Here is a 143,120-nt window from a genome sequence, read left to right on the forward strand (position 1 = left end):
AAGAATGGGAAGAAAACTCTAAAATCACACACCTGTCACTTAGTTTATATTTTACTTGCTGAATCAGCAACTCCAGATGTTTATGGCTATTAACTCTCCCCCCCTTTTTTTGCTTTTTAGGGTCACACTCATGGCATATGGCTAGGGGTCAAATCAGAGCTACAGTTGCCCACCTACACCACAGCCACAGCAATGTGGGTTCCAAAAAGAGTCTGTGACCTACACCACAGCTCATGGTAAAGCTGGATGCCCAAACCACTAATCAAGGCCAGGGATGGAACCCACATCCTCATGGATACTAGTCAGATTCATTTGCTGAGCCATGAAGGGAACTCCCAGCTATTATATTTCTTGAAAGATTTTCCTGTTCTGCTTCTAGGGAACCAGCCTCTCTTGGATCTTCCAGCCTCACTATTCCTTTCTTTTCTCTCTCTCTCTCTTTTTTTTTTTTTTTTTTTTTTTTTGCATATGGAAGTTCCCAGACCGGGAATTGAATCCCAGCCTCAGCTGTTGACCTAACTGCAGCTGCAGTAATGCCAGATCCTTAACCCCTGCACTACAGCAGGAAGGTCCTCACCACCCCTTTCTTTACTCCCTCCCTCACCACTGTTCTTTCTTAATCTACTTTAGTCAATCTTCAACTTTCTAAACTGGTAGAAAGAAGACTTAAACCTAAAAAAAAAAAAAAAAAAAAAAAGGAAAGTGGAAGACATTTTTCTAATAGGGAAGATGATGTAAGTTCCTCAATTAAAAAAGTCTGAACTCGGGCGTTCCCATCGTGGCTCAGTGAAAACGAATCTGACTAGTATCCATGAGGACGCAGGTTCGATCCCTGGCCTTGCTCAGTGGATTAAGGATCCGGCTTTGCCACGAGCTGTGGTGTAGGTCACAGACACAGCTTGGATCCCCAGTTGCTGTAGCTGTGGTGTAGGCCAGCAGGTACAAGTCCGATTCGACCCCTAGCCTGGGAACCTCCATATGCTGCGGGTACAGCCCTAAAAAGACAAAAAAAAAAAAAAAAAAAAAAAAAAGTCTCGAATTCATTCAGGAGTTTCTGGGGAGACAATAAAATATACAGCATGGGTGTGTTGGTCAGAAAAGATCAGGGGAAATGTGAATTTAGGAGTCTTTACAACGAACAAGAAGCTTAACTCATTAGACTGAAGGACGGCTTTGAGGATTATGAGAACAGAGCAGGAAATGGAAAACAGCTTCTGGCGAACTCCAGAGTGGGGCAAAGTTAAGTCTTCGTCCATTGGAGCTGGTGCAAAACACCACACACCGGGTGGCCTGTAAACGATAGACATGTATTTCTCACAGTTCTGGAGGCCAAGAAGTCCATAATCAAAGCACTGGCAGATCTGGTGCCTGGCGAGAGCCTGCTTCCTCATAGGCAGTGCCTTCTGGCTCCAACTGGAAAAGGGACCAAGATCTCTCTGGGCCCCACCTCCTAATACCGTCAGCTGGGGGTTAGGATTTCAACCTGTGTGTTGGTGGCAGGGGGGACATGAACATTTAATCTATAGCAAGGAGTTCCCTTCATGGTGCAGCAGAAATGAATCCGACTAGGAACCATGAGGTTGCAGGTTCCATCCCTGGCCTCGCTCAGTGGATTGAGGATCAGGTATTGCCATGAGCTGTGGTGTAGGTCCCAGACACAGCTTGGATCCTGCGTTGCTGTGGCTGTGGCATAGGCTGGAAGCTGTAGCTCCAGTTAGACCCCTAGCCTGGTCCTAGGTTCTCCTATGGAACCTCCATATGCTGTGGGTGCAGCCCCCAAAAATAAAACAACAACAATAATAATAATGCTCATCTACAGCAAGAAACTAAGAAAGCATATAAACACACGGAGATCAGGTTATGGTCTGTGCACGGCACCCACTGTGGAGTTATATGTCAGGAAGGGAAATCACTGTTTCCCAGTGGAGCAGGAAGATGCATGAATTAGATGACTGTGATGAATTTGAGATCTTTGGGGTGAAAGGTGAAAGAATCTCATAGCAAAGGAGGTGGGAGAAATAGACAGAGACAAAGGACAAAAAGAGGAGAAGATATGAGACCTCCAGAAAGAAGAGAAGGTGGAGTTTCCGTTGTGGCGCAGTGGTTAACAAATCCGACTAGGAACCATGAGGTTGTGGGTTTGATCCCTGACCTCGATCAGTGGGTTAAGAATCCGGTGTTGCTGTGAGCTGGGGTGTAGGCTGCAGACTCGGCTCGGATCTGGTGTTGCTGTGGCTGAGGCGTAGGCTGGTGGCTACAGCTCCGATTCAACCCCTAGCCTCGGAACCTCCATATGCTATGGGTGCGGCCCTAGAAAAGGCAAAAAGACAAAACAAAACAAACAAACAAACAAAAAAAAAGAAAGAAAGAAGAGAAGGAGATGAACAACAGAGAAAATCAAGATGCACGCAAAATAAACAGGGATCACCGGGGTCAGATCTCAGAGGAAAAATAGGGATAGAGCTCCCTTTAAACGCCTACAAAGGAGAAGCTCTCACGTGGGAAGACGGACAACAGGACACGTTCACGGCCCTGGGACCTTCTCTTACTGGCTGGAGTGTGACACTCCCGGCGGCCCACCATGCTGGGTCTCACCCACTCTCCTGGACAGAGACCACTGGGGATGGCATCATCTACAGGCCTCAGTTCCCCTCGCTCCTACCTGGAGAACGTATCTAGTGGGCTGGCTTGATCTCCTGTTCATGAAAAAGAAGAGAAGGGTTAGACCTATGGAACTGGGCTGGGACACACCAGGATAGGATACTGTTACACTGGAGGGAATACACAGAACAAACAGAATAAAAATCTGTACCCTCAGGGCTTTACTCTCAGGAAAAGGGACAAGAGAAGGATCCGAGAGTCAACCATTTCAGAGGAGTGCAGTTAGTCTGAAGAGCTAAGCAGCTGAAAAAGGAAAGGCCATGGACTGGGGACCCCCTGGGGGACACAGGGGAGCCGTCCTCACCCACAGCCACCAGGTTGTGTAGTTCTCCAGCATCATGTCCCGGTCCTCTGTTCACGCTTCCCATGTGAACATCAGAGCCACATCGTCAATGTCAGGGATTCTTGTCATTACACAGTCACGTTTAATATAAAGTGATTCCGTTTTATTGATACAGAAGGCAGTACAGGAAGTTAATCTCTTATTTTCACCATATACGCTGTATTAATACAAATAATCAAAAAAAAAAAAATAGGGAGTTTCCATCATAGCTCAGTGGAAACGAATCTGACTAACATCCGTGAGGATGCAGGTTCAATCCCTGGCCTCGCTCAGTGGGTCAGGGATCAGGCATTGCCCTGAGCTGTGGTGTAAGTTACAGATGCATCTTGGATCCCAAGTGGCTGTGGCTGTGGTGTAGGCGAGCAGCTGTACTCCAGTTCAGCCCCTAACCTGGGAACACCCATATGCTGAGGGTGTGGCCCTAAAAAGACAAAAATAAAAATAAAAATAAGGAGAAGGCAGGTCTGAGAAAAAAATATATTTTGGAAAAAAGAAACATGCATGGGGCATGTGTCCATGCACATGTTCAAGGCTTATTTATAGGCCTCAAAGGGGTAATTAGTGAACTAGAAATTACCCAAAGGCAACACACAGCTACTGCAGTTGGGGATAACACTCCCTAAGACCACGATAATTCGCTAGAAGGGCTCAGAACCAGACAGCTCTTCTACTCAGAGTTAGGGTTTATCACAGTTGAAGGACAGAGATTAACATCAGCCAGAAGAAGAGGCTTGAAGGGCAGGACCCAGGCAAGTGCCAAACATGGAGCTTCCAGGGAGATCCTATTGTGTGGCCCGGATGGAAATGAATCTGACTAGGAACCATAAGGTTGCAGGTTCGATCCCTGGCCTCACTCAGTGGGTTAAGGATCTGGCGTTGCTATGAACTGTGGTGTAGGTTGCAGATGCAGCTGGGATTCTGTGTTGCTCTGGCTATGGTGTAGGCCAGCAGCCCAGGTCCATTTCGGTCCCTAGCCTAGGAACTTCCATATGCCTCAGAAGCAGCCCTAAAAAGCCAAACAAAAACAAAAAACTAAGGAATTTCCAGCTGTGCTTCCACAATGGGGCCATGGGCAGTGTGACTTTCTTGGCATCCTCCAAACTCACAGGGTCTCTCACCTGCCATCCCGTATCTCAAATATCAGGATTTGAGTCTGAGGCCTTAGGACCTTCCTACCTGACTCTGCAACACCATTAAAGAAAAATGTGTCTAGCTCAAATGAAGTGCTATTCGGGGGCAGGGATGAGTGAGTGCAAGTTCTCAGAGGAACTTAGGCTATATTCCTTCAAAAGTCAACTCTTCTCGGTGTACCCATCGTGGCGCAGTGGTTAATGAATCTGAGTAGGAACCATGAGGTTGCAGGTTCGATCCCTGGCCTTGCTCAGTGGGTTAAGGATCCGGCATTGCCGTGAGCTGCGGTGTAGATCATAGATATGGCTCGGATCTGGCATTGCTGTGGCTGTGGAGTAGGCCCATGGCTACAGCTCGGATTCAACCCCTAGCCTGGGACCCTCCAGATGCCACAGGAGTGGCCGAAGAAAAGGCAAAAAGACAAAACAAACAAACAAGTCAACTCTTCTCTTGCCATGAGCATCCAATGATCCTCCACTGAGGCACAGCTTCCACTTCATTCTTCAGCCTAAAGCTCTTTGCATACAAACAAATCTCTCCTCTTACCTGTATGTCTTATGGTCCCAAGGGACCAACCACTTTCGCAGAATAGACCTGTGTCTTTGTGTATGTATATAGTGTGTGGACATACATCTATTTCCTTAAAGCCAGACTTAAGACTTACTTGGAGGACAGGGGAAAATAATGCTCATTGTCTGTTCCAGCAGCCCAGGGGCCTGAGCCTCTAAAGCTTCAGCCTCTCAACCACAGACACACATGGGCCTTCCTAGATACTGACCAGAGGACCCTACGCTAAACATCAAACCTGGAAAAGACACCACCATTCACGGATGACCCGACAGCTCCATCAGCAGGCCCAATGTGGATTTCTGAACTTGAAGACCATTCATGGACAAATATCCCCTGTTACAGGCTTAACTGTGTTCCTCCCATATCCATGCTAAAGTCCAAACCTCTAGAACCTCAGAATGTGACTATATTTGGGGACAGGGTCTTCAAGGAGGTAATGAAGTAAAAATGAAGTCATTATGGAGGACCCAAGTCCAACATAACTGGTATCCTTTTTTTTTTTTTTGGCCATGCCCGCAGCATATGGAAATTCCCAGGCCAGGGATCAAACCCGAGCGGCCCAGAGACAACACCAGATATTTAACCCACTTCACCACAGCAGGTTAATTTTTTAATTAATCAAATTAATTAATTTAATTTTAAAATTAATTTCCATTAATTTTTTAAAAAATTCTAGTTGAGTTACAATGTTGTGTTAGTTTCAGGTATACAGCAAAATGATTCATATATATACATATATATATATATATATGCTTTTTTAGGGCTGACCCACAGCCGATGGAAGTTCCCAGGCTAGGGGTGGAATCGGAGCTACAGCTGCTGGTCTATGCCACAGCCACAGCAACGCCAGATCCTTAACCCACTGAGTGAGGCCAGGGATCGAACCCGCAACCTCATGGATCCTAGTCGGGTTTGGTAACCGCTGAGCCACAAAGGGAACGCCTCAGATATATTTACATTCTTTTTCAGATTCTTTTCCCTCATAGATTATTACCAAACACAGAGTATAGTTCCCTGTGCCATACAGTAGGTCCATGATGGTTTTCTGTTTTCTATATAGCAGTGTGTGTAGTTAATCCCAAACTCCTAACCCTGCCCCCTGCCACTCATATTTTTATTTACCTGAGACGCCAATCTCTGCAAGGCGAGTTCAGCACCTGATCCTCCAGCAGCCCACTGGGGAATCCAACTGATGATCTCAGTGACCAAGTCGCTACGACTTTCATGATGGTATGTGCAATTCACAAGAGGCGGAGAGGATCTGCAGTCCGAGCTGAAGACTCCACTTCTGATCTGCTGCTGAAAAGCATCTGTCCTGAACCCATCCTTAAAGACCAGTACTTTGCATGTTTTGCTCACCAGTGCATCCTATGTCTAGAACAGTGCCTGGCACAGGGCAGATGCTCAAAAAATTTCTGTTGTAGAGAGTTACTTAAACACCCAGAGTCTGGAATTCAATCATGAGACAGCCACTTCATGGTAAATTTCCATCTTTTTCTTTACAGGCCGGACTCATTGTTTTTAAGCTGGATATAGCTTTATTGGATCAAGGGAAGGAATCTGGGGTATAGAAGAAAGGGTAAGGGCCCCATTGACAGGAGAATGAGAAGGAATGATGAGGCTAAGTCGCATGTCTCAGTTTATCAAGTTACAGAAAGGCTTAGATCTTGGAAGGGGTGGCAACTCTAAAAGTTGACAGGCCTGTGGACAAAAGTAAAGTTTCTTCCCTGACATCCAGAGCTCACCATTCACATCTTTCAAGTTATTTTCTTCCATTACCTGGGCTTATTCTATGAATCCTATTCCTTCTCCAATCTGCCCCTTTGATATTCTGACAGGAGCCTCTATTCAGGCTTTTGTTGTTGTTGTTGTTGTCTTTTTAGGGCCGCACTGAGGTGGGGGTGGGGGTGGGGGATATGGAAGTTCCCAGGCTAGGGGGTGATTTGGAGCTGTGGCCAGCAGCCTACACCATAGCCACAGCAACGCCAGATCTGAGCCATGTCTGCGACCTACACCACAGCTCACGGCAACGCCAGATCCTTAATCCACTGAGCGAGGCCAGGCATCAAACCTGCATCCTCATGGATACTAGTCAGATAAGTTTCCACTGAGCCACGACGGGAACTCCTATTCAGGCTTTTTTAAAAATAAATGTTTCTTGAAATAATATGGATCCTCAGAACTGCTTTCCAGTACCTCCTTTCCTTCAGGGACAAAAATAATTTTGATTGGTTAGTCCACTAGCTAGCACATTCACTTTCACTTGTCTTCTATTTTATTTATTTATTTATTTTAGTCTTTTCTAGGGCCACATCTGGCATACGGAGGTTCCCAGGCTAGGGGTCTAATAAGAGCTGTAGATGCTGGCTTATGCCACAGCTACAGCAACTCAGGATCCAAGCCATGTCTGCGACCTACTCCACAGATCCTTAACCCACTGAGCGAGGCCAGGGATCGAACCCACAACCTCATGGTCCCTGGTCAGATTCGTTAACCATGGCGCCACGACATGAACTCTTTTTTTCTTTTCTTTTTTCTTTTTTTGTCTTTTTGGGGCTGCACCCGGCATAGAGGTTCCAAGGCTAGGAGTCAAATTGGAGCTGTAGCTGCTGGCCTACACCACAGCCACACAACTCAGGATCCGAGCAGAGTCTGCAACCTACACCACAGCTCGTGGCAATGCCAGATCCTTAAACCACTGAGCGAAGCCAGGGATCGAACCTGCATCCTCATGGATGCCAGTCAGATTCGTTTCCACTGTGCCACGCACAATGGGAACTCCTCACTTTTCAAATCTACATATAATTCACTTCCTATTTCGCTATGTGTGGAGGAATATACAATTATCTATAAACTATCAAGGAATTTATAAGATGTGAACATTTTATTTTATTTTTTGCTTTTTAGGGCCACATCCACAGTATATGAGGTTCCCAGGCTAGGGGTCGAATCAGAGCTACAGCTGCCAGCCTACGCCACAGCCACAGTAACACAGGATCCGAGTGGCATCTGCGACCTACACCACAGCTCGTGGTAACGCCAGATCCTTAGCCCACTGAGCAAGGCCAAGGATCAAACCCAAAACCTCATGGTTCCTAGTCGGATTCGTTTCTGCTGTGTCACAATGGGAACTTCAATGTGAACATTTTAAAAAAGTATTCAGGAGTTCCCATCATGGCTCAGTGGTTAACAAATCCGACTAGGGACCATGAGGTTTTGGGTTTGATCCCTGACCTCGATCAGTGGGTTAAGAATCCGGTGTTGCTGTGAGCTGGGGTGTAGGCTGCAGACTCGGCTCGGATCTGGCGTTGCTGTGGCTGAGGCGTAGGCTGGTGGCTACAGCTCCGATTCGACCCCTAGCCTGGGAACCTTCATGTGCTGCAGGCACAGCCCTAGAAAAGTTAAAAAAAAAAAATCCTATAAAATTGGATTGTGATGATCATTGTACAACTATAAATGTAATAAATTCATTGAGTAATTAAAAAAATAATAAAGTACCTAGGGAAAAAAAAGTATTCTTACCCTCTTTTCTGTAAAAGTTAACTGAATCCTTTCCCCACCCCCCTCCAATATGTCCCTTCAAGTGGAAATTATCAGGATACATTGTTCCTTATACTACATGTCCTTTTCAACTAATATTGATGTATGAATCCTTTATCTTTGCTGGAGGGTAGAATTGCTATAGGCATGAAATCTAGCTTTAAAAAATTTCCAGGAGTTTCCTGGTAGCCTAGCAGTTAAGGACTTGGCATTGTCATTGCTGTGACTCGGGTTCAATCATGGCCCAGGAAATTGTGCATGCTACATTCATGGGAAAAATTATATATATATTTATGTAGCCAGCTCTAAAGTGGCAAGGACTTTCTGTTAAGTTCATCACTGTCATCATTTATAGGTCCTAAAATAGAGCCAGGTCAAGGAATAGTTGGTAAAGGTTTTCTGAATGGTGTGTGTACAGGATGGGAACTGTCTTCCTGGGCAAGAGCTTGGCTGATAGGTTATTCATGAATTTTGAGCTTTGTTCCTTCATGTGAGAATTAAGAAGTTAAGCATCCAAACTCACTATGTTACATTAGTGAGTTAAATGGGGCAGAATGTACCAGTGATAACCTGGCCACATTTACTGTCTTTAGAGGTCCCCCCGTTTCCCTCCTGTGTGAACTCCCTGCTACCTACTATAGTCTTAACTTCTGGGGAAGGACTTTTCCATGGTCATTATATTTCTAGCAACCATGACCTCACTGATGGGAATGTAACCTATTCCTAGGCCCTAATAGGGTTTATCTTTCCACGAAAGGCTTTCCCAGTCTGTGTTCAGATTCTTTGTCCCAGTATACATTCGCCAGCCAGAAAACGAGCTAGAAGGTTTTATTCAAGGGTTTTCTACCTTGACCATATCACAGTTTATGCCTGTGTGGTTTCTGTGACATAAAGTATGATGTAACTGATCACTGAAGGTACCACCACATTCATTAGGCTTCTCTTCTGTGCAACTTCTATTACCTGCTGATGGTGCACATCTGGCACCTGGCTGTCCTACCAGGGCTCCGTTCTTGTCTGCTAGGAACCCAATGAAGTCTAATGGAGTCTGAGCTGCCACAGAAGGCGTCTGTATGGTCACCATGCTGATGGAGTTCCTTTCCTGTATGATATCACGTGACTGTGATGAGCTGGGGCTTTTTGAGAAAGGATTCTCCAACTTGACCGAACCACCACGTTTCTCTCGTGTGTGTAGCATCCCCTTGTGATACACAAGGCATGACAAGTGGGAGAAGGCTTTCCCACAGTCAGTGCATCCATAGGGTCTCTCCCCAGTATGAGTTCTCCGATGCCTATTGAGGCAGGACTTATCCCGAAAAGCTTTCCCACAGTCATTGCATCTGTAGGGTTTCTCTCCTGTGTGAATTCTCTGATGGTTAATGAGACCGGACTTATGTGAACAGGATTTTCCACACTCGGTACACACAAAGGGAGTCTTTCCAGTGTGAAATCTCTGATGTGAGATGAGGCACGTTTTCTGGCTGAAGCCTTTCCCACATTCAGTGCATACGTAGGGTTTCTCTCCAGTGTGAGTTCGTTGGTGTATAAGGAGGTTGCCTTTCTGGATGAAGCCTTTTCCACATTCACTGCATACATAGGGTTTCTCTCCAGTATGGGTTCGCTGATGTACAATGAGATTGCCCTTCTGGATGAAGCCTTTTCCACATTCACTGCATACATATGATTTCTCGCCTGTATGGGTTTTCTGGTGTGCATTGAGCTGTGATTTCCAGCGGAAGGCTTTGTCACATTCAGTGCATTCATATGGTTTTTCTCCTGTATGAGTTCTCTGATGTTCAATGAGCCTGGACTTCCTGGAGAATGCTTTGTCACACAGACTGCATCCATGAGGTTTTTCTCCCGTGTGAACTCTCTGATGATTAATGAGCCGAGACTTCTTGATGAAGCCTTTTCCACATTCGTCACATACATAGGGCTTCTCTCCTGTGTGAGTTTTCTGATGAAGAAGTAGCCGTGATTTCTTGGGAAAAGCTTTGTCACATTCAGTGCATGCATACCATTTCTCTCCTATATGGGTCTTCTGATGTTCACTGAGCCTGGACTTTCTAGAGAAGGCTTTCCCACATACACTGCATCCATGAGGTTTCTCTCCTGTGTGAACTCTCTGATGATCGATGAGGCGGGACTTCTTGACGAAGGCTTTCCCACATTCAGTGCATACATGAGGTTTATTCATCTTTTGAGTTTCTAGAGGCTTAATGAATTGTGAATTTGAGTTCATATAACTTCCATGCTCAGGAAATTTAATTTCCACATGAAATTGCTCACGCTTTGCATGGAGGAAGGATTTCGTATCTCCATTAACCTCAACAGGATTCTTTCCTTTATAACTTCTGCTCTGACTTACTAAATTTAATTTCAGTGCTTTCCCACGTAAGTCAAATATATTATGATTTTGCTTTAAAGGAAAGTTTCTTTTGCTCTGATGAACAATGTTTCCAAGTGTGTTATGTTTGAGACACTGTTCCATTCTTTTTGGACATCTTTGATTTTTCAAGTCCTTCTGCAAATGACAGTTATCTTTTCTCATTTCTAGGAAAGAAGAGAAAAAAGAATCTTCCCATGAGCTTGCTATAGAGTGAAACTAATTAACAAATGCCTTTGTGTAGGCTGACTCTTTATGGACAATACTGACCTCAGTGTTGCCCATAAAGTTCAAGTAGAAAAGGGGACACTCCTACACTGTTGGTGGGAATGTAAATTGGTGCAGCCACTATGGAAAACAGTATGGAGGTTCCTCAGAAAACTAAGAAATATGCTCCAGCCATCCCACCACTTGGTATATACCTGGACAAAACTATAATTCAAAAAGACACAAGCATTCTTGGAGTTCTCACTGTGGCTTAGTGGGTTAAGAACCTGACTAGCATCCATGAGGATGTAGGTTTGATCCCTGGCCTGGCTCAGCAGCTTAATGAATCTGGCATTGCCACGAGCTGTGGTATAGGTTGCAGATGTGGCTCAGATCTGGCGCTGCTGCAGCTGTGGTGTAGATCAGCAGCTGCAGCTCTGATTGAACTTACAAATGCTGCAGGTGGAGCCCTAAAAAGGAAAAATATATATATATACATACATTGCTGTGTTCAGAGAAGGACTATTCACAATAGTCAAGGCATGGAAACAACCTAAATGTCCACTGCCAGATGAACAGATAAAGAAGATGTGGTACATGTATACAATGGAATACCACTTAGCCATGAAAAAGAATGAAATAATGCCATTCACAGCAACATGGATGCATCTAGAGATTCTCATACCAAGTGAAGTAATCAGAAAGAAAAGTACAAATAGCATATACCACTTACATGTGGAATCTAAAATACGGCACAAATGAACCTATCCACAAAACAGAAACAGACCTTTGGACATGGAGAACAGGATTGTGGTTGCCAGGGAGTTGGGGGGGAGAAAGGGGTGGACTGGGAGTTTGGGGTTAGTAGATGCAAACTATTACATTTAGAATAGATAAGCAATGAGGTCCTACTGTACAGCACAGGGAACTATATCCAGTCTCTTGGGATAGACCATGGTGGAAAATAATATAAGAAAGGGAATGACTGGGTGACTTTGCTGTACAGCAGAATTTGGCAGAACATTGTAAATCAACGATAATTAACAAAAAGGTTTTGAGGGGTTTTTTTTTTTTTTTTTTTTTTTTGGTCTTTTTGCCTTTTCTAGGGCCGCTTCCATGGCATATAGAGATTCCCAGGCTAGGGGTCTAATTGGAGACGTAGCCACGGCCTAAGCTAGAGCCACAGCAACATGGGATCTGAGCCACATCTGCAACCTACACCACAGCTCATGGCAACGCCGGATCCTTAACCCACTGAGCAAGGCCAGGGATTGAACCTGCAACCTCATGGTTCCCAGTCAGATTCGTTAACCACTGCGCCACAACAGGAACTCCATCCTCCTGGATATTTTAGATGAGAAAGGACAATGCCTTGTTAGAGACAGAAAGCTGGCCACACTGGTTCTTGGGGACTCTCTTGGCACAAGATTTCTGGAAGAACCTAACCACTGCACCACAACGGGAACTCCACAAAAAGGTTTTTTTTTTTAAAAAGAAAATTTTTCTTGTTTTTGTTGTTGTAGTTCATAGCTGGTAGTCCCAGTGTGTAATAGCCTAACCAAACATTATTTTTTAGTAATCAAAAAATATTTAAAGCAATGGACCAAGAAAAGATTCTCAGGCAAGGAAAACACTGGGGAGACGCTTTTACACATAGTTGACCCTAGAGTTCCTGCTGGGGTACAGTGGATTAAGAAGTGGCTTGGAGGCATTCCTGCTGTGACTTAGCAGTAATGAACCTCACTAGTATCCATGAGGACTCGGGTTCAATCTCTGGCCTCATTTAGTGGATTGGGGGTTCAGCACTGCTGTGGGTTCTGATGTAGGTCACAGACTTGCTGGGATCCCAAGTTGCTGCAGCTGTGGTGTAGGCTGGTGGCAGCCACAGCTCTGATTTGACCGCTAGCCTGGGAACTCCGTAAGCTGTAGGTGTGGCCCTAAAAAGGGGAAAAAAAAAAAAAAAGAGGAAGTGGCATGCATTGCTGTGGAGGTGCTGGTTTGATCCCCAGCCCTGCACGCTGGGTTAAAAAGGATCTGGTATTGCCACAGCTGTGATGTAGATGTGTGGCCATAAAAATACAAAATTAAAAAAAAAAGGAGGTTCACTTGTGGCACAGTGGATTAAGGATCTGCCATGGGTCACTGCCATGGCACAGGTTCAATCCCTGGTGTGGGAACTTCCACACGCTGTGGATGCAGTCCAAAAAACACCAAAAACAACAAATAAACATAGCTGACCCTGAGTTTAGGAAAAAGAAAGCAAACTATCTAAGTAAGATGACACCATATCTCGGAAGTCACTGACAGATGAGAAATTTCTATTTTACATGACTGGCAATATGATTAATTGGGACTTAATGTCATTAGCCTATCCTAAAGTTTTTTTTTAATTTTAAAATTTTTAAAAATTTTATGGTGGCACACATGGCATATGGAGGTTCCCAGGCCAGGGACTGAATCTGAGCCACAGCTGTGACCTACACTGAAACTGTGGCAACGCTGGATCCTTTAACCCACTGAGCTGGGCCAGGGATTGAACCTATACCTCCACAACAACCCAAACTGCTTCAGTCAGATTCTGAACCAACTGTGCCACAAGTGGAACTCCAGGAAAAGGTAACTTCTAAGGGAATGAATCCAGCAATACTGTTTTTAACATATGGCAAAGTACTGATCAGAATGAACAGTTATAAAAGAAAATTAAAGCAAAGCAGACCCGTGATTCAAAGATGTGGTTTGGGCTGGGAAGAGAGAATGAAAAAAAAATTTTTTTTTTTTTTGTCTTTCCAGGACTGCACCTGCAGCATATAAAGGTTCCAAGGCTAGGAGTCAAATTGGAGCTGTAGCCGCTGGCCTATACCACAGCCACAGCAATGCCAGATCCAAGCCATGTCAGTGACCTACACCACAGCTGTTGGCAACACAATGACTGAGGTCAGGGATCGAACCTGTGTCCTCGTGGATGCTAGCCAGATTTGTTTCTGCTGAACGTTGACGAGCACTCCAAAAATGTTTAAAAAAATAACAAGAGTTCCCTGGTGGCCTAGTGGTTAAGGATTTGGCAGTGTCACTGCTGTGGCTTGGTTTTGATCCCTGGGCCTGGAAACTTCTGCATGCCACAGGTGCAACCAAGAAAAAAGAAATAACAGGAATAGCAAAGTTGAAATAAGGGAGCTGGGGAGGGAGGGAAACATTTAGGGAAAAAATGTATTTCACCGGCTCCTGGTTTTGAGCACAGAGCTCCTAAAACCCTTGTAGTTTCCTAGGTGATAAGAGCACATGGAGCAACTTTTGTTCTAATACTCGCTCTTTGACCCTGGTTCCTGATAGAGTCCCTACATCCTTTGGCATTTCCTAGGTGACAGCAGTGTCTTTTGTTCAATGATGGGATTCGGGGTGGCCTGCAGGATGGGTCTGGTCACCAGAAAGTCGAAGCCATGATTGGAAGCTTGGAACTTTCAGCCCTACTCCCACCCCATTCTCCAGAAAGGGGAAAAGGGCTGGAAATGAAGTTAATGAGCAATCGTGCCTAGGGTGAAGAAGCCTCCGTTAAAAATTACAAAAGGAGTTCCTGTCATGGTGCAGTGGAAACAAACCCGACTAGGAACCATGAGGTTGCAGGTTCGATCCCTGGCCTTGCTCAGAGGGTTAAGGATCTGGCATTGCCGTGAGCTGTTGTATAGGTCACAGACTGGCAGCTCGGATCTGGCATTGCTGTGGCTGTGGTGTAGGCTGGCAGCTACAGCTCTGATTCGACCCCTAGCCTGGGAACCTCCATATGCCACGGATGTGACCCTAGAAAAGGCAAAAGACAGAAAAAAAAATTACAAAAGTAAGGGGAGCTCCTGTCATGGCTCAGTGGAAATGAATCTGACTAGTATCCATGAGGACACAGGTTTGATCCCTGGCCTCAGTCGGTGAGTTAAGGATCCAGCGTTGCCATGAGCTGTGGTGTGGGTGGAAGACTTGACCCGGATCCTGTGTTGCTGAGGCTGTGGCTGTGGCTGGCAGCTGTAGCTCCAATTCAACCTCTAGCCTGGGAACTTCCATATGCCACAGATGCGGCCCTAAAAAGAAAAAAACAAAAATTACAAAAGTATGGGGTTCATGATCTAATAAAAATAAAATTTTTTAAATCCAGAAAAATAAAATTTCAGGGCGGGAGTGGGATGGACTGGGAATCTGGGGTTAAGAGATGCATACTATTGCCTCTGGAATGGATAAGGAATGAGATCTTGCTGTATAGCACAGGGAACTATATCTAGTCACTTGTGATGGAACATGATGGAGGATAATTCGAGAAAAAGAATGTATACATGTATGTGTGACTGGGTCACTTTGCTGTACAGGAGAAAACTGACAGAACACTGTAAATCAGCTATGATGGAAAAAATAAAAATCAATTGAAAAATTTTTAAAAATAAAAACAAAATTAAAAAAAAATAACAGGGTTCAGAGAGCTTCTGGGGTGATGAACATGGGGACATTTGGGGAGAATGGCACACAGAGAGCATGACACCCCAAGCCCTTTCTCCACACTTGGTCCTATGCCTTCTTCTACCTGGCTGTTCCTGAGTTACACCCTCTTATAACACATGAATGTTCAGGACTCCCCGTCATGGCTCAACAATAATGAACCCAACTAGTATCCATGAGGACTTGGGTTCAATCCCTGGTCTTGCTCAGTGGGTTATGGATCTGGCATTGCCATGAGCTGCAATGCAGATGAAAGATGTGGCTCGGATCCCACATTGCTGTGGTTGTGGTACGATTCGACCCCTAGCCTGGGAACTGCCATATGCTGTGGGTGGGACCCTAAAAACACAAACAAAAAAAAAGGAATGTTCTAGTAAGAAAAATGTTTCTCCGAGACTGGAGCCTCCAGTCTACAGTCAGTTGCACAGCAGCGCACATGACAACCTGGATTTGTGTCTGGCATCTGAAGGGGGGGTTGGGGACAGTCTTGAGTGACTGAGCCCTTAACTTGGGGAGTCTGAGGCTTTCTCCAGGCATCAGAGAAGGTGTCAGAATGGCCCTGAATTTTAAGGCACTCCGCTGGTGTGGCAGAGAACTGCTTATTATGGGGGGACTCCCCCCGTCCCCGACATCTGGTGTCAGAAGTGTTATGAGTGTGTGAGTGGTGGGAGGGGAAAGGGGAAACACAAGAGGAAGGACAAGACTTTTCTAGCACAGCCAGCATATATGATGAAAAAACAGCAGGTACCTGCCCCCAATTTATATATTGAAATCCTGACCCCTAGCCAAAGATGGTGTGAATGTTAAAAACGGAACATGAAGGGGCATGAAGGTACAGTAGCCAGAAGACAGTGCTAAACTCAAACCTCTTTTTGTGTTGTGTTTGGTTTTTTTAGGGCCACACCTATGACATATGGAAGTTCCCAGGCTAAAGATCCGATTGGAACTGCAGCTGCCAGCCTACACCACAGCCACAGCAATGCAGGATCCAAGCCAGGTTGGCAACCTACACCACAGCTGACAGCAACGCTGCATCCTTAACCCACTGAGCGAGGAGGCCAGGGATGGAACCCGCAAACTCATGGTTCCTAGTCAGATTTGTTTCTGCTGTGCCACGACGGGAGCTTCTCAAACCTCTCCCTTTAGAGAGTGGTGTGGAAGGCAGAATTTCATGGCAAGAAAAGCGGAAGGAACAGGGAGTGATAGAGTGCTAGGGGAAGAAGGATGGGAAGATTTCTAAGAAGAAACGTAGAAAGGAAAAAAAAATAAAAAATAAAAAAGAAGTCCTGCTGTGGTGAAACAGGATTGGTGGCATCTGGGGGGAGCACTGGGACGCAGGTTTGGTCCCTGGCCCCGCACGATGGGTTAGGATCCAGCGTTGCCCCAGGTGCAGCTTAGGTGGTGACTGCAGCTCGGATCTGATCCCTGGCCCAGGAACTCCGTATGACATGGGGCGGCCAAAAAAGAAAAAAAAAAAAAGAAGTCGGGAGTTCCCAGCGTGGTGCAGTGGTTAACGAATCCGACTAGGAACAATGAGGTTGCGGGTTCAGTCCCTGCCCTTGCTCAGTGGGTTAAGGATCCAGCGTTGCCGTGAGCTGTGGTGTAGGTTGCAGATGCGGCTCGGATCCCGCGTTGCTGTGGCTCTGGCGTAGGCTGGTGGCTACAGCTCCGATTCGACCCCTAGCCTGGGAACCTCCATATGCTGCGGGAGCGGCCCAAGAAATGGCAAAAAGACAAAAAAAAAAAAAAAAAAAAATCGAAACCTAGGTGAAACAGGGATCAAATCTAAGAAGAGCCACGTCCTTCTACGCCCCTACAAGACAAAGAGCTCATCTATGAGAGGTTCGTGCAGGCTGCTTCCACGTTCCAGACACTCATGGCTGAGACATCTCTGGACGACTAGAATACGACCCCCATGGGCGCCCCCTGCTGGTTTTCTGTTACTCACCAGGACAAATTTGACCAAGGATTTCATCTTCTTCTGGCCACAGTTCTCCTCGTTCCAACCTGGAGAGGGCGTCCGGCTTCAGGGCTTGATACCCTGTTGGTAAGAAACGACAGGAGAGATGGGCTCTTGACCTGGGCTGTGGGCTGCCAGTGTGAAGAAGGGCCTGTTTCACCAACCAGGCAATGTGCAGCTCGGCCAAGGAAAGGCACAGCTCTCCAGAAAGGAGCTTATGCACCATAGGCTGGGGACCAGAGGAGGAACTGAGACTCATCTCCCCCTTCAGAGCCTCACAGACACTCCAGAGCTGACCAAAGCGGAGAAAGGAAAGGCCATGGACTGGGGACCCCCCAAGGGACACAGGGGAGCCGGCCTCACCCACGGCCACCAGGTTGCGGTGGTTCTCCAGCGTCACGTCCCGGTACAGGTCCTTCTGATCGGGGGTCAGGAGCTGCCACTCCTCCCACGTGAAGTCCACGGCCACATCCTCCAGGGTCAGGGATCCCTGTAACAGCACAACTGTTTTTAATCAAGTGCTTCTCTGGGTACCGAAACGGAGAGCAAGTGAAGGAAGTTGTGCTGCAATTTATCACCATTTAGGCTACAACTATATGCAGAGGTCTTTCGAGGTTTTGAGTACTTACTTATGTTTATTTTTGCTTTTGAGGGCTGCACAAATTGGGGTCGAATCAGAGCTACAGGTCCTGGCCTACACCACAGCCACAGCAATGCCGGATCCGAGCTGCATCTGTGACCTACACCACAGCTCATGACAACGCCGGATCCATGATCCACTGAGCGAGGCCAGGGATCAAACCCGCATCTTCCTGGATACTAGTTGGATTCATTTCCAGTGCACCACAATGGGAACGCCGTGCTTTTTTTTTTTTTAAACCATACTGTCAGAGGCAAAATCTATCATATTTAAATCTAGATCCAGCAAAATATCCAAACCTAGGTCTAGCAAAATATTCTACAATTTTGTAGTCAACCATCCTTCAACAAATCAGAAGCTTCTGAAATTAGCAGTCATTAAATCCTCTTGCTAAACTAAAAACATTTGCAAGATATAGTTGAAACATCTGCCACACAGCTAGATTTATATGTATATATTTTGAAGGAAGTACGTATTTGCCAAGCACTAAATATATTCTAGCAACATCAGGATGAATAAAATATATTTGTACATTCATCATGAATCTTCATAACCATGATCAGAATCAACTGTGTGGAAACTCCAGACACTATAATCACAAGATAGTACTTCTTCTTCTTTTTTTTTTTTTTTTTTTTGGTCTTTTTGCCATTTCTTGGGCCGCTCCTGCAGCATATGGAGGTTCCCAGGCTAGGGGTTGAATCGAAGCTGTAGCCACCGGCCTATGCCAGAGCCACAGCAACTCGAGATCCGAGCCGAGTCTGCAACCTACACCACAGCTCACGGCAATGCCGGATTGTTAACCCACTGAGCAAGGGCAGGGACCGAACCTGCAACCTCATGGTTCCTAGTCGGATTCGTTAACCACTGCGCCACGACGGGAACTCCTGTTTTTTCTTTTTATAGCCACGCCTATGGCATATGGAAATGCCTGGCTCATGGGTTAAACTGGAGCTGCAGCTGCTGGCCTACACCACAGCCATGGCAACACCGGATCTGATGCGACCTATGCTGCAGCTTGTAGCAAAGCAGGATCCTTAACCCATTAAGTGAGGCCAGGGATTGAAGCCGAGTCCTCACAGAGACAACGTCAGGTGCTTAACCCTCTGAGCCACAACAGGAGCTCTGAGGAATCTTACTTTTTCACTATATGTACTTTGTAATCACTTAAGTTTTTTTTAATTTTTTAAATAGAAGTATAGTTGATTTACAATGTATTAATTTCTGCTGTACAGCAAAGTGATTCAATCATACCTATATAAATTTTTATAAATATTCTTTTCCATTATGGTTTATCATAGGACATTGAATTAGTTCTCTGTGCTATACAGTAAGACCTTGTCTTTTTTGGGCCACACTCACAGCATATGGAGGTTCCCAGGCTAGGGGTCAAATCAGAGTTGTAGCTGCTGACCTACACCACAGCTCACAGCAACACCGGATCTTTAACCCACTGAGCGAGAACAGAGATCGAAACTGTGTCCTCATGAATACTAGTCAGATTCATTTCTGCTGAGCCATGATGCGAACTCCATGTTTTTTACTTTTTTAATTTAAGTATAGTTGACTTACATTGCTGTGTTAATTTCTGCTATACAGCAAAGTGATTCAGTTATATACACACACATACACTTTTTTATATTCTGTAATTACATTACTGGAGTTTTAAAAATGTATCCATTTACATTCATATTATTACATTTTTTAAAGGTAATAAAAGATGAGCTGGAGAGTTCCCTGGTGGCTCAGTGGGTTAAGGATCAAGTATTGTCCCTGCTGTGGCAGGGTCTGATCCTGGCCCAGGAAGTTCTGCATGCTGAGGGTGTAGCCAGGAAAAAAAAAAAAAGATGAGACAGTAGGACTTGGCTTTGAACACAAGGAGGGAGTATGGACCATCTTAAATAGCAGGACTTTTTTTTTTTTTTTTTTAGTTGAAGTATATTTGATTTACAATGTTTCAGGTATACAGCAAAGTGAGGCAGCTACCCAGGTACATGTACCTACTCTTTTTCAGATTCTTTTCCATCATAGGTTCTTGTAAGATATTCAGTCTAGTTCTCTGTGCTATACAGCAGGTCCTTCTTGTTTATCGATGTTATATACAGTTGTGTGTATCTCTTAAGCCCAAACGCCTAACGTACCTGCTCCGGCCCTTCCCCCTTTGGGAACCATAAATTTTGTTTTCCATGCTGAGCGGGAAGCTCTAAAGCAAAACCTCGGGACACTACCAACATTACCAGGTAACAACTCCCTCCTGCCAAACCTAGTTGTACACAAACACTGTTTCAGCCACCTGTTCGTACCGGACCTTGGAAAGTTATGCCATCCTTCTGTGTTCCTGAGTCACTTAGGTTTTATTCCAAATTAATCCTGAGCCACAAGGCTGGGTCCATAGGTCACCTTGCTAGGGTCCCAGGAAGACCTGTGCCTGCTGAGTTCTCTTGGTCTGTGCGCAAAGGGGTCTCTGAGGAGGAACCTGGTTTTTGCATTTACATGAAGGCTGGCGTCAAGGGCACCATCTATCATGTCACCTCTAGGAAGGAACATTTGAAAAAGTCCTGAGACCTGAGTGCCACGAAATACCTCGTGGCATCCTCTGAAGAAGGGGAGTGCTTCCTCCCCAGAGGCAGCGCACATCCCGCAATCATCAGGATCCTCTGACGATACGGGACGGAGGTTGAGTGCGAATGTCACACAGGCACACGTGATATTCTAAGATTAGTTATGTGGTAGAGATCCCATGAGCAACATATTCTGGTTCTACATTGCGTTGAGGTTGAAGGGAGATCTGCATTTATGTCTGCACAAATCCTACTTAACCAATTTGCTGCTTTCTATGTAATTCCATTGCCTTTTTTTTTTTTTTTTGCTTTTTCAGGGCCACACCAACAGCATATGGAGGTTCCCAGGCTAGGGGTCCAATCAGAGCTACAGCTGCCGGCCTACACCACAACCACAGCAACTCGGGATCCAAGCCCCATCTGTGACCTACCACAGCTCACGGCAATGCCGGATCCTTGACCCACTGAGGGAGGCCAGGGACTGAACCCGCATGCTCATGGATGCTAGTCGGGTTCACCTCCATTGCGCCACAATGGAAACTCCCTCCCTTGCTTTTTAAAGTCCCCCGGAAATCAATCCAAGAACAAAGGAAAGAATAAGACAAACCAAAAGTCACCTGGTCCTTGGTCATTGTCTTCTGTCAGTAGGAAATGGCCCAAGACTAGCACGTCTCCAGAGGCTCTTCTTGAGCTGCCCTAAACAGCCAGTTAGAAATTGTAATTGCGGGTCAGTGGTGATCCACAAGTGATAGCATCTGAGTCCCGAAACCTTCTCGTGTCACTTCATGGGTCTTGTTCTGGGGGCCAGGACCTGTAAGCTGAAAAGTAAATGCACTTTGAGTGTCTAGGTCCTCAGGGTCACTGTCACTGTCATTCACCTGATTTCAAGGTCGTGGGTCCCTTTCTTTGAGGTCCCAGAGACTGTTACACTCCGGTGCAAAAAAATAGAAGACTGTGAATGTGTGTTTCCTCTTTCTGTGAGCTGGGAATGGGGTGACTGTCAGTGGGAACATGGGGAAGGAGAACCAGCATGTTAAGATGCCCCCACGACATGGGAATTAACACTGATCAGCTTTTCAAAGAGAACATATAGGAGTTCCCGTCGTGGCTCAGTGGTTAACGAACCCAGCTAGGAACCATGAGGTTGCAGGTTCAGTCCCTGGCCTCGCTCAGTGGGTTAAGGATCCGGCATTGCTATGAGCTGTGGTGCAGGTCAAAGACGCAGCTAGGCTCCTGTGTGGCTGTGGCTGTGGTGTAGGCCGGAAGCTGCACCCCGATTAGACCCCTAACCTGGGAACCTCCATACGCCGCGGGTGCGGCCTTAAAAAAAAAAAAAAGATACAAAAAGAACACATAAAAGGTGAGGACGAGGACAGCTAATCCTTTAAGATCACGTGTGCTTGTGTACCCGATCTAAAGTCTTTGAACCATCTTCACCAATCATTGTTATGAGAAAGAAACAAAGGAAAACCAAGAGAAAAAAAAATTAAGGCATAGAGAACAAAATTATTTTTTGTGCATATATACACACTTTGTAAAAGTATAAAAATATGCATTATATAAAACAAGTTCAAGAAAGCCATAATTTCTGGGACGGGATAGTGGATGGACGAGAGGATCTGACTTCGGTTGAATATGCATCAGCTTGTTTCTTTAAAAAAGCACCATTTGCCACGGGAGCGGCCCAAAGAAACAGCAAAAAGACAAAAAATAAAAAAATAAAAAAATAAAAAAAATAAAAAAGCATCATTAGGAAGTTGTCATTGTGGCTCAGTGATAACAAACCCGACTAGTATCCATGAGGATGCAGGTTCGATCCCTGGCCTCACTTGGTGGGTTAAGGATCCAGTGTTGCCATGAGGTGTGGTGTAGTTTGCAGACGCAGCTCAGATCTGGCATGGCTGTGGCTGTGGTGTAGGCCGGCAGCTGCAGGTCCAATTCGACCCTTAGCCTGGGAACCTCCACATGCCAACAGGTGCAGTGCCAAAAACAAAAACAAAAACGAAAACTCCCTAAAACCAAAAAAATTAAAATAAAATGAAAATACAAAAATAACAGGTGTTGGCGAGTATGTGGAAGAAGCGGAACCCTCATACGCTGCTGGTACAAATGTAAGATGGTGCAGCCACTTGGGAAAACAGCCTGCTGACCCCTCAAATGATGAAACGTATTTACCATACAACTGAGCAATTCCACTCAAGGTTTATAACCAAGAGAAGCAAACCTGTGTCCACACAAAAGCTTGTACCCACATGGTTAACAGCAGCATTATTTATAGGAGCCAAAAAGTGGAAACCGCCCGAATACCCATCAGCTGATGGAAGGATAAACAAAAGGTGCTCTATCCACAGGATGGAGTAAGTCAGGTAAAAAAAGGAATGAAGTACCTGGCAGCACATGGCTAACCCCCCACGACCATCGTGTTAAGTGCAGGAAGCCAGTCACAAAGGACTACACGTCATACAACTGCATTTATATGAAACGGCCACACAGGCAAACCTACAGAGACCCAAAGTAGGTAAGTGGTTGCTCAGATGTGAGGGCAATGGAAGGATGAGCGGTGCTTGTCAAGCATGTGGGTTTCTTTTGGAGGGGATGGAAATGTTCAAAAATTAACCGTGCTGGAGTTCCCGTCGAGGCGCAGTGGAAACGAACCTGATTAGTACCCGTGAGGATGCAGGTTCGATCCCTGGCCTCCCTCAGGGGGTTAAGGATTCGGTATTGCCATGAGCTGTGGTGCGGGTGCTGCCTTAAAAAGCAAAATAAATAAATAAATAATGAAAGAGTGAAATAAATAAAATTGAACAAAAAAATTGAAAGTAAAAAGCCTGTTTACAAAGGCAAAAAAAAAAAAAATTAAAAAATCAAGGTGGAGATGAGGAATGGAGAGCCACAGCCTTGGGTAAATGTAGAATCATACCCTGTTCTCAAAAGTGATAACGTAATATCTCAGCATTTGGGAGTTTCTGTCATGGCTCAATGGAAACAAATCTGACTAGTATCCATGAGGATGTGAGTTCGATCCTGGCATCGCTCAGTAACTTAAGGATTCAGCGTTGCTGTGGCTGTGGTGTAGGCCGGCAGCTGCAATGCCAATTTGACCCCTAGCCTGGGAACCTCCGTATGCCACAGGTACAGCCCTAAAAGTGAAAAAAAAAAAAAAAAAATCAGCATTTACATTCTATCTACGTTCTAAATCGAGTGATTCCAGTCAATAATGGCAAACGTTTGCCTCTCAGTATATTGTTAACCAAAATTTTAAAAAAACAATTCCTTTTTTTGGGGGTGGGGGGAACACACGGAATGCAGCATGTGTAACTTTCCTGGCCAGGAATCAAACCCACGCCATAGCATCGACCCAAGCCACAGCAGTGACAAGGTTGGATCCCTAACCCACTGAGCCAACAGGAGCTCCTTAAAAAACAATTCACAAAGAAAAAGATTTTATGTATGTTTTGAATATTTATGATAGAAAATTAAATGAGGCAAATTATACCAACATTTCAGCAGTTTATTGGAATTGTGAAAATCAAGCAAAGAAAAATGAAGACTAAAAAGGAAATACATGAAAAATTTAACAAACGTTATCACTGGAGAATAGAATTGGGGTAATCGAGATGCTTTTTTTTTTTTTTTTTAGTCTTTTGTCTTTTTAGGGCCGCTTCAGCGTTCCCAGACTAGGGGTCGAATCGGCGCTGCAGCTGCTGGCCTACACCACAGCCACAGCAACCACAGATCCGAGCTGCGTCTGTGACCCACACCCACAGCTCAGAGCAACGCCAGATCCTTAACACACTGAGCAAGGCCAGGGATCGAACCGCAACCTCATGGCTCCTAGTCGGATTCATTTCTGCTGCGCCAAGAAGGGAAGTCCTTGAGATGTTATTTTACTTATGTTAGGACAGGTCTCAAAAGAACTATGACAGCTGTGTGTATGTACACACACAGTAAACTTGTAAGAAAGTCAATACCCTCATCTTCAGTAGAAACCTTACCACTTTGGGCTTAACCCTCAAACTCCAACAGCGCTTTCATTCCTACAGAGTCCAGAGAAGGAGATCTGGAAAGCCAAAGGCGATTTGCAAAGGAGGCCTCGGGCTTGAGGAACTGAAAGGGAAAGCTACGTTTGAACCACACCCTTCCACGACCAGCTTCAACTCTCAGACCTTTCAATGACACACATACCTGGACCTCCCCCGCAAACACTGGTCACACCCATTCGGAATTAATTCTGAAACCTGGACTAAACACCCAGATTCGCTGATCCTAAGTGTCCCGCTCCTGTCATCGAGACGCCTATCAAAGCCCGAATCCAAACCAGACACCGCTTTCATTGACGAAAAGCATTCCCTACCGCAGTTTTCAACCGCTAAGCACTGAGGACAAACACAAACGCTCGACCCCTGACTTTCAATCCTTGATCTCGATCGGCCTTAATCACTGACCACCAGAATCCTTCGGAACTGACTCCAACGTTGTCACAGATACCCCAGTCACCAACTCCCACTGGCTTCCTTTCCTCTAACGGACCCCGCGGCTCCACCCCACCCGGACACCCACAGCCACCTCGGCCCCCTCTTCCCGTCCCACCTAGAGATCCACGCACGGACCTGACCCCCACAGCAGCTTCCTAAAATCCGCACTTCCGTGAATTCTTTTACTGCGGTGCCCTCGCCCAGCCGCCGCACCGGACAACGGCGGCCGACGAGGGCGTGCGGCGTCTGTACGGAGCATGCACACCGTATTTCCGGCTTTTCCGTGGAGGTAATATGTCCGCGCCCAACCCGTCAAGCAACAGGGGGCCGCCATCTTGCAGGATTTGACATACAGAAAGCGAAGTGGCCGTTTTGCACGGAACGGACAAAAGCCACCCAAACTACCCCCATTTCATGACACCTTAAACCCTGAGCCGCAAACTGCATTGATTTGCAGAAACTCGCGCTCACACAAGGCAACCATGGGGTAGGACACGTCCGCCTCAACCCGCTGGGAAGACAAGACACCCGCTTTGCACAAAGACTGGGAAATGCCACCATGGGCCAGGCCTCTAGGCAGGTGTCCTTACAAAACAAACCAACCGCCTTTTCAGCGGAGGGAAACCAGGAGACGTATAAGCAGAAAAGCAAATACCCCGAGAATGCATATGGCTGAATATGAGGGTCAGGGGAAGATTTTGAGAATACAAGAGTCTGGAGAAGCATTCAAGGTAATAGGGACAGCGATAACACCTCCAAAGGAAGGCAACAACAAACAAACAAACAAAAACCCAGCACCCAGAGCCTGGCGTACCTTTGGTGGGTGGGACATGGTCACCGCCCCTTAAAGGGGAAGAAAGTAGTCACGAGCCAGTAGGAGAATCCTCAGTTTCCTTTCTGCCAGGGGTGGAGCCAACATCTGGGGCTCCATTTTCCGAGACACCAAAGGCAAGAAATTCTGTAAGGATTTAATAAGACTCCAGGGAGAATAAAAAGTTGCATAAAAAAAGAAAAGTCATCACAGTATACTAGTGGCTGAATTAGACACAGTATTTACACAGTTATAATGTAAACACTAGCTCTGATCCAACCATAATTAAGATCTAACTCTATTGTAAGAACAGGGCTTGTGTGAAGAAGGCTATTTGTGTTTCCAGGAGAGCCGTTTGGAAACCTCTTCAAGATAAAGCCACAGGGAGTTCCTGTCGTGGCTCAGTGGTTAACGAATCTGAATAGGAAATATGACTTTGCGGGTTCGATCCCTGGCCTTGCTCAGTGGGTTAAGGATCCAGCGTTGCCGTGAGCTGTGGTGTAGGTTGCAGATGCAGCTTGGATCCCACATTGCTGTGGCCCTGTTGTAGACCAGTGGCTACAGCTCTGATTAGACCCCTAGCCTGGGAACCTCCATATGCCACGGGAGCGGCCCTAGAAATGGCCAAAAAAATAAATAAAGCCACAGATGACATCCTCAAATGAAAACCCCACTATCATCATGTGAAAATTAATAAATAGAAACTTCCATTAAAATGGAATTGGGAGAGATTTCCCATCGTGGCACAGTGGAAACAATCCGACTAGGAAGCATGAGGTTTCGGGTTCAATCCCTGCCTCGCTCAATGGGTTGAGGATCTGGCGTTGCTGTGGCTGTGGTGTAGGTTGGCAGCTGTAGCTCCGATTTGACCCCTACCCTGGGAAGCTTCATATGCTGTGGGTGCGGCCCTAAAAAGCAAAAATAAAAATAAAAATGGAGTTGGGAGGACTGGAAGGGGTACCTCTCTTGCCCTACCACATGACATCAATTACAAACCCAAAAGGAAAAGACATACAGTTCTTTCTCCAAGAGGGTAAAGTTTACTGTTTTACTACCCAGCAGCCTGGCAACAGCCCAGTCAATGAGAGTCCACTCAGCCAATGAACTGCCTCTACACTTCCAACACCTAGTTTCATCTAAGGGATTCTTTTTAACAAACCCTCCCAACGCCTCCTTCTTCACTATAGAAGAATGTTCCTTCCCTTTGTTCTCTGAATTCACCTGTGGTTTTCCATAGATTTGCATGCTCTGAACTACAATTTATTTATTTATTTATTGGGTTTTTTTTTTAGGGACACACCTGCAGCATATGGAGGTTTCCAGGCTAGGGGTCTAATCGGAGCTGTAGCCGCAGGCCTAAACCACAGGCACAGCAACACAGGATCTGAGCTGCCTCTGTAACCTACACCACAGCTCACGGCAACGTAGGATCCTTAACCCACTTAGCAAGGCCAGGGATTGAACCTGTGTCCTCATGGATACTGGTCTGCTGAGCCAGGATGGGAACTCCCTGAATTACAAATCCTTGCTGCTCCTGAATAAACCCATTTTGCTTGTAAAATTATTATTATTATTTATTTATTTATTTATTTTGGTCTTTTTGCCTTTTCTAGGGCCGCACCCGCATGGCATATGGAGGTTCCCAGGCTAGGGGTCTCTGTAAAATTATTGTTTTAGGTCAACAGTCTGTGTATACCTGTTACTTAGAGAACCAAAATCTCTAAAAAAGAAAACTTACGAAAACTCTTTAACTTCTGGAGTTCCCTTCCTGGCTCAGTGGTTAATGAACCCGACTAGAAACCATGAGGTTGGGGGTTCAATCCCTGGCCTTGCTCAGTGTGTTAAGGATCTGGTGTTGCCGTGAGCCGTGGTGTAGGTCGAAGACTTGGCTCGGATCCCACATTGCTGTGGTGTAGGCCAGCAGCTACAGCTCTGATTTGACCCCCAGCCTGGGAACCTCCATATGCCTCGAATGAGGCCCTAAAAATACAAAAAAAAAAAAAAAAAAAAAGACTTTTTAACCTCTAAATTTAAGAGAATTACAAAATAAAACTGAACCCCCCCCAAGGAAGCAGTTGCATTCCTAGATATATACTCAAGAATGCTGAAATGGAGTTCCTATCCTGGTTCAGTGGAAACAAATCTGACTAGCATCCACAAGGACGCAGGTTTGATCCCTGGCCTCGCTCAGTGGGTTAACGATCCGGCGTTGCCGTGAGCTGTGGTGTAGGTCGCAGATGCAGCTCGGATCTGGAGTTGCTGCGTCAGTGGTGCAGGCCGGTGGCTACAACTCCGATTTGACTCCTAGCCTGGGAACCTCCATATGCTGTGGGTGAGGCCCGAAAAAAAAAAAGAAAAAAAAAAAAGTTGAAGTGATATGTCCTCACAGACTTATACAAGACTGTTCATAGCACCTGTATTCATAATAGTTCCATGATAAACAATCCAGGTGTACATCGACAGATGAATGGATAAGCAAACTGTGATATAATCATATATCACAGCAGCCATAAAAGAATAAATTACAGGTGCATGACACATAAATAAAATTCAAAACTACTATGCTGAGTAAAACAAGCCAAATGAAAAGAGTACAAACTAAACGATTCAATTTATATGAAATAACAAATGTTGGTGAGATTCTGGAAGAACTGAAAAGCTCATTGGCTGTTGGTGGAAGGCAAAATGGCGCGCCGTGGTATATTGTGAAACAAATATATATTGATCTTCATCCTGGCTCCTGGCCAGAACTCCTGAACCTCTTGAAATTTCTTAAGGGATGGAAGTAACAGGAATATACTTGGTTAGAATATTCGGTTTTTGTCCCCAGCTTCTGAAACAACTCAAGATTGATAAAGGTGAAAGAGCAACATTTCTTATTCAGATATAGTCATATCTGAGTTCATGTTCATGAGGTGACTTTGGAAGCCCCTCGGGATGGGGGCTGATTGCCAGGGAATCCACTCTCCTGAGAAGGGAGAGGGGCTGGAGATAGAGGTAATTACCATAGCAAGTTATATAATCAATCATGCCTAGCCAATGAGGTCTCTATTAAAAAAAAAAAAAAAGACAACTAACCAGAGAGATTGGGAGAGCTTTTTTTTTGTTTGTTTTGTTTTGTTTTTTTGGTTTTTTTTTTTTTTTTTTTGTATTTTTCTAGAGCCACTCCCTCGGCATATGGAGGTTTCCAGGCTAAGGGTCTAATCGGAGCTGTAGCCAACAGCCTAAGCTAGAGCCACAGCAACTTGGGATCTGAGCTGAGTCTGCAACCTACGCCACAGCTCACAGCAATGCCGGATCCTTAACCCACTGAGCAAGGCCAGGGATCGAACCTGCAACCTCATGGTTCATAGGCGGATTCATTAACCACTGAGCCACAACGGGAACTCTAGGAGAGCTTCTTGATTGCTTAAAACATGGAGGTGTCAGGAGAACACCCAGCGAGACCTCTGAAGCTCCATTCCCCTTCTCCCATAACTTGCCTTATGCATCTTTTCCATTTAGCTCTTCCTGAATTGCATCCTTTTATAACCTGGTAATGTAGTATGTAAACTGTTTTCCCAAATTCTGTAAGCCAGTCAAGCAAATTATCATCTCTGAGGAGGTCATGGAAATTCCTGATTTATAGCCAATCAGTCACAAATACACAAAGCCTCTCCTCATAGTTGACACGTGAAGGGGAGGGCTGCATTCTGAGATGGGTACCTTAACTTATGGGTCTGCACTAACTCCAGGGAGATAGTGTCTGAATTGAATTGAGTTGTAGTACACCCAGTTGGTGCCCATAGATAATTAGAAAATTTCTTGAGTTCCTCTGTGGCTCAGCAGAAACGAATCCGACCAGCATCCATGAGGATTCGGGTTTGATCCCTGGGCTCGCTCAGTGGGTTAAGGATCTGGTATTGCCAAGAGCTGTGTCGTAGGTGGCAGATACGGCTCGGACCCTGCATTGCTGTGGTTGTAGCATAGACCAGTAGCTGTAGTAGCTCCAATTCGACCCCTAGCCTGGGAACTTCCATATGCTGCAGGTATGGCCCTAAGGAGAAAAAAGAAAGGAAGGAAGGAAGGAGGAGGAAGGGAAGGAAGGAAGGAGAGAAGGAAGGAAGGAAGGAAGAAAATTGCTTGTAGTGGAAAAAAAAATCCACTCACTTGGTGCAAGAAGTATTCTAAGGTAGAAGAAACAGCTTTCCTTTGGGTGGAATTCCTTTTGTGCAGCTCCTTTGGAAAACAGTCTCACAGTTCCCCAAACAGTAAACAAACTTCCTGTGTGATCCAGCAATTTCCCTCCTAGGCTTATATGCAAGAGAAATGAAAGCACAGGTCCACACAAAAACTTGTACACAAATGTTTACAGAAGCATTATTTACAATAGTCAAAAGTGGAACTCAAATATCCATCAACTAATGAAAGAGAAAAAAAAAGCGCTATACATTCACAATGTATACATTCTCAATGAAAAGGAATGAAGTACAGAATCATGGTACCACATGGATGAACCTTGAAAGCATTATGCTAAGTGAAAGAAGCCAGTTACAAAAACCACCTATCATATGACTGAACATATAAAATACCCAGAATAGGCAAATCTATAGAGACCGAAAGTAAGATAGCGGTTGCTCTAGGATGGGGAGAATGGAAGTTGAATTGATATAAACAGCCGCAATATGATTAAGAAAAAGATAACCAACCTAACATAGAAAATAAATACACAACTTATAAAATGTTTATTCACCCTTAGCATGTGCAAAGATTAAAAGATTGATGAGGTGGTTAGGAAACAGGCACTCTGACAGAATCAGCACCCCACCACCCCCAATCTAAAATAAGGGTAATACTTATGTCCACCATCAATAGCTTTCAGAATATTAAGATCATGTTACTATTATGTTTGAAATAGTCCCTCATTCAAAAAAAAATGTGTATACACTTAATAAAAATTAGCTCTTACTTTTCAGTTGGAGTTCTTGGGGGAGGATGGATAACAGCCGGTAAAATGTATTCATTAATAGAACATTTTTGCACAACAACCTGGAAAAAAAATCAATCCAATTAAAAGTTTTCATTCTCATTGAATGAAAGTTCTACTAATTTCAGTAATTCCAATTCTACTAATTTCTTCACTAGAAAAAGCATGTAAAAATGACTGAATTGGGGAGTTCCCATCGTGGCACAGTGGTTAAGGAATCCAACTAGGAACCCTGAGGTTGCGGGTTCGATCCCTGGCCTCGCTCAGTGGGTTAAGGATCCAGCGTTGCCAGTGAGATGTGGTGTAGGTCACGGAGATGGCTTGCAGCTGGCATTGCTGTGGCTGTGGTGTAGGTAGGCGGCTACAGCTCTGATTAGACCCCTAGCCTGGGAACCTCCATATGCCGCAGGTGCGGCCCTAGAAAAGAAAAAAAGACCAAAAAAAAAAAAAAATTGAATTGAAATAAAGTCTGCACAGAAATTTCTACCAAGAGTTTCTGGCCCTCTATTCCTCCCCATTTGACCACCCTCCACCTCAGTCAGGTCAGAAACAAAACCCCTCCCTCGCTATCAGCTCTATCCTCCCAACAGCGCTCTCACCTTTCTCCCTGGAGGTGTCACCAAACTTTCACCACCAGTCTTTTCCTTTAACAAAATTTGTTTACTCTGGGCCCACAGTGGGACATGCTACCTCCCTGGTACCACCCTGACTTCTCCAAACCCTACGCTGTTCTGGAAAAGCATTCCTGGAAACCACTCCACGGGCTCCCAACTCCCTAAAGGTCGCTTCCTTTTCCCTTAAGGATGTGCGCACCTTTTTTAAGATGGCCGCGCCCACTGTGGTTGTGTAGCTTGGTACGTAGAAGAGACAAAGTGGAAGTGGACATCTTTGGGGTTGCGGCGCCTTTCTGGGTTGAGACCCGGGTCTCCCCGGAGATGGGCTAGAGCACGCGCACTGCCCTGTGCGACATTGCGATTGGCGTTAAGCCGACAAGTTTTGGGGGGCAGGAAAAGTGGTTGTACGGCAGATCTTCCAAGATGGCGGTTCCCACCGCCAGGGCGCTGCCATACTCTGTCACAGTGTCTTTGTCTAAAAGACGTGAAAGCTAAAGGGAATCTTCGTCGATCGAAGGTTGGCGGCCTACAGACTCGAATGCTACGGAAGCTAAACTCGATTTCCGAGGAGGAACAGCTAAGTTTGTGAATCAGCTGGTGCACGAAGGATCTACTTGGGGGGTAGGGTCTCAGTTTCGCGTTCTGGGAGCAGAAGTAGTTTGAGCTTTGCGGAGATACGAGCTTTGAGGTAGGGGAGGGCTACGGGGAGTCGGTGAGAGGAGCGAGCCCTTGTAGGACAGGGGATGCATTCCATGGTTCAGGAAGCGGGATGGTCAGAAATGAGGATGGCCTGCAGAGGGTCAGGATATTGGGAAAGATTGGAGTTGGCGTGGGGTTACTCTTTGTGGGAGAAGTCAGTGGCTGGGTGGCATTGGAGGCAAATCAGTGTTTGCCACGACCTAGGGAGTGGGTCAGTGACTGGGATGCACTTGGGTGAAGAGGTCAGTAACAGGAGCATCTTTGGGGGGAAGATTATTGATTGGGGGTGAATGACAGGACATCAGTGATTGGGTTGTCCCTGTAGGAAGTCAGGAATTGAGGTTTCTTTGAGGGCGTGTCTGAGCCTGAAAAGGTCTTCTGGGGGAAGATCTGCTTTGGAAGCCTTAGAGGGATGTCAGCGATTGGCGAATCCCTGGAGGAAGGTCAGCGACTGGGGAATCCTTGGGGTATAAGTGAGTGATTGAGAGCTCTCTGGAAAATTCACTAATGGGAATGCCCATGGTGGGAGGTAAGTGATTGACACCGCTTTGACTGGCAGTTTGGTGTTTTTTAATGTCCTTGGCTTAGGTGAGTGTTTGGGACATAGGTAGGGGATGCGGGTCAGCGACTGGGGCATCATTCCAGATGGTCAGTGAGTGGGGTGTCCTTGTGGGTAGGTTAGTTCTTGGGGCAGTTTTGTTTCTTGTCTTTGAGGGTCTCCAGTGGTCACTGAGAATCATGGGAATCTGAGTTTGGGTCTGGGTATGCTGATGATAATCTGTTAGAAGTCATGATTTATGTCAGAGAAAGGCAAATATATGATATCACTGGGGGTTCCCTTCGTGGCTCAGTGGTTAATGAACCTGATTAGGATCCATGAGGTTGCAAGTTCAATCCCTGGCCTTGCTCAGTGGGTTAAGGATCTTGCGTTGTGGTGAGCTGTGGTATAGGTTGCAGACCTGGCTCAGATCTGGCATGGCTGTGGCTGTAGAGTGGGCTGGCAGCTACAGCTCCGATTCAACCTCTAGCCTGGGAACTTCCATATGTTGTGGGTGTGGTCCTATATATGATATCATTTATATATGGAACCTTAAAAAAAATGATATAGGAGTTCTCTTGTGGCTCAGCACGTTAAGGATCTGGTGTTGTCACTGCAGCGGCTCTGGTCACTGCTGTGACATCTGTTTCATTTTTGGCCCAGGAGCATCTGCATACCACAGGTGCAGCCAAAAAGAAAAAAAATTTTCAATTTTCAGATGATACAAATGGACTCACTTACAAAACAGAAACAGACTCACAGACTTAACAAAACAAATGTACAGTTTCCAAAGGGGAGATAAATTAAGAGTATGGGATTAACATATACACCCTAGCATGTATAAAATAGATAAACAACAAGGACCTGTATAGCACAGAAAACTACACTCAATATATTGTAATAACCTATAATGGAGGAGTTCCAGTTGTGGCTCAGCAGTAACGAATCCAGCTAGTATCCATGAGAATGTGGGTTCAATCCCTGCCCTTGCTCAGTGTGTTAAGGATCTGGCGTTGCCATGAGCAGCAGTGTAGACTGCAGACCTGGCTTGCAACTAGCATTGCTGTGGCTGTGGCATAGACCAGCGGGTAGAGCTCTGATTCAACCTCCAGCCTGGGAACTTCCATATGCCACAGGTGCAGCTCTAAAAAAAAGCAAAAAAAAAAAAAAACCAACCAACCAAACAAAAAAACCCAAAACATAATAGGAAGGAACCTGACAAAAGAATACACGTATATTTCAATTGCTTTGCTGTGCATGTGAACCTGACATGTTGTGAATCAACACACTTGAGTTGAAATTAAAAAGTCAGATCCCACTGTGACACAACAGGATCTGTTGTGTCTCTGGAACCCTGGGGTGCAGGTTTAATCCCTGGCCCAGCACAGTGGGTTAAGGATTCAACTTTGTGGTTGGATCTGATTCCTGGCCCCAGGAACACCAAATGCCGTGGGGTGGCCAAAAAAGAAAAAAAAAAAGTCATAAACTATGAACTGAGGTAGCCATGTGGCCCATATTTTGGGGATGATGTTCTTGGGTATTGATACCTGACATATTTATGAGAGTTGGAGCGTGAGAGGTGTCTACATTTTGCAGGACTTTGGGGTTTTAAAGCCGGCTCACTTCTCAGACTACATTCATGCCTTCCTCAAAAGCTGCTTTCCAAGTCCCTCTGTCCTCCAAATCACCTCCTCCTCTCACAGTCTCCACGACAATAAAAAATACTTTGAAATAGTCAAGATCTCAATAATCTAAGGCAAAATGCTTATTATGAAAGATGTGGTATCTAGCCCTCGAGTTTTCAAATGTATTGCATATTTTTCTGGTTCCTCCCTTTTTCATCCTTCTGATACATGAGAAGACATTTCCACATTCAAAAATTTTTTTTCTTTTTTGAACACACTGGCAGCATGCAGAAGTTCAGTGGCCAGATCAAATTTGTGCCACAGCAACAACCTGAGCTGCCACAGTGACAGTGCTGGATCCTTAGCCTGCTGAGCCACAAGAGAATGCCTCCACATCCAAAATCTTGATAGCCAGGTATACACATTGTTAAAATTTTTTTTTTTTTTGTCTTTTTTGTTGCTATTTCTTGGGCCGCTCCCGCGGCATATGGAGGTTCCCAGGCTAGGGGTCCAATCGGAGCTGTAGCCACCGGCCTACGCCAGAGCCACAGCAACGCGGGATCCGAGCTGTGTCTGCAACCTACACCACAGCTCACGGCAAGGCCGGATCGTTAACCCACTGAGCAAGGGCAGGGATCGAACCCGCAACCTCATGGTATCTAGTCGGATTCGTTAACCACTGCGCCACGACGGGAACTCCAACACATTGTTAAAATTTTTATAAATTTCCTTTTTCAAACATTCCAATGACTCATTTTATTATAAATATGTGAAAACACTGTCTAAGTAGTTTATAACTTGCTTTTTCAAAGAAATTTATGGCCACTAATCCTGTCACCTTCCCTAATCCCATTAATAATAATCTCATCACCTTTCTTAATAAAAAGATATGGGCTGAAAAAAACAATAAAAAAATAAAGGAAACTTAACCTCAGAGTTCCCTGGTGGCCTAGCAGGTTAAGAACCTGGTGTTGTCACTGCTGTGGTACAGGTTTGATCCCTGGCTTGGGAATTTCTGTGTGCCTTGGGCGTGGTCAATAAAAAAAGAAAAAGAAACTTAACTTTATATAATAAAATTATTCCAGATTATTCACTTTGGTACAAAGCCTTACTAATGGCTGCATGGTATTCTACAATGTGGATCTCCTTGCGGTGTTAACTGAAGTTACATTAAATTTTTGCAATAATTTGGATAGACATGACATTAAAATATTGATATAGGTCTAGGAGTTCCCATTGTGGCTCAGTGGTAACAAACCCGACTAGTATCCACGAGGACGCAGGTTCAATCCCTGGCCTCACTCAGTGGGTTAAGGATCCAAAGACATGGCTCAGATCCTGTGTTGCTGGGGCTGGGGTGCCGGCTGGCAGCTGTAGCTCCAATTCAACCCCTAGCCTGGGAACTTCCATGTGCTACAGGTGTGGCCCTAAAAAGTAAAAAAAAAAAAAAAAAAAAAAAAAATCATGTAAGTCTGAAAATTGCTTGTTAGTATATTCCTAGATCTTATCTGTTTTCTGCCAGTGCAGATAGCTTCTCTTTCCCTTGAACTTTTAAATTACTTATTTTATTGTACTTTATTTTATAGATATAAAAGCATATAATTAAAAATAAACATTTTTTCTTTCTCTTCCTTACTGAACTATTATTATTACTAATGTACTTAAACTGATTCTTGTAGGTTTTCCAGGTGAGCGGTCAGAGCACCTGCAAGTAAGTTTAACTCAGAAAAGAATATGGATTTTGGATTTGGGCAGACCTAGGCTTCTGTCCATCTTCTGCCACTTACTATGTCAACTTGGGCAAATTTCTCAACCTGCGATTCTTTTTGCATTTGTTTTTAAAAAGATCTGTGCTGGAAGTTCCCATTGTGGCTCAGCAGTAATGAGCCTGACTAGTATCCATGAGGATGCAGGTTCATTCCCTGGCCTCAATTAGTGGGTCAGGAATCCAGCATTGCCATGAGCTGTGGTGTGGGTAGCAGATGAGGCTCAGATCCCACGTTGCTGTGGCTGTGGTGTAGGCTGTCAACCACAGCTCTGATTTATCCCTAGCCTGAGAATCTCCACATGCTGCACCTGCAGCCCTAAAAAGCAAAATAAAATAAAATTTTTAAAAATCAGTAGTAACTACTCATATAGTTAGAGTACCCATACCCATCATATCATATAGTAAATACCCAAGACAGGTTAAGAATATATATATATACATTATATATTACAATTATGTAATGCATACACACACACATACACCTCTTTCTCTGGATTTTTTAGACTTTAAAATTTTTCCTCTTTCTTGTTTAAAAATTTATAATGATTCTTCTCTAAAATGTATATTTAGTTTTGAATAAGGTTTTGGCAAAATTACACAATTTAATGAAGAGAGCTTTGCTGTTTTTGTTTATTATAAATAGTTATATTGGAGTTCCCTTGTGGCTCAGTGGACTAAGGATCTGGTGTTGTCACTGCCATGGCTCTGGTTACAGCTGTGGTATAGGTTTGATCCCTGGCCTAGGAACTTCCACATGCCATGGGTGTGGCCAAAAGAAATAGTGATGTTTACTGTAAAAACAAACCACCAGGGAATATTTTTTTTTCTTTAGACTATCATGTTAACTTACTACCTGAAAAAAAATTTTTTTGATATTGATATATGTGTACACATGTAAAATACATATATACACACATACAAATAAGGACTCACAGAACTCAGAAAGATGTCACACTCCCAATTGCAGTTTATTACGGCAGTGGATTTCTGTAATCCTCCAGGTCCTGGCTTCCTGGGATAAAACAGTTCCAATGAGGGAAGGAACCAAGATCAACGTTAATCCTTGACTGGAGACTTCGTACTAGAGCTTCAGGAAGAGCCCAGAATCAACAATAGAGCAGACATTACAGTGGTTGGAGATCCCTAAAGGCTCCAGAAAATGTCCAATTCCCAAGTGAGTGGGTTTTTTGGTATATTTATTTTACACTTGGCTTTCAGTGGATTTTAAGGGGTTAAATAACACATACATTAAAAGAATATGTTTATTCAACATTTCTGAAGACTGCTCTATACCGGATATAGTATGAAGAGATAAATGTCAGAATTTAGGAAAAAATATTGAAAAAAAGGAACTTCATAGTCAGGTCCCAATGAGAATATGTAAATCATATGTTTATACAATTGTTTAAAGTTAGAACGTGGAAGTTCTCGCTGTGGCTTAGTGGGTTAAGAATTCAATTAGTATCCATGAGGATGTGGGTTTGATCCCTGGCCTTACTCAGTGGGTTAAGGATCCGGTGTTGCCATGAGCTGTGGTGTAGGTTGCAGTTTGGATATGGTGTGGCTGTGGCTGTGGTGTAGGCTGGCAGCTGCAGCTTGAATTTGACCCCTAGCCTGGGAATGTACATATGCCACAGGTATGGCCCTAAAAAGAAAGAACAACAAAACGGAACAAAAATAAAGTTAGAACGTGGATTTTAGCCTGTGAGGCTCCAGATATTTAGTAAAGTTGAGCTGAAACTTGTCTCTGGTATCCCGTTCCAGCTCTCTATTTCTGTGTAACAAGCCACCCCCAAATCTATTGTAAACATTTAGTTTTATCATCTGCATGGATTCAGTGGGTCAGGAAGTGAAAAAGAGCCATATGGTGATGGCTCATGTTTTGGGGTTCCAAAGACCATCCTCAGGTTCAGATGATTTGCTAGAAGCACTCACAGTACTCAGCAACATGGTTATACTCACAGTTATAATGTATTACAATAAAAGCGTACTGGTTAAAATCAGTGACAGAGAAAGCGTAAGGCCAGGCCCCAGAGATACCAGGCAAAGCTTCCAGTTGTTCCTTCTCAGTGAAGTCATGTGGTCATTGTTTGATTTTCCCAGCAATTATTTTTTTTTCAAAACTTTTTACTTTATGTCTACACCCACAGCATATGGACGTTTTAGGCTCAGGGATTGAATCTGAGCCACGGCTGTGACCCAGGCTGCAGCTGTGGCAATGCAGGATCCTTTAACTACTGCTCTGGGCTGGGAATCAAACCTGCACCTCCACAGCAACCTGAGCCACTGCAGTGAAATTCTTAACCCTCTGCACCACAGCAGGAACTCCCCAGCAATTATTTGTAACACCACATAATGGATATAGTTAATTTGTGTCTAGGCCTTTTTTTTTTTTTTTTTTTTGGCCATACCCATGTCTTGAGGAAATTTCAGGGCCATGTATATATACCTGAATCACTTTGCTGTACACCTGAAAGTAAGATATTGTAAATCAACTATATGTCAATGGATTTTTTAAAAAATTAAAATAGCATAGCCTAAGGCCTCAGAAGTATGAAAACATTCATCAGCCTGGACATTGCAGGAGTTCAGAGGTTATCTCCCAGAAGTAAGTCAAGAACAGGCTTTTCTTTGGAATGTGCTGGGCTTGGGCAACCCAGGTCTGCTGAGCTACCCTTTACCACACAGAATCTAAATACAGGAGTTCCTGTTGTGGCTCAGCAGTAACAAACCCAACTAGTATCCATGAGGACGTGGGTTCATCCCTGGCCCTGCTCAGTGGGTTAAGGATCTGGTGTCGCTGTGAGCTGTGGTGTAGGTCACAGACACAGCTCAGATCCTGTGTTGCTGTGGCTGTGGCATAGGCCGGCAGCTGCAGCTCCAGCTCTGATTTGACCCCTAGCCTAGGAATTTCCATATGCTGCAGGTTTTGCCCTAAAAAGACAAAAACAAAACAAAATAACCTAAATATATATATATATATATATATATAACCACAATTAAGGTTATGGTTTCTGTACTTTCCTTTATTATATGTACTTATTAACTACTTACCTTGAAAGTCTCTTCATATCAGCATATAAGTAACAGCAGTAAGTGAAAAATATTTTGAGTGTGCCACCTTCTCTGAATTCAATCATTTAATTTCCACTTAGGCGGAAATGTATTTTCCGTGTTCTGAATGTCATGGTTTCATTGGGCTGTCATTCAGGTTCCTTCTTTCTGGAATGCCATGCTACCTCTTCCTTCTGAAACTTGCTGTAAAACACAGAATGGATCTCATAAGAATTAGTTCCAGATTCACATCTGTGAAGTTTAAGCTTTACAGTTTTTCTCTTCATTGATGCCCACGTGGTATACTCTTTTTTTTTTTTTTTGGTCTTTTTGCCTTTTCTTTTTGCCTTTTTGCATATGGAAGTTCCTAGGCTAGGGGATGAATCGGAGCTGTAGCCGCCTGCCTACACCACAGCCACAGCAATGCGGGATTCGAGCCACATCTGCAACCTACGCCACAGCTCACGGCAACGCCGGATCCTTAACCCACTGAGCAAGGCCAGGGATCAAACCCGCAACCTCATGGTTCCTAGTTGGATTTGTTAACCACTGAGCCACGACGGGAACTCCCACGTGGTATACATTTCTTATGTGCCACTATAAATGTACTCTTGTGCATTTACATTTCTCTCTTGGCAGGCAAGTGTGCTCCGTCTGGGTAGGGGCTAATCTTATTTATAAAAGAATGCCTAATATGCTATCTGACATATAGGTGCCTACACAAAGGTTGTAGATGGTTTCTAGATTAAAGGATTTAAGGATGGCCTGTATTCTGTTCCTCTTTGGTGAACAGGTGAACATGTGAGCAGTGAATGACTCAGTGGAAGCACAGACAGGATATTTTAAATTAAAAAATGGTTACAACCTATAATGCAAAACTAGTTATACAAAAACCCATCAAATAGTTTTCCATGGGAAAAGTTATTATAAGAAATTCCCATTTATCGTGGAGTTGCCACCATAGCACAGTGGGTTAAGGGTCCAACTGCAGGAGTTCCCATCGTGGCTCGGTGGAAATGAATCTGACTAGTATCCATGAGGTCACAGGTTTGATCCCTGGCCTCACTCAGTGGGTTAGGGATCCGGCGTTGCGGTGAGCTGTGGTGTAGGTCGAAGATGCGGCTTGGATCTGGCGTTGCTGTGGCTGTGGTGCAGGCCGGTGGCTACAGCTCCGATTCGATCCCTAACCTGGGAACCTCCATGTGCTGCAGGTGCGGCCCTAAAAAGACAAAAAAAAAAAAAAAAAAAGAATCCAACTACAGCAGCTGGGGTCACTGCAGAGATACAGCTTGAATCTGACCCAGCATAGTGGGTTATAGGATGCTGCAGCTGTGGCTCAGATTCAATCCCTGGCCCACAAACTTCCATATGCCTTGGTTGCAGCTATAAAATTTAAAAAAAAAAATTCCCATTTATCTTCATAGTATTAACCAATGAGAATCCCTTTAGAATGAAAAGGGATGTTCATTCTAAACATGAAGAAGAGGGATGATCCCTTTAGAATGAATGAATGTAATGTTGTTACAGGGCTCACTGTCATTCAAGGATGTGGCTGTGGTTTTCACCTGGGAGGAGTGGCAGCTACTGGACCCCATTCAGAAGAACCTGTATCAAGATGTGATGTTGGAAAATTATATCAACCTAGTATCCATGGGTAAGCGGAGCTTTCCCTGGGTCATACAGTCAGTGGGTTGCCTTTTCCTTCTCAGCGATGAAGGGTGGCCCCTACAAGCGCCTTACTTTCTTAGACTTGAGTTTCATACACTGCAGATTTTAGTACCTTCTGGCCTCACAGAGTGTTTTTCTCTCACTTCCAGAGCAAAAGGCCTTTACTTGGCCAAGATGCAAACTGTTCAGCCTCTAAAATGTAATCTTCCCCATTTTTCAAAGGCCTTGCATGCCAAGTGTTTGGGACCATGGATCCTCTATAATTTTCCTTGAGTAGGGTATCAAGTTACCAACACAGATTCATTCTACCAGTTGGAGCAAGAAAGGCCATGGATAATAGAGGAAGAAATTCAGAATCAGATTCATCCAGGTGAGTGAAAAACCAGCCCTGTAGAATAAATGAAATTTAAAATTTCAGCTGGTCCAAAAATGGGAGGCACTTCTGAAATATTGTTTTCAGACATCATCATGAAGTTTTTAAGCTGGTGACTCAGACCAGTTGATGTGAGTTCTCACATACATTAACACTGACTCCACTTTTTCATCTCTCCACATTAGGTCTCTTTTGCTTGGTTAACAAAAAGTTTTCCTTGTTTTCTGTATTCTCACGAGAGTCCTCTCTAGTTCATCTTGCAATTTGCTCTCCTAATTAATCTTTCTCCCTGGCATCCTCAGTGTACCTCCTTGTCTCCAGCTCCCAAATGCATGGTTATAGCTCTCTTTTCTTATGTACTCAAGTATGCATAAATTCCCCCTTCTCATTTTGTACATCTCTCCTTTGTCTTGTAGTTTATTCCCTTTTTCCCCCCATTTTTTGATCCTTTCACTTATAAATATCACAGATGTTGGGTTTATACCCACAGCCTCCTTTCTTCTCTCCTTGGCCTTTGCTGAGATCCTACTCCTTCTATTACATGGTCATTGTGGATTCATTCTGTTTCTAGAAGATGCCTGGCAAGTTGATAATCACAGAGACTGGCACAAAGGAAACCATGGCAACCTGGAAACTATGGAAAATCACCAAAAAGAGAATGCATTTGGAAAAATATCTTCTCTGAGCTTAAACCTTGATGTGTCTTTAGCACAAATATCTCATACATTTGACATACTTGAGAAACATCTGAAACCCAATCTACAGTATATTATTCAGAATAAAGGCCATTTAAGAAATGAAATTGACTTTAACCAATATGACAAATTATTTCTTTATACTAAGTATGAGAAAATTCATACTGGACAAAAATACAGTGAATTTAATGGGCATGTAAAGGCTTTCAGACATCATCATGAGTCTCAGCTTATTAAACACTGGAAAAGTCAAACAGCAGAGAAACACTGTATCGGCAGTGACTGTGGGAAAGCCTTTTCCCAGAAGTCAGACCTCATTAAGCATCATAGAGCACACAGAGGAGAGAAACCTTATGGATGCAGTAGATGTCAGAAAGCCTTCAGCCAGAAGTCCCATCTCATTCTACACCAGAGAACCCATATGGGAGAGAAACCTTATGAATGTAACAAATGCGGGAAAGCCTTTACTGATAAGTCATGCCTTAATAAACATCAGAGAACTCACACAAGAGAGAAACGATTTGAGTGTCGAGTATGTCAGACAGGCTTCAGTGATAAGTCACAACTCACTTTACATCAAAGAACTCATACAGGAGAGAAACCCTACAGATGTGGTGAATGTCAGAAAAGCTTCAGCAATAAGTCACAGCTCATTATTCACCAGAGATCTCACACGGGAGAGAAGCCCTATGGTTGCAAAGAGTGTGGGAAAACATTTCCCCTTAAGTTTAGTCTCATTTTACATCAAAAAACGCATACAGGGGAAAAACCCTATGGATGCAATGAATGTGGGAAAGCCTTCATCCAGAGATCTGAGCTCATTAGACATCAGAGAACTCACACAGGAGCGAAACCTTACAATTGCAGTGAATGTGGGAAAGGCTTTAGTGTAAAGTCACTCCTCAATACTCACTGGAGAACTCATACAGGAGAGAAGCCCTATGGATGCCATGAATGTGGAAAAACATTCTCCATCAAATTTAGTCTCATACTACACCAGAGGACTCATACAGGGGAGAAACCCTATGAATGCAGTCAGTGTCAGAAAGCTTTCACTCAAAAGTCACATCTCACTATTCATCAGAGGTCTCACACCGGAGAGAAAGCTCATGAATGCAGTGAGTGCCACAAGGCCTTCAGCCGGAAGTCATATCTCCTCATTCATCAGAGAATTCACTCTGGAGAGAAACCTTATGAATGCCACGAATGTGGAAAGACTTTCTCTCACAAGTTTAGTCTCATCATTCATCAGAGAATCCATACAGGAGAGAAACCATATGGATGCAGTGAATGTGGGAAAACTTTTCCTATCAAGTTTAGCCTTGTGTTACATCAGCAAACACACACAGGAAAGAAACCCCATGAATGCAACCAATGTCAGAAGTCTTTTGCCCAGAAGTCACATCTTATTATACATCAAAGAACTCACACTGGTGAGAAGCCTTATGGATGCAGTCAATGTGGGAAAACTTTCTCCCACAAATTCAGCCTCCTTTTACATCAGAAAACTCATAGAGAGAAGTCATGAATAAAATACATACCCAAAAGTTGTCATTGAGAAGGAATAGCTCATTACATCCCAGAGTTTACACAGGAGTGGAACCTTAAGACAGCAGCAGATGTGGACATGTCTTCATATTCACACTTTATTACTGAGAGAATGGCACTGCATAGAACGCCAAACAGGAAGGAATACCTTTCCCAATAAATGTCAATTGAATGTAACCCAGAGAGAAATAGAAAGGAACTTCTGTCTATGTATTAATTGTCGGGATGTTTTGGTGTGAAATTCAGCTACACTGGCATCAGAGAATTGACATTCAGGGGAAAATCCTATACTTTAAAGGATATAGGGGACCATACTTTCATGAGTATTGTTTTTTTTGGGGGGAGTTGACTTTTTTTTTTTTTGCCACACTCACGACACAGGGAAGTTCTCAGGCTAGGGGTCAAAGTGGAGCTATAGCTGCTAGCCACAGTCACAGCCACAGCCACATGGGATCCAAGCCATGTCTGCTACCTATGCCACAGCTCACGACAACACCAGACCCTTAACGCACTAATCAAGGCCAGGGGTCAAACCCAAGTCCTCATGGATACTAGCTGGGTTCGTTACTGCTGAGCTGTGACAGGAACTCCTCATGGGTATTGTTTTATGAGGGAAGTAGTTTTCTGCAATTGTGACATAATAAATGGCATTATAGAAAATATTAAATATGTAAATACAGGAGTCTTAAAAAAATTATATCAGTACTATGTGAGATATATGTGTTCTGTACCTATTTTTATTATAAAAATGATTGTTCATACTTGGAAATTGTATTAAATCTGTAAATAAATTCAGTAGTCATAAACCAAAAAAATTACATCAGAACTATGTGAGAATATATGTGTTCTGTACCTATTTTTATTATAAAAATGACAGTTCATATTTGGGAATTGCACATTGTTAGCATAACAATTGTGACTCCCTAGTACATGTGCAGCAATGTATATAAAACTGACCCACAGAATATCTGCATTGAGTCTTTGAATCATTACAATGCTACATAAATTATAATTGAAGTACATGTTTCATTATTTTAGTATGAAATCTTTTTTTTTTTTTTTTTGCCTTTTGTCTTTTTAGAGCTGCACCTGCGGCATGTGGAGGTTACCAGGCTAGGGCTCTCATTGGAGCTATAGCTGCCGGCCACAGCCACAGCCACAGCAATGCCAGATCTGAGCCGCATCTGTGATCTACACCACAGCTTACAGCAACGCCGGATCCTTAACCCACTGAGCAAGGCCAGGGATGGAACCTGCAACCTCATGGTTCTTAATCAGATTCATTTCCTCTGCGCCATGACGGGAACTCCTTAGTATGAAATCTTAATAATACTGAATATCTCTCAACACCTCTCCCACCATGTCCCACTATTTGCTGGTATTAGTAAGTGGGCCTGGAAATTTTTCTTTTTCTTTCTCTTATTACGGCCGCACTTGTGGCATATGGAAGTTCCCAGGCTAGGGGTCAAATCAGAGCTGCAGATGCCAGCCTACACCACAGCCACAGTAACACCAGATCCAAGCCATGTCTGTGACCTCTGCTGCAGCTGTGGCAATCCCAGATCCTTAACCCACTGAGCAAGGCTAGAGATCAAACCTGCATCCTCAAGGACACCATATTGGGTTTTTAACCCGCTAAGCCACTACAGGAACTCTGGTCCTGGAAATTTTTGAGCCTCTCTTGAGTAAAACCTTTTCCATCGATTCTAAGGTGGAAAAATTTTCCCATGGATTAATAATGCTGAAGTTACCACAGACCTAGAGATTATCATACTAAGTAAGGCAGACAAAGACAGATGTCGTATGATACTTCTTATATGTGGAATCTAAAAAAAAAAAAAAAAAATAGAAATGAACCTATTTACAAAATAGAGACTCACAGACATATAAAACAAACTTATGGTTACCAAAGGGGAACGGAGTGAGAGGGATAAATTAGGAGTTTGGGATTAACACACACACACACTACTATATATAAAACAGATTAATAATAAGGTCCTACTGTATAGCACAGGGAACTACACTCAATATTTTGTAGTAAGCTATAAGGGAAAAGAATCTGAAAAGGAATATATATATTATATATAATTATATATATATATGTATATGTAAATGAATTGCTGTTCTATACATCTGAATCTAACATGACATTGTTTTGAGTTTTTGTTTCTTTGCTTTTGTTTTTCAGGGCTGTTTCTTCGGCACATGGAGGCTCCCAGGCTCGGGGTTAAATCAGAGCTGCAGCTGCCGGTGTCTGCCACAGCCACAGCAAAACCAGATCCAAGCCTCATCTGTGACCTACACCACAGCTCATAGCAACACCGGATCCTTAACCCACTGAGCAAGACCAGTGATTTAACCTGAGTCCTCATGGATCCTAGTCAGGTTCATTTCCTCTGAGCCAAAATGGAAACACCTAACACGACACTGTAAATAAACTACTTCAAGTAAAAATAAATAAACAAAAAATGCTGAAGTTAAAATGCAGCATATGTAGTTCTCTTGCGGTTCAGCGGATCCAGTGTTGTCACTGCGTCAGCTTGGATCACTGATTTGTCAAGCGTTTGATCCCTGGCCCGGGAACTTCCACATGCTGCGGACATGGCCAAAAAAATGCATCATACAGTTGATGGCTTAACATATTTAAATGGAGAACTTGGTACTTAAAATAGTGGTGCATCATACAACCAAAGGTATCTCAGATTGGATGAAACACAGTAGAAGCCATCACTTTAATATTTTTCTTTTAGGCAGATATTTATGGTTTGAAGATGATGACTATTTACTCAGGTTTTATACCCCTTTGAATTCTTGCTTTCTTTTTTCTTTTTTTTTCTTTTTTTCCTTTTTAGGGCTGCACCTGCGGCATATGGAGGTTCCTAGGATAGGGGATGAATCAGAGATAAAGCTGCCAGCCTACACCACAGCCACAGCAACACCAGATCTGAGCTACGTCTGTGACCTATACCATAGCTCACAGCAATGCTGGATCCTTAACCCACTGAGTGAGGCCAGGGATTGAACCCGAAACCGCATGGTTCCTAGTTGGATTCATTTCCACTGCGCCACGATGGGAACTGCTACACCCTTTTGCATTCTTAACAATGTGAGAGCCCCTGATATCAGAAGATGGAGGAGTTCCCATTACGAATGCAGCCCTAAAAAGACCAAAAAAACAAAAAAAAACAAAAAACAAAAGACAAGATTGAAATTAAGTATTAGCTTGAGTACTGGTATAGCTTGATTTGATAATGTGGTTTGTTCCTACGGTTAAATAAAATAGACTTTTGTTCCCCCCATACTGCACCAGATATTCTTATCTTTGAAAGAACAAAAACCAAACCTTCGAGGTATTTTTATTAATCCCTTTCTAGAATGTAACTTCAAAGTCTCTTAAATTATTTTCTTTTTTTTTTTCTCCTTTTTAGGGCTGCACCGTTGGCATATGGAAGTTCCCAGGCCAGCGGAGGAATTAGAGCTGCCCCTGGCAGCCTGCACCACAGCCACAGCAACTTGGGATCTGAGCCACATCTGCACCGCAGCTTTCGACAGCGCCAGACCCTTAACCCACTGACCGAGGCCAGGGATTGAACCCGAGTCCTCATGGATACTACTCGGGTTCTTAATCCACTGAGCCACAATGGGAACGCCCATAAATTCTTTTCTTAAATGGGTTTGGAACTCTAATAAGATACTAATGAGCTTGACTTTAATTTTACAAAAATTTGTTTCCTTTTCAAGCACAATATTTTACATTAAAATGAAGGAACAGCAATGACAGCAGTTTAAGGTGATTGAATGGACTCATGAGACTTGACAGTTTATACTTATGAAAGAGTCCAATAAAGACAAAACTACAATATAGCACGAGAAAAAAAAATAAATAAAACAAGGGTAAACATCAAAGTATTCCGCAACATCTAGGCACAGAATCCAGGGACATTTTTCAGTCACATAAAAAACTATTCATGGGAACTTCCATGTGGCACAGCAGGTTAAGGATCCCGTGTTGCCACAGCTGTGGCACAGGCAGAAGCCGCAGTGAGGGTTTGACCTCTGGCCTGGGAATGTCCATGTGCCATGGGTGAGCCAAAAAGAAAAAACAAAATCTCATCTCCAAATCACAAACTACCAAAATGTATGGGAAGTATCCCCGTTTCGGGGAAACCAAGGCACCAGCTGACTGCGAGGTCGTTTATGCTCACTGGTCACATAGCCAAAACCAGCTCTTTTGAGGAAGAGTGAACCATCCATCTCCGGATTTTCAATAGGCAAGCTGGCACATGTATCCTAAATAGTACAAGGAGCATGAGAAAAAAATAAAAGGGGCTAACATTAATCCCAGGGACACAGACTTTCTCTTCCACACCCAGGAACCAAGAGGCTTCAGAAGAGGAAGGTCTGAGAATCTTGGAGGGGGGTTATGAGGGCTGATGATGGCATCTCAAGTACAACCCGACATGCTGGTAACATGCTCCTGCTCGGCGGCCTGCATGTCCAAAGACACGGACAGGAATGGCCGGGAGCTCTCCATGGTCCTGAATGTAAGCAATGCCCAGACACCGTTTTGAGACAGATTCTGGGCGGTTTTGTTTCACTTTGTTTTGTTTTTTCCTTTCCTTTGGCAGCACACAAAGCATATGGAATTTCCTGGGCCAGATACTGAATGCGAGCCGCAGCTGCGAACTTCGCCTTAACCCACAGAGCCAGGCCGAGGCTCAAACCCTGGCCTCTGCAGCAACCTGAGCTGCTGCAGTGACAATGCCAGATCCTTAACCTGCTATGCCACAAGGGAACTCCAAAGGCAAAGATTCTTACCTGTGAGCAGCAAAATCCTTTCAGAGAATCTCGAGTCTGAGTTCCCTCTATGACGCAGTGGGATCGGCAGCATCTCTGAAGTGCTGTGACTCAGGTTTGATCCCTGGCCTGGCACAGTGGGTTAAGGATCTGGCAAAGGATGGGATCCCTGGCCCAGGAACTCCATGGCGGCCAAAAAAGATTTAAAAAGAGAGTCAGGAGGCTTCACATACCTTATCCCTCCCCAGCTCCCACTGGCCAACCACTTTCCAACAAGAAAGGCACCCTACTAATGGTGAGATAAGTAACTCCAACTTCTCCTTGCCACGTCCAAGACACCCGCCAGGTTCTCCCAGGAAAGGTGGAAAATACCTGATTCATCTTTCCGCATCCTTGCCTACCGTCTCTCTTTTTTTAATTACTCGATGAATTTTATTACATTTATAGTTGTACAACACCATCACAACCCAATTTTATAGCATTTCCATCCCAAATCCCCAGGGCATCCCCCCACCTCCTGTGTACTCTGTCTCTGATATCCACCCTCCAACCCTATTTCCAGGGAAGTAACTGCTAACAGATAACAACCAAGGGTTAGAAAAACCTACTCGCTCCAGGTTAAATTTGAATTCTTTTTTTTTTTTTTTTTTTTTTTTTTGTGTGTGTGTCCTTTCTAGGGCCACACTCGAGGCATATGGAGGTTCCCAGGGGTCTAATCGGAGCTGTAGCTGCCGGCCTACGCCAGAGCCACAACATCACGGGATCTGAGCCGCGTCTGCGGCCTACACCACAGCTCACGGCAACGCCAGATCCTTAACCCACTGAGCGAGGCCAGGGATCGAACCTACAACCTCATGGTTCCTAGTCGAATTCGTTAACCACTGAGCCACGACTGGAACTCCTAAATTTGAATTCTAACCCTCAACTCTCATTAATATATTTAAAGTCTCTACCTGATCTTGTGAGACTGAGAATTAAATAAATTCCCTCGTGCTCAGCAAACTCATCGGCAGTCTGTCATTCATAACTCAATCCCGTCTCATGTGAGACTCAGAGCTAATGATCGTTATCGCAGACCCATCAGTCCCCTCCTGACTAGCCATGGCCTGTCTGGGGTGCAAGGAAACCAGAACAATGAGAAAGGCAATTCTGATTTATAGAATCAATGTTTTTTCACCTTTCGCTGACTGTCAGAAATGTGGCAACTGGTGTGAAAAAACATGTCAAAGCCACATCGAAAGAACAAATATGTTACAGTCGGCCACGATGTCTTCTTATGACATGGTACAGACCCTGCAAGTTTACCTCTCCATCCTGTCGTGACAGGCAACAACCCTAAAATTGGCAGTAGGTTTTCAGAACTGGCATGTTGAAGATCTATCTGAGGAAACTTGTCTGGTGATGTTTCCTGTGGGTCCTCGTTATCATTAAGCAGATTCAGGTGCTCTTGGCATTTGGCCATTAAGACCTGCCCTACACATGGCATCACATTACATGAGCCCAGGATCACTGGTTTACTCCTAATACCTCAGTCACAAAAATTATCCTGAAGAATGGAAGCATGCTATTGATGATATCACCTGGGGGACAGGTATACAGAAATTAAAAATTATTTCTATTTTTATATGACTCAAGGTTTTGGGTTTTGTTTTGTTTTGGGTTTTTTTTTTTTTTTTTTTTTTTTTTGTCTTTTTGCTATTTCTTGGGCCGCTCCTGCGGCATATGGAGGTTCCCAGGCTAGGGGTCCAATCGGAGCTGTAGCCACCGGCCTACACCAGAGCCACAGCAACGCGGGATCCGAGCCGCGTCTGCAACCTACACCACAGCTCACAGCAACGCCAGATCGTTAACCCACTGAGCAAGCGCAGGGACCGAACCCGCAACCTCATGGTTCCTAGTCGGATTTGTTAACCACTGCGCCACGACAGGAACGCCTTGTTTGTTTTTTAAGGCCGCATCTGTGGCATATGGAGTTCCCAGGCTAGGTGTCCAATCAGAGTTGTAGCTGCCAGCCTATGCCACAGCTACAGCCACGCAGGATCCGAGCTATGTCTGTGACCTACACCACAGCTCACGGCAAAGCCAGATCCTTAACTCCACTGAGTGAGGCCAGGGATCAAACCTGTATCCTCATGGATACTAGACAGATGTGTTTCTGCTGAGCCAGGACAGGAACTCCCTATGACTCAAGTTTTATAATGAATAATAAAAATAAGGGGAGTTTCTGTTGTGGTGCAGCAGGAATGAATCTGACTAGTATCCATGAGGTTGCAGGATCGATCCCTGGCCTTGCTCAGTGGGTTAAGGATCCAGTGTTGCCGTGAGCTGTGGTGCAGGTCGCAGACACAGCTCGGATCCCAAGTTGCTGTGGCTGTGGTGTAGGCCAGCAGCTTTAGCTGCAATTGGACCTCTAGCCTAGAAACCTCCATGTGCTGCGGGCATGGCCCTAAAAAGCAAAAAATAAAAAAATCATAAAATAAAATAAAAACGAGGAACACAGGATCCCAGAGAACTATAAAAACATTACCAGAAGACAGAAGGCAAAAGTATACATGGAACATTACTCATTTCCTATCGCTTAAGCTGGATATCCAGGTTGGTTCACCCAGTGAGGGAGGGTATCCCAACGAACGTACATAGGTTCAGAAGACGCTGTAAAATATCATGTTAAAAGCAATGACTTGTCCTTTAATCCAGCAATTGAACCATTATGTCCCTAGTTCTGTCAGTGTAACGGACATGTTTCCAACATCTGTCAGACCTTGACTGATTGGTTGATTGATTGATTTGTGGCCATGCCTGTGTTACTGTGGAAGTTCCCTGGCCCAGGTCACCGGGTCAAGCATGCTCGCTAAAGCAGCAACCTGAGCTGCTAGAGTGACAGTGATGGATCCTTATCCCGCTGTCTCTACGAGAACTCCCAGGCTCTCTCCTGTGATCTGCAGCCTATACACAACTGTGCTCCATTCCTGCTGCTATTTTCATTTTGCAAGCTCCCAATCATTCATTCGGTCTTTATAAGATGCCAGACAGTCATTAGGGCTGTTCATTAATAATCTAGATCTTTCTCCATCTGGACACATGAAAGGACTGTCCTTCTCTATCCATACAGAGTTACATACACTCAATGATATGCTCTGCCTAATGAAACAGGGGCAGTGCGATGGCTACTTCTTGTAGAAGCCTCAGGAGCCAGTGTGTGCTCTTCCACGTTCTGGGTCCATCTCTCGTGGTCACTGGTAATAGTCCGGGTAGGGGTTCCTCCTTCTACTGGGTTATGAGTGATGACACAGGTGATGCAGAGCAGGACTCCCAGACAACCCACTTGCGCAAACGGTAACAGTGAAGGATAAACCTTTGTTATTTTAAGCCACGGATATTTGGAGATTGGTTTAATTATACCATAACCTAATCTAACAGTTACTTAATTTGGAAATCTTGTTCGTAATTTCATTGGCAGCATTTTATGGCCTTTAAGGAAAAAAAAAAGTCCAATCTACCTATACTTATCACTATAGAGACTTGTATTAATTAACTATTGCTATATAGCCAAAAAGCATCTTTTTTTTTTTTTTTGGTGTCTTTTTTGGGGCCGCAGGTGTGACATATGGAAGTTCCCAGGCTAGGGGTTGAATAGGAGCTGCAGCTCCTGGCCTACACCACAGCTCACGGCAACGCCGGATCCTTAACCCACTGAGCAAGGCCAAGGATAGATCCCGCATCTTAATAGATGCTAGTTCAGTTCATTACCACAAAGCCACAATGGGAACTCCCCAAAAACATCTTTACAGGATTTTTTTTTTTTTTTTTTTTTTTGTCTTTTTGCCATTTCTTGGGCCACTCGCATGGCATATGGAGGTTCCCAGGCTAGGGGTCAAATTGGAGCTGTAGCCACTGGCCTATGCCAGAGCCACAGCAACGTGGGATCTGAGCCGAGTCTGCAACCTACACCACAGCTCACGGCAACGCCAGATCCTCAACTCACTGAGCAAGGCCAGGGATCGAACCCGAAACCTCATGGTCGGGTTCATTAACCACTGAGCCACGATGGGAACTCCTTAACAGGATTTTTTTTTTTTTTTATCTTTTGTCTTTTTGTTGTTGTTGTTGTTGTTGCTATTTCTTGGGGGGATTTTTTTAATAATCATATATAGGAATATAAAATTCTTATAGGAGACAAACAGCCAAGAATATTTCAAGCAACTCTAACGAAGAAATCAGGCTCTCTGATTTAAGTTAAAACGCTTCCTGTGATCTGCAGCCTATACACAACTGTGCTCCATTCCTGCTGCTATTTTCATTTTGCAAGCCCTTGTTGTGCAACAGGTTAAGGGTCAGGCATTGCTGCGACTGTGGCATAGGTCACAGCTGTGGCTCGGATTTGACCCCTGGCCCAGGAACGTCCATATGCCATGGGTGTAGCCAAAAAAGAAACAAAGAAGAATTTTATTCTATCTGATAACAAGATTTACTATAAATCTTGTGATCTTTACATAGTGGTATTAAGTACAGGTATGGAAACATATTCCAAACTACAAAAGAGAGCTCAGGATTGATCTATACATAAGGAAACTGGATACCTAGCTGAGATGGCAGGACAAGTCACTGGAAAAGGGGTTATTATATGGAATTAGCCAAAACTGAGCTTAAGGGCACTTTCATCAATTCAGCCACCAGTCACAAGTTCAGGGGTTGCCAGGCCACCCTCACTTCTGACCAACTGGCTATAAATCTAGGAGTTCCCTCGGGTTCAAAAAACTCCTTCCTCAGGTGAGAAAGGCTCACGGAACTTACTGAAGGTCCTATTCTTATCATTAGTTTTATTATAGCATAAAGATACAAATTAGAACCAGACACACAGGTAACTGAAAGACACATAAAGAAAAGTCTGGGAGAGTTCTAAACCTGAATCTTTTTTTCAGGGGGTGGGGAGGCATGAGCTGTAGCAATTTAATGTGGGATCTCAGTTCCCAGACTAGGGACTGAACCTGGGCCACAGCAGTGAAAGCACTAAATCCTAACCATTAGACCACCAGGAAGCTCCTTAAGCCTGAATCATTTGTTATCTTCGCAGACAGGTTTTTGCTCACTGGGGAATTTCACCTGATCTTCCTTTCAGAGTTGTTATTTGGGTCTTATTACACAGACATGGTTGACTTGGGGTTGAACTCAATCTCCAGCCTCCTCCACTCCCTGGAGGTCTGACTGATAGCATTTGATTTAAAGCCCCAACCTCTAATCACAGGGTGTTCTTTCTGGCTGGCTAGCTCCTCTCATAAGTCATCTTCTCTTCCACATCCTCATGGATACCAGTCAGATTCATTTCTGCTGCACCACAACGGGAACTCTCAGCTACATTCAAATTAAATAATTCCATATAATAGACACAAGACTGGGATAATATTTTTCTTTCCTTTTCATTTCACTTTTCTTTTTTTTTGGCCACCACTGCAGGGTGCAAAGGTTCTCAGGCCAGAGATAAAATCCACACCACAGCAGTGACCTGAGCCACAGCAGTGACCATGCCAGGTCCTTAACCCACTGAGCCACCAGGGAACTCCTGGGATAATGTATTTCAACAATTAATCAAAAAAGGATGAAAACTTAGACTAAAAAAACTCATCAATCTGTGGATGCAGAAAAATTAACACTGCTAAGAAAAAAGAGCATTGCTCACCATACAGTCCTACAAGGGGTAAGCTGTAACCCAGCGCAGTTGCTGACCCACTCTCTACTCTGAGAGTAACTTACTTATTATTTTATTATTTTATTTTTTATGGCTGCACCTGCAACATATGGAAGTTCCCAGGCTAGTGGTTGATTTGGAGCTGCAGCTCTTGGCCTATGCCACAGCCATGGCAACACCAACACCACAGCTTGCAGCAATGCTGTGCTGATCCTTCAACCACTGAATAAGGGATTGAACCCGAATCCTCCCAGACATTATGTCAGGTTCTTAGCCTGCTGAACCACAATGGGAACTTCTCAGGAAGAATTTTTATTGCACTGGATTCTTGCTTCTTCCCATACATAGGTAAGCACAAAAAAATTAACTTGAGACATTTGTTCTTTACAATCAGCAGTAAATCTTTTACCAAGATGTGTGCCTGACTGCATGCATTTCCTGGCCAAAAATCTTAGAATAAACTGACTTCTTCCCCTACCTCTTTAGAGCAGCTTCCTCCGAGCTAATGTTACCCAAAATCTGGTTTCATCTCTTGGTGGGTGTTGAACCAGTAGACACAAGCAAGTCAAAGATCTGGAGGGGGAAGAATTTCTTATTACTTGCAGCAAGTAAGGAGAATACCAGGGACCTTTCCCAAAGCAGGGTCTCCCCAAACAGCAAACTTACTAAGTTTTTTGTTGTTGTTTTGTTTGTTCGTTTGTTTGCTTTTTAGGGACGCACCCGAGGCATATGGACGTTCCCAGGCTAGGGGTAAAATGGGAGCTGCAGCTGCTGGCCCACACCACAGTCACAGCCACATGGAATCTGAGCCCGCACTGCCAACCTACACTACAGCTCACGGCAACGCCAGATCCGTAACCCACTGATGAGGTCAGGGATCAAACCCTCATTCTCATGGATCCTAGTCAGGTTCATTAACTGCTGAGCCACGAAGGGAGCTTCCAGATTGGTTAAGTTTTAAGCTAAGGGTACACACATTTGTGAAAGGGCTTGAGCAGAGTAGCAGTCAGCATAAAATCTGGGCAAAGGTCAACGGAGCCAAAATTCCAGTCGATTGAAATTGGGAGGATGGACATCATTCTGTCCTCCACCTGGATGGGGGCTCCGGTTCCCGCAGGCCTCAAAGGCTGTGCCCTGGAGGAGGAGCAGGACTCTGCTTTATCGTCACACTAGTTGACTTTCTTTTCTCTGTTCCTGAATTCCACTGTTTCCTTAAGATCACCGATTACTGACGCCTGCACGAGGGCAAGCATTGCGGCCAGACTCAGATCACAGAATGGCTTAGGCCAAAATGGGTCTCATGTTAAGGAAGCCATTCCTGGTTCTCTCTCTCTGCGAAACCCCTAACCTATGTGCTTAACTGAGGGGCTGTCTCCTGAGCTATGGTCCACGGCAAGACCCTGAATAAAACTTAAAACTCACAATTCTTCTTTTTTTCCTTTTCTTTTTTTTTTTTTAGAGCCTCACCTGCAGCAAATGGAAGTTCCCAGGAAGAGGTCCAACTGGAGCTGCACTTGCCAGCCTACACCACAGCCACAGCAACGTGGGATCAGAGCCCCACCTGCAAACTGCACCGCAGTTGACGGCAACACTGGATCCTTAACCCAGTGAGCAAGGGCAGGGATCCATCCACGTCCTCATGGTTACTGGTTGTTTGTTACCGATGAGCCATGATGGGAACTCCAAAACTCACAATTCTTATGTTGTATGTATTTCTTTAAGTCAACAAATTAATAAGAAAATGACAACAGAGTTCCCTGGGGGCTCAGCTGGTTCAGGACTTGATGTTGCCACTGCTGTGGCTCGGGCCCCTACCGTGTTGTGGGTTTGATCCAAGTTCCAGGAAATTCTACATGCCAAGGGTGCAGCAAAAAAAAAAAAAAAAAAAAAAGAAAAGAAAAAAAAAAGAAAGAAAGAAAGAAAAAAAAGAAAAGAAAAAGAAGAAAATGACAAAAGTAAAATTTAATAGGCAAACATCCACATAAAGGGATTCTGAATAGCCAATTTTAGGGCCGGACCGTGGCATATGGAGGTTCGCAGGCTAGGGGGCCAAGGCAAGCTACAGCTGCCAGCTTACGCCACAGCCACAGAAACACAGGATCCGAGCCATGTCTGCAACATACACCACAGCTCAGGGCAATACCAGATCCTTAACCCACTAAGCAAGGCCAGGGATCAAACCAGCAACCTCATGGTTCCTAGTCAGATTTGTTTCTGCTGTACCATGACGGGAACACCTAAACTTCATTTTTAAATGGAAGCGGGCCAATTTGTGGATGGCCAATTCTCAGATTTTATTCTTTTATCTTTTAAATAAATTTATACCAATTCTTATTGGATAGGATTTTTTTGTTTGTTTGCCTTTTAGGGCCACACCTATGGCATATGGAGATTCCCAGGCTAGGGGTCAAATCGGAGCTACAGCTGCCAGCCTACACCACAGCCACAGAGGTGCAGGATCCGAGCTACATCTTGCTGCCTACATCCCAACTCATGGTAATGCCAGATCCTTGACCCACTGAAGGAGTCCAGGAATCAAACCTGCAACCTCGTGGTTCCTAGTTGGATGCATTTCTGCTGTGCCATGACGGGAACTCCTTTTTTTTTTTTTTTTCCTCCTGCAGCATATGGAAGTTCCCAGGCTAGGGGTCAAATCGGAGCTACAGCTGCCACCCAAAGCCACGTGGGATCCAAGCCACATCATGGACCTACACTGCAGACTGCGGCAATGCAGGATCCTTAACCCACTGAAGGGGGCCAGGGATTGAACCCGAATCCTCATGGATATTAGTTGGGTTTGTAACCTGCTGAGCCACAACAGGTGGAAAGGATGGTTTTAATAGCTTTGGGGAACATATCCGTAAAGTTACTGCTGACCAATTTATATTGTCTCAAAAGTCTGTAAGGAAGTTTGATTTGTCTGTGTCATTGAGAGACAGAAGGAAAGGGGGCAGGGCACAACCATGAGAAGAATGACACAGCCCCTGAGGATGTCGGGAGACATGTTTCTACAATCTTTTCTTAGCCTCTCTGCTTTTATTTTCTATGCTGAAAACTCCATCTTGTCCTGCTTTACCCTTACCCTATATGCCTGCTTGAAAAACAGTCGCAGGGCTGGTGAGAAACTTAAGCTTAAGAACGAAGACCTAAAGGCATAAGTTATTCATGTGGTCAGCTGAATGAGAACAGAATGCATTGGTCTAGGCAGGCGGATAAGCACGCTGTTTGCAGAGCCTGGTACATCCTGTTAAGATAAGAAGAAGATGAGCCTCAGGGCCCCAAGGGGTTTATGAGGGGTCATTAACAAGATGTGCATCAGCAAGGAGAATGAGGTGCAAACCCAGGCACGGCCAGGTTGCCAGGGATAGGCACACTGTCTGCGGAAGCACAATGGTGATTCTCTAGATGCTATGCCTAGACAGCTGACACCAGACTTCCTCAATGCTAATGCCTGTTAAATGCCTAAAGATCAGAGTAAAAGCTTAACCAGCTATGGGACTTTAAAATAATAATAATAATAATACCATATCCTGCACCTACAGCCCCCTCCTCACTTGACATAATTCTAAAGAGCACAATAAAAGCAGTGTGGTTTCTTTTTTTTTTTTTTTTGTCTTTTGTCTTTTTGTCTTTTGTTGTTGTTGTTGTTGTTGCTATTTCTTGGGCCGCTCCTGCGCATATGGAGGTTCCCAGGCTAGGGGTTGAATCGGAGCTGTAGCCACCGGCCTACGCCAGAGGCACAGCAACACGGGATCCGAGCCGCGTCTGCAACCTACACCACAGCTCACGGCAACGCTGGATCGTTAACCCACTGAGCAAGGGCAGGGACCGAACCCGCAACCTCATGCTTCCTAGTCGGATTCGTTAACCATTGCGCCACGACGGGAACTCCAGCAGTGTGGTTTCTTGAGGCAGGGGTCTTGGTTCCTGAGACCCTGAGTCCCCTGATTCCCACCTTTGATTAAGACAAATGTCTCTGTGTCTTGTTTTATGTTAAACTTTTTTCCTTAAGTTTCACAGCACCCGTTCTTCAGCCCTCACCTGCTGAGCTGGTCTAGGCATGAGGCTACAACAGGAAGAAGTTAGAACCTACTAGACCCAAGACATCAGAAGATATGTCTTCCCACAGACCTTGAGCCTCATTATTCCACTCACTGTAACACATGAACACCCACCATAAGGGTTCTGAAACTAAACACCCACCATAAGGGTTCTGAAACTAAACAGAAAAGGTCAGAAAGTGGGCGGTGTCCCATTTCCTGGAAATCCCTACCTCTTGCCTCAAACAGTTGGAACAACCCTCCCATCTGCCAGCCTATGAAATTGCCCAGCCCCAAAAAACGAACCACCACGTACCCCAAGTGACTCTCACCTTCCGCCTATGGAATGTGTATCTCTGTAAACAAATTTGCTTTCACTTTACCAGGGCTCACTCTAGAATGCCTTCCGGGGCGAAGCCAAGGACACTTACTTGGCGGCCGGTCCCCGGGACTCTGCTAGGTGACCATTCTCTGGCTTCTCCCTTTTCCAACAAGAGCCCACTGCTGCTACAGCTGGAAAGAGCTTGAACTAAGGTGCAGAGTTACAGTAAGAGGTGAACAAAGAGATGTGAGCTAGACATTAAGAAGTGACAAAACAGCACATAGATGCCCCCAGAATCATCTCCCAATAATCTTAGTTGCAAGCAAAGGTGCAAAGGTCTTGATAATATTGTCCCATAAAGAACAGCTGTGTGTGATTTCTTTTTTTTTTTTTTTTTAGGGCCACACTTGTGGCATATGTATGTTCCCAGCCACAACGGGAATTCCCTAGCTGTGTGTGATCCTGAAACCCAGCAGAACTCTGTGGGCGTCCCCCCACCTTCCTATTTTGTAGGAAAAAGGCTTCAATCTCCTAGACTTTCCAAGAGTTCCAAGGGATACATTCAAACAGTTTCTAATTACGAAAGTAAAGAAATGCAGAAACTAAGGAAAAGCAGTTAGGAAACAACAGTGCCACAATGAAGCAGGGTCCTGTTTCCTCTTCAAGGGACATACAAAACAATCTTTGAGCTCTTCTGCAGGAACAAGCCCCCCGCCACCACCACCACCGAGGTGGAGGATGGTAACTGCAGGCAGAGCACAAGATTCTCACATCACCCCCCTGTTATACCAACAGCCAGTCAGAAGAAAGCCATACACCCTGCACCCCCAATTTTGTCTTTATAATGTCTTCCTCCCAAACCATCAGGGAGTTCTGGTTTTTTGAGCACAAGCTGCCCATTCTCCTTCCTTGGCCCTGCATTAAACCTCTCATTGCTCTTTTTTTTTTTTTTTTTTTTTTTTTTTGTCTTTTTGTCTTTTCTAGGGCCGCACCCGCGGCATATGGAGGTTCCCAGGCTAGGAGTCTAATCGGAACTGTAGCCACCGGCCCACGCCAGGGCCACAGCAACACAGTATCCCAGCCGTTTCTGCAACCTACACCACAACTCACGGCAACGCCGGGTCCTTAACCCGCTGAGCAAGGCAGGGACCAAACCCGCACCTCATGGTTCCTAATCGGATTCGTTAACCACTGCGCCAGGAGGGAACTGCAACCTCTCGCTGCTCCTAATCTCCAACATTTTGGTTTGTTTGGCCGCACTGTGTACTGGGCACTTGAACTTGCATTCAACATTTCCTTCCAAAAACACTGGCACAACACTGCTGATGCTATGCAGCATCACAGTGGCTTTTATATCTGCTTATTTCATAGAGCACAATTTCAAATTTTAACACTAGGTGTTTAAACCGGCCTGAAACAAAAGGCAACTTGACTATGAATTCATACTTGGACCCTCACTCACCTTCTAGGTCTAACCTCACGGGGTGAGTGAGAGCAGGTACTTGTCCTGTGCCTTGTTATTATCCAAGCTTAGCGCTCCATCTTCCTTTTCCCTTTGGGGGGGGTGTTGGGGGGCGGGGAGGGGGGCGTGTTGCCCGCTGTACGGACACCGAAACTCCTCTGCGATGGCCGAATTCACTAGGCGTTTCTTTCTCCATGGCTGAGGTGGATGTTGCCCACACACCATGTTTTCCTTTTGGAAGGCGGAGTTTCTGAAAGGCTACGCAACTCTTCCAACCTTGCCGCACAGAGGCTGAAGTATCAGGTGACTGAACAGTTCAGAGGCTTTTCTCTGGTCTCGAGTCATCCCGTTAGGGGCGCAGAAGCCGCAGTCTCTGTTCTGCCTGATAAATACTCAAAGATGGCAGCCTGCAGGGTGCGAGGCACGTACGGGCGCGGACATATTACCCGCGCCGGCGCAGCCGGAATCCAGTTGTCCGTGCTGCGTGGGAAAGGCTGTCCTTCGTCGGCCGCCGTAGGCCGGAGGCGAAGCTGTGTTTAGGCGTCCTGAAATGAAAAGCATGCACAACTTAAGTGTAGCGGCTGGGAGATCAAGAGGAAATCAGGTCAGTGTGTGGGGTAGGTTAAGAGAGAGGATTTGGCATCTGTGTAGGTAGGAAGCAGAGTCCGCGGGGAGAGCTGGTGGTCCAGGACCTTGGGTCTGAAGTTGGGGTGCCTTTGCCGTCGGGCATGGAGGAGCTCTCATAGTCATGCTTTAAAGATCTGTCAAGATCGAGGACTCAGAGTCCTGAGGCCAGATTTTCGGGTCTTTGCAGTTCACTCTGTTGGTAGGGCTGAGTAATTGAAAACTGCAGGGGAATTGCTATTTGTCTGAAAGTGGTGTTTGGATTTTATTTGGCGCTCAAGAGATGCAGGAGCCGGGAGTGTGATAGACCTGATGAACACTGCAATCCCCTTCAGTCCTTGAAGCCCACTTTCCTCTCTAAGGACTATTTTGAAAGTCTCCTTAGGGCACTACATCGCCTTCTCCTTTCGTCCCCACAGATAGGAAGTTTAGGGAGATCAGGGATAAAACAAATCTAAAGTGTTAACCTTCCGTTAAAGATGAGGTTTCTAGCCTTCTTTAGGCAAATTTACTTGGATATTTCTTTTCAGATTCCTTTTGACACCAGTAAAATAATTTCTAGCTCCCCAAATTCTTTTTCCCAACTCTTACTCAAGTATTCGTATATTTCGATTTTTGTCTTTTATTTTCCCGGCTTGATTGTCACAATTCAGATAAATTATGAAAACACTGGTGCAATTTGCCTTTTTAAGGTTAATTTCACATTCTAAGCATTTCCGTAGTACAAATTCTCTTAGTTTTTACTTTTATTTATATTAGGATTTGGGGAAGTTCTTTTGTGGCGCAGCGGGTTAAAGATCTGGCATTGTCGCTGCAGCCTTGGTTGGATGGATCCCTGGGGAGGAACTTTCACAGGCCGCTGGCGAAAGGTTCCTCCCCCAACTCCGCCTCCCCCGCCTTCCGTCTCCTCCCCCCACCTCCAAAAGACAGACGATTTGGTGGTATTTATCCAAGGGTGTGTATCCCAGACCCTCCTCTCTTTACTGGTTTTTTTGCCTTCGTTGCAATTGTAAATAGGGTCTTTTTTCTTCTTCTAATTTTTATCTTATTCTCTTCTAAGTCTTTAACATAGTAAAGCAATTTTTAAATTAATTTTTGTTTTGGTTACTTCACTGACCGTTTCTTATTACTAATAGCTTTTTCCAACTCAACATTTCGTTATAAAATTATGAACTCAGCATCTCAATGTTATGAAGAATTCCAAACATAGCAAAGTTGAATGAAATTTACAGTATACATATACCCACCACTTAGATTGTAGCATTAACATTTTGCTATATTTGGCCTATCAGTATCTATCCATCCCTTCATTCACTAATTCACCTTGTTTTCTTAATTTAAAAAAAAATTTTTTGGAGTTACCATTGTGGCTCAATGGGTTAAGAACCCAACTGGTATCCATCAAGATGCAGGTTCAGTCCCTGGCCTTGCTCAGCAGGTTAAGGATCCAACATTGCTGCAAGCCACAGCATAGGTGGCTTGGATCTGGGGGTTCCTCTTGCTGTCGTGTAGGCGGGCAGCTGTGGCTCCAATTGGACCTCTACCCTGGGAACCTCCATAAGCCACAGGTGCAGCCATTAAAAAGACCAAAAAAAAATTTTTTGGGGGGGTGCATTTCAAAGTAAATTGCAGATATCAGTGTACTTTCCCCTAAATACTTTAGCATTTCTATCAACTAGAGTTCTACCAATAGCTTTTTTTTTTTTCCGGTCTTTGTCTTTTTAGGGCCGCACCCACAGCCTATGGAGGTTCCCAGGCCAGGGGTCAAATCAGAGATGTAGCTGCCAGCTTATGCCAGAGCCACCACAATGCCAGATCCGAGGCCTGTCTGCGACCTACACCACAGCTGACAGCAATGCCGGATCCTTAACCCACTGAGTGAGGCCAGGAATCAAACCCGAAACCTCATGGTTCCTAGTTGGATTCGTTTCCACTGAGCCACGACGGGATCGCCAACCAATAGCTTTTTAACTAATTCCTTTGTATTTTCTAAGTGAATAATCTGGGCATCTCCAAATAATATTGTCCCAGTGATAAATGTATGGATTTGAAGATGAAATGAATCTGGCATCTAAAAATCTTGATTCTTGGTCTTTCTGATGATTTGAGTGAGTTCCTGTGATATTGTGACTTACAGTAAGAAATATTTGGTCTTAGTCCCCATTTCTGGCACTGAGCTCCTAAAACCCTTGGACTTTTGAAGTTTTGATAGAGGTTAAGATGTCTCTTGTCGGGAGTTCCCATCGTAGCTCAGTGGTAACAAACCACACTAGTATCCATGAGGACGCAGGTTCAATCCCTGGCCTTGATCAGTGGGTTGGGGATCCAGCGTTGCCGTGAGCTGTGGTGTAGGTCTCAGATGCTGCTCGAATCCCCCATTGCTGTGGCTGTGGTGTAGGCTGCCACCTCTTGCTCTGATTCAATCCCTAGCCTGGAAATTTAAGGCTGCAGGTTCAGCCCTAAAAAGAAAAAAAAAAAAGATATCTCTTGTTAATAAGGTGACTTTTGGAGTGCTCCTAAAGACAGGGGCTTGTTTGTTCTGCCAACGTTGTGATTAGAGGGTTGGACCTCTCCGTGCCACCCCCTGACCTCTGGGAGGAGGGAGGGCTGGAGGTTGAATTAATCACCAATGGCCAAGGAGTTACTCAGTCATGCCTATGAAGCCTCCATAAAAACATAAAAGGACGGATTCAGAGAGGAACGTGGCTGTCCTGGAGAGGGCCTGGAAGCCCAAGCCCTTTCCTCTTGCCTTCTCCAAGGCATCTCTTCCATCAGGTTGTTCCGGAGTTATATTCCTTTTTTGGGGGGCTGCCCAGGATTTTTAACCTGCTGTGCCACAAGGGAACTCCGAGTTATATTCTTTTATAATAAACTGGCCATCTAGTAAGTAAAATATTTCTCAGCATTCTTGAGCCACTCTAGCAAATTAATTGAACCCGAGGTGGTCGTGGGAACTTGTGATTTATAGCCAGTTGGTCAGAAGTATAGGTACTAACCTGGACTTGGGAATGGCATCTTATGTTGTGGTGGGTGGGTGGTGGTGGGGCAGTCTTGTAGGACTGAAGCTTTAACCTGTGGGATCTGATGTGATATCTGGGCAGATGGGGGTTTGGTTTGTATCCTTTCATGGTAATAAATCTGTTACATGCTGAGTCTTAGGCATCCTAGCTAATCCTTGAATCTGGGCACAGTCTTGGGGATCCCCAACACCATTCATTTCCTTGGTTTCCACCAGATTGTCCAAGCATTCCTTAGCTTGTGGCAGCATAACTCTGAGGTCTGTCTGTGCACACAGTCTCATCTTCCTCGTGTGCTTCTAAGCTAGTGTGTCTGGTGTAAGGACACTCGTGGATTTTATTTACCTATTTTTTTTTTTTTTTTTTTTTACTTTCAAGGGCCGCTTCAGTGGCATATGGAGGTTCCCGGGCTAGGGGTCTAATCGGAGCTACAGCCGCCTGTCTACACCACAGCCACAGCAACGTGGGATCCAAGCTGTGTCTGTGACCTATACTGCAGCTCACGGCAACACCGGATCCTTAACCCACTCAGCAAGGCCAGGGATCATACTCACGTCCTCATGGATCCTAGTTGGGCTGGTTAACCGCTGAGCCACAAAGGGAACTCCCACTCGTGGGATTTTAGAGCCAACTTGGGTAATGCTGGATATTCTCATCTCAGGACCTCTAACTTCATTACATCTGCAAAGACCCTTTTTCCAAATAAGATCATATTCACCTGTTTGCGGGGGTTATGATGTAGACATATCTTTCGGGGGTGTGTGTGTGTGTGTGCACCATTTAACCCAGTGATTTTAAGGGAAAAAATGTCCAGAGTCTCACCTATATGTCTGTCCTCTTTCCAAAACTGATCTGTGTGAGGAGTCTCCTGCTGTTGAGGCCTTTTGCTGTACTGGTTTTCCTTTTGCATTTTCCCTTTCTCATTCGTGCTACTTCTTTTTTTTTGCTTTTTTTTAGGGCCGCACTTGCGGCATATGGAAGTTCCCAGGCTAGGGGTCGAATCAGAGCTACAGCTGCTGGCCTATACCACAGCCACAGCAATGCAGGATCTGAGCCACATCTTCGACCTACACCACAGCCGATAGCAATGCCGGATCCTTAACCCACTGATTGAGGCCAGGGATCCAACAGGCAACCTCATGGTTCCTAGTCAGATTCATTTCTGCTGTGCCACAAGGGGAACTCCCCATGCTACTTCTATTTCACAGAAGAAAGACATACCTCCCCCCATTCAGATTGTTATGTTTTACTGCCCCAAGGGCACCAAATAAAGGCATAGTTAGAAGTAATGACCTTGGGGGAGTTCTGTCGTGACTCAGCGAAAAGAAATCTCACTAGCATCCATGAGGATGCAGGTTCGATCCCTGGCCTGGCTCAGTTGGTTATTTGCCATGAGCTGTGGTGTAGGTCACAGATGTGTCTCAGATACCTCTTTGCTGTGGCTGTGGTGTAGGCCAGCGGCTACAGCTCCATTCGACCCCTAGCCTGGGAACCTCCATATGCTGCAGGTGCGGCCCTAAAAAGACAAAAAAAAAAAGTTATGACCTTGAAGTACACGGCAGTAGTGACAACATCTGGGCCTTGAGGGAATGTATCACCCAAATGAACTTACTCTTCACCCCACAGGTCCTGGCATCCCAGGAGCAAGAGAGGTCAAGTAAAGGACAAGGAGGAGGTTCCTGGCATTGCATATGCATCTTTCACCTGAGAATTCTGAACAGAAATTTAAGGCAGATACAGAAGAGACTAAAGACAGAATATCCCTATTACTGGGCATTTCCCAAAACTGAAGAAAATGACAAAGGCTCAGGTGATTTTTGGTTTGTTTTATTATTAACTTGATGCCCTCATAGATTTCTGGAGGTGGGAGTTCCTGTAGTGGCTCAGTGGTTAACAAATTCGACTAGGAACCATGAGGTTGCGGGTTCGATCCCTGACCTTGCTCAGTGGGTTAAGGATCCAGCGTTGCCATGAGCTGTGGTGTAGTTTGCAGACGCGGCTTGGATCCTGAGTTGCTGTGGCTGTGGTGTAGGCCGGCAGCTGTAGCTCCGATTAGACCCCTAGCCTGGGAACCTCCATATGCCATGGGTGCAGCCCTAAAAAGACAAAATAAATAAATAAATTAATTAATTAAAAAAAAGAGATTTCTGGAGGCGTGAAAAAAAATCAGTTCAATTAAATGAAGAGTATAAATTGGGGGAGCTGGGCTCTGGGAGAAATAAATTGTAACTTCAAAATCATGACAAAGTAGAATCAGGTGTGTGTATATGTATGTATTTGGTTTATTTTTAGGGCCATACCCTAAGGCATATGGAGGTTCCCAGGCTAGAGGTCGAATCAGCTACAGCTGCCAGCCTACACCACAGCCACAGCAGCTTGGGATCCAAGCTGTGTCTGTGACCTACACCACAGCTCACGGCAACGCCAGATCCTTAATCCACTGAGCAAGGCCAGGGATTGAACCTGCGTCCCCGTGGATGCTAGTCAGATTCGTTTCCGATAAGCCACGATGGTAATTCCGAATCAGGTATATATTTAATCTTCCTAGAGTTCGTACTATATGACCAATGTTGGAATATAATGTATGACTCAGCAGGTCCCTTTTGGTCACATAAACCAACTTGCATCTAATATTTCCGTCAGCCATTGCAACCACAGAATCACGAGAAGTTATTATATGATATGCGCTTCGCCTGAGGTGGCAGCAGATCGGTTCTTCAGGAGATGTCACTGTTTCTCGTGGTGCTTAAGTCTTAGGGAATTTCTTTGATGCTTTTTTTCTAGAGGTGATAAGGTGGCTTGTGTGTAGCATTCTTCTAATAGATGTACAAACAGGTTGTGTACGGCTGTTTCTTACATGAGTAGACCAAGCAGAATTCCGTGGACACAGTTTTTTTCAAAAGACCACAGCCTGGTGACTTACATACCCACACTTGTTTGGGGTTGGGTTTGTCCTTGAAGAAAGTCTGAAGTGCTCAGGAAAATAGGTTTTCGTGCATTTCAAAGGTCATCCGTGAACAGGTGGCTGAAGTGGTGCTTGAGTACAGATTTGGCCACTGGGCGTTATAGGTTCCGTTGTTTGGTAATGGCTGGGGTTGCTGAGATCCAATTTGCTTTAGAACTTTACCTTATCTCAGAAAATACAGATCCCTTCCCTGTGTTCGAAATCTAGTTATTACTGTACTTTTCATGACCAAAAAGTTAAAAACTTTGTGAAGATAAGAGCTAGATATTGTTATATTTAATTGGAATAAGAATAGTGAACTATGTTGAAAAGAGCTCATCGAAATAAGTAAAATAGTAGATAATCATCAAATTGATGTTTGGTCAGTTTAAATATTAACCTTTGAAGCAATTTTACCTGATCCTGGTGCTGCTCTTGTGCCAAAGAAGTGCCATTATTTTTGTGAGTGATGATGGCACTAAATTCAAAATTCCAAGTTGATAAAGCTATTAAAAATGAAATCATTGATCAAGTAATAAAGAGAAATTAATCAGAAAAGTTTCAACTGCTTACAAAATTTTGATAAGTGAAAGAGAATAACCCCCTCAAATCTAGTTATTACCTCCCAGCTCCTTATTGCCTTTATTTCAATTATAAAAATGACTCACTGTGGCAAAATTATACATATATATGTATTTGGTCTTTGTCTCTGGTTCCTGGCAGAGTTCTGAAAACCTTTGGAATTTCCTGTGTCATAGGAGTGTCTTTTTTATTCATAACAAACACTTCTAAACCATATTTGAATTTATGCTAATGAGGTGACTTGGGTCGGGCTCCAAGATAGCTTCGGCATGAGGGCTGATCCCCAGAACTCTAGTTTAGAGAGCTGGAAATTTAGCTCTACCCTCTGACCTCTGTGGACAGGAGAGGGGCTGGAGTTGAGCTCTATCACTAGCAGGCAGTGCTTTGGTCAACTATGACCATGTAATGGAACTTCCATAAAAATCCCTACGGGGCAGAGAGAGCTTCCAAGTGGGCAAATACATCCACTGGGAGGGTGATGCACGCCAACTAGACAGGGACAGTGCAGGGGTCCTCTTGCACTCAGGACCCCTTTGGACCTGGTGTCCTATGTACTTCCTCATGCATATCCTTTATAATAAACTATCATAGTAAGCATAATATTTTTCTGAGTTCTGTGAGTTGTTCTAGCAAATAATCAAACCTGAGCAGGGAAGTTGGGGGAACCCCTGAAATTGTAGCCAAGTTGGACACAAGTGCTGGGAACCTGGGACTTTGGGTTTGTCTGAAGTGAAGGCAGTCTTATGGGACTGAGCCCTTAAGCCTGTGCAGAATAGGACTGAATCATAGGGCGCCCAGTGGGTGTCAGAGGCTCAGCACTGGAGAACTGGTATTGGATAAGACACCACGTATGTACTTGGTGTCAGAAAGAAACAAAGACTCATGGATACATTTTCCATGCAAGACTCAGACGATATAGTACACATAGTGATAAAACACATCTTCCCCCCACTCCTACGTTTTTTCTAACATGCTAGCATATTATTACCAAATGCTAGGAATGTTTCCTGGGTTCCAGACATTTACCTGTGTGGACCCCTTTATCCATACATGGATTTGTATGTGTACACACATGTGTGCATATATATTGTAAATCTATGTAGGTAAATGCTTAACATCTTTTAGGACATTTTTTACATGAGTGCAACTATTCACTGATTGACAAGTAGGTGCTGAAATACATGCAAGTGATCTCAGGTTAGCAAGATTTCATGAATGCATATTACAGAAATTTGTGCTTTGCTGAATGAATGGATGACTGGTTATTTTAATATGGCTTTGTTTCCTTTACAATATGTTGGAAAAAAAAATAGGAACAGATATGGCCTACATGCTGAAAATGAGAACTGTCTTCATCTTCCTTTTGAAGAGGGAAAAATCTTATTCTTCCTCTTGTGTCTCCTTTACTCTCAGACTCACATCACTTGTGACACCAGGTGTGTGGGAGTTTTCTCCCACCAAGCAATTCTCTGACACCAGCTGGGTGTCCTGCAATTTAATTCTGATGCTGTCTACCTGGAAACAGTTTCAGATCCCACAGATTTAAGGGTTCAGTCCCATGATTCTGCCCCCCACTTCAGATGCCAATCGAAAATAGTAGGTCCCCTGGTTACCCACAACTTCTGTCTGACTTGGCTATAAATCATGGGTTCCTATCACTGCCTCCTCTGGTTCAATTAATTTGCTGGAGTGGCTCACAGAACTCTGGGAAACCCTTATCTGTGTTTACCAGTTTAGTGTAAAAGATGTGGTAAAGGATACAGATGAATATCCAGATGCAGCAGATACAAAGGGCAAGGTATGTGGGCAGGGGCGCAGAGCTTCTGTGCCCTCTCTGGGGTACGACTCTCTCCCAGCACCTCCACGTGTTCAGCAACCAGAAGCCTTCTAAATCCATGCTTTCTTTTTTTGGCCACACCTGTGGCCTGGAGAAGTTCCAGGGCCAGGGATGGAAACTAAGCCACAGCAGTGAAAATACCAAGATAAGTAAGTCCCATACTTATCACTTCAGAATTTACAAGAGTTTCAGGAGTCTTGTGTCAGGAACCAGGGTCAAAGACTAAATATTAGAATGAGAGATGTTCCTGGTGTTTTTTGTTTGTTTTGCCACCAGGGACAGAGACCGTTATATATATTTTCTATTATCTCACAACTTCCATTTCAATAACTAGAGAAACACTTGTATTAAACAGGACTGTTGTTACAGGGATCACTGACACTGGAGGATGTGGCTGTGGACTTCACATGGGAGGAGTGGCAGCTCCTGACCCCCGATCAGAAGGACCTGTACCAGGACGTGATGCTGGAGAACTACGGCAACCTGGTGGCCGTGGGTGAGGATGGCTCCCCTGTGTCCCTTGGAGGGTGCCTTTCTCTTCTCAGCTTCTGAAAACTGTGTTGTGTCTGTGGTGCTCTGAAGTGGTAGATTCTCAGTCCCCTCCCTGGCCCCAGATGAGAAAGTATAACCTCTCCTCATTTTAGAGAAAAGCCTTTAATTTGCAAACATGCAAATCGTGCAGTCCCTAGAGTGCACGGTTCTCATAGCATCACGGATCTCTAGTGCCGTTCGATAAGCCTGAGTCTTGTATCATTTCCCATGAGCAGGGCATCAGGTTAGCAAACTGGGTGTACTGTCCAAGTTGGAACAAAGAGAACCACCACCGACTTTGGAAGATGCAGTTCACAGTCACCCCCATCCAGGTGAGTGAGAGAGAGAACCAGCAAGAGGGGGAAGGCTGTGGAAATCCCTTTCTCGTCCTTTGGAGAAGGCATCCCAGTGGTGAGGGTGTCTGAGGACCCAGAAACAGCCTCCATATTATCCATTCCACTCTCCATATGACAGTTCTTTTTCTGTGTAGAAATTTAAAGGAAAATATACCCCTTTTATCAATTCTTGGAATAATTTTTAAATTTTTTATATTATTCTTATTTTTTCCATTATAGTTGATTTACAATGTTCTCACTTTCTACTGTACAGCATGGAAAGAATTCCTGTTTATTTCTTCTTAGATGTCGACTTTTTCCCCCACTAGGGTTATCCTTGCTTGGATGTCCAAATCTCCCTATTCTTTATGATTTTGTGTTCCTTTCACATTTCTCGCTATGAAATTCCTCCTTCCATGTCTCTTCTAAGAGAAAACTTTGAATCCATCATTGTCTTCTAACTAATATGCCTTCCTGCTCCTTTGGGAACCATTTATTTCCCTTTATGACATCCACCCGTACCTTGGATGCCTTACTTACAGGGTAACATGGTCTCTTAATGTGCGTTTATCTGCTTGCTTGACTTTTTCCTCCAGGCTTCTTCAAAGGTTCTCTTTTCAGCCTCTGCTCTGTCTCATAGGCTGTAAAATCTTACTTTACACAAAGGTGTTAAGCTCTTGTATTCTGTGGCGACCCCGATTGATAGGACCCTTAACACTGACTGATATCCATGTTGTACCATATATTTTACCTGTCTCCATGGCAACTCCCAAAGAGTTCACACTTTCTGTGTGAGAAACTAGAATCATCTTCCTTGCAAGAGAATCCCTGTCCCTCATCCATCTTTTTTTAAATTTTTTAAAAAGATTTTTAGCTATTCTATTATAGTTGATTTACAATGTTCTGTGAATTTCTGCTGTTCAGCAAAGTGGCCCAGACCTCATCCTTTTAAAAACTGAGATTCTGCTGTGCTTCTGTACCTCTTAAATCCTGGCGTTACCCTTTATGTTCTCTACCCCCTGGGCTCCTGTATTTAATGCCTCTGCTATCCCTGTTATTTAATTAGGAAAGAACTTTATAAAATGTCTCATTCCCAGTTCCTAGCCTAAATGAAATCATAAAACCTCATCCCTTTAGAACCCCTTAACTAAGGCCAGTAGAGACATAGCTGTTCAATTAAGGAAGAAGATGCTGTTGGTGGCAAGATGAAAGATTAGTGTATCAGAGAGCGTGAAATGGGAAAGATTCCAACATGACATCCATACAGCATGATGAAGAAGGTGATGGTTCCTATATCTGGTGCAGCAGCAGATCTGCTTTTCAAGAAGACTTTGTGCCCCACTAACCTGTTGTGAAAGTCTATAAGAATCATCAAGTCCCTTTTTTCTGTGGGAACATATGAGATTGTGTCACAGCTAGATGCATGGTTAGAATATGAGATTGGTCCTTTGAGAAAGTGAGTTTGATGGTCTACCTAGTGAAGAATGGCAGGTTTTAGCAATGGGATAAGCACCTAAGAATCTATTGGGATTTTCTTGGAATCCAATCCTTCCGATATGTCCAACATTCTGAGTTGCCTCTTGGTTCTAACCCGCATGTCTGCTTATTTCTCTTACCAATGTGGTTAATGTTCGGGTCTCTTCAGCGGGCTCTAGGAATCACAAAGCTCTGGGTGTTGAATAATTAAAGCCTTGGTCTTGTGCCTTCATCTTTTTTCAGCCTTCATATTCTCAGAATGTGATCTCATATAATTCTGACCTTCAGCGATATTTACACACTGATGATTTCCACACTGCTATCTTTAGTGAAGACCTCACTCAGGTTTTATTATCTGACTGGGTTTTCCATACCTGTACCCGGATATTTAAGTATGTCAGAGATGATATGCGTCAAAATACACTTGGTTTCCCTCATTCTGAACTTTAACAACATTCCTTGTCTTCTTAAAGGACGCTACCCCCCTACCCAGTGGCTCAAGCCAAATATTTAGGAGTACCCTTTGATCCCTCTTTTTTCCTCATATCTGATCTGCTAATGAGTCTTGTTTATCATTTCCAAATAAATTTGATTTCTTCTACTGCCTGTCTTTTCCTTTGCTTCTTCAAACTCTGTCACACTTGCAACTGCCTACTTTATTCCTTGTTATTGTTTCCTTCCCACCCCTAGAATATGACTTCAGTGAAAATAAAGAATTTTTTTTGTTTGTTTCTCCAAAACCAGCACCATACCTGGTATATGGTGGTAGCTATTTATACAGATGTATTCAATGAATAAATATCTTTCACCATTCTGGATTGGGTATCCCTATAACCTCTGTGATAAGATGCTAACAGTGATAGTATTTAACCATCCCCAGAGCCCTCTTTATAAAGCAGATAAATCTATATTTATTCATTGTGAATTTGTTTTACACGAATGGCTGTTATCTGGGGGTTTGGTGTTTTATATTACTTTGTTTTTAACCATTTCCAAGACATAGGAGTTAGTGTTGAATGGATAGAGCTTTTTTTTTGTTTTTGTTTTTTTTTCTTTTTTTTTTTTTTTTGGTTGGGGAAAAGTTCTAGAGATGAATGGTGGTGATGGTTGCACAACAGTGTGAATGCACTTCATGCCAAAGAACTGTAGTTTAAATGGTAACAATTTATCTTGTGTATGTTTAACTACAATTTTGAAAAGTTTTTTTAAAAGGAGACAGGACATTTTTTACATGGAATTTCTCTTATATTTGATATCATAGATTTCCCATTAAAGAGCCAGCTCACACCAAAGTATATCTGAAGTAGTTTTATTCCATATGACACTCATGGGTTCATTGTTCTCTCTCCTAGAAACTGAGAAAGTGGAAGACTGTGTGCAGTGGCACTGCCAAAAGCAAAATACGCTAAGGAGGATAGAAGAGGGTTATGAACAGAGTGTATTTGAAAATATTACTCATCAGAGCAAAAGGTCTTTTCCTTTAAGGCCAAATTGTGATATATTTGATTTACATGGGAAAACTCTGAAATCATATTTAGGTATGATCAACCAGAGAAGAAGCTGTGACAAAAAGGAGCCTGCTGAATTTAATGGAGACAGGAGATCCTTTCTCCATGCTAACCATGAGCAAACTCATACTGAAATTAAACATCTACAAATAAGCAAAACAGAAAATGCTCAGGAATGTACTGAATGTGGAAAAGCCTTCCTCAAGAGGTCTCAGCTCAGTGAACATAAGAGAATTCACACTGGAAAGAAACCTCATGGATGTAGTGTGTGTGGGAAAACTTTCTCCAAGAAGTTCAAGCTCACTGAACATCAGCGAACTCATAAAGGAGAGAAAACCCATGAGTGTGGTGATTGTGGAAAAGCCTTCCTCAGGAAATTTCAGCTTACTAAACATCAGAAGACTCACACAGGAAATAAACCCCATGTATGTAGTATATGTGGGAAAGCATTCTATAGAAAGTTCAAGCTAACTGAACACCAGAGAACTCATTCAGGGGAGAGACCCTATGAATGTACTGAATGTGGCAAAGCCTTCTGCAGGAAGGCAGAGCTCATTATACATCAAAGAATCGAAAAAGGGGAAAAGCCCCATGGATGCAGTGAGTGTGGGAAAGGTTTCTCCAGAAAATCACAGCTCATTTTACATCAGAAAATTCACACTGGAGAGAAATCTTACATATGCAGTGACTGTGGAAAAGGTTTCATACAGAAGGGCAATCTTACTATACATCGGCGAACTCACACTGGAGAGAAACCCTATGGATGCACTGAATGTGGTAAGGCCTTCAGCCAGAAGGCATGCCTCATAGCACATCAGCGATTTCATACAGGAAGGACGCCCTCTGTATGTATTGACTGTGGAAAATCTTGTTCGCAGAAATCAGGACTCATTAAACATCAGAGAATTCACACAGGAGAGAAACCCTATGCCTGCAGTGAGTGTGGGAAAGCCTTCACTACAAGGACAATGCTCATTGTGCATCAAAGAACCCACACAGGAGAGAGACCCTATGGATGCCATGAGTGTGGGAAAGCCTTCTCTCACATGTCATGCCTGGTTAAACATAAGAAGATACACACAAGAGAGAAACAAGTAGATTCAGTGAAGATGGACTCTCCTTCCACAGCCGGTCACAGCTTATTAGATACTAGTGAACTCGTGCAGGGGAAAAAACCTGTTAACATGGTGTCTGGACAAATGCTTTCTATGATCCCTCAGACATCATTAAACATCAGTAGGCTCCTAGCAGATAGGAATGTGGTCCTTACAGAAGAGCCAGTTGCCAGATGTGCACCCTTGAGAGATAACAGGGAGTTTGTGCAGGAAAGAAACCTTATGAATGCAGTGAATGTGGTTATGCCTTCAATGGTCAATTACATCTTATTTTACGTCACAAAAAACACATAGGAAAATACTGGTACCTTCTATTTGGAAAAACCTTGGGTAATAATGTACAGCTGATTGTTTGGTTATGTATAAATGGAAGGCTTTGTTTTGGAAGACAGACCATCAGTGATCACCATAGGTCATCAGTGAGCTTATAGTTGGTAAAAATAAAATGATAGTGGGGAAATCCTTGCCCTCAATAGGTTTCCTTACTGGAGAGAGATTGTGAGAAGACAGTGAATGTAGCAGGGTTTTCAGTGATACATTCTGCTCCATCCACTGGCTGATGAAATCATATCCAAATAAAACACTGTGAACACACTAATTATGGAATATCTTATTAAGTTTCTTGTGAAGCAAAGGCCTATGAAGATGAGGAATATTTGAGAGCTTTATGTACCATTTCTCAGTTCATTATACATTACATAATACACCTCATGTACATTTTTGGACAGGAAACCTTGAACCATATTCCTGGTTACTAAGCTGATGATTCCATAATTTAAAAGAGTCTATCCCATATCACTGGTTAAAGTTATCACATTATATTCATTTCTCCCAATTGTGGATTCTTTCTTAAAAAAAAATATCTTCAGTATCCACCCAATATATGATGATTAGCTGTCACATTTCTTTGGCTCTTTATTTTTTGGTCACACCTGTGATATGCAGAAGTTCCAGGGCCAGGGATCAAACCCATGCCACAGCTGGGACCTGAGCCACAGCAGTGACAACGCTGGATCCTTAACTCACTGTGCCACCAAGGGAATGCCAAAATTTATTTAAATACTATTTCAGACAACTAAATTCTTTCAAAAAAGAAATGAATATTAAATTCATAAATGTAACTTAATGTCCTTGGATGAGTTTATATTTATTTATTTATTTATTTTCCTTTTCTAGGGCTGCTCCCTCAGCATATGGAGGTTCCCAGGCTAGGAGTCAAATTGGAGCTGCAGCTGCCGGCCTATGACAGAGCCACAGCAATGCGGGATCTGAGCCATGTCTGCGACCTACACCACAGTTCACGGCAACGCTGGATCGTTAACCCACTGAGCAAGGCCAGGGATCGAACCTGCAACCTCATGATTCCTAGTCGGATTCATTAACCACTGAGCCACAATGGGAACTCCTAATTTATATTTATAAATAAGGCCAAGCATTATATCATAAAGGTCACCATAAATATGACTTTTAAAGTTTTCTAGGCTTGAAAAGGTAATGAAATCAGGTTTGCAAAATGAACTGAAAGCCCAAGGGTAATTGGTAATTTCAACCTATAAATAAATAACAAAATACATTCCAACACAGCTCTTGGCAATTTTTTTCTGAAAACAAAAGATGGGCAATTTGAACACAAATCAAGATGGCTCTACCTGCTTCCTGCTTCCCTCCTAACTCCCCTTTCTTTGATTATCCAAATTACCCTCAGAACCTTGGGAAATATGATCTACACTCGTGAATAACTATCCAGCTACATTCTTCCCTCTGGAGGTAGTTGCCTGTCTAGCTCTACCCTTTGCTTCACTGATGAATTGGAAATCGATGCCAGGAAGAATGGTGGGGTGGTTCCACTTCTGCTCAGCTCAGAGGCACTCTTTAGTCTTACATGTTTAGGTGTCACTTGAGGAAGAAAAAATTTTTTCACAGAATCAGCTTTGTCCTTGTATCTCATAGTACACAGGCCTGGAGAGACTGAATCAAATTGGGAATAGGTCAAAGAGCTCTGGAAGAGTGGGCTGAATCTAGGTCTAGACTGGAATACTAACAGACTTTAATCTGGCAAATGTTTTCAGAATCTGTATAATTATTGAGCTGTAGCCAGGAGTAATGTCAGTAGGGACTGGCATAAAACTAATAGAGCATAAGGTTCAGACCGAGTCTACTAATGGAAAACTGGGTTTTGAGGAAGGGCACAAGGTCAGGTTCCTTAGGGAGGAGGTAAGGGTGGAAGCATGTAAATAGATGAAGTATCTTAATGACATTGTAGATGACTTTTAAAAACCAACACACGATGTAAAAACCAACAGAATCACTTGCAGAGAAAGCCTCAAATTGCTAAGGATTTTTTTTTTTTTTTTTTTTTTTTGCCACACCCATGCATACAGAGGTTTGATCTCTGAGCCAGAGATCAAACCTGTGCCACCAGTCACTGGAGTCACAGCAGTGACAATGCCAGATCCTTAACCACAAGGCCACCAGAGAACTCCTTAAGGATTTTATAATATATGGAATAGATGAAAATCTTGGGTCATGTATAAACATTACTGTATCAGTTTCAATACAAAGCACATTATAACTACCAATTTCCTGAGTTTGTGCTCAAATATAAGGGTTTTGTTTTTTTTTGTTTAGGGCTGCACCCACAGCATATGGAAGCCACCAGGCTAGGGGTCAAATTGGAGCTACGGCAGCCGGCCTACACCACAGCAACACAGGATCTGAGCTGTGTCTGTGACCTACACTACAGCTCAAGGCAACGCCAGATCCTTACAGTGAGGGGGGCCAGAGATCAAACCCGCATCCTCATGGATCCCAGTAGGGTTCGTTACTGCTGAGCCACAACGGGAACTCCCAAATATAAGGTCTTGAATGTAAGTTATAGTCTGTAAAAGTTAGACTGTGAGCTCCACAAAGAAGTAAAAAGTACTTCTGCTGTTAAGGGACCTTCTGTTGACCCCTATAAACCAGATGTCTGGAATGCCTGACAGAGTACGCACTCCTTGTTAACTGGCTGAATCTCATCCAATAAACAACTGGGTCTTGCTAAACTGAGACTTAAAGCAGGATCAGAAAAGACCAAACTGTCTAGGTAACGTTAATGTATCTCAAAACAAATATCAAGAATATTAAAAAAAAAAAAAAGAATATTTATAGGAGTGCAGGAGTTCCCATTGTGGCGCAGTGGAAACAAATCTGACTGGTAACCATGAGTTTGCAGGTTCAACCCCTGGCCTTACTCAGTGGGTTAAGGGTCTAGCATTGCCGTGAGCTGTGGTGTAGGTCACAGACACAGCTCGGTTCCCAAGTTGCTGTGGCTGTGGCACAGGCTGGTGGCTACAGCTCTAATTTGACTCCTAGATTGGGAACCTCCACATGCCATGGGTGCGGCCCTAAAAAGCCAAAAAAAAAAAAAAAAAAAAAAGAACTATTTATAGGAGTGCAAACACATATAACTGACAATGTTTGTCATCCAACCAACCAATGAGGAGAAAAATCAATCAAGTGACTTTGTTCAGTGATGCCAGATTGAGCAAACAAGGACATTATGATAACTGTACAAACAATTATAACTGTATTCCATTGGACCAAAAGGTACAGACATGATTAGCATGTTAATGATAATAATGTTATGGGGTTTATAAGATATGTCATACATTTTGTCTTTTCACATTTTATAAATCCTCCCATAATATTGTTTTACATTCTCTATCATGATCAATGGAGGGCAGTTTAAAAGATTTGCACTTGGCATTCCTCACAATAATTTATTCCACTGGCTAAAAATCCAAGGCTTTTCTCTTTTTAATTTCTTTCTTTCTTTTTTCTTTCTTTTCTTTTTTCTTTCTTTTTTTTTTTTTTTTGAAGGGTGGGGTGGGGAGCTTCTTTTTTTTTTTTTTTTTTTTGTCCTTTTAGGGCTGCACCCTCGACACATGGAGGTTCCCAGGCTAGGGGTCCCTAAATCAGAGCTGCAGCTGCCAGCTACACCACAGTCACAGCAATGCTGGATCCAAGCCACCCCTGCAACCTGCACCACAACTTGTGGCAACACTGGATCCTTAACCCACTGAGAGGGGCCAGGGATTGAACCCGAGTCCTCATGGATACTAGTTGGGTTCGTTACCACTGTGCCATGATGGGAACTTCCTTCTCTTTTTAATAAGAGCTCTGATTAGCTTTGTTCTCGTTGTACCTGAGTTTCTTTGGCCTTTTCATCAACCTTCACCTTTTCACTTGCATACCAAAATAGGATAAAAAACTGTTCATACTTTTTAAGACACACCCCCCACTCCACCCTTATTTTTCATTTTGGATAGTTTCTATTGTTGTGTCTTCAAGTTAACTAATTTTCTCTTATGCAATATCTAATTGCCATTAATTCCATCCAGTGGATGTTTTATCTCATTGTAATATTTAATTTCTAGAAATCTGATGTGGGCCTTACTTTTTTTTTTTTTTTTTTGGTCTTTTTTTTTGGGGGGGCTGCACCTGAGGCATATAGAGGTTCACAGACTAGGGGCCGAATCAGAGCTGTAGCTGATCGACCACAGCCACAGCAACGCCAGATCTGAGCCACGTCTGCAACCTACAGCGCAGCTCACAGCAACGGATCCTTAACCCAATGAGTGAGGCCAGGAATTGAACCAGGGTCCTCATGGATACTAGTCAGGTTGGTTAATTGCTGAACCTTGATGGGAACTCTGGGCCTTACTTTTTTCATCTTTCATATCTCTGTTTAACATGGTTTACTTTTAACCTATTTATCACTTAATATTTAAAGTGGTTTTCTAGTAGGCAGCAGATAGGCCTTGCTTTTTTAGAGTCGACAACATGTCTTTTTATCGGAGTGTTTATATCACTTATATTTAATGTGAGAACATGGTTAGGTTCAGACTGAAAAGAGGCAATTTACTATTCATCCCAACTGTTATGTGCTCCCCCTTTCCTCCTTTTTTCCTATCTTTTGGAGTAACTGATTATGTTTTATCTTTATCACCTTTGTTGCCTTATTAGCCATAATTCTTTCTTCCTTTCTTTTTTGTTTTTTTGTCTTTTTTTTTTTTTTTTGGTCTTTTTAGGGCCACACCTGTGGCATATATAAGTTCCCAGCCTAGGGGGTGAATCTGAGCTGCAGATGCTGGCCTGTGCCACAGTCACAGTCATGCCGGCTCTAAGCCATGTCTGTGATCTACACCACAGCTCCTGGCAATGCCAGATCCTTAACCCACTGAGTGGGGCCAGGGATCAAACCTGTGTCCTCATGGATACTAGTCGGGTTCGTTACCACTGAGCCATGATGGGAACTCCCATAATTCTATTATTTAACTGGTTCCTTTAGAGTTTACAGCATTTATCATTAACTTATAAGTCCAGGTATTATTATATACTTCTTTGTGTATAGCAACAGAATCTTATATTATCCTGGAGTTCCCGTTGTGGCTCAGTGGTTAATGAATCCGACTAGGAACCATGAGGTTGCAGGTTCAATCCCTGGCCTTGCTCAGTGGATTAAGGATCCAGCATTGCTGTGAGCTGTGGTGCAGGTTGCAGACGCAGCTTGGATCCTGCGTTGCTATGGCTCTGGCATAGGCCGGTGGCTACAGCTCCGATTCGACCCCTAGCCTGGGAACCTCCATATGCCACGGAAGCGGCCCAAGAAATGGCAAAAAGACAAAAAAATAATAATAAAAGAATCTTATATTATCCTTCCATTTTCTGTGGCCAGATCAGCTTCACTGAAGAGACTGTCTGCTGGACGCTCCTGGGATATATATTTAGGGGATAGGTAAGTTGGTTTTACATGATAAACCCACATTAGCATTCCTAACTCCATGTCCTTTTGAATATTTTACAATATATGGAACAAGGAATACCTGGCATTTAAACTTTAATGTAAGAAAAGAAACTCATGGATTTGGAGAACAGACTTGTGGTTGCCAAGGGGAGGTGGGGAGAGAGTGGAATGGACTGGGAATCTGGGGTTAATAGATGCACACTATTGCCTTTGGAATGGATGGGCAATGAGATCCTGCTGTATAGCACCAGGAACTATATCTAGTCACTTGTGATGAAGCATGATGGAGGATAATTCAGGAAAAAGAATGTATATGTGTATGTGTGACTGGGTCACTTTGCTGTACAGTACCAAGGTCCAGCCCCAGCAGCCAGGGAGTGCCGAAGGAGAGGATGGGCTACAAATGGCGCGGAAAGAATTGGAGCCAACTCCTCAGCTGCATGCTGCAGATGACCCAATTTATTAAATGAAAAGCATCAGTTTTTATACCCTATCACAATCAGGTTTCGTGTAAGATTTGACATTAACATTTGATTTAAAGCCCTTTTGTTCCCTCCACCCGAGATACAAAAAAAGGTTAGTTAAAACATGTTCCTTTCAACTTTAGATTTTCCTTCAAGATTACAAACTTAAAGTTTCACACTGTATTTTTCTTAAAAGGTCAACAACAGTAGCTATTCTATTCTATATTAAGAACAAAGCTTTAATAAGTAATAAACTATGATACCTAACATTCTTTAACTAAAGGTGTATGTAGTTAACAAAACGCATGAAAGCCTTGGGCTCATGACATTCTTAAAACCACGATTTATTTGGCGCCAGCAAGCTAAGCATTTAACCTATTGTGCTGATTTACGTAAGTTCCAAACCACCAATTTCAATAGAAAGGAGTATTATACCCAAAATTAACAAATGCCCCCACAAGGGATGAAAGTTACAGGTGACACTGTTATTTGATAAAAAATATATCTATTATAGCAATTTATAGGCCAAACAACATTTTTCCCAGCCCCAAACTTCTTTTTAAGTAAAGGGACTGAAATCATAAGTTTCCCCTGTATACTCTCACAAAATAGGTGCCATAAATTGTTACTCCAAAACAAAGGCTTTTTCCATTACATTGTTTAAATAACTTCATTCTGTTTTGGTTCAAGTGTTTTACGTACCCAGGGCAAATCTTTAGCAGTAAGAAAGCTGTGAATAGAGATAGAAAAGGAAGGATAAACACAGAAAAATAGATTAACATATTTTTTAGGGGATATCATTTTTATTTTCCTGGAGCCGATGTCTTTCAAGGGATTGCTCTGCAATCCTTCTTCTTTCTTCAGCTTGTCTGTAGCTCTGCTAACCAGACAAGCCTCACGCATCCGCAATCCTTCTTCTTTCTTCAGCTTGTCTGTAGCTCTGCTAACCAGACAAGCCTCATGCAGGTGCCGACTGTGGCTTTGCTTTCTTTACTGGAGCAGCCTTATGGCTCCCGACAGTACAGGAGAAAATTGACAGAACACTGTAAACCAACTATAATGGGAAAAAAAATCATTTAAACTTTAGTGTAGCCCACCTCTGAGTCAGGTTTCAGTCAACCAACCAAACTGTTAGAGCCACTCTAACTGAGCTCACACATGAAAAGCAGAACCAACTCATAGTAAGCCCACACTGAATTTGCTTCAACCAAAATCATATTCCTTCTACCACAATCCCACGAATGTTTCCCAGCTTCCTACCAAACACATAAGCAATATATTAAAAAGCTAAATTCTTCATGACTACACTGGGTTTATCCAAAGAATGCAAAGTCAGTTAAAATTTGTTTAATTTTATAAAAATGTAATTCACCACTGTAGTAGACTGCTCTGGTAGCCATAACAAAATACCCCAGAGTTGCTATTTAAACAACAGAATTCTCTCATAGTTCTTGAGGCTAGAATTTGAAGATCAAGTTTCCAGAAGATACAACTGCTGGTGAGATATTGTTTTTTTTTGGGGGGGGCATCTTGTTGTTGTTTTTTGGTCTTTTTAGGGCCAAGCCTGCGGCATATGGAGGTTCCCGAGCCTAGGGGTGGAATCAGAGCTGTAGCTGCCAGCCTACACCACAGACACAGCAATGTGGGATCTGAGCCGTGTCTGCAACCTACACCACAGCTCACCACAATGCCAGATCAAGGCCAGGGACTGAACCTGCATCTTCCTGGATACCAGTAGGGTTGGTTACTGCTGAGCCATGATGGGAACTCCTTTTTTTTTTTTTTTTCCTGAGATACTTCCTTCTTGTTTCTCTTCTTATAAGGACACTAAACTTAATGGATCAGAGCCCCAACTCTACAACCTCATGTAACCTTAATTACTTGCCTTAGGAGCCCCTATCTCTAAATAGAGCCACACTGGGTTCTAGGGCTTCAACATGTGACTCGGAGGTGATAATAATAATCGGTCCATGATAATCCACCACTGGCTCCATCCTCCCGATTCACATCCTTCTTGCATGCAAAATGCACACATTCCATCCCAACAGCCTCAAGATTGTCATCCGAGTCAGATATGGGTAAGAGCTGCGGCACAATTCATCCTCAGGCAAACTCCTCTCCAGCTTTGGCTCCGTGAAACCAGCTAAAATACAAAAGTGGGACGGGGTGGGATAGACATTCCCATTCTAAGAGACAAATATAAAGAAAAAAAGGGCGACAGGTCCTAAACAAATCCAAAACCTAGAGAAACAAATTCCTTTAGATCTTAGGGCTTGAGACTATCATCTTGGGGTCACTGCTCTGTCCTCCAGGCATCATGGGTCACACTGTAGGTTGGAATCATAACACTCTTGCTGTCATGAAGATATCAAAGCAGCAATGCTTGCTTTTACACTCTGCGCACCAGCAGAGAGACAGGCTGGGACCTGGGATCTAGGACTCTTTGCTGCAGCGCTTGCATCTGGACAAACATCTCCTCTAGCAACAAAATACAAGGAAACTATAAGGGATTAAAAATAACTGCATGCACGTGTGGTTGGGGCAAGTTATGAACAACAAGATAGAAAAAGACTTGAAACTCACCTGCCATTTCTGCGGTATCAGGAGCAAAAGCACATGAGCCCGACACACAGCACTACCAAGAGGATGGGCAGACCACCCAAGCCACCCTCCAGCTGACTCCTGGACCAACTCCTACCCTCACCCCATGTCAGGGACCAACTCACCCCACTTCAGAGAGCGAGCAAGGGAACCTGTTACTTGTTTTCAATCCCTTGCACTGCAGCCCAAGACCCAATAAAGCCTTGCCTGAATTTCTCTCCTGGCCTCTTATCAATTTCTATTGATTAAAAAATCCAAGAACCCTGATTGATAACAGTAGAATGTATACCTCCATAAAAAAGGGCTTGGGTGTTTTTTTGTTTGTTTTTGTATTTTTAGGGCCACACCACGGCATATGGAAAGTCCCAAGCTAGGGGTGTAATTGGAGCTACAGGTGACAGCCAACACCACAGACACAGCAACGTGGGCTCCTTAACCCATTAATCGAGGCCAGGGATCAAACCCAAGTCCTCATAGAATGCCAGTTAGGTTTGTTACCGCTGAGCCATGACAGGAACTAAGGGTAATTTTTGTATTTCCAGCACCCGGTTCTGTATTTGCCACATAGTAGGCATTTTAAAAACATCTGCTGGGTCAACAAATGAATGATTAACCCCTTTAGTTTGAAGGCTGAGTCAGGTTGCATAATTACTGGAAATAAGGTTTTATCAACTGGGACACAACATTAAATAGAACCACCTCCCTTTCTCAGAGTTTTTTTTCCCCCTTGGCTGCGTCCATGGCATGTGTAAGTTCCTGGGCCAGATAGTGAACCCACACCACAGCAGTGACTGGAGCTGCAGCAATGACAATGCCGGATCTTTAACCACAAGGCCACCAGGGAAGTCCTAGAGCTTTTGAATCAAAGTATTTCTCATCTTTGTGGCAGGAAAAGCGAGCCCCGCTTTTGGCTCCTCCCATGGTAGAAGGGTGAACCATGCCTCTCCACTGGCTCTGCCCCTTTTACTGGCCCTTAATCAACCATGTTCCCCATTTTCTGCCACACATCATAACAAGAGCTGTATAATCCCTCTGTTTTACTCTCAGAACAATGCCTTCCTCAGAGGTTCTCTACAGCCTACAATGGCCTCAAACGCAGCTTCTTCAATGCCCCCTCAAACTGAGCAGGTCCCTGAAGGGATCCCAGGCACAAAAGCCTTTCTGTGTCTGGCAATTCTTATTTTTAGGAAATGGCCTTCCCTGAGTTCTAAGGTGGAGGGGGGAGGCAGGTTCAGACATGATCAGGGAAGGATGGGGGTGCAGAGACCAGGGAGGAATAGTCAAGCAATAATAATGCAGCCTTGGGGCAGTGTCCTGATTCCCTCTCAAGGGACACACACAATGATATAGGCATCTCATACACCTAAAAGATTATATTCCTTATGCTCCTTCTGCAAATGGACAGCGTAAAATCCAATAGCTTGGAGCCCTTTCCTTGGGCTTCTCCCTCACTTGATTAGGAACCCTGAACACAAGCACGTGTGAGTTAGAGATTATAAACACCTGATGTTTTTCAAGACCTTCCCTAGTTTGCTCTAATCTCTGATCAACATGCCCTTTTCGCAGGTCTTGTTATTCTAGGAAGTCAAGATGTGATGACTCAGAAGACCACCACCAGGATCACGCTGAGATCTCCTGACACCAGCTTCGATAACTACGAGTCCCCAAAACAAAAAAGAATGCATGTTTGCCCCAACCCTGATGCTTTTTCTTTATTACCCAGCCCTGATCTTGTCTGAAACCTTTTTTTCTCCTTTTAGACTATAAAAACTCCCTGCAATTCTTCTCCAGGGGAGGGCACAGTCTCCAAGGTATTAGCCTGCTGGGACCTCCTTTGCCTGGCAAAGTAATAAAAAGCTATTTTTTTTCTTCTTCACCCAAACTGTCTCCGAGTTTCGACACTGGTGGACAGAGGGCCAGTTTCGCGCCCCTCTTACCAGCATTCCTAGGATATTAGTTGTATCTTATTGTTACTTTGCTCGGATTCCCTCGCGGTTGAAATGCTCAGAGATGGGTGCGCTCACTTAGCTTCTCTCTATCCCTTACATCAAAGGGTCTTAAGTCCACAACCACCTCTGTCCATCCTTGAGAGACACAGGCAGGCCTGAGTTTCCGAGAAGCTAAGCTTTTTGCAGCGCCCCCGACGAATGTTGCAAAGTCAGGTCCCCGTGGGTCAAGTGGCCTGGAAATGTGGTAAAACAGGTCGTTTTCGATAGCTTCTCACCGTTTGTTGACCTTCCCGCGAAAGGCATAAAAGACCTCGCCCGCTGTTCGTCCATACCGGGGAAAACGGCGGCGGCGGCTGGCGGAAAAGAGGCCCGAGGGGGGCGCGGAAATATTACGTCACAGAGGGGCCGCCAGGAGGCAGACTCCGGGTCTCCGGAACCCCGGTTGGTGGTCCAAGTTGGCCTCCATTCTTGCAGCTTTTGGGGGTCTTGTTAGCTGCCGGGGTTGGTCGCTGGACTACCGATTGTGGGGTAAAGTTTTCAAACAGTGGTCCGATGCTTTGCCACCGGCAGTGGAGACGGAGATCGTCCATCAGGTCAGTGTCAGGTTCTGGGCGTGTTTCCGAGCCGGGGAGAGCGCGTTGGGGCTGTTTTTTGTTGTTCCGGACCAAGCAGGGGGTCCGTGTTGTGGGGAAGCGAGCGGTAATCCTCTCTGGGGTGTTCTGTGTTAGTGGATCAGTCGGGGGCTCCGTGCTGAGAGTTCCCCGTGGAGGGGAGCTCACGCGGTTCTGTGTTGCGACCAGAACTTGGGAGGTCCCCTTGCCGAGTAGGCTTTGGAATGTTTTCGGTTGGGGGAACTGGGCGTCGTGTCCCCATCCGAGCCAGCTTTGGGGGAGCTTACCGCGGGTCTAATTTTAGAGATGGGGTTTCTGGTCCTCTTGCGTCGGTGTTTACTGCATATTCCAACTGAAAACACAGCCTGACCCAAATAATGACATCCTATACTCCTCCAGAAAACAGTTCTCTTTAAAATTTAGTGTATTTCATTTTCAGTATTGGAATCAGGTGTGTCGGTATTGGCATAACTTTTTACATTTTTAATCCAACATCCTGTCATAATCATTTTGACATTAGAAACTCTTCGGAAGTTTTCTTCTTTTCTTTTTAAAAAAACTGTTACACTTATGTTCCAACCAGTGGTTGTTTTAATTTGTGTAGAACTAACATATATATGTTTAAGTACTACACTTTCAGGAACGTGTGATGGATTTCCTCTAACTCAAGTTTTGTTTTGTTTTCTGTGTTTTGTTTCTTTTTGTTCTTAAATCAGCTGTAATGTATTTGTGTATTTTCATTGTGTCTTTTATGTTTATTTGTAAGTAGTTTACATTTTTGTTGTGACTGAAATGGTGTCCCCCCTCCATGATCCCACTCCCTCTTTCTTTGTTTAGTCTAATTTTACGAAATGCCAAGAGCAAAAAAAATTTTGTTTTGTTTTTTAGGGTTGCAGCCAAGGCATATGGAGATTCCCAGGCTAGGTGCTGAATCAGAGCTGTAGCCGCCATTCTACACCACAGCCACGCCAGATCTGAGCAATCTACACCACAGCTCACAGCAACACTGGATCCTTAACCCACTGAGCAAGGCCAGGGATCGAACCTGGGTCCTCATGGATCCTAGTCGGATTCGTTTCCACTGAGCCATGATGGGAACTCCCATATTATTTTTTTTTATTCTCTCCCATTATAGGTTATTACAAGATACAAGTATAGTTCCCTGTGCTATACAATAGGTCCTTGCTGGTAATCTATTTTAAATAAGATAGTGTGTATATTTTAATCCCAAACTCCTAGTTTATCCCTCCCTTTCTCCCCTCAAAGGCTTTGTGTTGTTGTTGTTGTTAGGGCTGCACTTGTGGCATATGGAAGTTCCCAGGCTAAGGGTCAAATCAGAGCTGCAGATGCTGGCCTACACCACAGCCACAGCCACACAAGATCTGAGCCCCATCCAAGATTTACACCACAGCTCATTGCAACGCTGGATCCTTAACCCCCAGAGGCCAGGGATCAAACCTCCATCCTCACAGATTCTAGTGGGGTTCTTAACCCACTGAGCCACAATGGGAACTTCCTCAAAGGCTTTTTAATTTTATTTTCATTTATAATTTCTCTCTCTTTAAAATTTTCTTTCTTTCTCTCTCTTTTGTTTTTTTTTTTTTTGGTCTTTTGTCTTTTTTTCTAGGGCCACACTTGTGGCATATGGAGGTTCCCAGGCTAGGGATCTAATTGGAGCTGTAGCCACCAGCCTATGCCAGGGCCACAGCAACACGGCACCTGAGCTGCATCTGCGACCAACACCACAGCTCATGGCAACGCTGGATCTTTTAACCCACTGAGCAAGGACAGGGATCAAACTCGCAACCACATCGTTCCTAGTTGGATTCGTTAACCACTGAGCCATGATGGGAACTCCTCTTTTTCTTTTCTTTTTTTTTTTTTTCACAGCAATGCCAGATCCTTAACCCACTGAGCGAGGCCAGAGATCAAACCCGCAATCTCATGGTTCTAAGTCAGGCCCAGAGAGACAGAAGACAGAGCCTGCCCTAGAGGTACAAGCCTGCCCTTAGAACTGGAGATGATCAAGGGCCAGGTGAGGTTTTTTTAATCTCTTTTATCCTTTGTTTCCCAGTGGATTTGTGGAAGCTTTGAAAAAACAGGAGTTCCTGTTGTGGCTCAGCAGTAATGAGCCTGACTAGTATCCTGAGGACAGGGGTTTGATCCGGCATTGCCATGAGCTGTGGTGTAGGTCACAAGCGAGGCTTGGATCTGGCGTGGCTGTGGCTGTGGTGTAGGCCAGCAGCGGTAGCTCTGATTGAACCCCCACCCTGGGAACTTCCATATGCCGCAGGTACAGCCCTAAAAAGATGAAATAAGTAAATAAAACAAAAAAGGAGTTCCCGTCGTGGCACAGTGGTTAACGAATCCGACTAGGAACCATGAGGTTGCGGGTTCGGTCCCTGCCCTTGCTCAGTGGGTTAACGATCCGGCGTTGCCGTGAGCTGTGGTGTAGGTTGCAGACGCGGCTCGGATCCCGCGTTGCTGTGGCTCTGGCGTAGGCCTGTGGCTACAGCTCCGATTCAACCCCTAGCCTCGGAACCTCCATATGCCTCGGGAGCGGCCCAAGAAATAGCAACAACAACAACAACAACAAAAGACAAAAAGAAAAAAAAAAAAAAATGAGCCAATCATTCTTGGTTTGGTCCTTGTGTGATTTTTGTTTGTTTGTTTTTATAGCCACACCCATGGCGTATGGAAGTTCCTGGGCCAGGGATTGAATCTGAGCTGTAGCTGCAACCTAGCTAAAGCTGCAGCAACACTGGATCCTTTAACCCACTGCAGTGCGCCAGGGATCAAACCCACACCTCCACAGCAACCTGACCCAATGCAGTTGGATTCTTAACCCGTTGTGCCAGAGCAGAAACTCTGGGAACTCAAATGATACACAGCTACATCTGCATGCAAGAGAGTCAGGCAAACAGAAGTATTTGTACCAAAAGAAACAATCCCGTTACCTTTTTCCTGCCCAACCCCCAACTCAAAGGGTAACAAATGTTAATGGTTTGGGTCTCCTTCTACAAGTGACATGTGGTAAAATGTATCTATATTTATATTTATATAACTTACGTATATATTTTATATATACACTCCTCTATGTATAGATATGCATTCTTCTTTTTTTTTTTTTTAAGGGCTGCACTTGCAGCACACAGAGGTTCCCAGGCTAGGGGTTTATTCGGAGCTACAGCTGCCGGCCTACACCACAGCTCACGGCAACACCAGATCCTTAACCCACTGAGTGAGGCCAGGGATCGAACCCACAACCTCATGGTTCGTGATGGGATTCGTTTCCGCTGGGCTACGACGGGAACTCCTATGCATTGTATAGTTGATTTTTCACATGCCTAGGGTCATACCATATATATGCTATTTGGGAGCTTGATTTTTTTCATTTGAGAGAATGCCTTGAAGATCACTGATATCTGCCTCATGGATTTTAATGTCTGTATAGCTTTTCATAGCTCGGAGGTGTGGCACACCCTCCTTTCCTCTCTTTTGGACATTTAAATTATTGATAGATTTTCAGGAGTTCCCTAGTGGCTTAGCAGTTAAGGATCTGGCATTGTTGCTGCCATGGCTCAAGTTACTGCTGTGGCATGAGTCTGATCCCTGGCCAGGGAACTTCTGCATGCCGTGGGTGCAGCCAAAAAAAAGTTCAATTACTGATAGATTTTTCACTCTTATAAACAAAGACATTCTTACTATACAATGTTTTTTATATCTATGCAAATATTATTTTGGTACTTTTTTTTTTTTAGGCTGGGAAGGACTAACTGGTAGAATTCCACAGGGCTGCAGTTTGAATGTTTGTGTGCCCCCAAAATTCGTATGTTGAAATCCTAACCCCAGAGACGATGGTATTAGGAGGTGGGGCTCTGGGAGGGGTGTAGGTTATAAGGGTGAGGGCTTTACGAATGGAATTCGTGTTCTTCTAAAAGCAGCTGCACCGAGATCCCCCGCCCTTCTCTGTGAGAGCACCGTGAGACGGTGTGCTCTTTGAACCAGAAAGCAGGCCCTCGCCAGAATACGGCCCTGCTGGCACCCCGATCTCAGACTTCCCAGCCTCCACAACTGCGAGAAATATATTTGTTGATATAAGCTCCCTGGCCCGTGGTATTTCGTTCCAGCCCCCCAGTGGACTAAGATACGTGGGCCACAGGATGTGAACCAGTCCCAGCCGTGTAATTTACCTCCTGCCCCCCTTCCCACATCATGTATTCCACTGAGCATGGCACTGGAATTTGTTATTACAGAGACCTTTGTCCTTCGAGGACGTGGCTGTGGGTTTCACCCTGGAGGAGTGGCGGCTACTGGATCCATTTCAGAAGGACCTGTATAGGGAGGTCACGTTGGAGATCTGCCACAGCCTAGTGTCAGTAGGTAAGGATGGTGTACGGTCAGGCCCCTCGAGATGGCTGTTCTCTTGTTCTCTGTACACCCTCTGCTCGGCCAGTGCCTGCCTCACCTGCACCTACTCACGTGACTGACCTTGCCACAGGCTTGCCCTAGGCCCAGCTGGTGATACCCTGGTGACACAGGACATCTCCACTGTGAGAGCTTCTCAAAGGGGCAAGGAGGGGGGTGCCTCTCTGCTGGGTTCCAACCTCATGTCCATTTTCCCCCATAACTGGTACCCTCCCCGGACCCCTCTGGGAGCAAAGGCTGCCTCCATGTCCTGCCTGCCGTCTGTGCACATGGTGGGCTGTCCCTCTAGGGCTCTGCTTCAGACATGGAGAAGCAGTTGTCAAGCCACTGATGTCTCGGTTGCTGCCTGCAGGCTCTTTCCTCAGTCTTGAGGCTGGGCAAGTACAGGGCTTGCAGGCCTGTGGGGCACAGCCCGGCAAACAGCATCACAGTCAGCTGCCTCCCCTTTCTCATTTGGTGGCCTCTGTAGGGTTCCTGGAGCACTTCCCGGTTTGGCCCACAGCATCACAGGTCGTCTTAGCGCGTACGTGCTCCCCTGCCGAGTTGAAGGTCCTCACTTTACCAAAGTATACGTGATGTGGTCCCTGAAATAAAGCTTTCTCTAGTTTTGGTAGATTCCTCAGGCTCCAATACTTGGTGCTAAGCATTCCGTCATTTTCCATTTGCAGGTTACGAAGCTCCCAAACCAGATGCACTCTTCCGGTTGGAGCAAGGAGAACCCCCTTGGAGAAGGGAGGGAGCAGCCCAGAGTCCCACCTGCCCAGGTGAGTGAGTGAAAACCAAGAAAATGGGGAGAAATGACCTAAAAATTCCAGCTGGTCAGTGAAAGGTTGACACTTTTGAAACGTTGTCTCGAGAACTTTCCTTATACCAGTTGGTGACCAGCAACCGAACACCTTTCTTGGTGCTCTTCATTAGGGCTGTTCTTCTTTGCCTGCCATTAGATGTCTTTCTTTTTTGAATTTTCTGGCTCTGATTGCAGTTGGTCTCATCCAGGACCTTGATGTCTTAACCCGGTTCCATTCCTCCCGCGTGTTCAGTCACGCCTTCCCCATGTCTCCTTCTGCAGGGGTCTCACTTCCTGTTCTCCACCTTACCTGCTGTGAGATGCCCTCACTAGATACACAGTGCGCTTTGCACTTCACGCTCTCCTTACCTCTGGAATGTCCCTGCCCCCTTTGAAAGGCCAGTAGCCCTCCCTGGCAGCCCAGCTCACCTTCGTTCATCTGAAAACCACACACACCTCGTCTCGCAGGGCACCCCATATACTGAGTCACCCTCTGTGTCCCCACCTTTCAGATTCTGTTTTTGTTTTTCTCTCACCACACCTGTGGCATGTGAAAGTTCCTGGGCCAGGGACTGATCCCAAGCCGCAGCAGCGATCCCGAGCCACTGCAGTGACAACGCCAGGTTCTTAACCTACTGCACCACAAGGGAACTCTGCACATTTATTTTTTGAGGTTGAGAAGATAAGAACCCTGCCAAATATAAAAAGAAGTATCAGGGTTATGGTAGGAAAAGGGTCAGAAGATGTCCCAGAAATAAGTGACAGAATCATTCCAAGGAGGAAGTGATCTGTTTTACTGAATGCAACAGATGGTGTCTAACAACCTGAGGGCATCTGGGCATTTGATTGCGTTGCATTTTTTTACATTCAGATACTGTCTTCTTTCACTTTTTTACACTTTCCCTTCCTGTCCAAGAAATTCCAGGGCACACTCAGAACTCCCTGTTTCCTGACTTCCTATCTCTTTTGTATCTACATGCATTAACTCAGTCATGACCATATATTTTATTGTTTTCCTGGTTGGTATGAGGCTTTCTCCATAAAGAGAAAAGGATCTGAATCTTATTCTTTTTTTTTTTTTTTTTTTTTTGGCTTTTTAGGGCGGCACTTGCAGCATATGGAGGTTCCCAGGCCAGGGGTCCAATCAGAGCTGTAGCCACCAGCCTGTATACACCACAGCCACAGCAACACCAGATCCGAGCCATGTCTTCAACCTACACCACATCTCACAGCAACCCCAGATTCTTAACCCACTGAGTGAGGCCAGGGATCAAACCCACATCCTCATGAATGCTAATCAGGTTTGTTAACCACTGAGCCATAACGGGAACTCCTCATTAGGGTTTCAATTTTGTTTTTTCATCAGGGACATGTGTAAACTATGTGGGAGCCTTTTCCAACTCTAGGCTTTGTCTCTTGAGATTCAGCTTCTGATTTGCCACGTGTGGGGAGTGACCTCGGGCCCATGAAGTTTTTGAAAGGCTTGCCAGGCTATGCTGCTTTGACCCCTGCAGTTGAAGGACCACCACTCTCATATGCCCCAAGTGAGATTCAGATGTAATGTAATATGGAAACACCTTCCAAGGGTACAAGTCTCTGTTGGGAAGGGTTGACATAGGTGCATAATATTCTGAAATTTTTAACATTTGGTTATGAGGTAGAGACAAAGACCTTTACAAAATCAGAGAAAACTGAGCTTTGATAAAGTGTTACAGAGAGGATAAAGTTGTAGGGTTTTTAAATTTTTTTTTTTTTTGAGAGCATAATAAAGTAATTTCTGCAAGAAAGAGAGCTGGGGTGTTTTTGTTTGTTTGTTTTGTTTTGTTTTGTTTTTGGCTGTGCTATCAGCATGTGGAAGTTCCCAGGCCAGGGATCAAACCTGTGCCACACCAGTAACCCAAGCCGCTGCAGTGACAACACTAGATCCTTAACCCACTGAGCCACCAAGGGAATTCCAAGAGAGCTGAGTTTTAAATAAAAATGATAGAAGGCCTTGTTGGTCAACAATAATATAAAAAGAAGATTCTGAAGATGGAAATGAGGAAAGCAAAGTGGGAGACTGTTAATAGATCGGCCTGTAGGAAACTGTCTAAGAAAATGGCTGATTACATTGGATCTTACGTTAACCGTTGGCTCAGAAAGTGTGGATTTGGTTTTGTCTTGTCTTTCTTGGCTAGTTCTGGAGAGTTTTGCTTGATAGCTGTGTGGTAACATTATAATGATAGGAAAATATACCTTGGAGTTCTAGAATAAATGGAAGATAAGGCAGATGAATGTTTTAGTCCTGGATAGGGAATGATTTTTCAGAATCTCTTCTCAGATGGGTGCCAGAGATGATGTAGGAACAGAGTTTAAGGAAAACTCTGGCATTAGTGGAAAGTAGAACATTTGGAGATGAGTTTATTAAATACATTATAATGGCAGTTATAGGATATGGGCTATACCTGTGTGTTGGCCACTGGCCACATGGGGGCTACTTAAATTTAAATGTAATTAACATTAAGGAAAATTACAAATTTATTTCTGCAGTCCTTCTAGCCATGTTCAAGTGCTCAGCAGACGTACATGGTTAGTGGCCACCACGTTGGAAAACCCAGTGTAGAACATTTCCATCACTGCCGAAAGCCTGATGGGGCAGCTCTCAGTACAGTTACACTATGACCAAAGAAGGGGATATTTCTCCCAATCAGTACATGGCATATGGGTAGATGGCCCAGGGATGAATTTTAAAAATTCTCTTGGATATACTGGATCATGTGAGGTTTTATCACACCTACATAGAAAGGAGAGTATTAACTACAGTATTAAATAGGTGATTGGTGTTTTAGGAGAGCTTAATTTTGGTGTGTAGTTGGAATGAGAGGAGAAAAATTTAGTGGGTGATTATTGAATTTTTACTTGGTAATCTTGGAATCAGATGCTATGAATCCTACATTCTGATTTCCCAGTTCTAACCCTTTGTTACTAAAATCCATGTTGCTCCCTTGTTTGATCAGTGTAGATATGGTGTGATGTCTTTGGATGGGCTTTTCATGTTCTCTGCATATCCCTGTCCCCAAACTCTAAAACTTAGAATCCCTTTGTCCTGGGCCCTCCTCTTTCTCTACTCAATCATTTATATACTCATGACTTAAAATTGTTACCTTAAGTCTAGGACTTTCTCCATACTCACAGACATAACTGGATACCTCCTATTCTCTCTTGAATATGTATTTATCATTTCACACCCGTTGTATACCTCAAAATGGAGCACTTGATTCACCACAAATGCTGAACCCACGTCCTTATTCTTCCACATCTTATTAAATGGCATGAGCTCCTACATACATGCTTAAGCCGCATATTGAAGAACTATCCTTGATTCTTCCCTTTTATGCCTTCAGCATTCTTTCTGATGGTAGGGCTTATCTTCTCTCTTCTATACCTGCCTTTTCCTCTTCCATACTACGTACTTTGTGTTTGTACATTTTTCCGTCTCCATGGTAGTCAGTCATTCATGCTGAAGTTATTGTTATCTCTTGCCTAAACTCTTCCATTGCCTCAACAGTTTATTTCTCCAATTCATTCTCTGTATGAGTCATGTGACCATTTGAAAATATCAATTCAAACATGTTGTATTTCTGCCCCCCAAATTTTTGGTTGCTTACTGCCATTGTTCTTAGCAGAAAATCCAGTCTTTAAGAAAGTCTAAAAGATCTTTATGCTCTTGATTCTACCTACCTTTCCAAACTTAGCTGTTTCTATTTCACTCAAACTCAGGAGAGTTCAGTTATGCCAACCTCCCTTATGTTTCTTGATCAGTTTTCTGGGTTTTGCATTTGCTGTTCCCTCTTCTTGCAATAGTCTCCATCTAGTTATTTGCATAACATTGCTCATTCTTATCCTCTGTTTTCCCTTGTGGATGACTACTTTAAGATTGACTTACTGCTACTCCATCACTTCCTCCATACCATTTTTCATGTCCTGTAATTTTCTTACTTCTTTGCTTACCTCTTGATTCTTGCTCTCTTCCCCTCCTGTTCCTAGAATACAGAGAGACAGGATATATTAATCACACTGTAGTGACATACTAATTCTACTATTCTAATATATTCCCAAACACCAACCATTCAGTGTTTGTTGGATGAATGGATACATCTCTTTCATCTTCTTTTGTTGTATTCCAATCACAGTGTGGTTCTATTCCTACTTCTGTCCCCATTTTGCAAGGTCCTATTTGGAAAGAAGATGTCCACATTCATTGGAGACTATTCATCATTGATTCTAAAGTAGCTGTTTTTCCTTTTGCCATTTTATAATGTTCATTTTTCTCACAGAGCATAGGCTGTATTTCCATAGGGTACATTTCTCTTAGAACTGGATCTTATAAGATCCCATTTTGTACCCCTCTTTTTCCCCCTAAAATGATCATGGATGTTTTCATTGTTCTTTTTCCTAGACGAAATATGGGAGCTTGACCCTATGCAATGGCACTCAGAAAAGCAAAACAGGATTAAAACTTTGGAAAGCTGTCAGCAAAGCTATGCACTTGGAAATAATTTCGATTTATGCAAAAGCCTTGTTCCTTTAACACAAAGACCCAGTAAGTTTGGCTCACATTATAAAAGTTTGAAATCACCTTTAGGTTTTGTTATTGAGAATAGAAGACATACAGTAAAGGATTCTGATGAGTTTGGTAGATGTGGGAAATCATCTCTCTGTCTCCACCATGATAACACTCTTATGGGAATTAAATACCATGGTTGTGTTAAACCCAGTAGCACTAAATCACAGCTCAATGACCATCAGAAAACTTACCCAGGAAAGAAACCACATGAATGCAGTGAGTGTGGGAAAACCTTCTCCATGAAGGCACAGCTCATTCGACATCAGAGAACTGAAAGAGGAGAGAAACCCCATGGATGCAGTGAATGCGGAAAAACATTCATGAGGAAGATTCAGCTCACGGAACACCAGAGAACTCATACAGGAGAGAAACCCCATGAATGCAATGAATGTGGGAAAGCCTTTTCCAGAAAGTCACAGCTCATGGTCCATCAGAGGACACATACAGGAGAGAAACCTTATAGATGCAGCGAATGTGGAAAAGCCTTCAGCCGGAAGTGCCGGCTCAATAGGCATCAGCAATCTCACACTGGAGAGAAGCTCTATGGATGCAGCGTGTGTGGGAAAGCCTTTTCCCAGAAGGCTTATCTCATTGCACACCAAAGACTGCACACAGGAGAGAAGCCTTACGAATGCAGCGAATGTGGAAGGACCTTCTTTTTTAAGTCAGACCTGACCAAACATCAGAGAATTCATACAGGAGAGAAGCCATATGAATGCAGCGATTGTGAAAAAGCCTTCAGAAGCAAGTCCAAGCTCATCCAGCATCAGCGGACTCACACTGGCGAGAGACCATATGCCTGCAGTGAATGCGGCAAAGCCTTTGCCCACATGTCAGTCCTTATTAAACATAAGAAAACTCACACGACGGAGAAAGCTGTAGATTCACTGAAGCTGGAGAAACCTTCCTCAGGGAGTCATAGCTCATTATGCCTGAATGAATTCATACCAGAGCAGAACCCTGTGAACACAGTGCCTGTGGAAACATCTTCAGAAACCCAGCCCTTATTAAACACCAGCGAGCTCCTCGGCGGCAGAAACGTAATGACTGTGGACCAGCCTTTTCTGAAAAGCCAAGCTTCATTAGATAATCGGGAACTTACACAGGGAATAAGCCTTGCAAATGCAGTGGATGTGACAACCCCTCCAGTAATTATGTCTTATATGTTACAGACATTGTGTAGGAAAAAAAATCCTCTGATACCAGAGATGGGGAAAAGTCTTTAGCCAGAGTCCTCCCCACCTTCATTATGTGTCAGAGCCCACTTAGGACAGAAATGCTATGGATGTAGTGATTGTGGAGGACATGGCCATGAGAAGTTAGTAAATATCAGTGAAATCATATTAGACCAGAAATGCAGCTCTTGGGGAAGCCTTTTCCTAGAGGTGATAATGTACTTGATAGCAAAGAGTTCCCACAGGGCCAAAACCTTGGGAAAGAATGTGATGGTTTTTCAATGATAATTGTACCTTATGACTTGTCAGAGAAGCATGGAAAGACACCCCTAGAGGCACTGAATGTGGAAACCATGTTTAGTAGATATGGAAGAACCCATAGGAAAGAAGAACCCCTGAAAGCAATTTTTTTAAAAAATGGAAATTCTATCACCAGCCTAACTCATATATCACAATTTTACCTTGGGAGAGTGGGAAAGACTTCTCTAATAAAGTTAACCTTCTTGGAAGTTCCTGTCATGGCTCAGTGGTAACACCTAACTATTATCCCTGAGGATGCGGGTTCAATCCCTGGCCTCACTCAGTGGGTTAAGGACCCGGTGTTGCCATGAGCTGAGGTATAGGTCAAACACGCAGCTCGGCTGTGGCTGTGATGTAGGCTGGCAGCTATAGCTCTGATTCGACCCCTAGCCTGGGAACTTAAACATATGGTGTGGGTATGGTCCTGAAAGACAAAAAAGAAAAAAGAAAAAAAGGGAAACCTTGGACACCAGAAATTACATTATGCAGTGAAAACCTAAGAATATAGTGAATATAGAAGTACAGCTGTATTAGTTTCTTATGGCTGCTGTCACCAGTTTCCACAACACAATTTATTATTCTGCAAGCCTGAAGCCCAAAATGCATCTCTCTGGACTAAAAATAAGCTTGTTGGCAAGGTTGCATTTCTTTTTGGAGGCTCTAGAGGAGAATCTGTCTCTTTGCTTTTCCAACTTCTAGAAGCTGCCCAAATTCCATGGCTTGCAGCCCCTTTTCCTTTCTAAAAGCCAGCAATGGCTGGTCCTCTCTTTCATTCACTCTAACACTCATTTTCCCACCTCTTCCTTCCATGTGATTATATTGGGCCCACCCAGATAGTCCAGGATAATCTCCTATCTTAAAATAAGATAATTAGCCACTTAAACTGTATTTACCACCTGATGTCCCCTTTGCCTTATAATAAAATATATTCAGAGGTCCTGGAGATTAGGATGGAGACATCTTTGGGAAGCCATTATTCTGCCTACCAGAGACAACCCTTTGGCACCCAGTGAGTCATGTCCATCCCAAACCAAAATGCATTCATCCTATTCTGACATCTCCAAATGTCTCAACCCATTACAGCACCAACTCAAAGTCTCAAATCTCACCTAGGAGTTTCCTGGTTGCTTGGCAGTTACGGATCTGGCATTGTCACTGGTGTGACTTGGGTCACTACTATGGTGAAGGTTTGATCCCTGGCCTGGGGATTTTTGCATGCTGCTGATGCAGCCAAACAAAAACAAATAACCCCCCCCCCCAAAAAAAAAACCTTACCTAAAACTCATCAGCTCAGGAGTGTCAAATCTCATCATCTAAGTCTAATATGGGAGTTCCGCTGTGGCTCAGAATCTGACTAGTAACCATGAGGATGTGGGTTCAATCCCTAGCCTCACTCAGTGGGTTACCGATCCAGCATTGCCATGAGCTGTGGTGTAGGTTCCAGATGAGGCTCTGATTCTGCACGGCTGTGGCTGTGGTGCAGGCCAGCAGCTACAGTTCTGATGCAGCTCCTAGCCTGGGAACTTCCATATGCTGCAGGTGCAGTCCTAAAAAGATAAATCAATCAAATAGTCAGATCAATCAGTCTAGTATTGGTGAGGCTCTGGGTATAATCCATCTTTGTTTTCCCCTTAACCCAGCACAGCGCCCAGCCTAACACGTAGCAAGCATTCAATATTTACATTTGCTGAGGAAACCAACCACACACGTAGGAGCTGCTCTTACCCTTCCATCCCCCATAATCCCTCCTTCTCTCAAACAAAGGTGTGGATGAGACCTTGTCAGGCTGCTACATGCCCTCCTGTCAAAACTAGCCCTCTAAAACCTAGATGAGGGGACTTGTCCCACATGCCTAATGCCCCAGTGTCTGTGACAGACAGAGATTCTAATGACAGTCCTGCCAGAAGCCCTGAGGTGCATTCCCCGCCCACTTTGGAAGTCCACTGTTTTGCTCAGTGTACACTTTATGTACTTGTAAACATAGAGCATGTTAATCCGCATGGTATTTAGAAAATCTATAATTAGCCAGGCTAAAAACAAGGCAATAAACTGCCCGACAGAAAGTAGCCCAGCCCGGAGATGACATGCATTTTTGTTTTTATTTTTTGCACAACGCCATGGTTGCCAAGCTTAGTTCTTTCTACCTTTTTTAGATCTACAACACTGATATATAAGAAACTTCTTCTACAACTTTTTGGAGAATTACCGTTTAGAAATAGATACTGAAGAGATGGTCAGGTCCAAACTCTTCCCTCAGTTGAATCTCACAATGTGGAAGCATTTTATAAACTCTAAAGCCACATAGCACTGTGACCAGATGACTCTCAGGACCACTGATGTGGGGAGTCGGTGTCTCCTGGTTCCTGACTCTAGACCCAGGCTCCTTCCCACTGCAGCTATGCCTGTTGAACAGCTAATGTCCTCCCATGCTGCTTTGGCACAAAGCTCAGGTGGGAAAAGTTAGTATAAATATGCCCTGCAGGGAAATAGTTTTCTTCTAAGTTGGATCTTGTTTTAACTATTTAGGGGGAATTTATTATTTAGGAAAATCTTACAGTGAAATTTTCACTTGGGGAGGAAGCATTCTATAAATTATCTGCAGCTGAATTTATTTTCTACTGTATTTGTTAAATCTAGAATTGGGTTTTCTGATGACTGACAGACCTGGTCATTTCTCTCATATATGTGCATAAAAGATGGGGTTAAACAGACCTACTGTTCCTGTTCTCTTCGGCCACATGAGAGCTCCCGTGACCTTGGGTAAGTCCCTTACCTCTCGAATTCTTGATCCTCTCTAATATAAAAGGGGTTTAATGAAATCTACCCTGTCTATACCCTCAGCAACACTGGGAAGATCAAGCAGGAACATGTATGTATGTGAAAGTAGTTTTAATAACAATTAAAACAACAAGAGTAATAGCTAACATTTAACATGAGTCAGGCATAGCTTTAGATGAATTAACTCATTTCATTCCTTTAACTCTAATATGCAATTTCTGCTGTTGCCGCCAGTTTATAGACAGGAAAGTAAGGCACAGAAGTTAAGCAACTTGCACCAGAGACAAAGTAATAAAGAAGTTGGAATAAGCTGCGAAATACTAACTGGGCACAGTGAGACTATATTAGAGCTGATTGTGATGGCAAGAGATAACATACAAATGTGTGATATCACAGGAAAATAAAATAATCACCATTTTATTTTATGTTTTATTACTTCTGGCCATAACAACCACATGGGGAAATTCCCAGGTCACCGGTCAAACCCCAGTCACAGCAGTGACAACAAACCACAGCAGTGACTACAAACCACAGCAGTGACAATGCCAAGTCCTTAACCACTAGGCCACCAGGGAACTCCCAACCATCACTATTTTAAAGATGGAGCAACTAAGATCCAGCGAGTCTTCATGATTTGCCAGATGTCAAGTACTACATTTTTAGAATACCTATAATTAAAATATATTTGGAATATGATCAAAAGTATTCCATTTTTAAATTTGGGAAGTAGAGCAAAGCTGTTAGTAAGTGGAGTGTGGGATTCAATGGCCAAGTTTTAAATTCCAGCATTACTGCCTAACCAGCTATTTTACTGTAAAATTAAAAATTAAATCTGCTTAGACAATTGTAAGAATAAATGCCTAAATGATTTTTAAAAAAAAGATAAATCAATCAAATAATCGATCAATCGATCCATCTAGTGAGGCTCTGGGTATAATCCATCTTGAGGCACATTTCTCTCTATGAACCTTTTAAACTCTAGAAACAATTTCTGTGGTCCTAAAATACTTAATTCCATCTTCTATCTTAATTCCCCTTTACCATGCAGTGTGACGCATTTACAGATTCGGGGGAACCGGACATAAAACTCTTTGGGATTTGCCATTATTTTGCCTACCATAAAAACATTAATTTCAGAGAACTTCAATAAATTCCTACCTAGCCCTTAAATAAACTTGGAAAAGCATATTCCCAGAGAAGTAATTATCTAAAGTAATTATCCAAGTACATCAATACTTTTTTCTTTTGTGTGTGTGTGTGTCTTTTTTTTTTTTTTTTTAGGGCCGCACTGGCAGCATATGGAGTTCCCAGGCTAGAGGCTGAATCGGAGCTACAGCTGCCAGCCTACACCACAGACACAGCAACACAGGAACCGAGCCAAGTCTGTGACCTACACTACAGCTCACAGCAACGCCAGATCCTTAACCCACTAAGCAAGGCCAGGGATTGAACCTGCAACCTAATGGTTCCTAGTCAGATTCATTTCCACTGCTCCACGACAGGAACTCCAATACTTTTTTCTTTAGTAAGAAAATCCTACACTGATTTTTAGATATGAATTCCATGGAATGCTCTTGAAACGTAAAAATCAAATTATCAGCCTTGGAAAAGAGCTCAAATGTCCTAAAGGAATGTGAGATTTATGCTACTGGAAATGCTGCCAAACATAAGTTTGTATCTATTCTGATTATATAAATTAATATATCCATGAATATCATACTGCACTTAAATACTGACCAATATTTTTTATAGCCAATTCCAACAATTCCTTTTCCTTCAACAGAATAATATACATATCTTCTCACCTTAAATAACTAAAAAAACCAGAGAAAACATGTGAATGGACTGTTTCTTTTTTTTTTTTTTTTGTCTTTTTGCCATTTCTTGGGCCACTCCCGCGGCATATGGAGGTTCCCAGGCTAGGGATTGAATCGGACCTGCAGCTGCCAGCCTGTGCCACAGCCACAACAATGGCAGATACCAGCCGCCTCAGACCTACAGCGCAGCTCATGGCAACGCTGGATCCTTAACCCACCAAGCAAGGCCAGGGATTGAACCCGAGGCCTCATGGATACTAGTCAGGTTTGTTAACCCCTGAGCCACAACGGGAACACCAGTCTCCCTGAATTGAGATGGAGTTTAGAGTTCGGAGAATGCAGCTTGGCTCAAATCCAGGGGGCAGATTACAGGAGAGCTGCATTCAGTAAGAGAAAGTTCTAGAATTCTGTAGAGTTCCCCCACAAGTTTTAAAGTTGTGATCAGCACCTTTATGTGAGGAAGCTCCCTAGGCTGGAGAAAGAACCAGTGGAAATGGACACGCAGAACCATCCTTGGAGCTTTCGCAAAGTCAGGAATAACCTGGGCTTCCACCCACTGGAATGGCAACACGTCCTCACGTTTGGAGAATCACAGTGGAACCTGAGAAGAGCATTGCCTCGGGGAGTGGGGGTGGGGGAGGCTCTAATTGGATCAAGACTAAAGGCTCCTCTGAACTCTCATACCAGAGCATAAAGGCAAACACCTAAAAAGCCAAACTGTTTCTAAGTAATGTAACTGCTTCCCAAAACAGCCCAGTACTAGTCAAAGGAATAGGAAACTGGTAATGTAAAATTCATGACATCTGGAGTTCCCGTTGTGGCACAGCAGGTTAAGGACCCGAAACAGTGCCCATGAGGATGTGGGTTTGATCACTGGCCTCGCTCAGTGGGCTAAGGATCCCGTGTTGCTGTGAGCTGTGGTTGTAGGTTGCTGATGCAGCTCAGATCTGGTGTTGCTGTGGCTGTGGTGTAGGCCAGCAGCTGCAGCTCCAATGCAACCGTTAGCCCAGGAACTTCCATATGCTGCAGGTGTGGCCTTAAAAATAAATAAAATTCATGACATCTGGTATCTAATCAGCACCTACCCAGATGTGCAGAGAAGCAGGAAAACAGGATCCATAAACAAGGACAGTTGATAGAGACCTGGAAAAACAAAAAAAAGAAAAAATTAAGAAGCAAAAACAATTTTAAAATGTGGATGCAGCTAGAGATTATCTTACTAAATGAAATAAGAAAGACAGATACCATATAATATCACTTATATGTGAAATCTAAAATATGCAAAACAGAAACAGACTCACAGACGTGGAGAACAGACTTGGGGTTGCCAAGGTGGGGGGAGGGAGATGGACTGGGAGTTTGGGGTTAATAGATGCAAAGAATAACATTTAGAATGGATAGACAACAAGGTCCTACTGTAGAGCACAGGGAATTATATCCAATCTCCTGGAACAGATCATGATGGAAAATAATATTTTAAAAAATAATAGGCCTTCTCTTTCTGACATCCCTTAGTATGAGAATCTCCAGTTGCATCTGTGTTGCTGCAAATGGTATTATTTTGTTCCTTTTCATGGCTGAGTAGTATTCCGATGTGTAAATGTACCTGTATAGCACAGGGAACTACATCCAGTCTCCTGGGATAGACCATGATGGAAGAAAATATGATGACCCCCAAATTTCTATCTACAGGGCAAAGCTTCCCTTATCCTCATAGAGTCTCCTGGACATTTTGTTTCTGCACTTGAAGATGTAATAGCCAAACTTCACGTCAATTTTGGTCCCTCTTTTCACTCATGCCACAAATTCAACCCATTAGCAAGACTAGTCTTACTCTCACTATATCCCAACAGCCTCCGCTCTTTTCTGTAACTATTGTTTTCACTCATGCTTCAATGTCCATTATTTTTTGCCAAAAGTATTATAGTTTTCTTGAAAATAATCTCACTTCTTTAACCTTGATTCTCTCTAGTCTCCACATAACAGCTAGATGATTTTTTTATTTTACTATTTTTATTTATTTGTAAAAAGTAAGTAGGGAAAGTCAGTGTTTCCAGCTCCTAACCCCCAAAGGTCATGAACATAAAAATAAGCTTCAGAAACATCTGGATTTCTAAAGATACAAGGTTTTGACAGTTAGCTGGGTGGGAAAGATGGGGTATAGAAGATAAACCACCATATAGAAAGGACAATCTTCTGCATCAGGGGAAGGTAGAAGGAAAGATCTAAGTATAAGAAAAATGCTATATGACAGAACAGACCACTACAAATTTTCACAACTACAATCCACAGGCTTAAAAATAGCACTGGGAGTTCCCCATCATGGCTCAGCAGAAACAAACCTGACTAGTATCCATGAGGATGCGGGTTTGATCCCTGGCCTCACTCAGTGGGTTAAGGATCTGGGGTTACTGTGAGCTGTGGTGTAGGTTGCAGACACGGCTCAGATCTTGCATTGCTGTGGCTGTAGGCTGGCAGCTATAGCTCCTACTCAACCCCTAGCCTGGGAACTTCCACATGCCGCTGGTGCAGCCCCGAAAAGACAAAAAATAAAAATAAATAAATAAATAAAAATAGTATTTATGTCACAATAGTTAAGACTTTGGACAGAGGAGTGGATCAAGAAGATGTGGTACATATACACAATGGAATATTACTCAGCCATTAAAAGGGACAAAATACCAGGATTTTTAGCAACATGGATGGACCTAGAAATTATCATACTAAGTGAAGTCAGCCATACAATGAGACACCAACATCAAATGCTTTCACTGACACGTGGAATCTGAAAAAAGGACACAATGAACTTCTTTGCAGAACAGATACAGACTCATAGACTTTGAAAAACGTATGGTCTCCAAAGGAGACAGTTCGGGGGGTGGGGGGATGTGCTGGGGTTGTGGGATGGAAATCCTATAAAATTGGATTGTGATGATCATTGTACAACTACAAATGTAGTAAATTCATTGAGTAATAAAAAAAAAGACTTTGTCAGTGTGATAACTGATACACAAAACTGACATTTTTAGAGTGAAAATTAGGACACGTCATCTCTCTCCTACTATTACCTTGAATGCATCCCATTATTATCAGGATAACATCCACATTCCTCCCAAGATCCTCTTACATGTGAGCGGTTCCTGACTCCTGCCTACATTTTTGTTTACTTCTTTGGGTAAAACCATTTGAAGGATAACATAGAAAAGTATACGCACGTAAGGATACAGCTGAGGTAATTTTCACATTCAGCCCACTGTGTAACCGCTCTCTAGATCAAGAATACCAGCGTATTATGCAGGATGCTGCTGTGTGAATATAAAATGGCAATTATGGGTAATGCTCCTATGTAGCGTCATGTAAATGTCCTTTATTTTCAGATTTTTTTTCCTTTTGAAAATATTTATTTCTAAATAGTTTAGACTTAGTGTGAAATCCCAAAGTTGTACACAAATTTCATGTACATTGTTTTGCAGATTTCCTTAAGTGGTAATATTTTACCACATTTTCTTTATCATAGTCTATCTGCCATTACACACACACACACACACACACACACACACACGCCGATACATACTGTTTTCCTGAACTCTTAACCCCTAAATACTTGTGTGTATTCTCTAGAAACAAGGTCATTTTTCAAACAAATGCAATAACTTATCAACATCAGAATATTGATATTCATACGGAACTATTATCCAGTCTACAGAGCTTACTCAAATTTTACTGATTGTCTTACTAATATTTTTATAGTACATGAAACTGAAGACCCTTTTCTAGACCTCCTCTTGTCATCTTGCTCTTTCTGTCGTGGGGACTCTGGCTTTAATCTGGAAGTCAGAGCTTGCTAATTATGACTCACGCAGCTTCTTTAGGCAAGAAACCAAACGGAAGCAATGATAGTGCAGTGAGTTCTTGTAAACCACTCGTGACCATGCCTCGGAGAACTCACGCGGGAAAGAAAGCCCATGAATGCTGTGATTTTAAGAAAACCTTTCCCATGAAGTTAAAGCTAATTACTCATCAGGAAACTCACATGGGAGAGAAACCACTTGGATGCCATCAATGCCAGAAAGCCTTTGTTACAAAGTCAGCTTTCACGTATCATCAGAAAACCCATTGCAGAGAAGGGAAATCCTATGGATGCAGCAAATGTGGGAAAGCTTTTCCCTGGAAGTCAAAACTCACTTTATATCAACGGACTCACTCAGGAGAGAGACCTTTCAGATGCAGGGTATGTGATAAAGCCTTCAGGGTTAGGACACATCTCACTGTGCATCAGAGAACTCACACAGGAGAGAAGCCTTACAAATGCTCAGACTGTGAGAAAGCCTTCTCAAAAAAGGCCCAGCTCCTGATTCACCAGCGAACTCACACAGGAGACAGACCATATGGATGCAATGAGTGTCTGCAAACCTTTAGCCAGAAGTCAGATCTCAGGAGTCGTAAGAAAACTCATCATGCAGCAGGGAAATCCCACCAATGCAGTGAATGTGGGAAGCTTTTGTCCTGTAAGTCAACTCTCCTTGTACATCAGAGAAGCCCCCGCACAGGTGAGAAGCCCTTCACATGCAGTGCCGGTGATAAAGCCTTCACATCCAAGGCCCATCTCATTGTACGGGAGAGAATTCACACAGGAGAGAGACCATATGGCTGCTCAGATTGTGAGAGAGCTTTCTCCACGAAGGCACACCTTGTGATTCACCAGCCAATTCACACAGGAGAGAGGCCTTGGGGATGTCATGAATGTCAACAAGCTTTCATCCCAAAGTCAGGTCTCACAAACCATCTGCAAAGTTGTCACGCCAGAGGGAAATTGTATGGATGTGGTGAGTGTGGGAAGGTTCTGTCCTGTAAGTCAACTCGCATTATTCATCAGAGGACCCAGAGAGGTGAGAGGCCGTTCAAATGCAATATGGTAAAGGCTTCACAGCTAAATCCTATCTCTGTACATCAGAGAATTCATGCAAAAGAGAAACCACTTGCACGCTGCAACCGTAAGAAAGCACTTGCTGCGCTGTCAGCTCTCGTTGGTCACCGGAGGACTCCCTCGGGGGAGAGGCCCTACGGATGCAATGAGTGTCACAAAGTCTTCTTTCAGAAGGCCGCTCTTGTTAATCACAAGCAAACTCGGCAGAGAGGAAAATCTGCCACACGATGACAGTGGGAACGTGAGAGAGCTCTTGTGATTGATCTAACCTACTCGGAGAACTCACACAGGAGAGAAATGCCATGAAGGTTGATGATACAGACCCTTCTGGAACACCTAGAGGAAAGAAATCTTATATGTGGAAGGAAAGTTGTACATCTTCCATCTGAAGACATTCCCTCGTTATACCTTTGGGATCTCAACAAAAAAGAAACATAGCAGTTCCCATTGTGGCTCAGTGGTTAACAAATCCGACTAGGAACCATGAGGTTTCGGGTTCGATCCCTGGCCATGCTCAGTGGGTTAAGGATCCGGTGCTGCCGTGAGCTGCGGTGTAGGTCACAGACACGGCTCAGATCCTGCATTGCTGTGGTTGTGGCGTAGGCCAGTGGCTACAGCTCCGATTAGACCCCTAGCCTGGGAATCTCCATATGCCGTGCAAGCGGCCCAAGAAATGGCAAAAAGACAAAAAAGAAAAAAGAAAAAGAAAAAAACATAAATGCAGCAATTGTCAAAAGACTTTATCTGGGAGTTCCCATTGTGGCGCAGCAGAAATGAATCTGACTAGTATCCATGAGGATGCCGGTTTGATCCCTGGTCTCCATCAGTGGATTGCGGATCTGGTTTGCCGTGAGCTATGGTGTAGATCACAGATGTGGCTTGGATCCTGCATTGCTGTGGCTGTGGTGTAGGCCGGTGGCTACAGCTCCAATTCCACCCCTAGCCTGGGAACCTCCATGTGCCACTGGTATAGCCTTAAAGGCAAAAGAGGAGGGGAGGAAGGAAGAAAGAAAAGAAAAGGAAAAAGACTTTATCTGAACATTACAGGCTATGCATTTAGGAGGTGGCAACCTGTGGATGCAGGGAAAGGGGGTAATTATTCTTTTTCAAGTCATGTTTGTTATATGTGAGGGTATCCATTCAGGAGAGGGACCCACCAGTGGCAGTGAATGCGGGAAAGCTAAGGAAAGCTACATCTTATTATACATTAAAAATAGAAGTTCAGGGATGTGGTGATAATGATAGCATTCTCTAGAAAGTCAAAACATCTCGTCTCGGAGAGAGATTCTGTAAATGTGATGAACGAGGTAAAGTCGTCCCCGTTGATACAGAGCTCCCTTACACCGACAAGCCCACACGGGAGGAGGGAAGCCCAGTTAACATAGTGGGTGTAGCACATCCTTCATCTGGATGTCAGAGCTCACTGATCATCCACGAATTCGTATAGTAAGTCTTTTTAAAACAGGGCATGTGGAAAGCCTTTTTTTTTTTTTTTTGCTTTTTAGGACCACACCCGCAGCACATGGAGGTTGAATCAGAGCTTCTATTTTTTTTTTTCTAGATTCTATGAAGGTATGGAATCCTTAAGGAGTCATATCTCTCGTTTATTCCAGTAAACTCATATGTTACAGAAATACTGTGATTTTAAGTCACTGAAAATGCCTTCTGTGGACGACTGGATATCATTAAGCACCATAGACTCTTCCAAATAGAAATCTGGAGTCCCAGGGTGGCAGCCACGATGCAGAAGGCGGCTGTGGAAGTTGTCGATGTTACTTTTAAAGATTAACAAAAGATAAACAAATTTGCACAGAATACAAGTAGAATCACAGAGCTGAAAGAAGAAGTAGAAGTAAAAAAGAAACAACTCCAAAGTTTAGAAGATATTTGTGAGGACATTATGCTTGCCAATGACTGAACTTCTTTGCAGAACAAATGCTGACTCACAGACATTGAAAACCTTATGGTCTCCAGAGGAGACAGTTTGGGGGGTGGGGGGATGTGCTTGGGTTATGGGATGGAAATCCTGTGAAATTGGATTGTGATGATAATTATACAACTACAGATGTGATAAATTCATTTGAGTAATAAAAAATTAATTAATTAAAAAGAAAGAATAAAAGAAGCCACAAAAAAAAAAAGAAAAATGGGCAAAAGACCTGAATAGACATTTGTCCAAGGAAGAGATACAGACGGCCAACAAGCACATGAGAAAATGCTCGACATCCCTGATTATTAGAGAAATGCAAATCAAAACTACCACAACATACCACCTCACACCAGTCAGAATGGCCATCATTAAGAAGTCCACAAATAACAAGTGCTGGAGCGGGTGTGGAGAAAGGGAGCCCTCCTGCACTGTTGGTGGGAATGTAAGCTGGTACAGCCACTACGGAGAACAGTATGGAGGTACCTCAGAAATCTATACATGGAACTACCAATATCATCCAGCAGTCTCACTCTTGGGCATATATCCAGATAAAACTTTCCTTAAAAAAGACACATGCACCCTCATGTTCATTGCAGCTCTATTCACAATAGCCAAGAGCTGGAAACAACCCAAATGTCCACTGAGAGATGACTGGATTAGGAAGATGTGGTGTATATATACACAATGGAATACTACTCAGCCATAAAAAAGAACAAAACAATGCCATTTGCCGCAACATGGATGGAACTAGAGACTCTCATACTGAGTGAAGTAAGTCAGAAAGAGAAAGACAAATCCCATATGATATCACTTATATCTGGAATCTAACATACAGCACAAATGAACTTTTCCACAGAAAAGAAAATCACAGACTTGGAGAACAGGCTTGTGGCTGCCCAGGGGGAAGAGGGAGGGAGCGGGAGGGATCGGGAGCTTGGAGTTAACTGAAGCAAACTATTGCTCTTGGAATGGATTTACAATGAGATCCTGCTGTGTAGCAATGAGAACTTAGGTCTAGATACTTACATTGCAACACAACAATGGGAAGAAAAAGTATGTATACATGTATGTGTAACTTGGTCCCCATGCTGTACAGCAGAAAACATAAATAAATAACTATTTTAAAATATTATAAGGGATTAACAAAATTGTTTTAGACAGGTTTCCAGGGAATATTCTACTACAAATATTAGACATTTTCACTATAAATATAATGCTCTTTGAATATATTAAAAAATCAGAACATAAAAAGATCAGTTGAATATCAGCCAAGGTTTGTAGGGGTTACGGTGTGAACTATACCACATAATATGGACTTTATGTATTTAATTTTATTTTTTATTTTTGAAATTACATGAAGGAATATAATTTTTAGGGTTTAATCAATTCTAAGCATAGGCATGGAATATTGAGTAATATAATCTGATAGAAATGTTCTATTCCCTTATCAAAATTCTTCTATATGTCAATGGTCCTCATCAAATTGACAAGCTTTTGCACAGCAAAGGAAACAATAAAAAAAAAGACAACCTACAGAATGGGAAGAAAATAGTTTCAAATGATGAAGCTGACAAGGCTTAATTTCTAAAATATACGAACAATTTATACAACTCAACAGCAAAAAAAAACCCAACAACCCAACCAAAAAATGGGCAAAAGACCTGAATAGATATTTCTCCAAAGAAGACAAACAGATGGCCAACAGGCACATGAGAAAATGCTCAACATCACTGATTATTGGAAAAATGCAAGTCAAAACTACTGTGAGGTACCACCTCACACCAGTCAGAATGGCCATCATTAACAAGTCAAAAAAAAAAAAAATGCTGGAGGGTGTGGAGAAAAGGGAACCCTCCTGCACTGTTGGTGGGAATGTAAATTGGTACAACCGCTATGGAAAACAGTTTGGAGGTACCTCAGAAAACTAAGTATAGAACTATCATATGACCCAGCAATCCCACTCTTGGGCATATATCCAGACAAAACTTTTCTTGAAAAAGATACATGCACCCCTAAGTGCACTGCACCACTATTCACGATAGCCAAGACATGGAAACAACCTAAATGTCCATCGACAGATGAATGGATTAGGAAGATGTGGTCCATATACACAATGGAATACTACTCAGCCATTAAAAAAGAACAAAATAATGCCATTTGCAGCAACGTGAATGGAGCTAGAGACTCTCATACTAAGTGATGTAAGTCAGAAAGAGAAAGACAAATACCATATGATATCACTTATATCTGAAACCTAATGGATGGCACAAATAAACCTTTCCACAGAAAAGAAACTCCTGGACTTGGAGAACAGACTTGTGGTTACCAAGGGGGAGCAGGAGGGTGTGGGATGGGAGTTTGGGGTTAACAGATGCAAACTATTGCCTTTGGAATGGATAAGCAATGAGATCCTGCTGTATAGCACCGGGAAATGTATGTAGTCACTTATGATGGAGCATGATACTGTGAGAAAAAAAATGTATACATGGGGGAGTTCCCGTCGTGGCGCAGTGGAAACGAATCCGACTAGGAACTATGAGGTTTCAGGTTCGATCCCTGGCCTCAATCAGTGGGTTGAGGATCCAGCATTGCTGTGAGCTGTGGTGAGGGCGCAGATGAAGCTCAGATCCTTCATTGCTATGGCTGTGGTGTAGGCCGGCAGCTGTAGCTCCGATTAGATCCCTAGCCTGGGAACCTCCATATGCCGTGGGTGCAGCCCTAAAAAAGACAAAAGACAAAAGACAAAAAAAAAAAAAAAAAAGAACGTATATATGTATGTGTGACTAGGTCACTTTGCTGTGCAGTAGAAAATTGACTGAGCACTGTAAACCAACTAGAATGGAAAAAATAAAAATCATTTAAAAAATTCTAATGTGTAACTGACTCATTAAGAAGTCTAAAGAATGACACCACATCTTTGGTCCTTATTTTTACTGTCTTTTGTAGTAATTCTGCCAACTGTGATGTTACATCACTTCTTAAAGCTTACATTTTTCTAGAGCCTTATTTTTGAAATGTCTAAAGATGATGAAAAGATCTCCATAAAATACTAAAAAACAAGCAGCACATGAGATGAAGAAGAGCAAATGATGGGGTTACATGCAGTTAGTTCACATGCAAATGTTCATAGTTCTGTGTCAAGCAGGAACTTTGTAATCATTATAACATGTCCTTGGGCACGACAAACATTTCCTCTAATCTTAGCATTTCCTAAAATCCTGGGATTTCACAATATTAAGAGTAATACTGCAGAAATTGGAACTCTTGAACATTTTTGGAATGTAAGATGGTTCCACTGCAATGGAAAAAAATTGGTGATCCCTCTAAAAGTTAAACTTGCAGAATTGCCATATGAACCAGGGATTCCACTCTTTTTTTTTTTTTTCTTTTTAGGGATATACCCACAGCATATTGAAGTCCCCAGGCTAGGGGTCAAATCAGAGCTGCAGCTGCCAGCCCATGCCACAGCTCACAGCAACGTTGGATCCTTAACGCACTGAGGGAGGCCAGGGATCGAACCCACATCCTTATGGATAGTAGTCGGGTCCGTTACTGCTGAGCCATGATGGGAACTCCCTGTATTTTGTGAATTTTTACATCAATAAAGTATATTTTAAAAGAATGACATTGCAAGGATCCTGGCACTAAAAATGAAGGTTAAAAACAAGTTACTTATGAAAAAAACCTGCTTAGCAAAACAGATGTAAATATCTCTCTCTCTCTTTTTTTTTTTTTTTTTTTTTTTTGGCTTTGCTTGCAGCCTGGGACTGAACCCACATCACAGCTGCAGCCTGCACCCACAGCTATGGCAACAAATCCTTAACCTGCTGTGCCACATGGGATTTTTTTTTTTTTTTTTTTGCTTTTTTTAGGGCCAACCCTGTGGCATGTTAGTTCATAGGGGTCCAATGCGAGCTGCAGCAACTCAGGATCCAAGCCGTGCCTGCGACCTACACCACAGCTTGTGTCAACAGTTAACTCGGGAGTTCCCGTCATGGTGCAGTGGTTAACGAATCTGACTAGGAACCATGAGGTTGCGGGTTTGATCCCTGCCCTTGTTCAGTGGGTTAACGATCCGGCATTGCCGTGAGCTGTGGTGTGGGTCGCAGACGTGGCTCGGATCCTGCGTTGCTGTGACTATGGTGTAGGCTGGCAGCTACGGCTCTGATTAGACCCCTAGCCTGGGAACCTCCATATGCCGAGGGAGCGGCCCAAGAAATAGCAACAACAGCAACAAAAGACAAAAAAATAAAAATAAAAAATAAAAAATAAATAAAAAAAGAATGGGATTTGTGACCTTACTTTATCAGATCATAAGACTGTTGAGGAAAAATTAATCAGTCAATCAAAGAATGAAGGAATTTTTTTTTTTTAATGGCTGAACCTGCAGCCATATGAAAGTTCTCTAGCCAGGGATTGAATCTGAGCCACAGCTATGACCTTACGCCACATCTGCAATGCCAGATCCTTAACCCACGCCACTGGGCCAGGGACTGAACCGACCTCTAAATTGACCTGATCCACTGCAGGTGGATTATTAACCCATTGTGCCACAGTGAGAACTCGCAGAAATGGAAAATTTTATTCAAGCTAAATTTGAGGACTATAACCCAGGAAATGCAGCTTAGAAAGCTCTGAGAACTGTTCCACCCATTAGAAGTCAAAACACAGTTACATTAGTTTTGAGACAGAGAGCTACGCATTAAATGATGCATTAATGACAGTTTACATAATCCACATCTAAGTGCTATGTGACCCCTTATGAGAACAAGAAGGAATGTCATCTTTAAGGACTCGTCCTATTGATGCTAGAAGAATACTGCTCTTCAGTGGCTGAGCAGGTATTTCTGCCGATGGGGAAGGTTTGGTCCATATCTAACACAGATCCGTAATGCACAGTGATGGTTGTGGTGGGAGGTAGAGGCGGCCAAAAGGCAGAGAAAAGTTACTGTTTAAATTTTTGTTTTGCCATAAAGTATGAATTTTATTTCCTGAGACTTTAGGAAAGATCCCATAGCTAAAACAGAACAGTACTGGCCCAGCGACAGACAACAGAAGGAAAAGACCAACAACCTAGGAGTTCCCATCATGGTGCAGCAGATATGAATTCGACTAGGAATCATGAGGTTTCGGGTTTGATCCCTGGCCTCGCTCAGTGTATTAAAGATCCAGCATTGCCGTGAGCTGTGATGTAGGTCTCAGATCTGGCATTGCTGTGGCTGTCGTGTAGGCCAGCAGCTGTAGTTCTGACTCAATCCCTAGCCTGGGAACCTCCATATGCCGCGGGTGTGGCCCTAAAAGGCTAAATAAATAAATAAATAAAGCTGTTGGGATAATTATACGGAGAGAAAAAAAGGTGACTCCTGTATCACAAAATTCGCAAAAACAAATGGGAGTCTGTGACTATTCAGGATGCAGAAGATCCTTCTTCACTGTATCTCAATTTATCTTGTCTTGTGAGATACAAGTGAGAGTCTTTTGGTGTGGATGTGGTTGCCAGTGTCTCCTCCATAAAACATATCCGAAGCACAGCGAAGCCGAGACGTCTAAATGCCGGAGTTTGGTTTATTGCAGGGCCATGCAAGGAGAAAGGTGGTTCATGTCTTAAATACCCTGAACTTCTGTCAGGCTTTTAGCAAAGCCCTTTTATAGGAAAGGTGAGGGAGAGGCGTGATCAGTTGTTGCAAACTTCTTGGTCACATCCTTTGTTCTTGCAGCTGTGCTGGTAGGTCAGGTCACAATGTTCCTGTAACCCTCCATCAAAACAAATATTATTCTCTGTCCTGCTGCTTTTTACTTCAAGGAGTAATATTCTTAAAGGTTAACAGCCTTGAGAATTACACAAGAAAGGGGAGGGGAGGTATTCAATTCTCTCCCCATTGCCTCCTTGTATTCTTCTTTTTTCCTTTTTTTTTTTTTTTTTTTTTTTTTAAGCCCTGCCCACAGCATGCAGAAGTTCCTGGGCCAGGGACTGAAATAGCACCATAGCAGCGACAGGAGCCACCACAGTGACAACACCAGGTCCTTAACCCACTGTGCCACAAGGGAACTCCCTCCTTCCCATTTTTAACGCAACAAACCCCATAAGCGAAGTGACATCGTTACCCCGCCGTTCCTTGTTCAAGGTGTAATATTCTTTTATTTATTTATTTTTTTTTGGTCTTTTTGCTATTTCTTGGGCCGCTCCCGCGGCATATGGAGGTTCCCAGGCTAGGGGTCGAATCGGAGCTGTAGCCACTAGCCTACGCCAGAGCCACAGCAACGCGGGATCCGAGCCGCGTCTGCAACCTACACCACAGCTCATGGCAACGCCGGATCGTTAACCCACTGAGCAAGGGCAGGGACCGAACCCGCAACCTCATGGTTCCTAGTCGGATTCGTTAACCACTGCGCCACGACGAGAACTCCGAAGGTGTAATATTCTCAAAGGCCACAAGCATCAGCTTTCACCCTCAGAGGTCCAGGCCTTGACTAGGAGGAGGGTGCCCCTGAGCTGGCCGGTCACCCTGATGGGAACTGGTCCAGTGCTGGAGACACTGAACTGCCGAACTCTGCAGAAGGCAAACTTGGCGCACGTGCAAAAGCACAGCAAGCTAAGGACTGCGGACGCAGAGTTCTCAGGTACAGGGTCTCCTTCAAAGGCAAGATAAGGGAGTCATACGTGAACCAGGAGCAGCTGCACGACGCCCTGGAGGGATGCACCTGTCACTAGTTGCTAGTCGTTCCCTCTGTTAATTCACTTAGAGATGGCTTTGTCATTGCCTGCACCTGAAATTGCTCAGGAACCTACGTCACCTTCCCTAATACAAGTCATGAGGACTAAAGCCTAGGCGCCTCTGTTCTGTGGAACGGAGGGCCTCCTGGTCCCCCACTTTCTTTCTGTTAAAGAGTCTTGTGTGTTTTGTCATTCGCCGCCCCTCTTTCAGCATCTCCAGCTGCCCCGCAGCGCTGATCGTAACCGTCCAGCACCCCGCCAGGGTCCGGCTCCAGTGCCCAAGTCCGGCCGGAGGGGCAGATCTCAGGGGGCAGCGCCCTCGGGGCCACATCCCCAGACCCCCGCCCAGATGTCATCACCCGGGGACCCAGGCGGCCCTCAGGATGCTCAGGCTGGCCTCCGGGGCGCGGCCCCCAGGCTGCCACTGCGGGGACCACCGCGACGCCGCCCCCTGGAGAAACGGGACCGCTGCCTGGCAGCGCTCGCCGGGCCCCTGGTACAATAAATGTGAGCCCCTTACCCGCTCGCCGCCGTCTCTCCTCGCGAAGCACATCCAGAGGCGACGAGACGGCGCGGCCGGCCTCCGCTCAGGCCAGCTCTCTGGTGGGTTTCGCTCCCCAGTCAGGTCGGAAGGCTGGGGGCTAGAGCGCTGAAATGCTCCTGAGCAGGCGCGACGGTGCTGGCAGCAGCTGAGGAGATGGAAGAGCCGGAGAAGAAAAATCTTGAAGAGAAAGAAGCCATTGAATCCACACCTTTTCGGCTTCGTCAGTCGGAATGGCCACCTCACTCTCCCAGCGGCGCACGATCCAAAACGGCGGCGCAAGGTCCAAGATGGCCGCTCCCAACATAAGGAAACGACGTTGGCGCGGCCATGTTGTACGGCAATCATTCTGCCAGGCACCTGAATCTAATGCTCACTTCCCAAGGGGCCTTGACGTCGGGTGTGGAGGTGGCCCGTCCCCGACGTCAGCGGAAGTGGCGTAGGAAGCTTGGCTTCCCCGGACTCGCGGTCACAATATTGGCTTTTGAGGTTCCGTCAGATTTCCGCGAGCGGCTTTAAGAATCCCGCGTGGTGGGAATTCCAGGACTTAAGATGTGGTTTGTGGTGGGTACTCGTGGTGGATTGTTGTTTACGGCAGCTTCCGAGTTTGGGGGGCCTTGTGGGTGGCTTGGACCTCCATCAATGTTGAGGAGTGGCCGTAGGAAGAAACCATTGGTGTTGACAGTGACAGGTTGGCTCCGGATCGCCCGCCGGGGGTGGAGGGAGGCGTTGGAAGAGCCCATGACTAAGGGACTCATCTGGATACGGTTGGTGAGGCTAGGGCTGGGGTTTAGCCATCTGGGATTCCTGTGGTCGGAATCTGAGCGTCGGAAGGGCCTGTGGTCCGGGTGAAAATAGGTGTCTGGGGAACTGCGAATGGGCGCGACAGCGAAGGGCAGGGTGGGGGGCTGTGTGGGACTCCTTGGGAGAGGTTGAGGGGGTTGGTATATACAGGGGCCTCAGGTCGATAGACATTTGGGTCTGTGCTAAGCATTGGAGTATTATATTTCCCAAGGTTTCATCTGAAATTTTTCAACCATACAGAAAAATCGAAAGAATAGTAAAATGTTCTGCTATGTACCTGCCACCGAGATCCGTGGCGTGTTAAAATCGTGCCATAAATACGTAGAGTTAGTATGTGTGTGTGTGAGAGAGAGCCAGTGTCCATGTGTTTGTATACGCTTGAAATCAGGTTAATTCCAGCTTTTTATGTCAGTTTGCCAATTCTTTGTGTGACTTTGGGTAAGGTACCAAGTTCTGTTAATCTCAGTTTTCCCAGGCAAACATAGTGATTTCTACATCACGGGAGGACTCTGTCTTCATGCCCTATATCTTATTACATGTCTTTCTTCAGCTGTTGAGATCATTAAATAGTTCTACTACACCATTCATGAATTCCTGGAATAAAGTCATCTGTGCATTGTAAAATTCTTCCTATATTTGGTTTTCTTATATTCAGTTTTCTTCCTATTAGTGAATGTGGTTTTCTCACCTCTTATTTAGGATAATATATATATATATATATATATATATATATATATATATATATATATATATTTTTTTTTTTTTTTTTTGTGCCTGTCTACAGCATGCTGAAGGCATGTGGTTCAGTCCCTGGTCTGGGAACTGAGATCCCACATCAAGCTGCTGTACGTGAGGCAAAACCAAAAACCGATAAAAGATTTTCTTGTATTCCTTTAACTACTTTTGAGGTTTGCTCTGGTGGGATGTAGTCAAGTTAGAAAAGGTTGGATTCTTTGGAGGCTTTCTTTTTTTTGGGGGGAGCACCCTCGGCATATGGAGGTTCTCAGGCTAGGGGTCGAATCGGAGCTGTAGCCACTGGCCTACATCACAGCCACAGCAGCACCAGATCTGAGCCTCGTCTGCGACCTACACAACAGCTCATGGCAACGCCGGATCCTTAACCCACTGAGTGAGGCCAGGGATCGAACCTGCGTCCTCATGGATACTAGTCGGATTCGTTTCCACTGAGCCACAACGAGATCTCCGTGGAGGCTTTCTTTTAAACGTTGGTGGGGCCAAAACAGTCTTTTGTCTACAATTTCTTTGTCCCTGTAACTGAGGCAGTATCTTCTGAGGACCCCAATTGAAGTCCCTGCGTATCAGAAGGTTTTTTAACACGATTCCTGATCTTGCGTGAGCTCCAGGAATTGTTCCACATCCTTCTTTCTAGTGGCCGGGATAGTTTCCTCCCAGTTCATCTCAGTCCTTAGCCAGACACTCAAAGAAGCCCTCTGGCAACATGGATGCAACTAGAGATTCTCATCCTACGAGAAGTAAGTCAAAAAGAGAAAGGCAGGAGTTCCCATTGTAGCTCAGCGGTTAACGAATCCGACTAGGAACCATGATGTTGCGGGTTTGATCCGTGGCCTTGCTCTGTGGGTTAAGGATCCGGCATTGCCATGAGCTGTGGTGTAGGTTGCAGATGCAGCTCGGATCCCGCGTTGCTGTGGCCCTGGTGTAGGCCGGTGGCTACGGCTCCATTGGACCCCTAGCCTGGGAACCTCCATATGCCACAGGAGCGGCCCTAGAAATGGCAAAAACACCAAAAAAAAAAAAAAAAAAAAAAAGAGAAAGGCAAATACCATAGGCTATCACTTCTATGTGGAATCTAAAACATGATGCTTCCCTTATGCAGCAGAAACAGACTCACGGGCCTAGAGAACAGATTTGTGGCTGGGTCAAGGAGGAGGTGGGGGACTGGGGGAAAGATTGGGAGTTTGCGATCAGCAGATGCCAACTGTTATATATAGGATGGATGAACAACCAATTTCTACCTTATACAACAGGGAACTATACTCAGTATCCTGTGATAACCATCATGGAAATGAATATGAAAAAATATATATGCGTAACTGAGTCACTTTGCTGGACAATGGAAATTAATACAACACTGTAAATCACCTATACTTCATTAAAACAATTTTTTTTTGTCTTTTTTTTTTTTTTTGCTATTTCTTTGGGCCGCTCCCACGGCATATGGAGGTTCCCAGGCTAGGGGTCGAATCGGAGCTGTAGCCACCGGCCTACGCCAGAGCCACAGCAACGCTGGATCCGAGCCGCGTCTGCAACCTACACCACAGCTCACGGCAACGCCGGATCGTTAACCCACTGAGCAAGGGCAGGGACCGAACCCGCAACCTCATGGTTCCTAGTCGGATTCGTTAACCACTGCGCCACGACGGGAACTCCAACAATTTTTTTTTAAAGGAGCCCTCCGCACATCTACAGAATGAGTTTTTCCCCCTTTTTTCTGGTGTATTGCCTGGCAAACTCTGGCCACCTTTGCTTCCTCAGACTTTGAATTCTGTATCATTAACTCAGCAAGACTCGTGGACTATTTTGGGGTCCCTTCTCCCCATGCTCTGGCCTGGAAAGTCCAGGTGGTAGCACACAAAGTTCTCATCTTGCTTGTTCTCCTTTTTCTCTGACTTAAAAGAGTTGTTCTAGATGTTCTTCCTGGGTTGCTTAAGATGAAGGGATAACTCTGCTCATTCTCCTTAGAATCAGGGGATTTATTGATTCTGTGGGGTTGTGTTTTAGTCCTTTCTCCGCCTGTGACTAGCTCTTGGGCTTCTCTAAAATGGAATAATTATTGGAGTTCCCGTCCTGGCACAGTGGTTAACGAATCCGACTAGGAACCATGAAGTTTCAGGTTCAATCCCTGGCCTTGCTCAGTGGGTTAAGGATCCAGCGATGCCGTGAGCTATGGTGTAGGTTGCAGATGCGGCTCGGATCCCGAGTTGCTGTGGCTCTGGTGTAGGCTGGTGGCTATAGCTCCGATCAGACCCCTAGCTTGGGAACCTCCATATGCCGAGGCAGCCCTAGAAAAGGCAAAAAGACAAAATAAAATAAATAAATAAATAAAATGGAATAATTATCATCTGTACCTTATAGGGTTGTTGTGAGGGTTAAGTGAGAAAAGAACATGCTTGAAACAGTTCCTTGAGTGTATAGTGCCTTATTCATTATTTCCATGCCAAACAAATCTTTTCTTGGCTCCATAGATGCTGCCTTCCTAGAATGAGACCACTCCTATAAAGGAAAAAACTTCAGTCTCAAGCCCAGAAATTCGTCCTTGCTGAGGATACTACTTGATACACTGTTACCAGGATTTCAGGATAGATCCTAAAAGTGGTGGCCATTTCCTAAAAGCTGTGAAAAGATGACCCAGTCCCAGGTGAGCTGTTTGTCTGTTCTTTTCCCAGCTTGTTTTCCATCTTAGATTTCCGGAAGTTTCTAAAAATATATACAACCTGTAACGAATCCGACTAGGAACCATGAGGTTGCAGGTTCGATCTCTGGCCTTGCTCAGTGGGTTAAGGATCCGGCGTTGCCGTGAGCTATGGTGTAGGTTGCACATGTGGCTCGGATCCAGCGTTGCTGTGGCTCAGGCGTAGGCCGGTGGCTACAGCTCCGATTAGACCCCTAGCCTGGGAATCTCCATATGCTGCAAGAGCGGCCCTAGAAAAGGCAAAAAGACAAAAAAAAAAAAAAAAAAAAAAATATATATATATATATATATATATATATATATACATACACACACTTATAACTTGGAGTTCTCTGGTGATTCAGCTGGTTCAGGATCCAGCATTGTGACTGCAGAAGCTTGGGTCACTGCTGTGGTGCAGGTTCAGTCCCTGCCTAGGGGATTTTTGTATCCTTAAGGTGCAGCCAAAAAAAAAAAAAAAAAATTAAATAAATAAGAACTATTTTTTTTATGCGTACAATCAAAGAGAACAATATATATAGACACATTGGGGCTGAGAGGGATGAGCTTAGACTTGGGGACAGAATAATTGATCCAGAATAGCTAATCGGAATTATCTGCCTGCCATAGGATCCTGCAAGGTACAGATAATTAGAACATTGGCACATAAGCAGCATGAACCTGAAATGAATTGCATACATTTCACTGGTAATACTGGAAGCTATCACAAAAGAATAAAGACATGGTTTTTTTGTTTGTTTGTCTTTTGTCATTTTAGGGCTGCACCTGTGGCATATGGAGGTTCCCAGGCTAGGGGTCTAATAAGAGCTCCTGCCGCCAGCCTATGCCAGAGCCCCAGCAACACCATGTCCGAGGTGCTTCTGTGACCTACCCCACAGCTCATGGCAACACCGGATCCTTAATTCACTGAGCGAGGCCAGGGATTGAACTTGCAACCTTGTGATTCCTAGTCGGATTCACTTCCATTGTGCCACGACGGGAACTCCTAAAGACATGTTTTAAGATCTACTTTGTATATAAGGAGGAAGCAACATAAATTCCTTAAGATCAGCAAATATTTCCTAGCCATTAAGTGTGTGGGTCCTCCAGATAGTGGACCCAGTGAAGAGTCATCTTCCTCAGGAAATGTGGGAAATAGAACAGGCACAGCTCAAAACTTAAAAAATCTCTGATCTAGGAGTTCCCGTCGTGGCACAGTGGTTAACAAACCTGACTAGAAACCATGAGGTCGTGGGTTCGATCCCTGGCCTTGCTCAGTGGGTTAAGGATCCGGCGTTGCCATGAGCTGTGGTGTAGGTTGCAGATGCGGCTCGGATCCCCATCGCTGTGGCTCTGGCGTAGGCTGGTGGCTACAGCTCTGATTAGACCCCTAGCCTGGGAATCTCCATATGCCGCCGGAGCGGCCCCAGCAAAGGAAAAAGACAAAAAAAAAAAAAAAAAAAAATCTCTGATCTATAAGAAGATAACAGTTCACTTACATAAGGGTTATTGTACAAATCATGGTGTTACTGTATGTAAGATGTTTACAATGATACGTGGCACATAGGGAGAGTTCTGTGTTGGCTTTTTTGAATATCATGATTTAATATGTAGTCCAGCTTCTAATAAGCAGTCCTTTTTTTTTTTTTTTTTCCAGCTGAGCGCTTGGTGTGTGAAAGTTTCTGGGCGAGGGATCAAACCCACGCCGCAGCTACAACACAAACTGCTGCAGTGACAACGCTGGATCCTTAACCTGCTGCACCACAAAGAAACTCCTAGATAGTTTAAAGTTTAACTGATATTTTCCATTGGGTAAATGAATGAGTGAAGAAGTGAATGAAGAATGCACAGGGAATTCCCACTGTTGCTCAGTGGTAATGAACCCGATTAGTATCCATGAGGACACAGGTTCAGTTCTTGGCCTTGCTTAGTGGGTGAAGGATCCTGCATTGCCACAAGCTTCAGTGCAGTTAGCAGAAATGGCTCTGATCCTGCATTGCTGTGGCTGTGGATAGGCCAGGAGCTACAACTCTGACTTAACCCTTAGCCTAGAAACTTCCATGTGCCACAGTGTGGCCCTAAAAAAAAAGAGAGAGAGAAAAAAATGCACAGGAAGTTCCCTATGGCTCAGGAGGTTAAGGATCTGGCGTTGTCACTGCAGAGGCTCTGGTCGATGCAGTGACACAGATTCAATACCTGGCCAGAGAACTTTCATATGCCACGGGCACAGCCAAACAAGCAAAAAAGGAGTTCTCTGGTGGCTCTGTGGTTAAGGATCCAGCATTGTCACTGCTGTGGCACAGGTTCAGTCCCTGATCTGAGAACTTTCACATGCTGCAGGTGCAGCTAAATAAAAAAAAAGAATTTGCGAAGAAAGGATAGCTTTAATGAATGTAGACCACAAAATGTAAATCAAAACTAGATACAGAAAAAAGTGTTTATACATTTTTATAGTAAAAAATAATCAGAATAATATCCTATAGATCTCTACTATTTTGCTCTATTATATTAACTCCATATTAAAAAGGATTATGTTGCAACAGGGCTTATTGTCATTCAGTGACGTGGCTGTGGATTTCACCTGGGAAGAGTGGCAGCTTCTAGACACCGTTCAGAAGGACCTCTACCGGGATGTGATGCTGGAAAATTACAGCAACCTTATGTCCCTGGGTAAAGACAACTTTCCTAATAACCGCAGCATATGCCCATTAATTGCCTGTCTTTTTTCCATTGCAACAATCTATGGGTACTTGGATGCCCTCAATGATTTTGAACTTGGACTAGTATTGGTAGGTGACAGAGCTGATTTTATTATCTTACAGGGACTGTACTTAATTTCATTTTCCAATTAAAAAGCTTCTATTGTTCTGAGAGTTAAGCCATACGTTCCCTGACATAGAACTTTCCCTCACAAGCCCTAATACTGCTCTGGTTCTCTTTGATTACCCCTGACAGGTCATCAAGCGACCAAGCCAGAAGCAGTGGTGCACTTGGAGAAAGGAAAGCAACAAGGAACAGTCGAGAGGGAATTTTCAAATCAGTGTAGTCCAGGTGAGTGAAACCAATGCAGGAGGAGTTCATAGAAGCAGCGTAACTGTTGGTACTGTTGGATTGAGACCTTTGCTATTTTAGTATATATATATATATATATATATATATATTTTTTTTTTTTTTAGTCTTTTGTCTTTTTGTCTTTTGTTGTTGTTGTTGTTGTTGTTGCTATTTCTTGGGCCGCTCCCGCGGCATATGGAGGTTCCCAGGCTAGGGGTTGAATCGGAGCTCTAGCCACTGGCCTACGCCAGAGCCACAGCAACTCGGGATCCGAGCCACGTCTGTGACCTACACCACAGCTCACGGCAACGCCGGATCGTTAACCCACTGAGCAAGGGCAGGGACCGAACCCGCAACCTCATGGTTCCTAGTCGGATTCGTTAACCACTGCGCCACGACGGGAACTCCTATTTTAGTATATTTTTAAATTGAAGTATAGTTCATTTACAGTGTTAATTAGTTTCAGGTATACAGCAAAGTGATGCAGTTGTATATGTGTGCAGGTATTCTTTTTCAGATTCTTTTCCATTGTTACCGCAAGACACTGAATTTAGGTCTCTATGCTGTCTAATAGGTCCTTGTGGTTTATGGGCTTTTTGGGTTTTTTTGTCTTTTTAGGACCATACCTGCTGCATATGGAAGTTCCCAGGCTATGGGCTAAATCAGAGCTGTAGCTGCTGGCCTATGCCACAGCCACAGCAACACCAGATCTGAGCTGCATGTGCAACCTACACCACAGCTCATGGCAATGCTAGATCCTTAATCCACTGAACGATGCCAGGAGTGGAACCCACATCCTCATGGAAACTAGTCGGGTTGGTTACTGCTGAGCCACAATGGGAACTGCCAGATCTTTGCCTTTTTCATTTGGTCCTTCCTTTTTTGCTAAGTTGTTTTTCTATCATAGCTTGTTAGACACAATCAGCCTCCTTTACCTTTTAACCATATTCATATACCTCTTCTATTAAATGCTTTCAAATATTCATAGATTTGTTCCAATGTTTGATGACACCCATGTCTTTCAGTTCATTGCTTAGTATTGTTTCTTTTACTGAATACCTCAGACTTACACTGTGCGCCTGTTGTATTACTTCTCCATCTCTTTGGATATTAACTTGAGATTTCATCCTTCTCCTTTTCATGACAGTGGTCATATTTATTGATTTTTTTTCTAGATGTAATGTGGCGAGTTTATGACTGGCTTCGGAAGATAATGGGAAGGATGGACCTGTGGAGAGAGATCATGAATATAATGCATTGGCAAAAATATTTTCTTTGAGCAAAAACGTTGTTCCATTTATAGAAGGACCCCATAAGTGTGTCTCAAGAAGAATAAGTTTGAAAGACAATCCAGATTCAAGTTTTCAGAGTAGAACTGCAGAAATGAACTCTGTTGAGATAAATGGTCATGGGATGTCACTTAGCCATACTCTGCATGAATCCTGCCTCACTCTAGCGAAGTACTATGAACATAATTTAAGTGTGAGGTCTTTCAGCACGGTAACAAATCTTAAAAGCTATCATAGAATTCACACAGTAGGGAAACCTTATGAATGCAGTGAATGTCCCAGATCCTTCAGGTATAAGTCCAAGCTCATAATACACCAGAGGACTCATACAGGAGAGAAGCCATACAGATGCAATGAATGTCAGAAAGGTTTCAGTACAAAATGTCACCTGACTCTGCACCAGCAAACTCATACAGGAGAGAAACCGTATGAATGCACTGAGTGTCAGAAATCCTTTAGAACAAAATATCATCTCATTCTACACCATAGGACTCATACAGGAGAGAAACCCTATGAATGTAAAGAATGTGGAAAAGCCCTCAGGGAAAAGACAAAGCTCAGATTACATTACAGAACACATACAGGAGAGAGACCTTTCAAGTGTAGTGATTGTGGGAAGGGTTTTATGCAGAAGTCAAACCTGATTATCCATCAAAGAATCCATACAGGAGAGAAACCCTTTGAATGTAAAGAATGTGGGAAGGCCTTCTATAGTAAGTCTCAACTTGTTGTTCACCAGCGAATCCATACAGGAGAAAAATCCTACGAGTACGGGCAATGTGGGAAAGCCTTCAAAAAAAACCCGCACCTCCTAACACATGAGAAAATTCATATAACAGAGAAACCTTATGAGTGCAGTGAATGTGAAAAAGCTTTTGTACACACATCACAGCTCATTCTACATCAGGGAAATCATACAGAAAGAAAACCTCATGAATGCAAAGGATGTGGGAAAGCCTTTAATAAAAAGTCACACTTCATTACCCATCAGAGGATTCATATGGGAGAGAAGCCTTATGAATGCAGTGAATGTGGGAAAGCTTTCATAGACAAGTCACAGCTTAGTGTTCATGGAAGAACTCATACAGGAGAGAAACCTTATGAATGCAAGGAATGTGGGAAAGCCTTTAATAAAAAGTCACATTTCATAACCCATCAGAGGATTCATACAGGAGAGAAGCCTTACAAATGCAGTGAATGTGGGAAAGCTTTTATAGATAAGTCACAGCTAATTGTTCACAGAAGAACTCATACAGGAGAGAAACCTTATGAATGCAAGGAATGTGGAAAAGCCTTTAATAAAAAGTCATCCCTCATAACACATCAGAGGATCCATACAGGAGAAAAACCTTATGCATGCAGTGAATGTGGAAAAGCTTTTATAGACAAGTCACATCTCCTTGTCCATCAGAGAACTCATACAGGAGAGAGACCCTATGAATGCAGTGAGTGTGGAAAAGCTTTCATACGAAAGGCAATGCTCATTGTCCATCAGAGGACACATACAGGAGAGAAACCCTTTGCATGTCTTGAATGCCAAAAAGCCTTTAGCAGTATGGCAATGCTCAGCAGACATCAGTTGATTCATACAGGAGAGAAATCCCATGGATGCAATGAATGTGGGAAAGCTTTCCGCCAAAAAAGTCATCTTATTATCCATCAACGATGCCATACTGGAGAGAAACCATATGGGTGTATTCCATGTGGACAGATCTTCAACCAGAAATCAGAGCTCATTAGACATCAAAGACGTCACATGGGAGAGAAACCATATCAGTGCACTCAATGTGAGAAAGCTTTTTTGAGAAATCATACCTCAGTGTCCATCAGAGAAGTCATGCAGGCCAGAAATCTTATCCATGTAATGCATGTGGGAAAATGTTCTCTGTCAAATTCTCGCTCACTTCTCATGAGGAAATTCATGCTTGAAAGAAATCTCCAGAACACAGTGAGAGCTGGGAGGACTGTAGTGAAACGCCAGATCTCACCAAATGCAAGAGAATTCACACAAGAGTCACCCTGTGAATGTAGAGAAAGGACATTTTACATTCATTTTGGCCTTTGTAAGTTTCAGGAAACTTATCCAGATGAGAAATCTTGTACATGCAGTGGATACAGGAAAATTATCTGCTACCAATGTAGCCTCATATTTCAAAAAGGCCATATGAATGAGTTGAAATCTTTTCTTGAGAAGATAAATCCCATTATACATCACACAGAAATGAAACCTTTGAGTACAACAAATGTTTTGGGTAGATCATCATAAAGTGGTCAGTTTTCACCAAGGAAAAATATCTCACAAGTGCTGTGAATTCTTGAATGCTTTTCAAACAAATGAGTTTTCATACCAAAGAATACAGATGACTGAAGAGTTGTCACAAGGGATGCCTCTGGTATGAAGTCTGAATTTGTCGTGCATCAGATAATATTTAATAAGGAGAATTAGTATAGTGTAATGAGAGAGGGAAAAGTTGTTTCCATATAAACAACTTTATGGTAAGAATTCTGATCGTGTCACATTAGCATATATTTATAAAGAATGTAATGCAAAGTAGCTAGTTATGAAGAGCAGATAACTTGAGCGTGCCAAAGGGCACTTTGTTTCCTGTTTGAATATATTGTACAGTCAAAGCTATAAATCAAAAAAAGTTCCCAGATTTATGTATTTGCTTCGAGTCTGAGTATTTCTGAAGCGCGTGTATGTAAGGATTTTCAAATTTCACAACATAAAGTTGTGTACCATGAAATTCTTAATCCAATAGGTATATGTAGTATCTACCAAAAAATATCCAAATTGTGAAATACACAAATCACGAAGTCATTCAGTTTAGGATTAAACTTTAGGAGTTCCCATTGTGGCTCAGTGGAAACCAATCTGACTAGCATCCATGAGGATGCAGATTTGATCTCTGGCCTCACTCAGTGGGTTAAGAATCTGGCATTGCTGTGAGCTGTGGTGTAGGTCACAGACTTGGCTTGGATCTGGCGTTGCTGTGGCTGTGGTGTAGGCCAGCAGCTACAGCTCTGATTTGACCCCCAGCCTGGGAACCTCCTTATGCCCTAAAAAGACAAAAAAAAAAAAAAAGTTTAAACTTTTAACTTAAGATTTAAAAGACTGTACACCATTTACACCTCTTTGGTTTTGGTTTCTGTTTACTGTATTATAAATGAATCTGGTACTAATCTTCAGCCCTTTGGAATGACACATTTTATTTTTTTTACAACAAATTGCCTTCTGGTTGTCACTGAGAAAAAACACCCATGACAAATATTGAGGTTTAAGAGTGATAAGCAGTCATAACTCTTCTGCCCCAGATGAGTTCTGAAAAACTGGAAGCAGCTGCTACTTGCCAAAGAAATGAAGACTAAAATGTCACTTTTCCTGGTGGCGCTGCTCAAATGGGAAATAAATGTGACAGAGACTTAGAGCCAGATATGCTTCCCACTGCTCTGCTCCATAAAACCTAGTTTATGAGTTTCCCAGGGCTGCTTTAACAAGTACTATAAACTGACTGGCTTAAAACAACAGCAATTTATTATTGACTCAGTTCTGGAGACCAGAAGTCCAAAGTCAAGGTATCATCAAGGCCATGTGCCCTCTGAACCCTGTTGAAGAATCCCTGTCTGCCTCTTTCTAGCTTCTGGTGATCTGAAGACAGCTTTTGACTTTCTTTAACCTGCAGCTGCATGACTCCAATCTCTGTCATCTCAGAGCATACTCCCTTTGTGCCCCTGTGTCTGCATATGACAATCTTTTTTTTTCTTTCTTTCTTTTTACGGCCACATGTGCAGCGTATGGAGGTTCCCAGGCTAGGGGTCGAATCAGAGCTGCAGCTACCAGCCTATGCCACAGCCACAGCAATGCAGGATCTGAGCTGCATGTGCAACTTACACCACAGCAAGGCCAGGGATGGAACCCACACCCTCACAGACACTGTGTCAGGTTCTTAACCCACTGAGACACAATGAGAACTCCCTCCACATGGCCATCTTTTCTCTTTTTTTTTTTTTAGGGCCGCATATGGAAGCTCCCAAACTAGTCTGCAACTGACACCACAGCTCACCACGAGGCATCTCTAACACACTGAGCATGTCCAGGGACCAAACCCTCATCGTCATGGATACCAGTCAGGTTCATTACTGCTGAGCCACAACGGGAAATCCCATATGGCCCTCTTTTAAGAATAGTCACTGGTGGAGTTCCCGTCGTGGCGCAGTGGTTAATGAATCCGACCAGGAACCATGAGGTCGCGGGTTCGGTCCCTGCCCTTGCTCAGTGGGTTAAGGATCCGGCGTTGCCGTGAGCTGTGGTGTAGGTTGCAGACGCGGCTCGGATCCCGTGTTGCTGTGGCTCTGGCGTAGGCCGGTGGCTACAGCTCCGATTCAACCCCTAGCCTGGGAACCTCCATATGCCGAGGGAGCGGCCCAAGAAATAGCAACAACAACAACAACAAAAGACAAAAAAAAAAAAAAAAAAGAATAGTCACTGGTGGAGTTCCCGTCATGGCACAGCAGAAACAAATCTGACTAGGAACCATGAGGTTAATCCCTGGCCTTGCTCAGTGGGGTAAGGATCCAGCGTTGCCATGAGCTGTGGTATAGGCCACAGATGCAGCTCAGATCCTGCACTGCTGTGGCTGTGCTGTAGGCCAGCAGCTGGAGCTCCAATTGGACCCCTAGCCTGGGAAACTTCACATGCCACGAGTGTGGCCCTAAAAAGCAAAAAAAAAAGAAGAAGAAGAATCATTGGTTTGGGGCCCACCCTACTCCAGTGTGCCTTTTCTCAACTAACTCCCTCTGCAACTACTTTTATTTCCAAATACATTCGCCTTCTGATGTACTAGAGGTTAGGATTTGAACATACCTGATTTTTGGAGGGGATACATAATTTATCCAAAACTCCTAGTACAGTTGACCCTGTACCATTTTATTTGTCTTTCCTAGGGCCGCTCCCGCGGCATATGGAGTTTCCCAGGCTAGGGGTCCAATCAGAGCTGTAGCCACTGGTCTACACCACAGCCACAGCAACGCCAGATCCGAGCCGCATTCATGACATACACCACAGCTCATGGCAATGCCGGATCCTTAACCCAATGAGCGAGGCCAGGGATCAAACCTGTGTCCTCATGGATGCTGGTCGGGTTCATTAACTGCTAAGCCATATGCCATGGGTGCAGCCCTAAAAAGACAAAAAAAAAAAAAATTATGGCATACAGTGCTACAGTCATATTCATAAGACAGTATTGGAAATATTGTTACATATTTTTAAGAAGCACTTACCTGTGATGATAGGCTGATACACGCATTCTCCAATTATGAGAGAGGCATATCGTACAGTAATGTAATTCTTTGAAAGTGAAGCTCTAAAACACTAAGAAAGCTCTCATGCTGAGTGAAGTAAGTCAGAAAGAGAAAGACAAGTCCCATATGATATCACTTATATCTGGAATCTAATAAACAGCACAAAGGAACCTTTCCACCGAAAAGAAAATCATGGACTTGGAGACTAGACTTGTGGTTGCTGAGGGGGAGGGAGTGGGCTGGATGGGGAGCTCGGGGTTAACAGAGGCAAACTCTTGCCTTTGCAATGGATTAGCAATGAGACCCTGCTGTGTAGCACTGGGAACTCTGTCTAGTCACTTACGATGGAGCATGATTAGGTGCAAAAATAGAATGTGTACATGTGTGTGTAACTGGGTCACCACGCTGTACAGTAAGAAAAAAAAACTGCATTGGGAAAATTTAAAAAAGAAAAAAAATGATTACGGACTAATTAACATTCAAAAAAAAGAAAGCTAAGATATTATTAATTTTGTATTAACATCATTCGCCTAGTGCCTATATAAAGACAGGCCATCCGCTTCAATCTGAGTCTTGCCCATGACGTGCCACGTGATGAATACTGAGGCAATGATAACGGTGAGGACAAAAACGTCTCCTATAGGAGTTCCCACTGTGGCTCAAAGGTAACAAACCTGAACAGGATGTGGGTTTGATCCCCGGCCTCGCTCAGTGGGCTCAGGATCTGGCACTGCCATATGCTGTGGGGTAGGTCACAGACTCGGCTCGGATCCCTGTGTGGCTGTGGCTGTGGTCTAAGCTGGCAACTGCAGCTCGGATGCAACCCCCAGCCTGGGAACTTCCACCTGCCACAGGTGTGGCCCTAGACAAAAACAAACCAAAAAACCACTCACAATCTCATATCGTCCTCAAACACAGTTATTCGATTTTCATACAAGGACCCACATGCACTATAGTTAAGTTTATTAACCACACGGCGTGATGACTACTTACGATTCATTAAGTGGAAGTGAATCGTCCGAAAAGTCTTCATCCTTCGTGTTGAGCAAGCTGAGGAGGAGGAGGAGGCCTGCTTTCCACGTGCCCTCGCCATTCCCTGTCTTGACAAAGTCACATGGCCAAGCCTGTGGGAAGACCATATGTAATTCACAGAAATTAATCAATTAACACTCTATTTTCACCTTCATTTACTCTATCACACTAGTAAACAAGTGTGTAAGTTTGAGAGATGACTGACTACACAAAGCAAAAATCATCACGTTGAGTTTCTTGTTTTCCGTTTTTTGGGGGTTTTTTTGGCCATGCCCATGCCTCTTGGAAGTTCCCTGGCCAGGGATTGAACCCACACTGTAACATCAGCCAGGGCTGTTACGGTGACAACACAGGATTCTTCACCCGCTGCACCACAAGGGAACTCCTGTTGCTTTGACTTTTTTAGATCACATAGCATTGAACAATATGACAACAGCTGCATATAAATCACAAGAAGCATCCCCAAATTAAAGTGTTCTGAAGTAGTTCTCTTTTCGGGAGTTCCCGTCATGGCTCAGTGGTTAATGAATCCAACTAGGAACCATGAGGTTGTGGGTTCAGTCCCTGCCCTTGCTCAGTGGGTTAAGGATCCGGCGTTGCCGTGAGCTGTGGTGTAGGTTGCAGACGTGGCTCAGATCCCAAGTTGCTGTGGCTGTGGTGTAGGGCCAGCAGCTACAGTTCCAATTCGACCCCTAGCCTGGGAACCTCCATATGCCATGGGAGCAGCCCTAGAAATGGCAAAAACACACACACAAAAAGTATTTCTCTTTTCATGAAGAAATATAAAGTTATTGCATAACTTTGGATGTTGCTAAGAATGGATGTTTATGGAAACAACCTAAGTGTCCATCAACAGATGAATGGATAAAGAAGACATGGTGCACATACACAATGGAATACTACTCAGTCGTAAAAAAGAAGAAATTATACCATTTGCCCCAACATGGATGGACCTAGAGATTCTACTAAGCAAAGTAAGTCAGGAAGAGAAAGACAAATACCATACAATATCATTTAAAAGCAGAATCTAAAATGTGCTACAAATGAACTTATCTACAAAACAGAAAACAGACTCACCAACATAGAGCAGCCTTGCGATTACCAAGGGCAAGGGGAGGTGGGGGAGGGATTGGGAGTTTGGGATTAGCAGGTACAAACATCTATAGATGCATAAACAATAAGCTCCTACTGTAGAGCACAGGAGACTATATTCAATGGGAAAGAATATGAAAAAGAATATATCTATGTATGTATAACTGAATCACTTTGCTGGAAGTAGAAATTAACACAACATTGAAAATCAACGATAATTCTGGAGTTCCCGTCGTGGCTCAGTGGTTAACGAACCCGACTAGGAACCATGAGGTTGCAGGTTAGATCCCTGGCCTTGCTCAGTGGGTTGAGGGTCCAGCATTGCTGTGAGCTCTGGTGTAGGTCGCAGACACGGCTCGGATACCGAGTTGCTGTGGCTGTGGTGTATGTAGGCCAGCCACTTCGACCCCTAGCCTGGGAACCACCATATGCCTCGGGAGTGGCCCAAGAAATGGCAAAAAGAAAAAAAAATCAACTATAATTCAATAAAACAAAACTTTTAAGGAGGTTAAGGATCTGGTGTTGTCACTGCTGTGGCTCTGGTCACAGCTGTGGCATGGGTTCTATTCCTGGCCCAGGAACTTCTGTGCTGCAAATACGGCCATAAAATTTTTTGAAAAAAATGCTTTTTTGCTAACCTGAAAAAATACATAAATATAATTGAATCATTTTGTTGTATACTGAAACTAGCACAATGTTTTTTGGGCCTTTTTTTTTTTTTTTCTTTTTAGGCCCACACCTGCGGCATATGGAGGTTCCCAGGCTAAGGGTCCAATTGGAGCTACAGCTGCCGGCCTACGCCACAGCCACAGCAGATCCGAGCCATATCTGCAACCTACACCACAGCTCATGGCAACGCCAGATCCTTAACCCACTGAGCGAGGCCAGGGATCGGACCTGCAACCTCATGGTTCCTAGTGAGATGCGTTTCCACTGCGCCACCACAGGAACTCGAAACTAACACAATGTTTTAAATCACTAAAACATGCTTTTTCACTAAAACATGCTAACGAACACCTGAGACTTCAAGTCATAACTCAAGCGGACAAGAGTAGATCACATCACAGATCACCATAGCAAATATAAAAACGATTTTTTGCTGCCTAGTAGCAATTGAGGGGTGAGGTGAGGGCGAGCCTCTGGGACACATATTCTGAGTGGATGAGGCTATCCCAGATTTCTTGGATGGTTATTTATTCTGGGACCCCGAAAACTCACTCTAGAGAAGCCAACAAGGAAACAAAGCAAGTTAATTGTGTCTTAGCTGCTAAGCAACCACTAGGTGGAAATTGTGTTCTGATTTGACTTTTCACTGGCTTTTGGCTCTTTTTTTTTTTTTTTTCTTCACACCAGATCCCTAACCCACTGAGCAAGGCCAGGGATCGAACCCACATCCTCGTGGATATTAGTTGGATTCGTTACCAGTAAGCCACAAAGGCAACTCCCCTTCTGATCAATTAGTAATGCTGGAAACTGTTCTGAGAACCTCTTCTTTATGAAGAATGGAATACTGACAGCTGAACTTGCTCCCATCGGCCACTTCAAGACCAGAGGAGCTGAGCTCCCGCTGTGGCGCAAGGGAATCAGTAGCGTCTCTGGAGCGCTGGGATGCAGGTTCAATCCCCAGCCTGGCAGTGGGTTAAAGATCAGCTGCAGCTCATGTGCTGTGGGTTGGCCAAAAAAGAAAAAACAAAAACAAAAAACAAAAAGGCCAGGGAATTCCAAAGGGCCTTGAACAAGATGGGGACAATAGCCTTTCTGTCAAGATTTATTTTGCTAACCCAACTTCTGCCCACATTGCCCTCCGAATCCCATATGAAAAAGAGCTTTTGTTCTCGGGCATGGGCTATAAAGACATATCTGGGTTTCCAAGATCTACTATTAGTCTCTATTCTAGGGTTAAGAGAGCATTTATTCAACTGCTAATAATCAGAAGAATCTGATTGTACATGAAAATCACCAGGGGCTTTTGTGAATAAATACAGATACCCGCATTCTGCACCAGATTTTATTAATCAGATGCCTCGATGCTACGGAGACCTAACCAATACTTTATTTTATTTTTAGAGCTGCAGGCGCAAGGCATATGGAAGTTCTCAGGCTAGGGGTGCAATTGGAGCTACAGCCGCCAGCCTATGCCAGAGCCAGGCCACAGCAATATAGGATCCAAGCCAAGTCTGCAACCTACACCAGAGCTCATGGCAACGCTGGATCCTTAACCCACTGAGTGAGACCAGGGATCCAACCCGCAACCTCCTGGTTCCTAATCGGATTCATTTCCAGTGTGCCACAACGGGAACTCCGACCTAACCTGTATTTTTGTGTGTATGTGTGTGTCTTTTTTTTTTTTTTTTTTTTTTTTTTGCTATTTCTTGGGCTGCTCCCGCAGCATATGGAGGTTCCCAGGCTAGGGGTCCAATCGGAGCTGTAGCCACCGGCCTACACCAGAGCCACAGCAATGTGGGATCCGAGCCATGTCTGCAACCTACACCCCAGCTCACGGCAACGCCGGATCCTTAACCCACTGAGCAAGGCCAGGGACCGAACCCGCAACCTCCTGGTTCCTAGTCGGATTCGTAAACCACTGCGCCACGACGGGAACTCCCTAACCTGTATTTTGAAAAATACCTCTCCACGTGATTCTGCAAGAACAGCCTCAGCTGTAGATCAGCATTTGGCAAACAGTAACTTAGATGGTATTTGGAGCTGGGAGAGGCATGCGATATGGGAATGTGAGGAAAAAGCACAGTTGACCCCTCCGCAGCGCCCAAGGTTATGAAACATTTACATGGCTTTTCTTTATCTGGTAGCAGAGGTAATTCCTAGGTGTTAGGGTGGGATGGGATACAGGAGAGATCTCCAGACTGCAGTGTCTGGAATGAAGGGGACTTCCTGGATTAAAATAATAACAATAATTCCAGAGTTCCCGCTGTGGTGCAGTGGAAACGAATCAGACTAGGAACCATGCGGTTGCGGGTTCAATCCCTGGCCTCGATCACTGGGTTGAGGACCCGGCGTTGCCCTGAGCTGTGGTGTAGGTTACAGACGCAGCTCAGATCCCGCGTTGCTATGGCTGTGGCGTAGGCCGGCAGTTACAGTTCCCATTCGACCTCTAGCCTGGGAACCTCCATATGCCACAGGTGCAGCCCTAAAAAGATTAAAAAAAAAAAAAATCCCTAGATAAACAAGGTCCTGTTGTATCGCACAGAGAACTATATTCAATATCCTATAATAAACCATGATGGAAAAGGGGAAAAAAGTTCTTGGTGCAGATGCACTTAGCAATTCACTCTGGGGAAGCTCGCACGAAGCGACTCAAGCTCTCCCAGCGGTTCTCCCAGGGACGTCACCGCGGAGAGCGAGGCAGGACGCCCACCTCCTTGCAGTGCGCGTTCGCAGCCGCGAGGTGGAGCTCGATTCCCAACGAGTTCGTTTTCCTCGGCGGTTGCGCCCAACGGAATGATCCTGAAGCCAGTGAAGCCAGTACCGTTCCCTGCTGCTGCTTGTTGCCCCCTCAGCTCCCCGCACCGCCCCCGTCCTGCTGATGGGCCGCTGTGATACAACCGGTGGCACCTCCGGGCTTGCTCTCATCTAGCTGGAAGGAGCGTTGAGAAAAGGATTGTTTAGACAGCGGAATTTCCACTCGTTTCTGGCCACGAAGGAGGGGCATGAACATTGAGTGGGAAGCTGGCAGTCTCCACCACCTTCTGTTCCTTTGTCTCCTCAACAATCCTGTACTCTCTCCTCCCCAAAAGAGAAGTAGTCCCATCCTGGGAGTTCCCATGGTGGCTCAGCGGGTTGTGAACCTGACCAGTATCCATGAGGATGCGGGTTCGATCCCTGGCCTCACTCAGAGGGTTTAGGATCAGGCGTTGCCAGGAGCTGTGGTGTAGGTCACAGACGCAGCTGGGACGTTCCCTTCGTAGCTCAGCCATTCACCAATCGGACTAGGATCCACAAGGATGTGGGTTTGGCCCCTGGCCTCAGTCAATGGGTTACGGATCCTGCCGTTGCCATGATCTGCGGTGTAGGTTGCAGATGTGGCTCTGATCTCACGTTGCTGTGGTTGTGGTGTAGGATGGCGGCTGCAGCTCAAGATTCCACCCATAGCCTGGGAGCCTCCATATGCCGTGAGTGTGGCCCTAAAAACAAAAACAAAAAAAAAGAACAAGAACAAGAAGAAGGGAGGGAGGGATGAAGAAAGAAAGAAGTCCCATCCTTCCCAAGGGTGACAGCCCCAAAGTAGGTCTTGTGGTGACCCTTCCATAAACTCAGAATCCCAGAGACTCGAATACCATGGGTTATACCAGTGGATACCAAGGCTAGCAGGGCATCCACAACGAAAACTTTCCATGGCAGTTCCTGTCATGGCGCAGTGGAAACGAATCCAACTATAAGCCGTGAGGTTGTGGGTTCGATCCACGGCCTTGCTCAGTGGGTTAAGGTTCTGGCCTTGCTGTGAGCTGTGGTGTAGGCTGCAGACATGGCTCGGATCCCCCGTTGCTGTGGCTCTGGCATAGGCCAGTGGCCACAGCTCCGATTCGACCCCTAGCCTGGGAACCTCCATATGCCACAGGTGCGGCCCTAAATAGACAAGAAAAGAAAAAAACAGAAAAACTTTCCATGAAGAACAGAAAACTGGACAGGATGGAGCAGGTGCTCTTCTGCTGCAATCAACCAAGGCCAGTGACCAGAACAGGAAGAATTCCCTGCCCGGGCAGTCACCACGGAAGCACTGGTTCTCCTACCTAGAGGACGGACACCGTCCTTCAGAGCTCCTGGCCTTGCCCTTTTGCCTTCATTGCTTGTCCCGTATTGGCCATGGCCACATCTTGGCTGGGCATCGAAGAGTGTACACTTCTTGGGAACTAGAAAGCACCTCTAGGCATCAAGGGCGCAACCGCAACACATAAATGTCTCCGCAGTGGAACTGCAAAGACTTCAGGGGGGACACGGGGGAAAGGGAGAAAAAAGAGGACTGAATAAGCACAGTGGAACAGGTGAAGGACTTGATGACAAGGCCAGGCCATATTCATTTTGCGTTCTTTTTTTGCCAGTGCAGGAGCAGGAATGTATATTACCTGATGAAGGGCCATCTGTGAGTGCTTGTTTGCAGAAAGCAGGGGAAAAGGCTGAGGGCTTTTGTAGACGGATTTATTTCAAAACAACGTCATCAGGCAACAAGTTCGCCCAGGGTACTTCACTTGAAGCCAAGATTTAAAGCCAGAGGTGTTCTTAAAAAGGGAGACCACAGGAGAATTTGTAAAACTTGTGGGCGTGGGGTGCGTGTTTGCTGGACATGGCCTAATTCATGATACAGGGGTCAGAGATGGTTTTAGCTAGACATGAAAGGTTCTCACTTGACACCTAGGTGATACCATTGTTCATTGATTCATTAAGTCAATAGCCATTTATTGACTGTCTATCACACATCAGCTATTATTTTACAACCTAGGGTCCAGGGATCCATCAGTGAAGAATGCAGATCAAAATCTCTGCCCTCAGAGAGCTTATGTCATCATTGTGTGAAGGAAACCTCACCAAGGGATACACACAGTGGTTATATGTTTCATGCCAATTCATCTGCCAGTTTTGATGACATGGCTAAAATCCTGGAAAGTCACAGTCCCCCAAAACGGACAGGAGAGAAAACAGAGAAACTGAAGAGTCCAGTAACTACTGATGAGATCGAACCTTTTCAGAAAGAAAGCCCAGGACTCAATTGGCTTCCCTGGTGCATTTTTGCAGCACAGGCAGGACTCTGCTCTACCCAGGTCAACTCCAATGTCACTTCCCCTCTGACTTTGTCCAAACTAGAAAATAGGGCCACTCAGGGATGGGAGTCCTGGAGTTCCAGTCGTGGCGCAGTGGTTAACGAATCCGACTAGGAACCATGAGGTTGCGGGTTCGATCCCTGGCCTTGCTCAGTGGGTTAAGGATCCGGCGTTGCCGTGAGCTGTGGTCTAGTTCTCGCAGACACGGCTCAGATCCAGTGTTGCTGTGGCTCTGGCATAGGCTTGGCATCTACAGCTCCGATTGGACCCCTAGCCTGGGAACCTCCATGTGCCACGGGAGCAGCCCTCGAAAAGACAAAAAAAAAAAAAAAAAAAGGACGGGAGTCCCTTTGAGACGTTCCTCCTTCTCCCTGTTTAAGCTTCAGTATAGAGGGCTTGTAGGAAACAGGCAGGAGCATGACAAGAAGCCCACTTTCACAAAGAAAAGATCTGGAAATTTGTCTGGCAGTTACTCTCTGGGGGGTTCTGGGTCTCTTATTTGTTCTCAGCATCTGGGTCCTTCTCCTCTGTGCATCGTAGCGCCTGCTGCCATTCTCTTCAGTTTAATTCCCCAAAAGGGTTTGGTTTCCACTCTTGGTTGCCCCACCTTTGTTAGCCTCCCTCTCTTAGGAGCCTTCTAACAAGGTGTCTTCTATAGGTGACCCCAAAGGCAGTTTTCCAAAACACAAATCTGAAAACGTCTCACCTCTGAGAGTGGTTCCTCATTGTGTCCACATCCTCTCAGCTTGGGATCTCTAGTACGAAGGCAGGAGCTAGGACAGTTCTTTGGCAGCCAAGAGGTAACCATCTCCAGGAAGAAAGCTGCCATATGGGGGATGAGAAAGAGGAAGGATTAAAACACATGTGGTTTTGATGGTATTATTCTGACACACCCTAAGCTAGTACTGCCCATCTCCAAAATTCTTCTAAAGTAAACCATCAATGTTGTTTTGGTTTAAACCACGGTTGGGTTTCGTTGTAAACTGCAAATGACTCATCATTGAAGGCACCCTAACGGATGCAAGACCTTGGGAATAGTGTTCTGAGGATGACTGCCCTTACTCCTGCCTCTGTTGTCCCATAATTCCCCATATCACCCTGATACCTTTGGATGATACTTTCTTGAAATTTCTTGAAATTTCAGAAAGACTGCCACCTCTTTGGGCTAGACGCCTACTAGTGAGCCTCCATAGGAGCAGAGGATGATGGAATTAATCTTGGGGGGAGGGTTGGGTGGGGAGTGTCTTGTCCCACTGGCTGCTCCCCCACCTCCGCTCTGGGAGCACGCTCTCTTTGTGATTCCTGTCCCTCCCATCCCCATCTCTGCCTCCCTCCCTCCCTCCCTCCCTTCCTTCCTTTCTTTCATGCAGAAGTACCCAAGCCAGAGATCAAACCCATGCCACAGCATCACCAGGGCCTCAGGAGCGACAATGCCAGGCCCTTAACCCACTGAGCGGCAAGGGAACGCCTGCCTTTCATTATTATCTCTGATTCTTCTCACCTCCGCAGTCACCTCTTTCTTTGTCCTAATTCCTTGGGCAAGAATGGGACGCGGATGACCTGGATACTCAAATTCTTTCCCTCTTGATGTTGACAGGGTTGACCTTCTGTGTCCCGTAGAGGATGGAAGTTGAGGAAAACAGGAACTTGAGTTTGTGAAAAAGGAGAGAGTGGGCTATCCAAATGGAGTCACTTAGGCCAGCAAACCAAGACTTAACACCTAACCTAACTGCAGTTTCGACCTGTCATACCCCCCCCAACACAGACACAGACACACATACACACCCCACACACAGGGATATAAGACACTTAACCGGCCAGCCTAAAATTTTCTGTTCAGGACCAGGAAGTAATCCACTGACAGACCCTTTTTGTTCCCCTTGGGGGGTGACCTTGCGGAAACAATGCATTCTTCCCTAAGAATCCCCCCCCCATCATCTTCCACCTTTAGAAACTTTTCCTGCAGCTCATTGAAGCTCTTCTCCATTTGCTGGATGAGCTGTTGCCTGACTCATGAATCGTTCAATAAAGCCAATTTGATCTTTAAATTACTCAGTTGAATTTTGGTTGTCTAACAGGACAGAAGAGCCTTTGTTCAGGGGCTCGCCCTGTGCGTCCCTGGCTTTTGCTTCACATCCTCAATATCCTTTGTAATAACCCAGTAATGCAGTGAATACACGGGTCTCCTGAGTTTTGTGAGCCACTCTAGCACGTTAATCAAACCCAAGGAGGGGATGTCATGGGAACCTTTGATTTACAGTCGCTTGGTCAGAAGCACAGGTGACGACCTGGACTGGAGACTGACACCTGAAGAGGGTGGTGAGTCTTACGGGGCTGAGCCCTTAACCTCGGGATCTGAGGCTGTGTCTGAGCAAAGAGTGTCAGAAGTGAATTGCGGGAGTCCCCATTATGGTGCAGCAGAAACAAATACAACTAGTGTCCACGAGGATGCAGGTTCGATCCCTGGCCTCGCTCAGTGGGGTGGGTATCCGGCACTTCTGTGGCTGCAGCTGTAGCTCCAATTTGCCCCCTAGCCTGGGAACTTCCATACACCAAGGGTGTGGCCCTAAAAAGCAAAAAAAAAAAAAAAAAAAAAAAAAAAAGAAGTGAACTGTGGGGAACACTCAGCTGGTATCTGAGAATTGCATGTCAGGGGGCAGGGTGGGGGGACTTATATCTTGGAAATAGGAAAGACAAATACCATATGATATCACTTATACGTGGCATCCAAAAAATGATACAAATGAACTTATTAACAAACAGAAACAGACTCACAGCCACACCGAACAGATTTATGGTTACCAAAGGGGAAAGGGGGTGGGGGAGTGAAAAATTAGGAGTCTTCTTGGATTAACAGATAGAAACAACTATACATAAAACAGGGAGTTCCCGTTGTGGCACAGTGGTTAACGAATCCGACTAGGAACCATGAGGTTGAGGGTTCGATCCCTGGCCTTGCTCAGTGGGTGAAGGATCCGGTGTTGCCGTGACCTGTGGTGAAGGTTGCAGATGTGGCTCAGATCTGGCGTGGCTGTGGCTGTGGTGTAGCCCAGCAGCTACAGCTCCAATTTCACCCCTAGCCTGGGAACCTCCATATGCCACGGAGCAGCCCCGGAAAAAGGCAAAACGACAAAGTAAATAAATAAACAAAGTTTGGATTATAACTTTAAAAAATAAATAGATATATAAATAAAACAGATCATAAGATCTTACCTTACAGCACAGGGAACACATTCAGTATCTTGTAATAAACCATAGTGGAAAAGAATATGAAAAATGGTATGTGGGTAGACGTGTCACTGAATCACTTTGTTGTGCGGCAGAAACTCACACAGCGTCATAAATCAACTATACTCCCCTTTAAAAAATCATAAAAAGTTACAATTGAACAAGTCCCATTTGGAGTTCCCGTTGTGGCTCAGGGATAAATGAACCTGACCCGTATCCATGAGGACACGGGTTTGGTCCCTGGCCTTGCTCTGTGGGTTAAGGATCTGGCAATGCGGTGAGCTGTGGTGTAGGTCACAGATACGGCTCAGATTCTGTGTGGCTGTGGCTGTGGTGTAGGCAGGCAGCTGCAGCTCTGATTCAAGCCCTAGCCTGAGAACCTCCATATGCTGTAGGTGCGGCCCTAAAGAGGCCAGGGATCAAACCCATATCTTCACAGGGATGCTAGTCAGGTTCATTACCGCCAACCCACAATGGGAACGCCTCTCTCTCCTAATCTGCAGGGTGACCCTGTGAGGGACACCTTGAGACAGTCCCATTTTCCAGATGAGGAAACAGCCTCAAGGGAACAAGAACACGCAAGCAACTGGCTCCCACCTGCGGCCCAGCCCGGCCCTCTGGCTCCCCGTCAACCTCTTATCCATCTGTCTTCTGACTCAGAGTCGTCTTCCTCCCTCAGAGGCTCTTCAGGCCCTGGTCTGAGGTGGAGGCAGACCCAGGACTCAAGGTGGACAAGACCTTCGGGAAGGATGTGGGAGAGGCACGGAGTCAGAGCCACGTAAGCAAGAGGAGCCTAGTCTTGAACCATTTTTCTGTCAAAGCTGAGAAGCTGATGGACCCGCGTCTATAGGGGCCAGGCTTCCTCTTAAGCACACAAGGGTGCAGATCAAAGACGCCTCCTCCCTCAGACCAGGAGTCCAGGCCCCCAGCCCCTCTTCCCTCGGACCCAGGATCCAGCCCCCAGCCCCTCCTCCCTCAGGCTCAGGATCCAGCCCCAGCTTCTCCTCCCCCAGGACCCAGGATCCAGCCCCCAGCCCCTCCCCCCTCAGACCCAGGGGTCCAGGCCCCCTCCCCCCTCCTCCCACAGTGACCTTCTTACCTGCCCCTGGGGCCCCCGTGCTGCATCACTCTGGCCAGGAAACAGCTCTTCTCCAGCCTCAGTTTCCCTCTCTGGAAATGGGATCCTCTCTCTGGCTTCCCTGGGAGAGGAGAAAGCTGCTGAAGGGGAAGTCTCTCCCTGGCTCTGGCTCTGCCTCCCTCGGGCTTAGGGCCAGACCGGCCGGTCCTCTCCTCCTGGCCTCAGAGGCCCCCCAGCCCCCTCCCCGAGGCACAAGTTGCCCATACAGTCATCGCCTCCCTACCCCCCCAGGATTCGGCAGAATCTGGAGGCATAGGAGTTTTCTGGAACATGTGGGGGGGGGGAATGGTCCCGTGTAGCCAACTGCAGCCAACTTCCTGGAATTCCTAGAAGTTCAGAGGCGATCTGCTTCCAGATGTGAGATCTCAGCTGATCCTGGGAAGCCTCGCCGAGAGTCCCACCTCCCTGGGAACCCCTCACCCCAATCTCCCATGCTCCAGGGAAGGACTGGGGGGGGGGTCCCAGCTCCGGCTCCCTCTCTCCCTCCCAACTCCATCTTCCGCCCTATTCCGCCCCCTCCTCCATCCTTCCCGCTCCCACCCCTCCTCCTCCTCTGTTCCCTCCTCCCCTCCAACCCCTCTTCCCTACCTGCCCCTTCCCCACTTTCTCTTTTTTTCCACATGCACCTGCGGCCACAGTCACAGCAATGCCAGATCTTGAACCCACTAGGTGAGGCCAGGGATCAAACCTGCATCCTCATGGATACTAGCCGGGTTCCTAAATGCTGAGGCACAACGGGAACCCCATCCTCTTCCTCCTTTTCTCCCTTCCCTGACTCTCTGTGTCTCGAGACTCCCAAAGCGCATCCCTCCTACCCAGGATGCTGGGCAGAGAAATCACTCATCTGGACTCAAGTCCTTAACCAAAGGCAGGCTTCGTCCAGTGACTTCCCCGGGAGGGCCCTTCACCTGGCCTAGTTCCCCAGGAAGCCAGCATTCACGAAGGTGGGTACCTACCCGGGAGGAGGTAAATATATGCGATCAGGTCAGGCAAGCCTCAGGGGTCCCCCCATGTCTGCTGTCCCCCTCCTGCCCCTCAACACCCAGGGTCTCCTCACAGGCCCTGCGCCGCCTGCCTGTGCCCAGACCCCAGTGCCCTTCCCGTCCCCGGCTGCCGTCTGCCTCCAGGCTCACGCTGTCCGCTCTTGCTCCCCGCAAAGACCCTGATGTGAACCCCCTGCATCTCTCCCCCTGACCCCAGGGTCTCCCTATAAGACCTCTGGGGCAGACCCTGCCCCTCGCCTGCTCCCAGCCCTCCCTGTGCCCAGGATAAAATCCCAGCCTCTGAATCTGGCATTCAAAACCCTGCCTGGGGTGGGCCCTGCTGTGCACCCCATGCCACGCCTGTGCTTTGCCCCTTAAGCTTCCACAACATCCACTCCCCGGAACTTTCCTGATGGGTCAGGACATCCTTCCCTGCCTTGGCTGCCCTTTCAGTTTCACCTTTCACCCCTCAGCCCTGCCTCCCCGACCCTGACTCCTCACCATGCAGAACTCAGCTCCTTCGGGATATCACCTGCTCCAGGAAGCCCTCCGGGACTCTCCTGCCAGGCTCAGGCATCCTCGCACTGGTCGGTGGTCCATCCTCTGTTTACCCAGCTGTCTCCTCCAGCAGATTGGCATCTCCTCAAGGGCAGGGCTGCGGTCTGAGTCATTTCTGTGTGCCTGGCAGCACCCAGCTGTGAGCCCGGCCCGCCAGCGCAGAGGAGATATCCCTAGGGTGAATAAATGTTCTTTCTCCTGACTTCTCTCCATTTTGGCCTTATGATCTCCCCACTGTTGCTCCTTCTGTCCTGTGTTCCATAACCACACCTTGAGGTTTTGCGATGATGACGGAAATCTTGGGAGGGTCACTCTGGACCCAGGGTGGGACCCAAGACTGGGCACTACTAGAGCAGAGGATTCTGGGACAGATGGCTATTAGTGAGGGGAGCCGGAGGTGGTCCTACCATGACCAGTTCCTGCCTCCTAGGGAAGTGC

General features: G+C 44.5%; 7 protein-coding genes across 21 annotated transcripts; 5 read left to right on the forward strand and 2 right to left on the reverse strand.

Annotated features, from left to right (window-relative positions):
• LOC100625971 (zinc finger protein 613) lies at nucleotides 9,058-31,529 on the reverse strand. Its single transcript, XM_013995152.2, is given in 9 exon segments — nucleotides 9,058-9,197; nucleotides 9,199-10,798; nucleotides 17,263-17,355; nucleotides 17,638-17,764; nucleotides 21,093-21,293; nucleotides 25,765-25,927; nucleotides 29,911-30,053; nucleotides 30,710-30,789; nucleotides 31,327-31,529. Coding segments are annotated over 5 exon segments (1,923 nt in total). The 5' UTR covers nucleotides 21,108-21,293; nucleotides 25,765-25,927; nucleotides 29,911-30,053; nucleotides 30,710-30,789; nucleotides 31,327-31,529; the 3' UTR covers nucleotides 9,058-9,109.
• On the forward strand, nucleotides 31,539-45,184 carry LOC100517161 (zinc finger protein 84-like). 9 transcript variants are annotated; one of them, XM_021094925.1, is made up of 6 exons: nucleotides 31,559-31,962; nucleotides 35,883-35,914; nucleotides 36,973-37,145; nucleotides 40,553-40,679; nucleotides 40,971-41,063; nucleotides 41,638-44,338. In XM_021094925.1, the coding sequence occupies exons 3-6, from the start codon at nucleotides 37,131-37,133 to the stop codon at nucleotides 43,287-43,289; spliced, it is 1,887 nt and encodes a 628-aa protein (XP_020950584.1). In that variant the 5' UTR covers nucleotides 31,559-31,962; nucleotides 35,883-35,914; nucleotides 36,973-37,130; the 3' UTR covers nucleotides 43,290-44,338. The 9 variants fall into 9 exon arrangements, 4 of the variants coding, with proteins under 4 accessions (XP_020950583.1, XP_020950584.1, XP_013850699.2 ...); XR_002344784.1 differs by having other exon boundaries at nucleotides 31,560-31,962; nucleotides 40,916-41,063; XR_002344783.1 differs by lacking the exon at nucleotides 35,883-35,914 and having other exon boundaries at nucleotides 31,539-31,962; nucleotides 40,916-41,063; nucleotides 41,638-45,184.
• LOC100625694 (zinc finger protein 649) lies at nucleotides 59,886-74,183 on the forward strand. 4 transcript variants are annotated; one of them, XM_005653303.3, is made up of 5 exons: nucleotides 60,080-60,220; nucleotides 64,884-65,067; nucleotides 68,990-69,116; nucleotides 69,388-69,483; nucleotides 72,315-74,183. In XM_005653303.3, the coding sequence occupies exons 2-5, from the start codon at nucleotides 65,053-65,055 to the stop codon at nucleotides 73,877-73,879; spliced, it is 1,803 nt and encodes a 600-aa protein (XP_005653360.1). In that variant the 5' UTR covers nucleotides 60,080-60,220; nucleotides 64,884-65,052; the 3' UTR covers nucleotides 73,880-74,183. The 4 variants fall into 4 exon arrangements, with proteins under 4 accessions (XP_013850658.1, XP_005653360.1, XP_005653361.1 ...); XM_005653304.3 differs by lacking the exon at nucleotides 69,388-69,483 and having other exon boundaries at nucleotides 60,081-60,220; XM_005653302.3 differs by lacking the exon at nucleotides 64,884-65,067 and having other exon boundaries at nucleotides 60,085-60,220.
• Nucleotides 84,842-96,506, forward strand: ZNF577 (zinc finger protein 577). Its single transcript, XM_013995217.2, is given in 6 exon segments — nucleotides 84,842-84,980; nucleotides 86,889-87,033; nucleotides 89,255-89,381; nucleotides 90,095-90,190; nucleotides 94,652-95,958; nucleotides 95,961-96,506. Coding segments are annotated over 5 exon segments (1,587 nt in total). The 5' UTR covers nucleotides 84,842-84,980; nucleotides 86,889-87,018; the 3' UTR covers nucleotides 96,003-96,506.
• On the reverse strand, nucleotides 90,197-115,418 carry LOC100625598. Of its 4 annotated transcripts, XM_005653307.3 has the most exons (5): nucleotides 114,982-115,418; nucleotides 101,975-102,032; nucleotides 94,320-94,425; nucleotides 94,204-94,235; nucleotides 90,197-90,904 (listed from the first exon to the last, which is right to left on the reverse strand). In XM_005653307.3, the coding sequence occupies exons 1-5, from the start codon at nucleotides 115,348-115,350 to the stop codon at nucleotides 90,846-90,848; spliced, it is 624 nt and encodes a 207-aa protein (XP_005653364.2). In that variant the 5' UTR covers nucleotides 115,351-115,418; the 3' UTR covers nucleotides 90,197-90,845. The 4 variants fall into 4 exon arrangements, with proteins under 4 accessions (XP_005653364.2, XP_013850733.2, XP_020950593.1 ...); XM_013995279.2 differs by lacking the exon at nucleotides 94,320-94,425; XM_021094933.1 differs by lacking the exon at nucleotides 90,197-90,904 and having other exon boundaries at nucleotides 91,882-94,235.
• Nucleotides 115,421-126,241, forward strand: LOC110255260 (zinc finger protein 649-like). The gene is made up of 5 exons (XM_021094935.1): nucleotides 115,421-115,566; nucleotides 119,031-119,203; nucleotides 121,780-121,906; nucleotides 122,192-122,287; nucleotides 123,463-126,241. The coding sequence occupies exons 2-5, from the start codon at nucleotides 119,189-119,191 to the stop codon at nucleotides 123,564-123,566; spliced, it is 342 nt and encodes a 113-aa protein (XP_020950594.1). The 5' UTR covers nucleotides 115,421-115,566; nucleotides 119,031-119,188; the 3' UTR covers nucleotides 123,567-126,241.
• On the forward strand, nucleotides 123,651-125,534 carry LOC100624035 (zinc finger protein 268-like). Its single transcript, XM_021094928.1, is given in 2 exon segments — nucleotides 123,651-125,375; nucleotides 125,378-125,534. Coding segments are annotated over 2 exon segments (1,833 nt in total). The 5' UTR covers nucleotides 123,651-123,670; the 3' UTR covers nucleotides 125,506-125,534.

Source organism: Sus scrofa, chromosome 6, assembly GCF_000003025.6.
Source record: "Sus scrofa isolate TJ Tabasco breed Duroc chromosome 6, Sscrofa11.1, whole genome shotgun sequence".
Classification (NCBI taxonomy): domain Eukaryota; kingdom Metazoa; phylum Chordata; class Mammalia; order Artiodactyla; family Suidae; genus Sus; species Sus scrofa.

Excerpts from the sequence above, each read along its gene's own strand:
- LOC100517161 (XM_021094924.1), top strand. Across the intron at positions 40,680-40,970 it reads TATCAACCTAGTATCCATGG|GGTATCAAGTTACCAACACA; the intron begins GTAAGCGGAGCT and ends TTCCTTGAGTAG. Across the intron at positions 41,064-41,556 it reads TCAGAATCAGATTCATCCAG|CCTCCTTTCTTCTCTCCTTG; the intron begins GTGAGTGAAAAA and ends TTATACCCACAG.
- LOC100625694 (XM_005653302.3), top strand. The coding sequence starts at position 60,167 with ATGAAAAGCATGCACAACTTAAGTGTAGCGGCTGGGAGATCAAGAGGA. Across the intron at positions 69,117-69,387 it reads CGGCAACCTGGTGGCCGTGG|GGCATCAGGTTAGCAAACTG; the intron begins GTGAGGATGGCT and ends TCCCATGAGCAG. Across the intron at positions 69,484-72,314 it reads TCACAGTCACCCCCATCCAG|AAACTGAGAAAGTGGAAGAC; the intron begins GTGAGTGAGAGA and ends TCTCTCTCCTAG.
- LOC100625598 (XM_021094933.1), bottom strand. The coding sequence starts at position 115,350 with ATGATTGCCGTACAACATGGCCGCGCCAACGTCGTTTCCTTATGTTGG. Across the intron at positions 102,033-114,981 it reads GGAGAGACGGCGGCGAGCGG|GTCTCTATCAACTGTCCTTG; the intron begins GTAAGGGGCTCA and ends TTGTTTTTCCAG. Across the intron at positions 94,236-94,319 it reads CATCCAACAAACACTGAATG|GAACAGGAGGGGAAGAGAGC; the intron begins GTTGGTGTTTGG and ends TCTGTATTCTAG.
- LOC110255260 (XM_021094935.1), top strand. Across the intron at positions 121,907-122,191 it reads CAGCAACCTTATGTCCCTGG|GTCATCAAGCGACCAAGCCA; the intron begins GTAAAGACAACT and ends TACCCCTGACAG. Across the intron at positions 122,288-123,462 it reads TTCAAATCAGTGTAGTCCAG|ATGTAATGTGGCGAGTTTAT; the intron begins GTGAGTGAAACC and ends TTTTTTTTCTAG.